Raw genomic sequence first — 121116 nt, 5'->3', positions numbered from 1 at the left:
CAAAGAATGCTTATAATATAAACTTTTTCTATACATCCAAATGGCAAAAATATTAATGATGAATAATCAGAGAATAAAAGTACTTCTGGACAGACAGGTGACGTCCACCTGCTTGTTTCTCTAAAGCACAGCTGGCCTCTTTAAAGCTTGGATGTCTCAGATGACTCAACAGCAGCAGATGATGACAGTCTTTAAGTGGTTTAAGTTAACTGTAGGGAGACAAGTCGACTGTGGTGAGAAATTTCCCTGATTTGGCTTTTAACCGGTCAAGTAAGCTAAAAGCTCACATCATTACTGTAAATAAATGCATAAATAAAACACTGCAGCAGCTAGTAATGATGTGAAGTCCTAATAACCAGGTACTCTGTTGACTCCCTGGCTTGAACAGGTGAGTGGAACAAAAGGACAAGTGTCAGGAATGTGGGACTTGGGAGGGGCACGCCTACATGCTCCTAATATGGTGACACTTGTGTTCTTTTTTGGCACCACTCAGGTTACGCTTTGACATGCCAGGGATCTCCTCTAAATGTGAGAAGAGGGATGAAGGGCTGTTTGTTAGAGTGTGAAAGTAGAGCAGGGGTTTGTGTGTGTGTATGGGGGGTGTTGGTGTGTCAAGAATGTAAGGGCTAAGTGGATAACTGTCGGCTTTGAAAAGAAGAGTGCATCAATATTGCTCACCATATTGTTGGTCCTCCTCCTAAAACTTAATGATTCACTGGGGCCAGACCGCACAGATTACTTTTTTCAAAGTGCAGGTTTGATGGTTCAGGCAGCTGTAAATCAGTTTTAGTGACCGATTTAAAGAACACACAAAGGATCTATAGTTTACATGTTTTGGTGTCTTTTTGCTGTAGTCCATTTATTTTTACTTTTAATATAAAGTTTGAGTAAAAAAAACATTTTTTTTATTGTTTTGACTTCCAAAGTTGATCATTTTACTGTGCTCATATCGTCACGTTTGATCATGAAATAGGGAGTTTTCTTATCCCGAGGAAGCAGATCACCTCTACAGCTTCTTAACCGTCTGAAAGCATTTTTGTTTATCCTGCTGTGCCGCTTTTTGTTTCATCTTTGGAACAGGTTGAAGCATCACACATAAGTAAGTCTGCAGAGGCACTTTCACACTTTTCCCTCACTGTAATTTCATTTAACATGGTTTCTATTCCATCTCAGATCTTAACGGTGAAGCTGCTCCAATTCAATTAAACTGTGTGAGAATTGAATTAGAGGCTGGTGGAAGAAGGACTGTCAGCATATTTTAAGCAAAGGGTAAAAAACTTGCCTGAAAAGCCTCAAAACCTTGCTTTTGGCTGAAATAATCGTTGGCTGTCAATAAAAATCAGTCTTTCTATGATTTTAGTATTGATAAGTTTCATCTAGTGAGTGAAAAACTTTTGTGTGCCTGAACAGACAAAACTTTTCTTATCTTGAGTGATTACAGACAAGGATAGTTGAAAAACTTGTTTGATATTCTTTACTCTCATTGCATTTTGAAAGCATGAAAACTTTGCCCCTGAAATATGCTTTCTGTTTTCCGATTGAGAGCGCTGGGAAACTGAAATGTCTAGGATTTATGCATTCTCAGAATTGCTGCCCTGGTTTTCCGCCCCACATCAATCAGACAATGGGATGGGTTCTCCCCCACCTCACCCCTGTCCCTCTGAGCTGGCAATGCCTACTTGACCCAGCAAAAATAAAACATTTACAGCAGTGAAAACCAAGAGCCAAACTCTAAAGCTATATACCTTCGCTGTGCAATTTCCTTTTCGGTGACCAGATTCAACTGCCCCCCGACAAAAACATCACAAAGCACCACTAAAAATTGTTGCATGTGTTTTTCATTTGACGTATCTTTGCAACAGTCTTCAGTGCATGACTTGGTTTGAGGCAGCAGGCTGCAGACTTCATGCATGACTTAATAAATGTGTTGTGGCAGGGAGCTTTCTCTGCAGCTCCCAAAGGATGGGAAATAATTGACCATCTCTTCAAATCTGGTAATTAGGTCTGTTTAAGCTTAGTGGTTATGTATGGCAGTAACCGTGAAATGTATACAAACGCTTTATTATTTCATCCTCAGGTCGATCATCACTTGCTCTTTCCCTTTAACAGTTCCATTCATTTGAAAAGCTGTCAGTAACTCCCCAGTCTGGTTTGAGTTTGAGCCTTTTCCACGTCAGAACGGTTACTTGTTTGATAGCAAGTATTGCAGGCAGTTTCCAATGTGTACAGGAGGGAGGATTGTACTCTGGAACAGTTTGACTTTGGATTTTATCGCATTGATAAGAGAAGAAAACCTCACCCTCCCTTTCTCTTCCCCTGGCCACTTTCTGCTGCTCTCCTCAAAAGGCTGTGGAGGGAAGTGGAATACGCAAGAGTGGCGAGGTCAGGGGGAGTGTTGTAATAGTTTTGGAGTCAGTATCATGAGCCACAGCATTGTTTTCTTTTTTTTTTTATAATGACCTTCTATAAGTAGTGATAGTTTGATATGATATCTCAAGCATTTAAGCAACTAAACCAAATGTTTGGCAGATTATTTCACAATTTTTAGAATTTCTCTGTTTCAAAATAGTATATTAAATTCATTTAAGTATCTAACAAGGGATATGAATGTTTGTTGTAGCAACTCTGTGCTTTTAAGCTTTCCAAGTCTGGTTAAAGCAATTAGGGCTGGTGTCTAGTACATTTCAAAGATTAGTAAGGTTTAGCTGGTTCTCACATGGGGAGTGCCATCTATGACAGTGTGCCTCCAGGTTAATGACTCACAGAGACGCTGAGGACAAAGTTCATTCAAGCAGTCAAACGCCCGTAGATCTGCATTTGTTCAAACTAAGCTTTTATCTCTGGGTTTGTATTTTCAGGTGTTTGTCTTTATTTACTTATTTTTGCCTAAAAATTTGTTTTTTAGTCTGAGATTGATTGCTAATTCTACATGTAAAGAATATTCCTGTCGGTCTATGATTCAGACATTTTGAAAACAAACTGAAAAAAGTACCTTTTGGGGAACTGTAGTTGAGCTTGTTCTTTTTATGTGACTGAGTGTACATGCAAACAGAGCTATGTAAGGTCATGTTTGATAATTAGCAAGCATAAGGCTTTAGTTCTAAGTGCCTTAGTCGTATTAGTGTACACACATTGTTGTACAGCTTAATGCTTTGTTCCTCGAAAGAAAAATTGCATCAAATTACCAGTCAGGTGATCCTCTCTGATGTTCTCCTAAACGAATGCAAACACAACCTGGAATTGATGTTGAGGTAAAGATCAAATGTTGTCATACATTTGGTCAAGGACAGTTTGTTAAAGTGGAGGTGGAAGATGAAGGAGATTTTTTAGGATCTAATGCTCTTCCTGTTTTCTTTCACTTTTACTTTGCAGTGTAAAGCTGTGCAGGTCAGGTTACGTTATGGTTTTTCCCTCCACTGCTTCGTTTGGAATGCCCAGCATGCTCACACTACTCATTTAGCCTTATCAGTGAGCAAATGTTGAACGATAACCTGCTTCCTTTTTCCATTGCAGACAGACTTTGAGTGATGAATTGAAATAAAAAAGTTGTTTTTTTATTGTATAAGGTATGAGGATAAGTAATATTTAGTTATAAGCTGGAGTTATAAGTGAAAAATCTTTGTTCAGGAATGCCTAAGCCGACTTTTGTTGTTCTTTTCTGCTTTGCTGCCAGCATGAACACGCAGTCTTCAGGCCACAAGACTGCCGTCGACCATGGCGTCCAAATCCGATTCATCGACAACATTGGAGACGGTGGGAGGCACCCTGCGCCCCAGCCCAGGAACAAGCCTCCGAGCTCCTCCAAATACGGGGTAGCAGTCAGGGTGCAGGGAATTGCCGGCCAGCCCTATGTGGTCCTGAAAGATGGCCAGAAGGGAGATTCGTACGGGGTCCAGCTCAGGACGGACTATGGACCTGACTACCGTAGTCTTCCTCGGAGAACAGTCAAGCCAGGGCTGGGAGTGGAGGAAACATATGGAGAAACAGGAGAAGGGGGAGGCCAGGGAGGGGTTTTGCGCCGCGCTCAATCCCACGGATCACTGCTAGACAGAGATGGAGTGCCTGCCATCGAGGATTTTGAGCTGTCTAGACCCCCTGGGGATGGGAAGTCTGGTAGCTATGGGAATCTGGACGGAGGAATTGGAGTGAGGGGTAACAACGAAGAGACGTGGGCTGCGAGTGGCAGAGAAGGGCCTGTGGAAAGAAGAATGTGGGGAGGCTCTTACCAAGCTACCAACCTCAGCAGGTCACAGGAGTCCCTTAGGGACAGTCAGCTGAACCCGTACCCACCCCAAAAAGTACATGAGTTTCAAGTAAATCAGAGACAGAGTGCTTTCAGCAGGCTGAAAAACAGGTTTGATGGTGGAGCACCTGCTAGCCAGCAGAGTGGACTCCCTCCTGTACTTCAGCCTCCACGAGCTACATCTCCTTACACCAGCCAAAGCCCCTACACCTCTCCTCCGTCCTCCACTAACAGCAGCTTGGGTCGCAACCAAGGCTCTGTAGTTGCGTCCCGCTCCAGCAGCCAGTGGTCTTCAAAAGAGCGTCTGCAGGTGGACCTACCTGACACACGGGTAAGAACTCGTCGTTCGTTCGTGTTTGTGCGTGGCAGCTGTTTCTGGAGTGAGCTCTAAGCACCGCAAAGCATGCAGTATTGCAAGCAGAGATTTCTGATCTATGTCTGAAGGCGACCCCTGACCTTTTGCTGGACCAGGTTCAGAGTGCTGAGATGAGCAGTGAGGAGGAGCAGCTCATGAAGAACCTCTACAGCATCTTAAAACAAGGGTATAAACCTTGAGTTTACTCCCATATTCATCTGTGCGTTCAGCTAGTTGCAGCGTGAATGACTTGAAGGGTTTTCTTCCTTTTAGATCCAACGAGAGAGATGTTGTCATCAGACAGAAAGTTGAAGCAATTTATCTGAATCTCCAGAGCCTAAAGGTTTGTTCATTTTGAAACTGACAAAAATTCCCTGAGGAGTCCCCCCCCCCCCCCCCTAACAATTTAGTAGAACAGGCCTTTTACATGTATGTCTCGTCTTACACTCTTTTTGTTACCAGCCTAAAGAAAGCCCTCATGAAGAGTGGATGAGAGCAAAAAGGGAGCTGGAGACAAAGGTGGCTGAACTGCAAACTGCCCTACAGGAAGAAAGAAGGGTAAGTGGAGTAGAGATGAAAATGCTGGTAGGCCCTCGTACCTCTGACAGGAAGAAATGTCTGTTCTTTCTGTCCTTTAAGTCAGGTGTTAGACGATGTTTGTGTAAAACATGGTGTTTACTGTTTGTATGTCCTAAATCAGCGCTCCCCAACCTTTAGTGCACCACAGACCGGTTTGATGTCTTGCAAAATTCTCACGAACCGGTATGTTATATGTGGCGTGGCGGACACACGCTGCAGCAACGCTGCAATAAAGGCAGAGACACGTGATAAGACGTACACTGCACTTTTATTTTGACACACTAAACATTGTACATCGCACAAGTGTCATCGTCCTCTCTCCTTCCCACAGTCATGGTGCTAAAAAGAAGTAAACACAATAGGAAGAAATAACTAAGGGTGAAACAACATAACTGTCAGATGAAAGGACCCGTAGGCAAAAAGAAACACCCGTGCTCAACCAAAGCAGGCAAAGGGGATTGATTTGATTCCCTGTGATGCCAGCTCTGACAGTAACCCCTGCAGCCTGCGGAACTCTGACAGCAGACCAAACGCGCACGTGACCGACACTACAATACAACAAAATAATATGACTTGCATGAAAACTGTGGTATTTTCTAAACATAACAATAAACGCGAATTATGACATGAGCAACGTCCTCTCTGCCCGCAACACTCCCTGGTTGCTATTATTATAACATTTAAACATGCCTTCAAAATAAGTGCATGGAAAATCCAACTCACCACAATGCTAAATGGTTCGAGGGAATCTCCCGTTGGGATAAATCCGTAATTTAAGTAGGACTCCTGATACTGTCTAATAATGTAGCTTTCTTTTTTTGGAAGTTGAAGGCTCCTCTTCTGTCTCCTGGCTGGGCCTTTTCCACTTGGCAAAGAAACTTACCAAAGACGTTTGTTTTTTATTCATTTTGCTAGTTCCTGGGTTTTATTTTAGCGATATCCTATCACGTGACCGAGACGAGCGAATTGGCCTGCGTCAAGAGTAACATAGATGGATGGAGCAGAGAATCGGGCAATTTTTCAAAATAAACATCTTTTAGATTCCGAAATAAATAAAACGGAAGTCATGTAAGTTATTTTAGTTTTTCTTTGCGGCCCGGTACCAAATGACCCACGGACCAGTACCGGTCTGCGGCCTGGGGGCTGGGGACCGCTGTCATAGATGACCCAGTTCTCTCAATAGCTGCTTATAAAGAATGTTTACATAAAAAGAGTAATGTTTTGTGATTTTTTTTTATTGGGGTTGCACTTAGTTTTTTTAATCTACTTTGCAAGACAATAGATTAATAACATTTTTTTGTTGGGTTTTACTAAAGAATTTTTTTCAGGAGTTTTTGTGTTTTTTTTTAACAAATCCTACCAGGAAGTCTGAGGGCTTCCTCGTCGTACTTCAGATTAATCCGTAAATCCCTTTGGCCCAGTCAGAGGTGCTCGCACACGCACAATAATCCAACTTCAATAATGACTCTTTATATGTTGTGTAGCTTGTAAAGTCTTAATCTTTAATAGCTTTAAATAATTCAAGCTCATCTGCATTGATCAGCTGGAAAATGCAAGCCCACAACATTTCTTTAAAAAGCCAATCACTCACGCCTCCAGAGGCCCGGCCTTGTCTTGTGTTTCAGCTCTCTTATTTATTCATCACTCCTGTAGGAGTCTGCGCGTAATTCCGATCCTGCTCTGAAAGGTGAGCTGGAATCCTGTCTGGATGAAAATCTGCATCTCCAGGAGCTGCTGAGCAGGAAGAATACAGAGCTGAATGAAACCCAATCAGAGTGAGGACGCTGCATTACACACACTCAAACACATCTGCACCCATCCACAAGTATTCTTCAAAGCGCTACAGATGATAACAAAGACTTTCAATCCTTTTCTCACATCTCCATTCAAGTAGTTTTTATTCATTTCATTATTATTCAGACAATATAGCACTTTTGATGACATTTCTTCATTGATATTAGTTTAGCTGTCATACAGGCAATAATTTGCATGTAAATTTAAGGGGTTTTCCTCAATAATTCTAAAATATGAATTCTTACAATTAGGATGACACAAATAAACTTTTACACACCAAAATCTGTTTTTCAGTCAGCCATACTGATGCATTCACCATTTAAACTCTCTGCATAGTGTTTGAAAAAATATCTGTCTACTGAATGTTTTATATGATCCAACAAATGGAAACGTTAGGCACGTTTTAAAATGAGTTTTTATACTGCAGTTCAATGATGTGGAAAAGTGCTCCTTATAAGCATTCTAATTTGAAAGATTTTTGAAATCTTTTTAAGGTCGATTCAAGGCTTTAACCACATCTATAGCACAGCAGCCCCACACCACAATAGATCATCACTATAATGTATTTTTCATGAACTGCGATCATACAAATTATTTTTTGTCTTAATAGTTCAATAGTTAACATTTTTTTTGTCATTTTTATTTTTTCCTGCGGTTGGGTTTTTAATGACTTTTTTGGGATGAGTGGCCTTGCTATTGGAGTACCTTTACAGGCAGATTAATACTAATCCAAGTCAAATATAGAAATTACTTTGACAGAAACATTTAAGTCTGGAAAACCAAAAAGGTCAGCTGAAGAATGACACTACCCATTTTCAGCACAGGGGTTATCATGTGGTTGGCAGGAAATGAAAACAAAAAACAAATGCTATAATCTGTGAGTCATGAGCTGGACAGTTAGATGAAACGTGAAGTCACTACTACTTGCACTCAATACAAATCAAAAAAGGTCAGCTCCTAAACGTTTCTTTAAAAGTGCAACAGTGAGTGAATGCGCTCTTCCTCACAGACTGACTCAGCTTCGGATGGACAGGGATGGCGCCGAAAAACATATACGAGATATGGAGGACCAGCTGGCTGAGCTCCAGGAGGAGCTGAGGAGGGAGAACGGCTCAAAGACGGTACCACATCTGACACTCACAAACACTCCCAGACATGAACAGCAGGAACTTTTCCTTGCAGTCTTTTAAAAGAAAAGCCTTTCAGTGTAGCAATGTTTCATTAAAAAACTTTTAAAAAGTTTGCCAACCTTGAAAAGGCCAGATGAGTGATATTTTGGAGCTAGTATGCAGACTGTCTGAATTCTCTCTGTCAGCAGGACCTGATGTCTTGTCAAACTCAACTGATGGAGGTTTGTCAGCTGAAACAGAAGCTGGAGGACGCGCTAAGACAGCGGGAGCGCGAGCTCACAGCTTTGAAAGGAGCTCTGAAGGATGAGGTGGCGTCGCATGATCGAGAGATGGAGGCGCTTCGACAGCAGTACGGCGCCGACATGGAGAAGCTCCGCAGCAACATGGAGCAGGTGTCTCAGGTGTGTAACGCTCAAAGCACCCAGCAGATTAGATGTGACAGTGTTTTTCAAATAGACACAAAGTGAGCAAACTAGGTCAATGGTAGAAGATGCTGACAGGAACAACCAAACAGTCCCAGCTTCCCTTTTGCATATTTTGGTTCTTAATTTTCTTTTTGCTGCAACAGTATATTTTATTTGTGAGGGGGGTCCTGAAGGACCTATGAGGGATTTTTATTCAAATCATTGTGAATCAGGAACAGACAAAAAAATGTTATCGGAATAAGTCTGTAGCAGTGATGTAGAGCAGTGTTTTTCAACATTTTTTGAGCCACGGCACACGTTAACCTTGACAAAAATCCCGCGGCACACCAGCATCCAAAACTTTTAAAAAAGGACAAACTCTATATTCTGTATTGATCTACAGCCCCTCTGCAATCTCACATGCATTTTTTATGATAATTGTGACAGAAAAAGCTGGAAGCTGCAGCTGTTTTTTCTAAAATATGTAATAAAAGTTAAGTTAGAAGATTTAAAAACTGTGATGTTTGTTTTTTGTGGTTTCAAGACGTTTAACAGAAAGACTCATTGCAGAGACACTGTCACTTTAACACAATGCATCATGGGAGATGTAGTGCAAACAGCCGCCAAAGGCAGACAGACTCGCTTCTCTGAGCTTCATGGTTTTGTTCACTTGTTCCACGGTCTGATACCGGATTCTGTGGAAAGCTACACCGCTAAAGACGAGCGTTAGCTGGTATTTTTGTTAGAACTGAGAGACTTTATAAGCAGAATCTGAACAAGGAAGTGAAGACTTTAACCACTTCTGATTGATTGATGACGTGTGATTAAGCCTCCAAGAATGATTGGTGGAGACAGTTAAAGGGGCGGGACTTTTCCGAAAACTGTTATAGCTGCAGCTAAATCGCAGTACAGTCATTCTTATCAAAATGTCTTTAATAGAATCAAATAAACACATAGAAAAAAGTATTTTGTGATCTTTGATATTCCTAACTACTCAGTGTTTTATCAGGGCCTGTTTGGATGAACAAAGAACTGATATCCTGGAGATGGAAAATGTTTTTAGATCAGTAAATGAGGGCTATTTCCCACGGCACATATGACCATCTCCCACAGCTCACTAGTGTGCCGCAGCACACCAGTTGAAAAACACTGATGTAGAGGCTACAGTGGTAAGGCACAAGCTCCCTGGTCCCCTCCATTTATCCATGCATCCACTTGTAGACGACTACATCCAGGTATTTCTTTGTTATCCTCGTCTGAGCTGGAATCTGACTGTTGCACCGGTAATGTTAGGATAGGGTGTGAGGGGCTGTAAGCTAGCGGGAGAGCATGTAAGCAGATGAATGATGGGAAATGGGGTTGGGCTTGCTCTGCACCAACAGTCCCATCCACAACTTAGAGGGGAATTTCTAATGAACTGCTCCTGCTCTGCAAAAACTTTGTCCTGGAAAAAAAACATGGGTTTTTGGATTTTGGTTATAAACGGCATAATCGTGATTAAAAGACCACTAGGAGAACTTTTACAGTAGATCAAAAGAAGATCAGAGTGGGAGTTTAAATAATTACTGTGTTTGTATGATGGATTCATTCTGATTAACCCGTTTTCAGGACCATATCAACCATAAATGCTGCATCTGGGATTCTGTAGTGGTTTTTGCTTCAGTGTAGAGTTGATCTGCCTGCACGGTGTGATGGCTTCAAAAAAATGCTCACCTTTTCTTTCTATCTCAGTCTCAAGCAGGAATTGAGGCTGAGCGGCTGCGGGTCAACACATCGGTTCGTTCCCTGCAGAAGCAGCTGGAGGACTGCAGAGATGAAAGCAGCCACTGGATGGAGCAGTTTCATGCCACGAGAGATGAGCTTCGGTCTGCTAAACAAGAGTGAGCATGTGCTGCAAAACCCATTTTTTCCCCAACATTTATCTGCACAAGGATCTTTATCACCACCTTTTTAGGGTTTCTCTTTGCACTTTGTCTGTTGCTAACGTATTTCTATGTTCTCTCTCATTCTGGCTTGTCACTGTCTCTCCCTTTTTTGTCAGAGAGCTTCCCAGCCACCCTGAACCACAGTGAGGGTCCCTGATTTAACAGCATTTTAGGTTTAGATATGTAGAACTTTAGATGTGACTTACTAATACCAACCGCCTGACCTGTTATTGACAGTCTGTGTTCACTGTAGTGCTCCATGAAGACTATTCACACCCAGTTCTTCTCTTCTTCAGCTCCTCCATATCCCACACAGTGATCCGCTTCCCATCTAAAGTGTGTAAACCCAACGTAAACAATTGATTAATTAAAATGTTCAAGATGGACAATAATCATATTTTTCTTAAACTAGTCACAAAGTAAAGCTTCAGGAAACTGAGATTTCCTCTTTGTCATTTGGTTGATTCAATGAAAACTGCCTCTAAGCACAAGTCACAAAGAAACAGAGGAAGGGTGTGGATAGTCTAGAGTTAGTCTGTGTTTAGAATACATACAAAGCTGTTGTTCCTATAAATATGTAATTTTCGTTTATTGTGGTAGCTTGAAAATGTTGTTTTTGTTGTCTGTTATTAGTCGATGCAAGTCCGTTATTCACATGTAAAACCCCTTTGCTTATCACAAGAAGTGAGGAAAGCTCACACATGATTTTATTGAGAAATGGTCTATGTTCATGTTTTAGACTCCTGCAAACTCGTCTGGAAAAAGACGAGCTTGAAGATGAGTTGAAGGAACTTAAGGATAAATTGAGCATGATGAAACAACAGACACCAGATCCCAAACACACAGAGATCCTCAGCCAGGTACAGCGATTGAAATGTCTAAAAAGAGGAATATTTGTTTCTTTTGTTTGAGTCATCATACCGTCAAATGTCTGTTCACGAACTCCAGCGATCTAGCGGTGATCTGCAGAAGGTCAAGTCGGAGCTGGAGAAGCAGAGGGTCAACTTTGACAAGAAGGTGATGGAAGTGATCTCTTTGAAGAAGTCTCACCAGAACCAGGAGGCGGAACTGAGATATGAGATCGACAGGCTGAAGGAGCAGCTACAGAGAGCCAAGGAAGACATTGCAAAGGCACAAGAGAAGAACAAGAAGGTTTGTAAAAGTATTACTTAGAACATTGAATCTCATGGTTTATATGTTTGACCGAAAAATGTTAGGTCATTTTTACAACAATCAATCTCTTTCATTTCCTATCTCTTTTGCCAAAAGCTCCCAAATCCAGCTACTGTGTCAGACCTCGAGCAGAAGCTTGGCGAGGCACAAAGAGAGGCAAGTCGACTCAAAGAAAAGCTCTCTGAAACGGAACAGGAGCTGGAGACCATAAAATCCCACCTGAACAGAGCTCAGGCAGACGTGGACTCTCTCAGAGAAACCCAGAGTGACCAAGAGGCAACTAACAGTCGACTCAAAGAAAAGCTCTCCCGATTAGAGGTACAGTTCAATGCGTCTGACACCTCTAAAGCAGCAGATGTTCAAACACGGTTGTATAAACGATCTGTGGTCCATTCAGGCTCAGCTGCAGAGCAGCGCAGCAGAGAGCTCAGAGGCAGAACTCTCCCTCCATGCGGAGATGAGAGGCCTGAGATCTGAGCTGGATGAGGCTAAAAGAAGACTTTCCAAACTTAACCAGGAGCGTCAGGAACTAAGTCTGCGTCTGGAAAACTCAGAGAGGGACAAGGAGGCACTTAAACAGACAGTCAGCCAGTTGGAAGACACCAAAAGCCAACTGGGGAAAGCTCTGGACAAACTCAACAAAGATGTGAGATACATGAAGGTCTTCAACCAATGGGTAAAACTTGTTCAATCTGATTTCCTGTTTAACTTTTGTTGCCTCTGTCCTTTGACAGTACGAGTCTCTCAAACTGTCCTCGAAGGAGGAGGTGCACGCCCTCAGTGCTCAGCTGGAGGAGCAAAGAGAGCGAGCACGCAAGGAGATGCAGGATGCTCAACGCCACGGAAAAGATGCGCAATCTGAGCTGGAAAAGCATCATGCCAACCTGAAGAGACTGGAAGAAGAAGTGCGCATCTCTGTTCATTTTATTGTGGACTTTTTCCCAAATTTGGTTTATAATTTTTTGAGATACAATTTCCATGAAGCTTGTTTTGGAAAAGAAACAATATATCATATTAGATAAACTTATTTTTTAACTTCTTCCTAGATGTTGCGTCAGAAGAAGGAGCTCCAGCTTGCTTGTGAGGAGAGAGACAACCATCAGCTGGATAAAGAACTGCTCTCCAACAGACTGCGCCACCTTGAGGGAGAGTTAGAGGCCAGCAAAAACAGCCACAACGAGAAAGCACGCGAGGTCCGCATCCTGGAGGTAAGAGGTCCTTTTCTCCTGTCACGTGGACAAAACAAATAAGTCCTTCCCTTTAGTACCGGTAGTTTCTGCCCTGAATCATCCTTGTCATTAGTCCCTGGTAATATTTGTTAATATTAAAAACAATCATACAGTCTTGGTGCAGCCACATAGGTCGATACAGATCTTCATTTTTCAAGAGAAAAACCCAATACTGCTCAATAAATTATGCTAAAAAATGATATTTTCTACTAAATTGTGTCTGGAATAATAATTTCTTTTAAAATATGTATTTAAAAGTGCGGATTTGTTCTGATAAAATGACTGCTGCATGTGTGGTTAACTGAAATCAACATCATTATAAGGTATTGTTGCTTCTTTGTACAGGGAAGGTCTCCTGAGAAACCCGCTGATTCATGTTTGCTGCTGTCTTTCAGGACAAACTAAAATGCATGGAGTTGGAGTGTGAGGAGGAGAAGAGCACAGTGGAGATGCTGACGGAGCGCGTGTCCCGCAGCAGAGACCAGATCGACCAGCTGCGCTCTGAGCTCATGCAGGAGCGCTCCTCTAAGCAGGACCTGGAGCTGGATAAAAACGGCATGGAGAGACAGGTACGTCAGACTCCACTCTGTTGTTTGCTAACATCAGGCCTGCCCGGGTTATTTTCACTGGATTGTAGGCCTTAAAGAATGTATGGCTTAAAGAATGTCATGACAGGCAGGTGGTTAGAATTTGTCATTTAAATAGTTAAAGTGCTGCCTTAATTATAACAAAGCACAGTTGAACCATATTATTAGGTCAAATTTAACTAAATGTATATTTTCTTATCTGCCTTTCTTTTCATTTTTGCTATAAATGTTGAAAAAAATTCTGGAAACATGATTGTCAAGAAAATCTGGTTTAAATCAAAAGCAACCCATTCATACATTCCAAAACTATCAGAAAATATTGTAAGTGTTCAATTATTACATGGCATCTAATGCTTAAAAAAGGCGAATTATGGCTAAAAACTAGGTTTTAAGGATTAGAAAGAACAGTACACGTCATGACCCAGAGATTATTGTGACTGTGATGTTTGTGCCTCACCAGCTGAAAGAGCTGAGAAGTCGCGTGGCTGAGATGGAGGGCCAGTCTCGCTCCTCAGCAGGAGTCTCCCAGCTGGAGAACAAGATCCAGGAGCTGGAAGAACGCTTGCGCTTCGAAGAAAGGTGCAGCATGAGAGAAATTATTTTTTTAAAGTCCTGTTCTGTTATGGATGGTTTATAAATAATTAGCATTCCAACACATTTTTATTATTTGATAAAGAATATTTTTTGAATCTTCCAACAATATGAATTCTTTAATGAAATCTTTATTGAGAATAAGGACTTTTCACGTCACAGAAGTTAATTCAGGCAAAAGCTGATATAAGCTGCTGTCACTCACTTGCTTGTTTCTTATTTTTAGAGAGAAGAACTCTGTGTTGGCGTCTCAACGGCGTTCAGAGAGGAAGCTTAAAGAACTTAACATGACATTGGATGAAGAGAGACACGCACACACTGAGCAGAGAGACCAGGTAATAATGACAACAACACTTTGTAGAGTTGAGGATTCATTCCAATAAGCAGTCTGACATGAATACACCTTTGTGTTGTAGCTCGCTTTGAAAGTGAAGGCTCTAAAGAGGCAGGTGGATGAGAGTGAAACAGAGCTGGAGAGGATTGAAGGGCTGAGAAGGAAAGCTCAGAGAGACATGGAGGAACAGATGGAGCTCAAAGAGAGCTTGCAGGCCAGAGTCACAGCTCTGGAAACGGAGCTCAAGTAAGCCTTTATTTTATTTTTATTTTTTTGCTGTCTGCATCGACTAATGATTATGTAAGGCATTTCCTGAAAGTGACATTCTTCCAGCTGCACCATGAATGAGTGAGTAAGAGGCAGACTCAGTGTCCTCCCTTTTTAATCCTAAAATAGGAGACATGTGATGTTGTTGTCAGTGATCCCAAATTCTTCTACTGTGACGCAGAGACACCCAAGAGTTAATTAAGATGCGGTATCATGGGTGTTAACAAATTCTATTATCTAATACACTGTACGTCAAAGAAACGGATCCGTTTTGCTTCCAAAGAGCTAAGAAAATGACATTGCTCTAAATGACCAGCAGAGGGAGCTCTCTGTCTGCAAAGCTCATAATGACTTCAAGTTGCAGATAAATAGGAAACTTCCTGCTTTAACAAGTTTGCATTTAAAGACTGTAAAGATGGTACTACGTAACATCAATCATTCCTAACAGGAGGAAAACCCAGGCAGCCATGCGGCAAGCTTTGGACTCATCAGCTCTCAGCTCAGACGATGACGACAGCCTGTACGACCACTCCACCATCACCTCCATCCTCACTGAGGGCAACCTCCAGACCAGCTCCTGCTAATGCAGCAATGCATGAGCAGCTGGAAACGGATGATGAAGGAAACTGCCAAACATATATATTTATTTAAAAAAAAACTGGTTGGGGGTGTAAACAGGCTGGGTGGAAAGTCTGGATTCCGAACAGCATGGTGTGGCAGAGGTCAATGGGACCTGGGAAATAACCTGTTGTGGGGGTTAACAGGAGTGATTTTCCACAGCAGAGAAGATGTAAGGAAACAAAACATCCTGGGAGTTTGAGGGGAAATTCTTTCAGTCCAGCTCTTGTAGCTCGTAAGGTACTCTGTCAAAGAAAAGCTTAGCAAACAGGCAGAGCCACTGACTGAAGTGAAAAGATTAGAAAAATAAAGCCCTAATGGGGGATCGAGGGTACTTAAGTACTTTAGCACATTTTATGGTACAAAGCGCTGTGGTTAAACTTCATTAAGCTCACCAGGACATGCCTCCTTGTGCTTTTTGTACTGTTTTAGAACAGAGCTGCCATGTAAAACCATTGGAGGACACAGAAAAATACACCACACTATATTTCTGAAGCGGCTGTAAGACTTTGAATGGTCATATACCTATTCTAAAATGTTTGTTGCCACTGATCTGTAAAGGTTGATGGCCCTCTGTTGCATGATAATAAGCTCATAGACTTAAACAAGGCGGTGCTACATTTTTTAGGGTGATGACACAAAAAAGTTAAACCAGCAGTTCTGCAAAATATAAATAGAAGCAAATGAGAGTAATGTCGAACAAAACTAAGGTGTGGAAGTTTTGGGTCAGGTCTGGATGAAAAGCATGATGAAAATTACTCACCCAGCGCAAAAAAGGAAAGGTGTCATGAAGTCCAGTCCTTGACTCAAGTGACTGAATAATGCTAACAATGTTGCACGTAATTCTGTCTTCTACAAAAACAATGTTCACACGAGAAAAATTCACAGTGTTGTATTTAAATGAATTTAGATTTTGATCACTTGAAACAAAAAGTGCATTATGGTATATTTTTGCTAGTTTGGGTCAAGTATTTGTGTCCCACAATGGATGAATCCTACAATATGAGTGAGTTTATAAAAAAGACGGCACTTGAACCGAGTCTCTCGTCGAAATAAAGCCTGGAGTTTATATTCTTATATTAGAAGCCACCTTTATTATTTTTGGTTTTATTATAGACTCACAGAAAAGTCTGCTTTCTCTGTATTTGAGGCACTTAGGTGTAACTTTTCTCACATAGTGACTGTAAATAGTTCAATTTTAATTTTTTTTCACTTGATTTTTATAATAAAATAAATATTTAAGTATAATTTTTTCAGTCGTATAAAGCTGTATTTCTAGAAGCTTTGAGATTTCTGTGCATTCCTTTAGAGAAAATGATGAAATCTGTTTAGCAGTGACTTAAAAACCTCAAAATGTCTCAAAAACTGGAATTCACACAAATATCCTTTTATAGGTATCTGCTTGTAAACTAAAAAAAAAAGATGTTCAATGGGATTTGTTATGGAACAAAATGATTCTGACGTACTGTTAGCGATGTACTATTTTAGCAGCAATAAATATCTGTTCATTTATGTTCATGTGTGTGATTTATACTTTTCAACCGGAGTCCTAGTCAGCTGCAAAAAAGAGTCAACACTAGAAACAGCTTCAATTTTCCATCAACAAGCGTAAACAAAAGGATGTTTTTTGAACTGGAATAGGCAACAGGAAAAACCCATCAAAGTTGAACTTTAACACCACACCTTGAACAAGACACAACTTTGCTATGGAAAAATTAGAACCAAAGATTTAATGAAAATAACATTTTTAGATAATTATATTAATTACACATTTTATGTTTGTTGATTAAAACTTCACAAAAGTCAAATTTGTATATTTTTAGCTGCAACGCCTTGTTTTTTTCCTGTTGGATCACTTGTTAAGTAAGCCTCATTTTTGTTTACGTGATGCCAGATTTCTCATAAAACGGTGTTAAAGAGTTTGAGCTCCCATTAAATGTAGTTAAACAGTCTCCTTATGGTGTTAAGGGAAAACTTCCATACTACAAAACATCACCGGCCACAATAGAGCCTGAAAGTTTGTCAAGTCAGTCAAATTTAAAATGCATGTTTTTTGTTTTTGTGCCAAATAATTTTTCTAAATGTTGAAAAATGCAAAAGGCTGTTAGTTTTATTAAGAGACATCTAGGAGCACCATAAATCAGGTTTTTATGGTTACTTTGTCTAGACAGTTCCTGAGTCCTGAAGCACAACAAGCCCAAAAACGAACACCAGAGGTGGCCAAAGATATTGCCTCATAGGAATACAAGCAAACACTTCTTGGGAATTTCACAGAAAAAGGTGAAACATAATCATCCTTGTCAGAAATGCAGAAAAACAACTACAAAAAACATGTGTCATGATATTTTTAAGTCTAAAAAACTTCATGCTGAACCAAAAGCATGGTTTTGGCACAAATTAAACTCCATACAACAATTCAGTTTATGGTCTTTGTGGTTTTGGGAGACTGGAAAATGTTTTCTTTCAAACGCATCAAATGTTTGGACATTTTTTGGCACTCACGAATGCTCTCACTTTGGTGCATGGCATGTTGTTGCAGAACTCACAAATGTGTGCCCATGTTTTTCTGGCCTCTTATCTGTTGTGGCAGAATTGTTTTTGTACATCTGCTGATGCGTCGACACAAGAGGACAGAGGTCCTGTTTATGGGCTGATCCATAACGCAGGTTTTAACACGGTGTGTGAACTCTGTCGCTTTAACCTCCAGCTAACCTTTCAAACCTGAGCTGTCTTTACTGACTCAGAATTCACAATCAAACAACTCATGAGAAACCTTTTCATGGAGATAATGAAGATCCTGTACAGTATCTTGATCTGTTTCTGAAAACAAATCTTGCCATTTAAATCAAATGAAAGCTGGTTTCAGCATCACATGCTTGCTGCTTATTTTAGGTTTGCTTGGGTTGTCTTTTTCTGGAATGATAAATCAGATTAAAGACATCTTCCTCTTAAAAAAATTTATTGTTTTATAACATTTGCATTTAACTTTATTTTTTTGTATCCAATTATTGAATCTTTTTGGAAAGGCGCCATAAAATGACTTCAGTTTTGAATTGGAGTTTTTAAATAAGTTAGTTGAACAAGTTTTAAACTATAAATTGTTAAAATGGCAAAAATTTGTTGAGTGTAGAATATTTGAAAAATCATTAAACAAAAAAGTTGTTTTATTTTAAGAAGAAATGTTTTATCATTAGATTTTACAACAGTTAAAAAAAGGTGAAAGTCAGGAATTTGCTTGCAAGTGACTTTTTGCAAATCCAAGTCAATTCTTAAGGTCTTTAGTCTCAAGCCCAAGTCAAATCGAATAGATGAAGTAAGTTTTTTAATGTTTTTCAATGGTAAAAATCTTATTAACATATAAATTTCCATTTACTGCTGTTGCTTTTCCAAAAATGGAGAACAAGCTCAAGAAAATTAGTTCATTAAAAAGTGATGCCCTGAAGGTGAATAAGTTGCTAAAGTTTGTAACTTTTAAATCAATTCCTAAATCTCCAAGCCAAAACAGACAGTTTTGTAAAAATATAATATTGTGCAAACAATCCTGATTCCTCAATGTTTGTCTTCGTCCTATACCTGGAGCTAAAAGCTGAAAGAAAAAGTGTTTGGCAGATATTTGTTCCCATAAGCAGCCTGCATTACTTTCTGTAGAACCAGACCCTTTTGAAGCGTGTTCCCATGACTCTCAGCTGCTGTAACCAAACCTGTGTACTGTCAACGTGTTTAGTAGAGTTCCTGTTTTGCTAGTTTATAAGATACAAATGAGCATATTTTCCATGGGAGGGATTCATTTTCATATTACAGATTTCCTGACAGTTGATCTGCAAAGAGCTGGGTGTGTGTTCAGTTTTGAAATCCTAATGCTTTAGCTATGCATGGCTGCTATTGTGTAGGTGTAATAAAAGTCTTCTCTGCCATCAGGGACTCCACATGAAGAAATACAGGCCTTTTAGGTTCAGACGGAATAAAATCATCTATGAAACTGCTGTGCTGCGGACTGGGAAGCAATGCTGTCATCATTCTCTTACGTCAATGAAACACATACCAGTCCCTATGATGAACTGCATGAAAGTTTTGCTCATGAAATCCTGATGGTATGACAGTAATTCTAAGATTAGATTATGCAATTTGCATTCAAATACATCAAGGAAACATTAACACTCAATCTTATGAACAATAAAGCATTCAATCTGTTTTTTTTTTGTTGTTCTGAAAGTTAGTCTTCAGCCTTCAGAGCTAGATAAAAAAAATCTGACAACCTCAATATTGAAGGAGAGAACTACAAACTTAGAGGGAATGAAAAGCAGGAAATATGATGTGGGGTCTCACACTCATTTTTCTGATCTTAAATCTCATCACAAATTCTGATGATCAATTTTTTTTTTTTAAATTTTCTGCATGTTTTTCCCGTTTATGGGTCAGACCGTGCCACATTCAAAACAATTTACAACTGACATTTTATCTAAAGCCTTTAACAAGCTGTATTAGCCGTTGCTTTTATTTAACTACTTAACATCCACCTGGTTGCTCTCATAAATCTGTTTTTACAGTGACAAAAAAAGGCATAAACCTAAATGTAAAACATTCAAAGAAAATAAAAAGGGTTATTTAGGTTACATAAAAGTTGTTTTGTGTTTCTCTGTCCTTCTAATCCCCAACTGAAAATGCATTGAGTGAAAAGACAGACGTGCATAGCAGGTTTCTGACTCATTCAGCGCGCTCTGTAACAAACAAGGATGCATAGAAATATGGATGCTCGCAACAGTCTGCTGTCTAATCTGTGGATCAGTGTGTCTGAATGTGGACAGAGGAAAACACATTCATTATGGCTCGGATGGTTGCTTCATCCGTGGGATGCTTCAAAAAAGAAAAACCACAACAGCAAGGTGGAGGTGTATTGAGGGTTTGACTGTGTGCACACGGAGGAGTCTCGTGTCATGAGATAAATGAACAATTTCAAGTCAACATCCACTGATGTAAAGTTTAACGAAAGTCTTGTTTGGTGATCTGTTAAATTTAAAAGGCTTACAAATTAAATAAATCATTATCTTTACCGAGAAACCAGTGATGATCCCAAAGCAAATGGGAGTCTTGTTCTTGTTCTTTTTTTGTGTGAGTCTACTGCTTTAAACCCATTTAGGATCACCCCCTGTGCACCACTCTGAGCTGTTGTTTGCAACTAATTAATCCTGAAAGTCTTTATCTTGTTTGGATCTTGTGCCGAGGTCTGGATCAGCTGCTGAAGTCAGCTACGCGCCAGCAGAGGACCGCTGGCTTTGTTACTTTGTAGTCCTGTCATGTTCCCTTAGTGTGGCCACAAACTTTTTTGGGAACACTATGTCCAGACTAGGAAACAGCAGGAACACTTGGAAAAATAAACGAATAATAAACTGTACATTTGTTGGGTTTATCCTAAATGTGTTTAGAGGTAAAACCTGAAATAATGACCACATTTGTATTTGCAACAGTACATGAATTAAATTACGCACCATGAAGCTTGTTTAAATGACCTCAACTGAGTTAGGCAAGTTAGATGCTCGAATATGACCAACAACCAATCAATTAAAAACATGATCTTTGCATTCCTCCTATTACAATAACAAGAAGTCAAGTGGGCTATTTCCATAAAATGCATTTCCAATTGCAACAAGATTTTTGGAGATCATATTTTACGGACAGATCAGAAAATAGGTTAATACACAAAATCACAAACCTTTTTATTTAGAAAAATAATGAAAGTAGTCAAATTTACTTTTTTAAATGCTAATTTTTTTAACTTTTCTATTTGCTGGACGACTCAAAATAAAAGACAAGCACATTTTAAATGTAGGCTATCGTTCTTAAAAACCTATCCACTCCACTGGTGTTTTTAACATGTTCTTGTTGCATTATTCTGATGCTGGAGGACATTCTATTAAAGCAATTAAGCTAAAAAAAATTGCATTTCTGAGGATTTCTTTAAGTTGTTGTGAATCGGGAGCAGACGAAATAAATGCTGTTTGAAAAAGAGCTTAATTCCGAAGGATGTCGGGAAGCAAGGACGGGGTTACTCTGCGTCAACAGCTCCGCCCAGAAATGTGCAAATTTCTAATGAACTACTGCCGCTCTGCAGAAACTACGTCCTAGAAAAAGACACAAGATTTTGTTTTGTTTTTTAAATTTGGCTCAAACTGTCACAATCATAAATAAAAGTGCACTGCAAGAGGATCTGAGTGGGACTTTAAAATCTCTAATTGAGATAAAAACTGCCTATTTGGCTTCATTACTGCAGTAAAGACAATTTAGCCAAAAATAAGTTCTAGTTAAGACAAAAGCAAGTTACCAACAATGATGTCTAATAAATGCACTCTCCATATCTATCTGCAGCATAAAGTAGTGGTAGAATGTTCTGGAAGTTTTGGTTCCACAAATCCCTTCAAGCCGCTTCAGTCTCCTCCCCAGTTTCCCTAGCTCCCTATTTGGCAGCTTTGGGCAGTTTGTGGGCGGGGCTTGGTGCTTCACTCAGCCACTCCCCCTTCAGTCTGTGAGGAGGTGAGAAGTTACGATCGAGAGGCAGAGAACTCACAGGGAGCAGCGGCGGCAAGAGGCCTTCATTCCTAGCGGTTCGTTTATTTATTGTGGTGCAGCATTCAAGATGAACGGGATGACGAGAAGTCTGTGCACCTTTGAGGACGTGAGGAACCAAGAATATGTGGTAAGCGCGGATTTACATTCCACATGACGTCAATAATGGAAGCGCAACACCTGATCCACACTATTTCTTTCCTCTTTCCTCTGTTGTTTGAATGATAAAAAGCTAATAGATTGTGGGGTTTTCTGGGTTGATCTGCTGAAATCTGTGGCTTTGGAGTAATTAAAGTATTATCCGCGCCCTCAGCCCCGAGCACAGGCGCAGAATTAGCGCAGGTAACATCTGTGTCTGTCACAGTGCTTCTGTTCTGCAGCCATCACTTCAGGACTTACACTGGGACTAGTGACAGACCGCAGCTGCTGCGCGCTTTCTGCACCACCTGTTCAGTTTGAAACGATAAAAACAACCAAAACAGTTTTTTTTTAAAATACTAGTAATTCTACGTATTCAATTAGTTTACTTGAGCTTTTAAAGAGAGAAAAAATGGCTTCAACTTGCATGTATTTGGGCTTTCAGTAGGTAACTAATACATTATGCATTTAACAGTCTTACAAGTTACTAGAAAAGTATGTACTTATTAGTATTTTCTGATTGCTAATTATCTAGTTATTTCATTCAATTGCCCATTCTGAAATCCATACGACTGTTTGTCTTAAGATAATAACCATGCTTTTTTTATTTATGCCAGTTAAGAAGTAAGATTTTTGACAAATGATATCAGATAAATGCTGAAAAGGCTTTCCACTTTAAGTACATTGAAAAATGTCTGAAGAAAATCCACTTTAATTAGTTGTCATGTTTGAAATGGAACTGCAAGTCGACTTTTCTGCACTCTGGATTGGTCTTAGCAAAAAGTAGTACACTTGAAGTTTATTTGAGTACGCACATTTGAGTATATAGCTTATATTCTACTATGGGTTGTGAAAGAAATGTACAAACTGAATATGTCTTAAATTGGAACATTTTTAAGTTTACAACTTATAGATAGTATTTAAAAGGAAACTTCAAGCGCTGCCTTACTTTTAGTATAGACTAAGTATACATATACTTAAATAGACAATTTTTTTACTGAGGTAGCAATGGTTTAGTCATTCATCTTGTATGAAAAAGCTGCTTTGTATAGTTTATGAGGTTGCAGAGCAACAGGTCACTTTCTCCGCACCTCCAAGGCCTCCTGCTGAGCTCTGAACCTGCCACTCATTAACCTCCAATCACTTACAGTGAAACTCTTCTAATAAAATATCACCGTTTCAAGGATCAAAGGTGAAGGGTCATTCTAAGTATTTGTCTAGAAAGTTGAGGCGTTAATGTCACTTTCTGCATTTCATGGCAGAAAAAAAAGGGCACTGGGCAAAGGGCAGAGCCCTTCACATTCCTGACTGACTGATAAAGTGCTGATGAGCGTGTCGTCAGGCAGTAAACTCTGTTTGCTCAGGCTGCGTTTTATCCAGCGTTTATTACTGTTTAGCTGGCGAGTTTGCATTGACGAGCCACAGACCAACAAGCTGTCTTTGCCAAAGTAAAACCTTGTAGGGAAGAATATTCCTCCCCGCCTGGAGGATTTACATATCTGATATTTCTCTGTAAACACGGCAGTCAAAGTATCTCCAGTATGTATTTAAATAATAGAATGAGCGTGTGGACTTTAGAGCTTAAACAAAGCCTTAAATAGTCATGGGGGCTTGTGAGAACACCTGTGAGGAAGAAATGTTTCTAACATGAAAATGGCTTGAATAAAACAAAAACACTATTTCTCATTTTGGAAGTCAGTCAATTGATAAAACTCTTAAACTTCAGATGTTTTTTGTTTAGTTTTCCTCTCTATGAAGACTCTTTTGAAATCATGACAGTTTACCAGTCAGACACTTCAGTTCACTCTTGCCCCCCTGCATTACCTCATCGTCTGCGAGGGGGAGTCTGACCTGACGTCACTGGCTGGGAACGGGCCAGACGTGAACTGAAAGATCGGTAAATCTTAAAGAATAACTGGGATGAGCCACGGCACGCTCGCCAGTGAAAGACATGGCACTTTGGACTCGCTATGCAAGCGCCATCTTAATGACTCAGTTCCATTGAACAGGGTTTCAAGCGGACTGCTTCCTAATACAGTTGTCACACAATAATAAATGGCACGCAAACAGCCAGTGTCACACCTCATTGCACCTTTCACCTTTCGAGCCTTCTTAACCTTTGACACAGCTGTTTAGAGTTTCTGGACGGCAAATTCCACCAGGCAGGAATGTGTCACCTCAACAGCAGTTTCTCTGCCAGAGAAAATAAATAATGCAGTGTGGGACTGTCACTTTGGCATTTATTGTAGTGGCCAAGTACAATAAATGACTACTAGAATGAAAAGTGAGGCTGATTTTGTTGTTTTTTTCTTTCTAAAAATGATATATTTACATATTAACTTAGATGTTAGAGCTTCTAATTGCCAACCTATATGCAGTTTTATCTACAATTAAGTTGTAAGGAGCCAAACATTTATGCTGACCTCATTGAGCAGAAGGGAGATGGCTTTTTCAACAGAAAGGCCGGTAATGACTGTTTTAGTTTTGCTGTTAATCTGATATCTCCTGATAAGTGAGTCTTAAACTGAATTTATTTGGAAATGGTGTTGTGTGATGTGGTCAGGAGGTTTGGCACATCCCGTTTAACAAATAAATGCGGTTTTAACGTGGGAACCTGAAATGAAAAACCTGAAATCGCACTGTAGGCGCTGCAGCAGCCGAGCTGTTCCACGCACCCGTCATCCGAGAGCCACAGTGCCCGAGGTTTGTTGGTCAGAAGTCAAGCATGACATGTGTGCAGTGTGAGAATGACAAAGCAGGAGACAACATTATTATTATTATTATTATTATTTTAACAGATGATATGTGCACAGAAGCTCGAGCGGAATCCGGTGTGCAGGTGCGTCACCTGCAGGCGCAAAGACATCTTTTATTAATCTAGGCTCTCACGGCTCAGGACTCCACAGGAGCTCAGATCACAGCAAATTCAAAAACTTCTCTTTATTGATTTCTTTTCACCCAGTAGCAACTCGGCTCTCAGCATATTTCTGGAAAGATGATTTACAGTCAGAAACAAAAGCGTCCTCACATCCTTTCAGGCTGTCCGTACAGCCCGATCTCTGTGTCCATTGTGGTGCACCCAGCTGTGTGGACTCTGTGTGTGAGCTCGGTTTCATGTTTCTGCCGTCAGGTAGACTGTAATCTGTACCTCGGGTCACCGTGTGGTTGTTTTTCTGCCTTGTGTACCTGTGCATGTGCGCACGTGAACATCCTGACCTTTTGTCTGCCTTCCCAGGGGTTAGTGTTTCACAGATTGTGTTTGATGATGGGATAGTGAGCATTTTTGGATGTGAAAGAGAAAGCAGACGGTGAGGCTGGAGCGTAAACATTTTGGAGTCTAGATTAGGAGAAACCCTGTTTATGTGTGAGAGTCCGGAAAGGTTTTTACAATGAGAAATTCCTTCTCAACAACGCCCCCGCTCCCACCCACTGTTCCTGTCCCAACGGTGGTGTCCTGTTAACCCGAAAGCACTTTATTTAAGAGAAACTTCTCCTTTTGTGTCTCTCCGCTCTGTTTGTTGAACTTGGACTAAGTCTCATCTAGGAGGTTGGTTCTTCATTTGATCCTGTCCTTTCCAAGTCCGTCTGCCTCTCTCTGCTTTTTGCTTTCATCTCTTCAGTTCCGGCACAGATAACAGAGGATCTCGTGCTTCAGCTTCCCTTTAAGGCTGGCTTCATTTCCGCCCTGCCAGACTAAATTGTTTTTCTGACCAACAGTTTCACAGGTTTAAACTACTGGTACATATTTTTTTCCATTTCCCCCAACAATTTCTAAAAATATACATCATTTAAGACCAAAGAAGAGTCACCAGTTCTCATAATTTGAATTTTAAATAGATGTAAACTGGTCATACAGTAACTAGTTAAACTAAATGGGAGCAACAGTTGAGCTAAAACTGACAAATTAAAGCCCAAATCTCCAACAAAACACTATCTTCTGTTGTGGTAAATAAAGCTTCGACAGATAAAGGGGTTTGAGGGAACAGCTAAGTGTCAGTTAAACAGATGAAGTTTCATTTCTTCCCACATAAGGCTGTTGTGACTGAACTGAGATAAGGGGTCATTATGAAAGTGTGGGAAAGCCTGGAGGAACCCACTTTTATCACAGGACAACTGTGAGAAATGAGATGTTTGCCATGTATTATGCTGTGCGTGAAGCGTCTCCTCATATGACGCTCCTTATATGATCAAGTTTGAGGCATTGTGTTAAATGAGCGTAGATTTGATACGCCGCAGGTCAGAAAAAAGAAAAGTGGAAGTTATTTATTAACGGATAAAGAAGGAAAGGCATTCCTTACTGTTCCTAGCCGACTCTTTCTCAACAAAAAATCAGCGTTTGTTCTTTATCAAAGTTTTAACTAGCTAGTTATAATAAATGACTGATTAGTCTGAGCATGTGTGTCTGTGTGTGTGTGTGTGTGTCTGACAAACATTTGTATGTAGTTTCAGTGCTGACATAGGGAGGAGACTAGATCTATTCGGGAGAAAATAAACACAAGTTATGTTAACTGCAATGAGTTATGCAATGTTTCCCACCTCCTCCCCCCTTTCTTCCGCATACTTACCCCTGACACAGTTGGGGGGCTACTGTGAGCTGGAGGACCCACACCCAGTGGCATCCTGCTTTCAACCTTTAACTATTAAAGGGGCTGTTTTGAATGACTGCAGTCAACTGTCTAAGAAAGTTAGGATGGAATAAAAGTGTTTTATATTGACCCAATACTGTTTCTTTTTTGTTTTGTTTTTTTGGTGGGAAAAGCATTAGTTGTGAGGCTTAATGTTGATTTTTCACCTTAAACTGAATCTGCTGTCTTTCATCGTGACAGTTTATGGCGACTGTGTGGATTTGCTGCCATGGAAATATTTTCTCTTACTCAACAGAGGACCTTCTGCCCACTTTCCCAGAAAATCCAGCCTCTCGCTACGATTGGCTGTGAGCATCTGGAGGGCTTCTGCCTAAATCCCCCTGACGTCTACAGCAAACAGTTGAAATCAGAGTCTGTCTGCTGTAGCGAAAAAACTTTTGCCTATAGTGCGAGTCTCTCGCAGGGTACCGCCCCCCCCGTCTCTCCTCCCGGGTCCTCGGCGAGTGTGACTCAGTCTGCCCTCCTCTTTTTCCTTCTCCTCCTCAAAATAGTCCCTGAGCAGGCTCTCCATCACATAACGGCCTCTTTGAGCGCTCACTTCATCTCCGTCTGACTTTCAGGAGGGGTGCAGGCGACTGCGGCTCACACTCCACGACCAGAGCGAGGCGGCTCGGAGCTCGGAGCAGCACCGGGACAAGGTAAGAGGTCCTCTGAGGGAAACCAGGCTGACGTTTTGGATGGAACTTTTCCTTTGACTTTTGTTTATCCGAGTTGGAAAAAAAGGACCAACTTTCTTTAGCCCTCTGAATCCTAATTAGTTCCATGACGTTTATCATAGACAGAGCTCCCAGCATTCCTGCACACTCACTTAGATATCCTCTGCTGGAGCTGCCATCTGCTTCTCGCTGTTGTGGTTACCACACACTTAAAACTTCTAAAGACCTTCATTGTTCCACCAAGACCAGTGGGACACACAGAATGGAGGCGTTGCGTAATCCCTCCTCCCCTCTTCTTCTCCTTCTGCATTTGCTTCTGCCAAGTCTGTCCACCCTTCCAAAAAAAAAGCACCAAAAGTTTATTGGTCAGTTTCCATGGCGATTTGGTTGTATCTTTCTTGGCCTCCTGCTGATCATGGCTCTCAGTCTGTCACATGAGTACAGGGTAAATGTGCTCGTAAGAAGACTGCATGTTCCCTGTTCTGACGTTCCAGCGTTTCATTTGCGTCAGCGCTGAAGACATTCCAGTCAGATTTTACGAGGATCATAAACAGATGTTCTGCTGGCTGCTGTGTTACAACACTGATCAGAAACGACTCCCCTAATATTTTCCCTCGGGGGTACATTTGCGTACGATCGCTGGAAAATGTTTTTCACTTCCTGCTTTCTGGTCTGCAGCCAGTCGGGCGAGCTTTTGCAGTGGTGCAGCCAGCCAGTGAGCGGCCGACTCTGAGCGCAGAGCCTGTGAAGTCCACAGAGGAGCAGGTGGAGACCATAAAGGTGGGTGTGACTGTTTCTGTAATGGCAACCTCCTTTTTTTTTTTTTTGTATTTGTCTGCTCAACAGGTGTGCATTCCTGATGTTCTTCCTTGTTCCAGGTGTATCTGGAGGCTCGCAGACAAGAGCAGCAGAACCAACAGCAGAACCTGAAGATGCTGTCAGACGAAGTCTCACAGATACAGGAGGTCAGTTTGGATATCATCTGAAGCAGATGCATATGTTTACATGTTTGTTTATGTGATTGAGTTGTATGGGGTCTAATGAGAATCAGTTTAAAGTGAAGGGAAAATCAGATGGTAAATTTGAAATAAAAAAATGATTTGAACATTTGAAAACAGGTTTTAAACTTAAAAGTACACATCATAAACTTGAAGGAAATATTAAAAAATTCAATTGTAAATTTGAGAAATATATATTTTAAATGAGAAAAAATGTAAAACTTGAAATAAATAAATAAATCTTAATTTTACATGGGGGTGGGGCTTCGAGCCCATTTGTTACGGGGACATGATTGGCATCAGGTGATAGAGGTTATGGGGACATCATTTCTGCCCCAAAAAAGTGTTTGTTGTTTGAGGCTCCTGTGTCATCTCTCCTTTTTAAATTCAAGTTTCCAATGTACATGTTTTTTTCCCTATATTAAATATTTCTTTGAAGTTTAAAATATGTTTTTTCAAATTTACAATTTTATTTTTCAAAACTTCAATATTTTTCACGTTTTCTATATTTTTTTAAGTTTCAAATATATTTGTTTCAAATTTGCTAGTTTATCTGTTTTTTTATATACAATATTTTCTTCATGTTTGCAATGTGTTCCATTTTTTTAATTTACAATCTGATTTTTCCGCTTCCCTTAAGATGATCCTGAAAACTTCAGTTTGTCTTTACAAGATTAAAACCCTTGGAACTATTTATGAAAACTAACTTGATACAATTTTCTACTTAAATTCCCCAAAGAATAAAACTTTTACTATTCAAGCCTCTTAAATGATAGCCCAAAGTTAAAAGTTATTTTTCATAAATAAAAAACAACATTAGCTATAATAAGATGCTAGAAAAGCTTGAAGTCTGACCTGGAAATGGTTTGAAAATGTATTTTCATTAGATTTTGTTCTAAAATGGGATTTATTTGGCAAAAGATCTTGAACCTAGAAAGTTTAACCTATTAAAATGAACTTTAACACATATTTAGTCTGTAATAAATACCTCTGAAATGACGGCATAAACACATTGTTGCTGACTCTGAGAAATTGAAGGCGGGGTGTGGTTTTAAGGGTTAATTGCTATTATTACTGTGTCACCTCAGTAGTTCATCATGAAAAGGCCACATTCAAAATCCAAAACACCCAAACCTCTCCTCTTAATGTTATTAACGGACAGCATTCCTTTCTTTCTTGCAGGTGAGGTATTGCCTGAAAACCCTGAGGGAGCAGATGGCAGCTAAAAGCAAGGTAGAAAAACTCATTTGTTCTCTTCTTTTTTTCATTGTTAGCGCCACATCCTCTCTGCTTGTAGTTTCCAGACTTTCTGGTCTCCATCATTCCATGCTAACTTCCTCCTTTTCTCTTTCCAGCCGCACACAAACGGGTGGAAGGTCAGCATTCCTTTCAGAAAGAGCTCCTCGTCCGTCCCCAAAGAATCGGCCAGAGCCAACACGCAGGTCAGCACTGAGAATCTGAAACACGATTGTGTTTCTTCTAAATGTCTGAGCCTTTTTGGTTAGTGATGTAGTTGACAGAAACGCAGAAAAAATCCCTTGTAAACTCAAACAAGGTTATGTGGGAAAATAAAGAGACTTTAATAGAATGAAAGGATGAAATGCCCCTCCCAGGATGCATAAAAATGCATAGAGGAGCTATTCCAACACATTGGGTTTCCTTCCCTGCTTTTTTTGTTGGCTTTCCTCTTCAAATCCCGTAATATTTTTGTTGTCGTCCTCTCGTAACACACGTCAGCAAAAACAACACAGTTGTGTATGTTTGCTTACTTGCTTACAGCACTTGTGAGACACTTGTGGTTGTAGTGGTGACTCACGGTGCAGCTCGCCTGCATACCAGAGGTGTTGCAGAAAAAGGAGGGAGTCTCTGGTCAACAGCCAACTTTTCCAGTGACGCACACTAACACGCCTGTTTTCGTTATGACAGTGAAACCCACAGAGCCGAGTGTTGCATGGATTTTCATTACCTCATAGTAAAATATTTGGATTATGTGGTCTTGACGATTCCTTCCGAACGTTGCAGGATGTAGACGACGAAGCGGAGAGAGACAACCTGAGAGAGGTCAGCAAGCGCTTATATGCTCAGCTGCAGGATGCAGAGAAAAAACATCTGGAGGAGAAAGAGAAACTCCAGGTGAGGCATGGGTTGTATTCTGCATTCCACTCATCATTTTACAGTTAAACCAAACCAAAGGCCACATTGAAACTGAACTGCGTCTGTTCCAGGCTGAGGGCTACCAGCTTAAAAAACGTCTCAGTGAGCAGGAGAAGAAGTTGAGGAGTGCAGAGGAAGCAGGCGATCAGAAGGACTTGCGCATCGAAGAGCTCCAGAGGCTTCTGGGAGGAATGGAGCAGGAGAGCGCCACCCTCAGGGAGGAATTCCAACGCCGTGAGAACGAACTGAAGGAGCTGCGGAGGATCAGAGAAGATGGCCACAAAGGGGAGCAAAGGTTAGCGTCAAATATCACATTAAAGACCGTCCGTCTATCTTTGGAACTATTTTAAAAGTGTTCCCAGTGTTCCCTTTTAATTATAATGAAAAATATAATTTCGCTAAAATAAAATAAAAAACATGTTAAAACCAACAAAAACACAATTTTCATTGGAGTGGGTCTTTATAGTGCTGCAACTCAAAGTGCTGCAACTCTCTGGGTGTTCTTCTTAGGTCTGAACAGTTGGAGAAAGAGGTCGCTATTCTCAAAGAAAAGATCCACCATCTGGATGATATGCTGAAAAGCCAACAGAGGAAAGTCAGACACATGATTGAACAGGTGAGACGCACATGTGTGAGAATCTAGAACCTCATCTCCATGCTCATATTTTCACAAGGCTTACTCTGTGTTTGTCTGTCTTCAGCTCCAGAACTCGCGCATGGTGCTTCAGGAGCGGGACCGCGTGATCAAAGACTTGGAGGAGAAAGTGGCGTTTTTGGAAGCCGAGGTGAGAACTGCACTCTATTTCCTTTCCTCAAAATGTCTCAGGAACTTTGAAAAAGCAGACGCTTTTTAAAAGAAAAATCAGCAAAAGCAGCTTTGTTTGGCCGGATCTTTGCAAAGATTGTGTTGTTCCTGAAATTAATTCTGCCTTTTTAATGTTAATTTAATTCTTTAAATCATCTTGAATTCTCAGAATCGAGAAATGCATGACCAGGTGGACTACTTTCTGGGAGGACAAAGGCCAAAATCCTACCATTCATCGGAGCGCAACCCCCAGATTGTTTACAGGTAGCCAGTTTTGCCTTCACTCCAACATTTCCACTGCAAATGTTGCAAAATACAGCTTGCAAAAATGTCATTAATTGTTTTTTGTAAATGGCTAAAATTAATTTTTGGTTAAAAAAAAAGATCTTGCGGTAATTTCTGACATATTTTATACTTCAAAGTGTCTTTGTTTTTCCAACAGTAAGCCACTGAAGCTGTCCACCTCCTCCAACAAACCGCTCCCTTTCATCAAAGTCATCGAGATCAAGTCATGAAGGATGGAAAGAAAAGAGGAGAAGGACAGAGGAGCACTTACACACCACCTGACTGCAGAATTTAGACAGCAGCTCTGCTGACAACAGACTGACCTATAAGGAGATCAGAGCTGAGCCTTCCAATACTGCAGCTGCAACTTCACTAACTTTCAATTTTCAATTGACCTCCTTTTCCTTGCTCTGGTTTGGTGACCCGTTTAGCATTTATGATGTCGTATGAAAACTGCATCTTTATCGTTTTACAAGTTCACAGCCTCATAAAGTAATGTAGCATCAATGTAATGAAGATGAAGTGGTGTCATGACAACAAAACATGCTAACTGGTCCTGAATTTTGTGTTTTAATAGTTACTCACCCATGACTGCAGTTGTTGTGCCTATGATATTGTGCTTTGAAAAGTAGCTGTTGACTATATTAAAAACTATTTGGATTTTGTTTCATTAGTGATTGAACTAAAAAAAAGGCACTTTAGACACTCAAATGAAAGATAGTGCATTTGTGTTTTAGCCTTCTCAGCACCTCTAGACTTCAATTCCCCATCATTTTGCTTTTGTACAGATGTTTTGTTGTTTGTGATGCGGTGTTTTAATTTTTTAACTTCCCTGTGTTTTATTTATTTATTTTAATAACCTGTCAACTGTTTGATAGAGACGCTTGTAAAAAGGCTAATCTGTAATATGCGTTTGTGCTTTTCTGAATAAAAGGCTTTGAATTAACGTGGCTCTATGAGACTTTGCTTAACCCCATTGATGCAAATATGCATCAAACCACATCTGCTTTAACCCTTGTGCTATCTTAGATGACCCCACCCTTACTATGACGTGTTATTCCTACCATGATAAAGGTGGAAAGATTTCATGTAATCCATAGACACCAATGAAGATCACAAATCATTGAAGAAAAAAGGTTCAGAGCACTATCTAGTAGACCCACTAGATAGTGCTCTGAACCTTTTTTCTTCATTTAGACCCAAATGACCCAACTCCCAACGTTAAAGTGCATAGGATAGCACAAGGGTCCATGCAACATCTACTTGAAAGCAAAAACAATACTGATTTAATTTTTAATAGCTGGGAAATATTTTAGTTGTCATGGGGTTAAAAGCTTGAAAATGAGGACCTCTCCTGGGCCTAACTGGTACTACAAGTGTACTCATAAGCAGCATCATATCACACAATGAACCATTACATTATATTTTAACCTTTCTGCTATCCTTATATCCTTTAACATTGGGAGTTGGGTCATCTAGACCCACTAGACCAGGGGTGGGCAATTCCAGGCCTCGAGGGCCGGTGTGTCTGCATGATTTCCAGATAGTCTTGCCCTACTCATGGCTGATTACCTGGTTCAGGTGTGTCCAGCCAATTAGAACGTGCCAGAGCAGGGTATGCTGGAAAACATGCAGGAATGCGGCCCTCAGTGCCCACCTCTGCACTAGCCAGTGCGCTGAACCTTTTTTCTTCAATGATTTGTGATCTTCACTGGTGTCCATGGATTACATGAAATCTTTCCACCTTTATCATGCTAGGGAGAACACGTCAATGTAAGGGTGGGGTCATCTAAGATAGCACAAGGGTTAATGAGCTATACTAATGAGTAAACACAAAAACACTTTTACAACTAGAAAAGTACCAAAAAGCATATTGAGTATATTCTTTATTATACTGATCAGGTGCATAAAAACACTATAGGCAGTTTTTGTGAATGCAAAAGCTTTTGCTTATGTTTTGACATGACAATTTTAATAAGAAACACATTAAAGAAAATGCTAAATGTCATATATGAACATGTATCAAACACAACCAATAGAATACCCTTAATAAAATAAAATAAACTCACCTGAGGCCACACCTCAAACCTAAGAGCACGTTCATGAACTAAAATACTCATCGGTTAAAGTTACATTGCACTAAAGTAACAAATACACATGGAACTAATTAAAATAAAATAAAATCACCAGTTCCTGAAAATAATTAGAGCTTTTGTAACAGAAGCACCCAAATTTATCATAAAAAATGTACATAAACAGGAATATCTTTTATGTGTGAAACAGCTTTTTATATTTGCTAAAAACTCTGTTCACTTTTAAACAAAATATTCAACACGTGTGTGCAAATGCCTTTATATTGTGATATTGTGATATAGGTACTGATTGTCTTATTCCATTGCATAGCCTCATAGCTTTACTTTTTTTTTGGTCAAATCAACCCTCCTTATGTTGTATCACCCCAATATAGAATTTAAACATGCAATAATGCAAAATAATTAAAGTTACACAGAAAGAGTGAGCTGATACACATGAGTGGAGCAGGCAGTGCATGTTAAGATAGGAAGGCAACATTTTTTTGTTTTCTATCAGGCAAAGGTGACATGGTCCTGTACAGGCACTCGTCACTGGCACTATTTTCTCTGATCATGCATTATGCAATATTATCCAGCGTGTTGTAGTTGTCTTTAAAGTTCTTCAGCTCCAGGAAGTGTCTGGGCTTCTTGCTGCGCTGCTGCAAAGAAGACGTGAGGTAGGCAGTTTGGTCCGGAGACACCGAGGCGCCTGGAGGCTCAGAGGGGCTGGACAGGTCTGCAGCTGCAGACTGGTGGAGCTGACTCGCAGTGGAGCTGCCGCCAGACTTCACACTGAGGAACGCGCAGAGGAGGAGACTGCTCAAACTCAATAATTCATTTCCTGTTAGAGAATTCAAAACAAAACCAAAACAGCAAAAGAACGGGTACAAAGAAAGGTTGTTTACGTACATAGAAGCCAGTTCGACAAGAGCCTCCTGGTATTTTAAAAATTCCTCTTCACCAAAAGCCTGAAGACAAAAAAAACAAAACATCAACACTCATTCTGCACAGATTTCAGAAAGCATTCTTCCCAGGCTTGGTGGTAAACAGCTGAACTTTTACTACACACAAATCTCCACAACACAAACTTAATAGTGCTTTTTTGTTTATGAAAACTGATATGCATTTGTAGTCTTCAGGGATTTCTCTGCTGCTTGTACAACTGGATCAGAGTCTACCTAAGCCAAATAGAATTTATTGAGAAACGAGGAATGTACATGTCTGTGTGATATCTAGTATTTCATGGAGTCCAGAGAAGGAATTGCAACCATAATTGAATGTTATCCTAATAAAAGATGTCATCTTCCTGAGCATATTAACTGCAGGAGAATGCGGTGATAACAGCATCTGTCTGTTGGGATGCTTTTCCCTCAAAAGAACATCAAAATAGAGAAGGTGGGTGTGGAACTTCTTAAGATTACTTCTATGTTTTCAGTCTAAAGCAAAGCGATATATTTCTAAAAAGAAACCAATTCTCGGGAAAAGTGTCAAGAAAATACAGACACGCTTTGCTACGAAGAGTATGAATACAAAACATGTCCAGGTCCTCTGGAAGGATCTAAAAATGTCTGTGCTCACAGAACTCCATTAAGGCCGAGAGAAATGGAAACGCAGCAAAAAAAAAAAAGAAACATTTCTAAAAGTGCCAAGATATTTAAATGGGCTGTAGCTGATGATGAGGGAATTGTCAAGAAAAACAAAAAAAATTGTAAAAATAAACTGATTTTTTTTTTGCTTTTCTAAATTAAAAAAAATGCTAAAAACGATTTTAAAGTTTATACATGGATGAAGAAAAGTTTAAGGATGAGTGAAAAGGAAGAAAAATTCAATTTTCTTCAATTGGAACCACAGACTTATTGAGAGTCTGCTGTAAGCATAAAGAACACACGAAGAGTCTCTCACCTCTGCCCCGTGTCGTGCTTTTGTGTAGCCATCCAGCACTGTGTCAATAAGCGTGCTCTGTCTGTCCCTGAACATGCAGTGGGAGTTCCGGATGTTCAACAGCCACGTCCGGAAGCTTTTTCCAGTCACAGCGGTGGATGCACCACCCAGTTCCCGGAAAGGGAAATCTGGTAACAGTAATAATGACGTGATGGATGGATGGTAGATATTTAGCACCAATAATAATAAAAAAAAAAAAAAAACATGCAACTCGGCTGACAGAGAGAGGCTACCTCACCCGTGTCTCTGATGGCATCCAGTGCTTTCATCCTATACAGGTAGTCATAAGAAGCTGCAACACGGACCAATCACTGAGCATGTATACCCATAAATGTTATGGAGGCATTCTGCACCTGTTCTCTCATATTACCAGGCTGGTTTAGCCGATCATCGCCTGGAGACAACAGGCGAGGCTCAAAGTGGATTTTCTGCACTTGGGTCAGTTTGGCTTCGATTTCTTGTTTCCACTTCTGCAACACAGACTCACTTAAGTTAGGAAAACAAGACTTGAAAAAAGGAACACATACTACTGAGCTACGGCGCCTGTTACCTTGGGAACATTGTGGCCGATGGGAGCGTGTGGTCCTCTTCTAGACTTCATGGCGAGTCGCATAACTTGTCTTTTAACAAACACGAAGAGCAATAGAAAAATCTAAAAAAGAAAATAAGAAAGAGAAATTGTGTACTGCTGTATTTCTGAAAGTACAATCCATCCATCCATCCATCCGTTTTCCCTTTTGGGTTCAAGGGGTTGCTGGAGCCTATCCCAGGGTGGGGGCACACTAACAGGTCACCAGAACAGAGCAGTAAATGTGCAATGATCACGAAAAACATGATTATTTTTATTTTGAATCTATATTTTCACGTCTAGCTTAGTGGCCTGATGGTTGAGTGTCTCCCCCTAAAACTGAGATTTTTCAAATCTATAGTTGGGTTATACCAAATACTCCTAACTGAGATCCAATGGGTAATCCCAGCTTGACACTCTGCTTGTAGAGTTGGAGTGTGGCTTTTAATGCTTGCTTTGAGTGAAATGCTGGGGGAAAAATGTTATACTGGCTTGTGTGTGACAGTGAGGTCACTTGTACTCTGGGACCATTTTGACCCTAAAATCAGGTGTCAAGGTTGGTTGTCTGAGCAATGTCCTCTCATGACTCCAATGATTCCTTGCCTGCAGACAGAGCTGCTAAATGAAGGTACATGATATAAACACATCCAAAAGTAAAAAAATATATTTGAATTTATAAGTGACTTTTTGATGACATTTGGAGTCTTGACAACATCCAGAAATTGTCGCAGTAATTACATATTGTGTGTTTAATGGCACAAACACAGTCTCAATTAGCCTTTTCTGAATAAAAAAGAATACATATAAGGGAGGATAAGGGGCTAAAACACACGGTCAACACAAACATGCGATCAACACTGCAAACAGTGTGCAGACTCACTCACCAGACTTCCGTAAGCCATAACGAGAACAACGTTAACGCCGTTGTCCCCCATTTTCTTCAGAGTTCACGAAAACAACAGGCTAAAGTTTACACCTGGTAGGGGGACCGGAGAATGGTGGTCGAGAAACGTGTTCTGTCATTTAAGTAGTCTCTTTAAAAACATAATAAACTGTCGTGGAACGAAAAGAAAGGGGGGGGGGGGGAAACAGGAAAGTTTGATGTGCTTGCTGTTGTCTGGTTTGCACTCCTGACTTCCGTGATGGTCACGTGACTGGCACGACCGGGTTGACGTAACTCTCTTTGCGAAAGGATTAAAATAGAAATTTTAAATAAAATAAAATACAAAAATGCACTCCCATTAAACGACCAATAGTTTTAAAAGAAAAAAAATAATTTTAGTAAACTACTTTTATTTGATAATAATTTTTAGATAAAATGGAAGGTTGAAAAGTTAAACGTTTTCTGGATCTTTAGATGATGTCGGTTAGGAGCAGCAATAAAATAAAATGCAGTACAATGAAATAAAATAAATAGCCAAAGGCACCCTGAACTGACTGCCCCCAAAAACTATTGAGAGCAAAATATGTTCACACTTTGCTTTAGTCCAACATTTCAACAATAAATTGTTGTGTTTTAATCATTGTTTATTTACAGAAGTGATATAACTTTTCATTTATTATTTGTTTTAAAAGTGTACGAAGTGAATATACCTAAAGCCATAGTTTTACATAGACTGCCACCTTTTTGAACATGTTTTCGAATTTCCCAAACTTCCCCATAGTTTTTTAGGACTTTTGGATATTTTATTATTCAATTTTTGGTTAATTTATTGATTGTGAAAACGTGTTTTTGTTTTATTTAAATTTTAGTTTTAGTTTTTTTTCTCCAGAAAATCATAGCAAAACTTTAAAGAATGGCTTCTATTATTTGTAGATTCTTTACCCTCCAGAGAAAGCACAAAGAACAGCAACTTTTACTTAACAATTTTAAAGAACTTGATTTACACTGATGCACACTTGATTCTATTGTGGGTAAATCTGATTAGGTTACTTTGTAGGTTATAGTGGATGTATTTGACAGAAGCCACACCTTGGTACTATAATATTTACTGGACCCTGCAGCTATTTCTAGAATAACCTAGAAGAAACTATGTGGTGTGGAGAAACAGACCCATTTGTTTTGGTAATCAGTTCTTGGCTTACGTTCAAATGCCACAAAGACTTTAGAGTATTGCACCATCAACACCCACACAATTCATGTTTCTCTTTTGGTTTCCTGTGCCACCTGCTGCTGAAGGTACATCAAAACAGGCTAAGGTGACATTAAAAAAAAACAGGAGAAAAAAAAGAACACATGTCTTTAGAAAATGTTGCAAATGCCAACAAACATACTGTATATGAATACTAGTTCCTCAGTTTTTCTAGCATCAGTTTTATTATGTCCTACACCCTAAAGAATTTATTTAAAGCAGTGATCTGCCTCTGAGAGCCGGGCCATTATTTGCATTTCCTCCAGAGACAGTAAGTGCCGTTCTTTAGTCAGAGACAAGAGTGGGTGTCATTTTTAAACCTCTAATCCCTACTCATAGACGTTTCTCGGTCTAGCTGGGCAGTCTTTGACCCACAGGCTCTTTGTGTGTGAGGCTATTTCTCCATTTTTTTAATGTCACAAAAGCAGTTCTTTTTGTTTTGTGCCAGAGTTCCTCGTATTAAGCTCCTTTCAAGCGTATCACAGACAGAGAGATACAATAAACCCAGCTCAGTAGCAACAGATACAACCACAACTTCCTCCATCTCCACAAAAGACAGTACAGGCAACTGGTGCACCAAAAAGAGCAGCTGTAAGAAGATAGGAATCATGCAAAAACTGAAACTGTGAGTATTTCTTCTTTTTTGTGTTCTCTGGCAGATCTTCCTGCTGCTCACTTACAATATCCATTTTCACACAGTGCTTCTTTTGTGTGGAAAGATCTCAATGAGGCCCACTTACATAATGATAATAATATGTCCTCTCTAGTCCCCGTTAATGGTGTGGTGTTGTTGTGCATTTTGCCAAAAATGTCAGCGGTGTCGACATTTGGTGCTTTCGTCTGAGTTTCATCTCCTGAGCCTTGAGCTAGGGAAATGCTGGTGTCATGTGTTACAGGCTGAAAGTGTTCAACGAAGGTGTAGGGTGTGTTGCAACGTGTAAGAACGTACATGGGAGTAGGTTTGGACTGTCAGTCATTCTCTCTGCCTCATGGTCGATACGTTCAAGCGTTGCCAGGAATGCCATCCTGCGAGGGCTGGAAAACAACAATGACAAGAGGAGGAGGGACCAAGAGAAAAAAAACGCAGAAGGATAAACCAGTGTAGCAGGTTTGCGTCACTGTAAGCAACCCATCATGCAAAGCGGATGAAAAGAGAAGAAGACAGAGAGGAGCCAAGAGCTGGTGTCATTTCTGAGCACTGTCTGGCTGAAAATAGTGGCAACATGATGGATTAAGACTCCAACTAAATTCACTCTCAGGAAAGGTAGGAGACACGTAACCAACATGTGATCTGAATGTGGTCATTTGTTTTTCTCTGTTTAATGGAAGCATTAAAGGTTGCCCAGGTTACGCAGATGGGAAGCTTTGTGCGCTGGCTAACAGGTGTTTCTGTAAGCTGACACTTGGACTCACCTACACGGGAAAGCACCAGCAGAGGCTGACTTCAAATGTTGCAGACTGTGGCAGAGACTATAAAAAACCTCTCGAATATCTAACTTTCTATGGTTGAAGCCAGTAAAGTGGATGTATGCGGATTCTGTCTTGATCAGAAGTAGTACAAATGGTTTTCCTGACTCCACGTTTACACCTCCCTGATGGCTCGGTGAACACCAACCTCTGTTGTTGTATTTTTATGCAAGGCAAAGAAGCTTTGTCATCATTTCTGATCATTTTACCAAAATGCACTGATGCTTTGTTTCATTGGGCTGACATGCAGAACACAGATACTGATGGTAGTGATTTGACGCATTGTTTCCTTCGGAGCGGATTGTTGCCGGGTACGTTTTTCCAGTTTGTCCCTAAGACTTAGCTGACTGCTACTCTTGAGTATGTTGCTTGTGTAAACAGAAGTTATGATATGTGTTCTGACCAGAGGTTTGTTCTGTGCGTCAGCAGGAGAAAATCATTGAAAAAGGTTGGGAAATAGCATAACATCCGTTTCTCATTATCTATGAGTTATTTTTTGCGATACTACATTAAGTTTTATATTCTTGATCTTTGAATTTTCTTATTGTTTCAACTGACTTTTTCCCCCTCATTGTAACTCTTTGAGTTTCTTGAGATCTAACACAGAATGATGCTTTCTGACACAGATTGATGCTTTCTGACCATGCTGAGTAGCCAGTATGACCACATTCCTCATACATTTCAGCCCAACCTTTGTAAATAACAGAGTATTTGACATTTTTTCTGTTGCAGGGGCAGTTTGAAATGTCCATTCAACCTGAGGAGAGGAACTTGAGATTTCTGAGGTCAAGAAATCAAGGATAAGAGAGGATTTTTCACGTCGAGACTACAAAGCAGAGAATAAATGAAGAATATCCCTGTTCTGAACTGGGAATCATACTAAAGGAGTGTACAAACTTGGATCGGTTGCTTTTTTAGAAAAGTCTAGTAACAGCTGGAATCTAGTCATTTTCTACAACTTTTGGACAATGGATATCTCCACACACTCGATTTCTGCAGGCGATTGCAGCAAGCGGGGGGGCTCAGGTGAGCTGCTTCGCCCAGCAAATCTTCCTTCATCCAATTTCATTCGCAGACCTGGTATCAGAAGAAGAGAGACTTTTGAAAATGTGGCACAAAAAGAGAACTCTCAGAGACATGGAGGCATCAATGGTGCACACGAAAAAGAGGACAGAGACACTGGATATCAAACCCAAAATAGAAAAAGCTCCTTTCAAAATCAGGACGTAGGCTATCAAAAGCCAACAGCACTCCACCAGAACAGCACTGATGATAAAGAAAATCCTGAATTTGAAAGCCAGGGTTGGACAGAATGGTGGGGTATGAGTAGGGGTAGGAGCAACTTGAAAACAAGGGAGACAAACCTCTCTCAGGGTACCAGAGCTGACCTATCTACAACCTCGGCAGAAAGAGAACTTGACTTCAACAAACATTACGACAATTTAAGGGAAAGGAAAGGAGCTGGAACCAGCTTGATAAACAGGGTTAAGTCATTTCCAAGGAGCTTTAAACTAGGAACTTGTGAAGACATGAGCTCTGTGAATCACACAACCCAGACTTTAAATAAGTCTCATAGGGGTCATTCTCTGCCCTTCAAAATAAAGTCTGATTCTGGGCCTACTGACATCCCAGAAGGTAATCAGAGTATCCAAGAGCGAATAGACAGACTTTTTGGTTCAGCAAGAGGGGGGTCAGAGTGGGGGACCTTTCCTAGGCAGCTTTCTACAGTTGAGAGCAAAACGTCGATACAAAGAAGGGCCTCATTCATTTGTTCTCAAAAGGGCACAGATTCTTCAGATGCTGAGACTTCACATTGTTTTGTCACAAAGTCTCTGGACAGAGCCAGGAGCAGGCACACAATAGCAAATCAGATCAGATCTGACAGAGTTGCAGGAGGAGTTGCTGTGATTACATGTCCCAGCAAGGAGGAGAACAGACTGTTCGAGAATGAGGAAAATAGTCTGGTAAATAGTATGTTGGGTAAAGGAGTTGATAAATCACAAGAACAAAAGGAAGCAAAAGGCAAAACGGTGCTGACTACTACTCATGATCAAGATGTCTTTCAATCAAATCTAAAGAAGAATGAGACAGAAGATGAGAAGAAGCTTTCAGAAGGGCTGGTAGTTCCCTCTTCAGCCAGTGTGAAAAACAAAATCAAGCAGTTTGAGGCTCTGGCAAAAAAAACAGTGAGTCAAATCTCATTTCCCAGATGGTCTTTTTCTGCATCAACGGAGGCCGATAAAGGGTTAGATGGCCCAAAGAAGAGCAGGTCGGTGAAAGATATCGCCGGACAACGAGAACTGCGACTGAAAGAGATGACAAATGGAGTGAAAGCATCAGCAGCACAGGAGAAGAGATTGTCATGGAGGTCTCTATCTGTTGATGAGGGTGGACAAAAAATTATGAGCAGGGAGGTAGAAAGAAAAAAATTGATAGAAAACAAAAACCAGCCTTTTGAGGACTTATATCAAAAACTCAATCAAGTGGAATATAATGGACCTGAGGAGAACAGCAGGAAAACTGGGAAAGATCTAACTGATTTCTTCAAGGAGTCAAACCCGGGGGAGTCAAACCAGAGAGACATGGCATCCTATGTGCAGCTGAGGAAGTTAACTTCAACAGCTGGTGAGGACAAATCTCAAAAAAACTTCCTTAACAGCACACCGTTAATTCCACCTTTAAACCAAACAGTGAAAGCCTCTCCCACTGCAAATAAAAACAAAAGCCCGTCTGTCTTCATACAAGCACCTAAAGCTTTGGATGTAGACTCTCCACCTGGCCCTCTGCCTCCTACCACCGCCTCCCAAAGCAGCCTTACTGACCCCCTATCTGTGCATATTAAAACACCGGACCTGGGCAAGAAGCACATGCAGGACCTCACTGCTTGGGTAGCCGGCCTGCATCCAGGATATATGTGCTGGAATGATGGTGGAAGCGTTTTTGACGATGACGACCAAAGCACACAAAGAGATGAGGACTCCAACTATGACTCAGACTCAGGGGGGTCCTCGGTGACCATCACCAGTAACATGAGCCAATCAGACCGTCGTAGCTTCAGTGTCAGGTAGGGGGGATTTTTACACTGGAATTTCTTGTTTATTAAAAAGTCATTATTTAGAAAAAAACGATTTTCTTTTCTTCATGACAGCCTTTCAGAGTTGTGCAACTTTGCGGGTCCTGACTTTGAATCAGAGGATGAGGAGGACGACTGGGAGTCAGTGAGCCGGCGGTCGGCCTCAGTCAGCTCAGACATGTCCGTCTTCTCCTGCGTGTCCACGCTGGCCACCGAAGAGCTCGACAGACTGCTGGAGGATGTCAGGACAGTGGAGGACGACAGCATAAAGGTACAGCAACAAGCAGCAATTTCTATCTATTTTCTTCTTTATACAAACCTAATTGTAATACTCAATGGAAATAAAAAGGTCTGGTCATTTTTTGTCTGTAATTGCAGTTGTTATGGTTTTTGGGAGGATTGGGTTCACTTTGGTACAAATGTGCAACCAGATAAGCTTTAAGCAGAGTAAAATAACTGCTGGATGGAACAGATGCTGTTGTTACAGCTCCTCAATAAAATTCAGAGCAGTGATTCATGTGAAATTTGTAAAATTTACAAGAACTCTGTTTTTGCAAAACTTTAGATTTTTTTATAAACTCTTAACAGAAACATATTGCAGTTATTATCAAACATGATTAGGTGGAGTAAATTGTGAGATAATAAGGACTTAATGGACTCTAGGACAGACTGCTAACAAAAAGGGAAAACTTTCTTTTTAAAACATTTTTGTTTAATTCAGTAATTTTTTATGTATTGGGATTGTATTAAATTGATTTCCAAGCTTCTTCTACTTGTTAAGCAAACGTTTCATGGTGTTCTGGTGCAATTTTTAGCAGGATTTCTTGTTATGGGTTGATAAAGCCTATCTTAACCTAGATTTAAATCCACGTTTTCTGCAAGAAACTGATAATAGCACAATGTCCCACCATTTAAAAAAGAAAAATATGATAAAATAAAACTACAAACAAACAAATATGACAACATGGCTTTAAAATAAAACACTGTGACGTGCAAGGATGTTGAACACAAAAAGAAGCTCATAATCCCTGATTGAAATATGAAACAATTAAGAAACAAGACGCAATAACCAGAATGTTGTTATATTATGACAAAATTTATCAAGGGCAAAGATTAAATATGGAAAAAGAAAAGTACTGTAACATTTTTTCTATAAATCACCAAACTTTAAGGGTAAAGAAAGTAACACAATCTGACTGTTTTGACATCAAGCAGAGGCTCTGAAACACGTTTTGCTAAGATTATAAGGGTCAAAATCAGTCTCCCAGTGTTTAATTCTCAAGAACAATAATTAGTTATTTTACTATTCTTTCAGCTTCCTTGTGCAGGAAAATACCCTATGCAAAAACAACAGCATCCTTTCATCTTTCCATTCATATTTTTCTGTTTGCAGGATTTTGAGGATGTGCAGGTGGTGGTTCTCCATAAGGAGGTTGGAGTAGGACTTGGCTTCAGTCTGGCTGGTGGTGTGGACCAAAACAAGCCAGTTACTGTGAGAAAATTCACTTTTCTCTCATTTTTATGATTGTGCATCTTTTCAACTATCCTTTTCTTTCAGGTTCACAAAGTGTTTCCCTCGGGTGTTGCAGCTCAGGAGGGCACAATAACAGAGGGAGACAAGGTTTTGTCCGTTAACGGTACTGCATTTCGTCAAAGTACCCACAGAGAAGCCCTCGATGTCCTCAAAAAGGCTAAGTCCCGGAGTATGGCAGTTGTAGTGTTGCAGAGGGACGATGTCAGTATTGCTTCAAAAAAAGTCGCTTTGGAAATGAATGAAGATGTGGCGCAAGCTCAGCCTGAGACAGGTAAGGTGCTACACAAATGCCTTCACATCCAATCATGATACTAAGGCAAAACATCATAACTATGTGCATCTCTCCATAGGTCAGCAAGTATGTGTGCACCTGCAGAAGAACGGCAGGCATCTGGGCTTCAGCCTGCATGGGGGGTTCGGCTCCAGTGAGGGGAACATGCCTCTCACTGTGAAAAAGATATTTTACGGTAAGGAAATGCTCCATTTCAATTCTACAGTTGCTATGGCAACAGTGTTTTGTAGAATTCATATCAGGAAACCACAAATTTGCATCATCACCCATGTGGACGTTGTCAAACATTGAAATCCAGCAAGGGTTACTGGGGAGCAAAAACATTTCAACATTTGTAAACTGAGGAACTGATGGCAGATAGTAAATAAAACCCTAAAAACATTTTTTGTGTAAACCTTTTATCAATTGCTTGTTTTGTTCATCAATCAGTCAGTAATGTGTACAGCACATATAGCAAAGTCCTTCACACATTTAAAAGTGTCATAAAATAAAAACACCAAAAAAACACCTCAAATGAACAGAGCTTATTAAACAATAAGAAAGGAGATAAATTATATTAAATGGGCTTCTTGTCAAATGTGTAATTTCTTGTCTTTTGTTATTAAACTTTGATTTTGTTTTCATGTAAAACACTGTGAGTAGCAGGAGTTGGAAAAGTGCTAGACAAATAAAATTTGGATTTGATTTGAAAAAGAAAGACTCTGTTGTCACAGATGTGCAAGAACGCTGAAGATACATATAATCAAAAGTTGAACCAAAATATAAGAACAATAACTAAAAAGTAATAAAAGTATAAAATTCTAATAAAAAGATAAGTAGGTGGCATAAATGTAAAAGTATGAAAAAATAAGAAAGAAAAATTAAAATGTAGGCTAAATAATAACAAAAACTTGGTTAGATTAGTAGAAGGTAAAAAATAAAATAAACCACTACATTAATTAAAAGTTTAGTTTAGGAGTGTGTTAAGTGTAGAAGGGGCAAGGACCATGCAGACAATAAAAAAACCTAGTGGAGAATGACTAATTCTGAAGATGATGCATTTCTGATAAAGTTGTTACCCCTCTTTTTTTTACCAAACAGCTGTTCCTTCCAGTCCAGTCTCCATCACCTTTTAGCCACTGATCAGTATAGAGTTGAATGTTGAATTTTAATTTTTGTATAAAAATAAATCCAGTCATAAAGAAGCTCAGCGCAATTTGGAAAAACCTCCTTCTTGGGTCAATTAAATAAATATTCAAGCAAACTGTGATTTAAGCATGCATGCTATTAAATTCTTTTCAAAATGTCTGTTCTCTCAGGAGGTCCTATTGACAAGGTGTTTCCTGGTGATGAAGTCCTAGAAATTGACGGCATGAGCATGGTGGCAATGAGATGCCTGGAGGCCTGGAACTTCATCAAAAAACTTCCTCCAGGGTCTGTGGAGGTTGTGCTGCGTCGACCATTGAAGCAAACCTGAAGTCCCCGCATGAATGTTTGCATCAGGAACAGTGGACCATAAGCTAGAACTGTCTGTGCAAAACATTGGGCCTGCAAAGTGAATGACCTAAATATGAAGGGAACCGTGAAAGCATTGGAATATTTTGTAACTGGGCCATAAAAACAACTACCGTGTAAATGAAGGATGGAACAAACAAGAATTTAACATCTGTGAACTTTTCCTCACTTTCTTTTTGAAAGTGTTAGATCTACCTCAAGAGTGTCTCCGTCTCAGACAACTGACCGGGGTGACTCGGATTGAAGTCAACCAAAATGTAAAACTTTTTGCAAGTTAAAACTGTGTTTGGCACTTGTACAAAAAAGCACTAAATTATTGTAAATAACTCTGATGTTTGTGAGGTTTTTGTTAATCCTCACTTCTGTATGTATTTTTAATACATCCTAATTCATTTGTATGTTACAATTTTGTATTCTTTGCCGTTTAGGGTAAAACACAATTTGATTAAACTTTTTGTTTTGTCCAAGAAAATTATTTAAAAGCCATTTTTAAAACTGTGTTTGTTGCTTTTAGTTTCGGTAATTGTTGTTTATTCTTGTTCTCAAAAAACATCCTGAGTGTTTACCCTAAGCAAATTTAAATTACTAATCTACAATTAAATGTTTCCATTAATTTATGGCTATATTAAAAAATAAACATGTGAATAGTTTTTTTTAAATGACCACATTGTTAAAGACACACTCCGATCATCTTATGATTGTAAACGTGTTCTCAGTGGTCTTTTATTGTGATTGTGTCATCTTTAGCTGCAATCAATAAACCTGTGTTGTTTCTGCACAGTGGCAGGAGCTCATTACAAATTTCCCAATGAGTTATGGGCGGGACCATTGGCATGGCGAGTAATGTTGGAGCTATCCAACTGTGCACTTTTGAGCCAGATGCCATGCAGCTCAGACGAGGAAAACAAAGACGTACATGGATCTATTTGTTTACAGGTGGATGCATCAGAATGGAGCGGAGCAGAGAGCTTAATTTTCTTAAATTTATGTCCTCCAACATCAGAAAAAAGCCACATTTTACAAACACCAAATACACAATTTTACTTGGAGTGGGTCTTTAGAGACAAAACTGTTTTCTGACATTTACATGTTTTTTAAATGAACTTGTTTTCCACCAAACACTTAGTTACATTTGATCACTTTTCTGTTTGAGGCTCTGCCTGTGTGGGATTTTATTCCTTTTCTCTTCTCATAATTCTGTATTATAAAACGGATTGTGAGTGGAGCCTCTTGTTTGATATGGACAGAAAGAACCATTGGTCTACAGAAAAGCAGATTCAGACAGTTCTGAGGATGTGTATTAAAGAAGACACTTGCATTTGCTTTGTCCTAACCTTTCAGCTCTACTAGAGATTTCAGAAAATAAAAGCACAAACATTTATGACAACAGGCTCCATTTTGAATTTTTTACTGAATTTTTCTGCCTCTGTACTACAATAGAGTGCTTTACTTAGTTTCGTAGTATAGTATGGAGATATAATGACCTTATTCTAAGCAAACTTTGTCTCTAATAAATCATCTTCTTTGAACTCAGTTTAGGTTTTAACAACACCTCACTTAAATTCAAGCTTTTCTACACTGACGGTGTCAGGAGATATCGGGCAGAATGTGACAGTAGCAATTTTGCAGGAAAACATGTCTTTCTAAACATTTTCATTTAATTCACTTTAGTATCAAGCCTGTTTTTATTAAAATCAGTCTACCGGTACTCAAAATCCTTATTCTTTGACATTTAATTAAATCCTCAAAATATAAATAGAGATTTAAAAAACAAAGATCCTAAAATTAGAATTTTAATTGTCAGATAAGATTTGGACAAAAATAATTTATAAATAATTCTTTCATTTGCCAAAGACTGGGAAAAAAATTCGCTTGCTTCTTAGTTTGACATTGTGACTTATTCTTCAAGTAAAATAAACAAATATCTAATACAATTTAGTACTTTTAATTTTGAGCAAAGAAACATCTAAAACAGCAAGAATGCATAAGTATTTTAATTCAGATCTGTTTAATAAATAAACATTGTAACACAATTACTTCTATATTTTAAACAGCCGTAACAAATGCAGTTAAAACTAATGTTAATTAATTGAAGAAAGAAAATATTTTGAACAAAAGTGAGACAATTTTGAAAGAAAGAAAAATGAAACTTTTACAATTCTGGATTCAAGCGCGTTGGTGTGTTGCATAATCTAATCATATTTTAGTATCCTGCTAATGTTGATTTATGAATATTATAAATTTAACACACTTTCAATACTTACTTTTGCATGACAACTACTTTGGCTGACACAAATCAATGAGTCCAGAGGTTAGGGAAAAGGTTTACCTGGCATGCAGAGACCTTGTGACATAAGGTGCAACACTATCACCAAAAATTATATAATCTGTTTTTACTAATAACTTTTAGAGGTTTTCAAATCCGCAGTCACTGTTTGCTAGCTTATTAGGTAAAAATAAATTATATATATAGATTCAAATTACTCTGTACTGTGGACTGTTTGACAACTGTAAATTACCTGTTTACTTCACTTCACCATTATGGGAGAAAATTCTTATCAGTGGCATTCTAAACAGAGCAAAACTATTATGTGCAGGTAAATAAAAAATGATTGCTTTTGTTAAATTAAAGCTCTGTATCCCTGTGGACATCAATGTGGAAAAAACAGGAATTTGACCATCTAAGATGAAAACTCTTTCAAATACATCTCCAAAAGTGTTGCATGCTCAAGTATTATCAAAGCCCTTTAATGTACCAGGATCAGCATGATGAGCACACAAGATCCATTTTTAACTACAACTACATTATGATCACAACCGAGCAATGTAAAAATACAAAGGATACAGAATCACACTTCTTATCTATAGCTTAGTTTATAACAGAAAGGTTGTAAATGTGTGCTGTCCCTTATCAAGCTCTGTTCTGGCTTTCAACATGTTATTAAACTATTTACAGCCCCTGCTTACTTAAGGACCTCAGAGCAGTGGGTGCTGTGTTCTTCATCCCAGCCAGCACAGAGGTACGCTCAATAAAAAAAATTGTCATTTAGTCTGGAGGTAAGACGGCAGGCCCTTGAGTTGGATAGCAGCACTGGTTTGCTCTGCAGGCAGTCGTGTATACGCAACCTGGAAAGCCCACCAGATAGTACAGAGTTGGATGTTTTGTGGGATTTGATTTGATTACAGTCATGTTGAACTTGCGTATTCTGAGATGCAGGAGTGCACTGATACGAGAGTGCATGGCTGAATTCTTGGGAACTTTCATCTTGCTGGTGAGTTGCAAAGCTCATTTTGTATTTTTTGAAGCATATGGCTATAACTTTATCAATTGTTTTTTAAAAACTATAAAAATAAGATTGCAAATCTCTGTTTGGAATTAATATATTCTTTTTAGGTTTAAATTGAATCATTACAACTTTTTAGACCAGTTCAACATTTACCATTTATTAGCACTTAAGCAAATATCGCAAAATTAAACGTACAAAGGTCATTTTTAAAAGCATCCTTTGTGAAAAGAAAAATTATGTAGTTTTCAATTTAATAATTTAAGATCCCTGCTTTTATTTTAAACTTCAGCTGCATAAAGTATTATATCCTATAACAATAACTGCTTTTCAAATATGTTGCATTTCTGTGTCCTTATAGACATAAATCACTTAGGATTGTATTAAAAAAATTGAAAATGTGGTTTAGCATATATTTTCATTGTAATTGAGCTTTGACTTTTTTATAGCTTTCAGTTTTGTGACTTCACTTCCTCTCTTCGTTGGTAAACTTATCATCATCCCCTTTTTCTCTGTTTTATAGCTCTTTGGCTGTTCTGCAGCAGCGCAAGTAAAAACCAGCAATGAGAAGAATGGCCAGTTTCTGTCAGTCAACATGGCCTTCTCTGTGGGTGTGATGTCAGCCATGTATCTCACCAAAGGAATCTCAGGTAAAATAAACACACAAACAAAAAGTTTCTCTTTTCTTAATGTCTGATATAATGCTCCAGTCTAGATCTGGATCAAAGTGGTTAGATTCAGCCAATAAAAAATATTAGAGGAGGTAATACTTTTATTGCAGCTATTGCATGAAATTTGAAATCTACATTTATTGCAGAGACTCAGTAAAAAGAGATTATCAATCGCGTCAAATTTTTGCGCTTCTGATATCTGTTATCTCCTTGGAAAATATGCCAAGACGACAACACGGGCGGACAAACACGCAGATCTGAGCTGGTGTACCCCTGATGTTGCATTTAAGGCGAAACACATAAACTAAGGCACGTACTTACTGTAAAGTGTGGATTGATAAATGTTTATTTGAAGGCCAACTACAATCATCTTCTGATTTATTTTCAATTTAATACAATCTTCAATCAATTTTCAGTGGTCTTTTAATTATGCCATTCAAGCCAAAATAAAGAATAAAAAAACATGTAATTTTCTAAGAGTTTCTGCAGAGCGGCAATAGTTTATTAGAAATTTGCCTCCGAGTTGTGGGTGGGACTGTTGCTGCTGAGTTAGCCTCAGCTGATTTCCCATCATCCCTTTGTTTACACTCTCTCTCACTGGCTTACAGTCCCTCACAACCCCAACCTTACATTACTGGTGTAATAAAAATGGTACAGGGAGTTTAATAATAAAAACAAAAACTACAAAACAAAAACCTATTGCCTCAGGCAGGCAAACTCAAAATCTGATCTACAAACACACAGGACAGCAGGGACCATTGACTTATGGAACCACACAGGAGGAAGGGAAAGACAAGACTTAAATACACACAGACAAACGAGACACAGGTGAAAACACTCAGGACTGATGGGGAATGGCAAGACTGGAAATCAACACAAAAGAGGAAATCCTAAAAAATAAAACAGGAATTAACTCAAAACATGCCAGAACAAAAAGAGAATCAAAACACAAAGGCAAAAAAACTGAAACCGTTACAGTTACGGTTTCTATTGTACTCCTATACCAGTTTTGTAGACATTTTTATTCACTTACAGTTTTACTTTTGTTTTTGTTTTTCTCCAATTGTTCAGCTGTTCAACATTCTTCATGGCGTGTTGCTGACCTCTTGGCCCCTGCAAAAGAGATTTTGATCTCAATGGGTCTTTTATGTGGTTAGAAAAAATCACCGTAAATAAAATAAGTAAACCCCAAACAGCCAAGCATTGGGCAACTGCAGAGAAGAAAACATCCTCTAAATGAAAAAAACTACACCTCTAGTGAGACTGGACAAGACAGCCGACAACCATCTAGGCCAGAGTGGACTAAAAATAAGAGATAGAAAAAAAATGTGGATCATTTGTTACAAGATAAAGAGACAAGCTATAAATTGAAAGAATTACATGCATTTATAATTAAGAAAGATGGAGAAAAGGTCTATTGTAAGGAAAAATTTCCCAAAATGTTTCTTAGCCGACAAACCTTGGTGCAGCATTATTAGAGGCACAGTTACTCGGCTGCCTTTTCCCTGTGACAAAGGTTTTCAATCTAGCCCAATGGAGAATAACATTGTCTCCCTCCCAAATAGTGAGTTGATTTTAAAAGAGAGAAGTCTGATAGGTCTGCTGTGCATTCTAGTTTTAGAATTACTTAGAAGAAGCAGTAATCCAGAGATTGAGTGGAAGGTGTTCTGTTTCTAAAATATGTTCTGTAAAATAACTCAATAAACTGAACTTGCTGATTTAAAGCATTATAACAGATGTGTTAACAATAGTCAAATTATTAAGATTTTTAGATCTGTAACTTATAATTCAAATACAATTTTAAGGAACAAATGCATTGACAACTTTCCATGCTTCACTTTGACACTTGTTGTTTCCCGTTTTAGCAATAAATTAGATTATTCTGAAAACTTGATAGCTGTGCAAGTTACATGTCTTAACATCATCAAAAAGTACTTCAGGTCTTTTGAAAGCAGGATTGGAGCCATCACAGGGTCATCAAAGGTCAATTCATAAATTTAATTAGTAAACATTAGCAAAAATAATTAGATTGAAACAAAGTTATTTAGGTACCAGGATGGTGTAAACAAACATGTGACAGCAACAAAACTGTCACTGAGGAAGTCTTTTTTAAAGCTTTTTCCCTTTTCACTTCCCTCTCTCCATTACATTTCACATCATCATGTTCCACAGTCACACAACAGAACAATATGAGAATAAAGTATGAATAATGAAAAGATATAGATGTTTTTCTCTCTGTGAAAAAATAGAAGTAACAAAAAAAACACAACAAAAAAATGAAATAGAAATAAAATAAGGGACAAGAAAGGATGGACAGACAGACAGTCAGATATAAATAGAAAGAAAAAAAATAAAGGGCCAAAACCAGTGTCCAACTGTGCTTGTCCCAAGCCCGGTAAATGCAGAGGGTAGTGTCAGGAAGAGTATTCAACATAAAACTTATAGGACATATCAAATAGATCAAACAGAGATAGATATATGGATAGATGAAATGAGTATTTTATTGGCTTGGAGGGATATGATGCCCCAAACTCTCAGCACATCCAAATTCCCCTCTCCTGATATTCTACCTGCACCCCTTAGTGGGGCTGGCTATATCTGAGCCTGTGACCAAACATCTTTACTCTAATTCTCTTTGACCCTAAATGGTTTTACGCAGACGTTGCCAGCCAACAAATAATTCTTAGTAATAAAGAATGTTACATAAGCCAATAGGTCAAGATAAACCTTTAACTTACTCAGATATGTTTCCAAGAATTTTAGAGCAGATCAATTAGGTTTTTCCCTTGAGAGCTCCACTAGAAGTTCATAAAGGTGTCAGTCTTCTTGGTAATGAATGGACCAAATGAACAAATTCCACTGATAACATTCAGCACCCAAGTTATTAGAGTGAAGGTAAAACTGGGATGTCACCATGTTCGAGTTCTGATAAAAAATCACTGATTGTTTTTTTCCACGCACATCACATTACAAGTACAAAATGTCACATGTTGGTTATTTATCTCTTGGGGGTTAAAGGGGTGAAATGTTACAAAAAGCAGCAGAGTATAAAATGTTTGTGTATATTAATTTGTCCACATTCTTTATTTCTCCATAGGGGCCCATCTCAACCCAGCAGTGACTCTGAGTTTCTGCATCTTGGGAAAGGTCAATTGGGGACGGCTATTGCCCTACTCCCTCTTCCAAGTGCTGGGGGCTTACATGGCATCACTTATGGTCTACCTGGTCTACTATGGTTTGTAATTATATCATGAAAATTATGACAGAAACATAGTAACTAAGGCTAAGACCACAGGATAGATTGTAAAAAAGATTTATGTTCAATTACGATGTTTTTGATGTCTCGCTTCACAGAATTTATTTAAGACATAAGCAACAAGATTATTAAGGAACAATTTGACCTTGTTGGTTTAAAAGCTGAGAATCACTTAAGAAGAAGCTTTTAAAAAAAGATAACATCTTGGATTTGAGTTTAGAAACTTTCAGACGTTATGAGTCTTGCCAAAAAACTTGTCTGAAAGTGTTTTTTCCCCCGTGAATATTGTTACAGGTTTGCATATTTAGTTAAAATTACTGAGTATGATCAATCTGACCTGTGCCTGTTGGATGAATTGTTCCAGTTTTTTACATTTTTGTCTGCTCTGTTTCAGATGCGATAATGGAGTACAGTGGAGGAAACTTGACTGTTTATGGCCAGAATGAGACGGCATCCATATTTGCCACTTATCCTAAAGAGTTTGTTAGTGTCGGCAGGAGCTTCCTTGATCAAGTAAGGAACAGAAAATAGTGTTTTCTCTGTTGTTTCACTTGCAACTCCTTTTGCTTCTTTCTATACATTATTGAAAGGCAGTTATTGACTTCTTGACTGATCGTATGTCGCATTCAGGTTGTGGGCACTGGGCTGCTTCTGCTGTGCATCCTGTGTCTGGATGAAAAGCGGAACACTCCCGCTCCTCCAGATCTGATCCCTGCTATAGTTGCTGTGATGGTCCTGGGAATCGCCATGTCTTTGTCAGCCAACTGCGGAGGGGCTATCAATCCTGCTCGAGACCTGGGGCCACGGCTCTTCACGCTGACGGCAGGCTGGGGTACAGAAGTCTTTACGTAAGTCCCAATTTTACCCTAAGAATGCATTTGCACCCAAAGCACAGATTGGTTTAACAGTAATTCATGGCCTTTTATAGAAACTTATTTGTGTTTTTAATCTTAAATATACAAAAAAATCTCATCAAAGAAGCACAAAAAGCAAACATTAAACGTCTTACTGTCTATTTTTGCAGCCCTTTTAGATTATCAAACAGAAGAAATATACTTTTTAATATGTGTTAATCTACTTCCTTCTTCTCCAGGTGTTATAATTACTGGTTCTGGGTACCGATTGTGGGTCCTCTTCTTGGAGGCATTTTGGGTTCGTTCATTTATTTGATCTTCATCCACTGGCAGCTGCCTGACGTAGAACCACGTGAGAACCTCCTCACATTTTCAAGCATCTGTGACCAAATTAAACACGTGGACAACATAACTGAGAAAGGAGATGAGATGAAGACTGCACAGTTTTAATTGCTGCAATGAACAGGTTTCTACTAAAATAAGACTGATTTCAGCCCCTCACAATCAACAAATACATAAAAGAGGCATATTCTTGTTGGAACGTGATGAGATGGACATGTATGATAAAGCTGAACTGCCTTAAATGCACAATTGTTTTAAAAGTAGCAAGTATTTTTAATATTAAAACTAAAATATTTAAGACAGATTCAAAGCCACATCTTGTGAAAGCTAGAAGCTATTCTATTAATTGCTGCAAGTCATTTTACATTCATGTACCTGGCAGCTCAGGAATATGAGAGTACATAGACATTTTTGATTCTTATCACAAATATATGTACACCTGTGTTGTTTTTGATTGGTTCATTTGATTGGTTGTTTCCTGCCTCACCCTGTATGCCCCGCCCATATTTAGGGAAGTTTTCCTCTACTTGGTTAACTTGACTTATATGACCCCTCCAACCAAGCAACTTTGTTAAGCTTTAAAAAAGCTTTCCATTTAGAGGTGAGAATGTCTTCTCTGTGCACGGAAGCACAGATAGGCAGTGAGAAATTTGTAAAAAATAAAAACTTTAAAAAGGACAAGAAAAAGACAGATAAATTGAGGCAATTCATTGTTATGCAGTTTCAGGTGAAGCTGCTCCACTAAGGTGCCTGTTACACACTTCTGTGAAATCTTTGGGTCTTCGGTTTAAACTAAATGTAGAACAGAATAGAACAAAGTACATGAATCCTGTTGACAGCTGTTTATCACTCACAGAATGTGTAAAAACCTGGACTTGACACATACAGATTCATGTTTTTTTGCTGCCTCCTGGGCCAGTTTAAACACTCCCAAAATTAAGAGACAGTTAAGAGATTGTTCCAACTGTTTGTACTCCTTTGAAGTGAAACAAAACCTTTACAGCTCCATTGTCTGGGAAAATGTGGCATATACACCTTCAGATATTTTGTATTTTGCCAACAACTACAAACTCAATACGTCCTGGTTTTACTCCCTCTTTACAGCACAGTTTTTCACCTGGTTAATGTGGACAAAACCAACCATGCTGCAATGCCCCCTGTGGGCCTGGTTAGCTCATTACAGTCTGAGATTTTATGACATCCAAACCCTTACAAGCAACATTATTTAAATCAATCATTTTAAAAGTGGAGAGTAAAGACACATTTTGACCCCTAACAAACACAACTATTAAAGATTATTTTTTTACGTTGCTGTACAATCTCTTTTACTTAAATAAATGATCTGTCATATTTACGCATGTATATACTGCTTTGAGGATTTGTATCCTGTGTCTTATGACAAGATTGTCTTTTTTTCATCATCTTGTTTAAACACCCATTGAAGACCTGAACTGTAACCACAAAATTTTGAAATAAAAAAAAGGTTTGGTCTTTGATTTGTCTCTGTGTGGCCGTGTAATGGATTCAGGACTTTGTAGTTACTAGATTTATTTTTCTTTTACGCTATCAATGATATTTTTTTTTTACTTTCCTTTCAATTTTTTGTATTTTCTTTTATTTTATTTTATTTTTAAACAACGCATTGTGCAACTTTTGTTATTCCCACTTACACAGGCAATGATATGAACTCAAGTTACCCCAATTTCTAATCACAATTGTGTTGTTAAGCAAGTTAATAAGGATTTTCCTTAAACATCCAAAATAATTCAGCAGACTTTAAGGTTATAAAACAGTCAGATTAAATTTGGAGATGATGGACGAAGCAGAGCTGACAGCAGAGGGCAGCAGAGGGTATAATGACAAAAAAATACATGTTTTGATCAATAGTAAGATGTGTGCTTAATATTTTTTACAACTTCAGAGTCATCTTCTTATCCCTTGTGCTATCCTAGGAACTTTAACATTGGGAGTGGGGTTATCTAGACCCCACAAGACAGTGCGCTCAACCTTTTTTCTTCAATGATAAATGCACTTCAACGCGTGAAGCCAGTTCTGATTTTTTTCCCCCCACCGCGCATGTGCGGCAAAAGTAAACAAAACGGTCCAATTCTTAAAAGAAATGTTCTCGTAACTTTTCTTCCTGGAGATCATGAGGTGTTTAAATGGAGGTGGAGAAAGTGAAGGCTAAGTTCAAACTCTCCTCCTCCTCCTCCCCCTCCTCCTCCCCCATGTGCGGTTCCTCTCTCCTCATTGAAGTCGGTCCCTCCCTGCTAGGCTCGGATCATGTTTGCAGAGCATCCCTGGTATCCCGTTGCCTTCCTCTGCACCTCAGTGGCCTTGATTCTTCGCTCTGCCTCCAGGTCGTCCATCATGGCTGCAGCTGTGGGAGAACTTCCTCTACAAATCACTTTTTAACGCCCAATTCCAAACGGTAAGGCGCGTTTGTTTCCTGATGTTTGCTTTGACAGCTGTGTACTGGAGGGGGCTTTGAAGGAGTCCCTGTACATTTGTATGAGTCACATGCATTGTTTTAAGGAGTCTCTGTACATTTGTATGAGTCACATTTGATCAAACTCGAAGTGAAAGTTGCTCATGTCTCCGCAGACACATCAGTGTAACTGCATTTACTGTGATGTATCTGATGGATGGTCAAACAGAGCCACTTTGAGAGCTCTGTAATTAAATTATTCCTTATGAAAGTACATACTGTCTTCAGAGCGGCTCCATAGTTACCCCAAAAGGTCCTCTTAGTCTTACCTTAGTCATCTGTGGTTTTCCAGACTTCAGAGGTTTCCTTTGGTTTTGCGTGATGTACAGAATCTACCTAAACTCTAATTCCCCTATTTTGGGTTTGAGAAAATGTTTGGCATGTAAATTATATTTTCATATGAATGTGAGGTAAAAACAATCAAAACACTAAAATGTGTCAGTCAACGAGCCGCACACAAAGAGGAAATCTTCAAGTAAAAAGTGACCTTTTTCAATGTAGGTCATCTGCTTGGTGTCTATTTTGTTGTTGTTTCCTTTTGGCATTGCATGCTTCTTTACGGAGACAACAACATTGGCCCATTTTATTGTGTGTTATATTAAAAAAGAAATAAACTGCTATATTTGACAAAACTGCTCATGCAATATTTGCTTTATTCAGAAAGTATATTATTTTTTACGTTGCTAAGACTATACGTTTTTGTAGAGACTGCAAATAAATGGCCCAAAAATATTATTTAGGGAGGCTGTTTTTTTACTTTCTAAGATAGAGATTTTAAATAAATCTACAACAGTGTCAAATAGGTTGCCAATCCATTAACTTGCTCTTTTTTCCTGGGAGAGAAAGATGCAGCAAAAGGCTTATTTTTGTAACATTTAAGCTGCAATACATTGGATTGGGACCTCAGGTAGAAAACTTTGTAATTTGCAGAAAACATATCTACTTGTGATTGTTTTAGTAAATATCTATCAGCATCCAGTTGCATGAAAGTTCAGTTATTGCATTACAATAACTGTGACTATGAATCGGTTTTTCTTTCCAGAAACGTCTTAGAAATTTTCAAGCCAGAAAACGGCTTTTTTCTCATTTTTAATTTCAGAATACATAATTTTATGAAGGAAAGTTTCTTCATTGTTTGCTTTAAATCAAAAGGATGGAAAATTGGTTTTTACAGCCAAGCAAAGCGGTCTCTAGAATGAAAATTACAAATACAAGGAATTGAAACTGACATAAATTATTATGCTAAAGTAAGAAGATTTAAAAAAAAATTGGAAACAGGCTATAAGTGTAATTTATGCTCATTGTCAAGCACTTTTACACCAGTTTGCACTTATTTTTGTCATATTTTTTCCATTATAGAATCATTATTGAATGTATACATGAATTGTTTACATTAATTCACAATGAGTGCAGCAAGCACAACCTAATAACCTGAACTTAAAGATGTAAATTTTACATTTTAAATATTTTTTGATTGTAAGACTCATGTTAGGAAAACAGATAAAGTTCTGTTTCCCTAAAGAGGTTTCAAATCTGACTAAAGTTTTGCCATAAAAACATGTTTTTTATTTGCTTTTTAAGCAACATCTAAAGCAAAGTTTTTCAATCCCTTAAACCCCATCCTGATCAACAAGGTTATAGTGATTTTCAAATTAAAAGTCTCAGATTTTCTTGCAGGTGTCTCCCAAATTCTACATTTCAGATATTCTATTTTCCGGAGCTGCATGGAGGTGCTAAATGCTTGGGGAGTCTTGAAATTTCACGTTTCTACATATTGGTATTATCTCTGAGGTGACCAGAGAGCAAGGAAAATGGGCCCATCTTGAGAGAGAAAACACCAACATTGGAGTCAGTGGCTGAAAACTGATCGGACCGACTCGCATGGACAAAGGCAGAGCGGCTCTTCCACAAGAATATTGATTTTTAGGCTCACTGTCTTTAGCTCCTGTCTGCCGTGTTGGGTCTGTTAGCATGCACCACTAAACCCAAGAGAAAGATTTTTAATGCCTCATTTCTGCGGCCTCATCTGTCATCCTCTGCCTTTCAGCCCTGGCTGGCACTTAGCTCAGACGGAACACACCGAACACAAGTAATGGAGTGTGTAATAGTAATGGTTCAGCATAAATTAGGTGGAGAGACTTAATCACAGCGCACAAACAGTGTCCTAAATAACTTCCTTGCCTCCAGGCACAACATGGACAAATTCAGCTCCTTTACCTAATGTCATTTCCGCATTAAAGCTCCAATAAACCAGATAATCTAGAGGGGTTTTGTGTGTGTGTGTGTTTGTGTGTGTGTATGTATGTCCAGCAAGTAATAATGTCTTTCTTTTTTTGAATGATGTTTCTGATTCTTTCACTTCCTCTGCAGACAGACAGACAGTCTCATGGGCCACAGCAGCAGGACACCAGCTGAGTGGAGATGTTCAGAAAGAGACTTCCTCCAGGTCAGCGCTTGAAAAACGTAACATGTTTATTACATGCAGGTGTGGGGAAGAAGGAAGAAGAGGCATGTAAAAGCAGGTTGGAAATGGTGAAAAGCTTAGAGGAAGACCAAAGGGTTGGTGTGAGCAAGAAGGATGCAGAGGGTAATGTTAGATGATTGTTGTAGGAATCCCGGAGGGTCAGCAAGAACAAAAGGTTTAGAAGATAGTGTGGAGACCAGCCATGTATGGTTTAGAGACAATGGGCCAGAGAAAAAGACAACGCTGGAGGTGTCTGGGCTAAAAATGTTGAGGTTTTCTTTGACAGGATCAGGAAGTAAGAACAGGGGTCTGCAACCTGAGGCTTCAGAGCCACATTGGTTTGCCCTATAGGAAAATTGCTAACGAATAGAATAAATAATGGGTTAATTTGCACATATTCATAGCTTCTGCTGAACAATAGTGTCTAATTGTAGTCCAGAGGCTAAGTTCTTATTGTAAATCAAATCAAATCAAACTTTATTTATAAAATAGCGCTTCTGATGCATTTTGTGAAGCTCGAAGCGCTTTAACATTAAAAACAGAAAACACACAATATTACAGTAAAATAATGGCATTCACATGAATGGATCTTTTTAAAATTTGGATTCTACATGTCATGGTGGTTTCCTCGTATCATTTTTTAAATTCACGTAAATCTGATGCAGTAGGAGGATCTTGTTTGACACAAAATGTGTTTTATTTTGAAAGGAACTTGTACATCCTGCTGTCAAAAATTATTATATATAGAAAAAATGTAACACTGTTATATTTCAATTATTGCAATATTTAAAAGCAATGTTTTAAAAAATGAATGGCTTAATGACCACAAAAACATTATTAAGGTGTGTTCTTCTGCATGGTGGGACTATGCGCTCTTGGTGAGTTTTGGTAAAAAAGAAACAGGACCAAATGGCTCTTTTCGTGTTGAAGTTTGCAGACCCTTAAACCAGAGGAACAGCTCGTGTTTGATGTTTTTGGAAAAATTAGATACCAGACAGGTCATGGAAAGTTTATAAGACACATAAGAGACATTTTTACCTATCAATAGAACTGTTTAGAAAAAATATTTTGCCAGTAGTCTTTTAATCGTGATTATGCTGTTTTGAGTCAACATTAAAAAAACCTGTTGTTTTCTGGGAGATAGTTTCTGCAAAGTGGCAGGAGTTGATTAAAAATTTGCCTCTAAGTTGTGGGTAGGACTGTTGGCATGGAGTGAGCCTGCCCGCACTTCCTATCAACAATCTGTTTACACTCTCTTGCTCTAGCTTACAGCCCCTCACACCCACAACCCTAACATTATCGAGGCAAAAAAATGGCAAGCAATTCTGGAACCGTCCAGCCAGATGCCAGCTTAGACAAGGAAAACAAAGACATAAATGCATTTATTTGTCTGCAAGTGGATGCGTCAGAATGGAGTAGAGCAGGGAGCTTGTGGCTTGTTGTTGTTGTAGGGTTTACTCACTGCTTCAAGCTCTTTTAATGGCATTTTTTTTTAGTCTGCTACTGATTCAAAACTATTTGACTAAATATATATACAGAAATGCAATATTAAGCTTAATTTTCTATACATTTATATCCTCCATCGTGAGAAAGACCATGATAAAAACACTAAAAACACAGTTTTTATCGGAGTGTGTCTTTAACATTTCTTATTTTGGGGATTTTCTAACATAGAGGATTTTTAAAGTCTTCTTTTATATAGTGTTTATTGTACTTGATGGCATATTTTCTCCAAATGTGTTTTAAAATGAGTAAAAATGAAGTCTGTTGTTGTTCTTTGACATTACGCACGAGGCTTGCCTCCCTCCCAGCACGTGCTCATACACCTGTCCCGGTCCGGCCCACTGCAGTGCGCCTCTGTCCCGTCCGACTAGCGGGAAACTGCCTCCCTACAGCAGACATTTTGGGTCCAAATCCCCGTCTATAGCAATAGTCCCCGTGTAGCTGTCAGATCCAAAATGGTGCCTAGTTTCCACGTTCACCCGCCTCCTCCGATGTGAAGTCCCTGCAGAGGCAGATTCCATAGTAACACAAACGTGGTGAACGTGATTACGTAATGCTGGATCATGTTTATGATGTAGCGGATACTTGATATAGTTTTAATTGCTCGGTGGAGCTGTATCATACGGGACACGTTGAACTTTTGTGCCACACCAAGTCAAGGGTGGTGCAGTTATCTGGTGGAGCAGAGGGGTTGGGGTGGGGGTCTAAGCCCATGCTGCTCCTGACTGCACTTGCTTTTTGGAAGGAGGGAGAGGGAGCGGCGGAGGGGCAAGGGACGGAACGGTCCTACTAATCCAACCCATCCGCGCGTCCTTGCGCAGATGTGAGGGTCAGAGGCGTCGGTTCAGCGCACTTCCGAAGTTCGTTAGTTTGAAAGAAAATTAGGATGACAGTGCTGAAAGGAGCCCCGGGGATATGGTTTCCAGTTGTTTTGCATTTGCACAAAAAGAAAAAGAGCCAATGTGATGGAGGAGAGGCGAGAAAGAGGCGAACAGGTACGAGTCTGAGTGGCACCGACCAGTGGCTGCTTCTTTCATCCGTCATACCCATGATGACAAGTGAATCCAACTTTCATTCCATCTTTTTCATCGCTCTGGTTTCCACTTTTTTGTCCACATAAAGGATTTCTATTTCAATTATATTTTTGGAACTTACTTTGTACCAACTGTTCTATATTCACATCATCACATCCCAAAATAAGAGCCATTCTTTTTTCTGTTTCTTGATACTAAAATAATAAATGACTCATAGTTATTCCCAGCTTTTTTTTTTCATCTTTCAATTTTAATTCGGTGCTAGGAATTGTCTGTTCTTGTTTCTGCTCCCTGTGACACAAATCAATCCTCTAGGCGCCACCGATCTGCTTCTGCATGTTCCCAATCCTCAATCACAAAGAAAACTGGATGTGCTCTGTCATTCTACCTCTGCTACTCTGTCCCTGGCTTTTCCTCAAAGAAACATCACACAGTACAAGAGCACAAACTTATGCTCTTGACTCCTTTGGTTCTTTTCACCTATGAGGTCAGCCACAATATATGACCAGTTTCCTGCAGAGTCTGGTCTGACTCTGGTTCAGTCACAACAATGACTTTAGCATCTCATGAATCAGGCTGCAGTCATCAGCTGCTGCCTGATTCATGAGCACAGGCCATCAGGGAAGGGTGTTAAAGAGGCAGGAAGACAGCGGAGGGTAACAAATAAGCACATTCGAATTGAGACAAATTTGTTTATTTACTCTAACTTTAAAAAAAAACTAGCAATTATTGTTATTTTTTATGGTTTTAGTCTTGATAAAATTGGGGGTCTTAAAGTTTCACAAGGACAGAGTGATACTGACACAGAGTTTTCCTGTACGAAGAAAGTCTGCATCAGTGTTTCTGATGCCCTAGACGTTGTCAGATCATTAAGCACTTTGTCAACAGTTTGTTAAAGATGCTCATGCATTTAGGCTGGTTAGCTTGCTCAGGGTTGACCTGACAGGTGCAGACTGGTCCATACCAGGACAGAGATACTTGCAGTCTTTGCAGTCTGAGCCCTGGATGCCAGATCACACAGCATGATGACCTTCAGGAGGAGCAGTGAAATGCAGGGGGCGTTTGCAACATTGCAACTGCAATAAACAAATCAATAAAATAAATGTTTCATTTCTTTTTGTTTATACTTTTAGCATAACGTCCCTTAACACTAATAAAATCAATTTAGTTTTGACTCAAGACTTACGAGAGCATTGATGGATAAAAATAGATATATACAGTTGCATCCCCTTATTTATGTGTATTATCAATTTAAAGAAGACATTAATACCTCTTTTGCTAACACCCGATCCTTGTAGCGCTTTGAGACAACCTCAATCGTGAACTTTGTAAATCAACTGATCTGAGTCTTCAGCAGGACAGAGGTAGTAATGTGCTAGTTTTATTACAAATGTGGCCTTTCATGTTTGTAGGAGTCTGAAAGCTTTACAGCGAAAGAACTGCAGAGACACAGGAAACCACAGTGGTTCTGTTTATATGTTGGCTTGTGATTATAGGTTGATGGCTTCTGCTGTGCGATGTCCCTTCCTGTTGCATCTACTGCTTCTAAACCGATACTGAGAGTTGTTTTTCCGAGTGAAAGCATCTCAAAATCTACAGTTTCTAAAAGTGTGCAGACCCTATGTTTGCACACATGGACGAGATATTTTACCTAAAAATGTAGCTTATTAGTGTTAGAGGAGCTAAGAGTCATTGTTAGAGTTTTGGGGAAACAGTACCTGTTTGAATACCAGAGGATGACAGAGTGTCAGTGGTCAGAGGTTTGGCACTGTGTAGAAAACAAGAAGAGTTTCAGTTTGATTCTTTTTACATTTTCAAGTTTAAACATTTATGTTTTTGGATGAAAATCTAAGGACCGTAGAGTACTAGTGTTTGGTTACACATTATGCACATTTAGCCATTTCTATGACATCTTTTTGCTCAAACAAACTTAAACTAATGTCTGACTTGGACTTAGCTAATAATGCTGAAAAGTTGACATTTATAAATAGTGTTGCACAGATTATAATATTCAGTTTCTTGTTTTGTGCTTTTGATTTGCTCAGTTGTCTGTTTTTTCCCCTTTGTGTCTCCAGAGGAGGAGAGGAAGGTCAAAGCCAATGACAGAGAGTACAATGAAAAGTTTCAGTATGCGGTAAGAGCATCGTCTGTTGTCTACTGCTTATATCCCATGGTAGGAACTGTTTACGCCACTTACTTTGGAGATTTCAGCATTATATGTAAATGGATAAAAACAAAACAACTCTGTTTTAAGGATGAATTAAAAAGTGTTTGATTAATCTCATAAGATCAAATCTCAAATCTCAGTATGGATCTAAATTTAAAAAACACATTTTCAGAAATTGTTTGGATAAAAGGAGACTAATTACTGAAGACCTACTAATAAAAAAAATGTATCCTCATAGATTTAAAGGTAGATATGTATCCAAAACTTGTTTATTGTTTTATTCAACAAACTTTGCTTCTTCTCCAGATATTTAGGTCACCGGATTAAATGGTGCCTTCCTGATATAGTCTTTTAAACGGACCACTCCTATAGCCCTTTTTCTGGTTTTTATATCATATGTTGCTAATATGCAATGCACCATTTAATCTAGGACTCCAATTTGCATGATCTTGAATTATAAAAACACTGAAGAACATATTTTTATATGATTGTAAATAAAGCCAGGTATGAAGGGGTAAAAGAATACAACATTATCTGAAAACAAAATCAATATTTTGATATTTAATCCCTGTCAATTTTTAAGGATAATAAACCTAGACAGAAAATTATAAATAAATTCTGGAGCAAGTTCACAACTAACTTCTTATTTTTTAATTTTAATTTTAAGCTGCAGAGGATGTTAGAAATTTAGTATGGAATTTTCGTTGTTTTGTTATTACACGTTCTGAACAACTGTCTGTAGTGATTTTAACCACGTTGCCGACTTGTTGCAACTTAACCTTAACATCTGTGATTCTATCTGCCAATTTTTCTTTTTGTACAAGGCTACTTTTTTCTATCTTTTATTTTTATGTTGAAACCCCATGTTGTTCACTCTAGACTAAAATATTTGTAAAATGTCTCTTATTTAGTGTCTGATGGGAAGATATTCCTAAGTAAAATAATTCTGATGTTTCTTTATCTCCTGTCCATCCAGAGTAACTGCATCGTGACATCAAAGTACAACATCGTCACCTTTCTGCCTGTAAACCTGTTTGAACAGTTCCAGGAAGTAGCCAATACCTACTTCCTTTTTCTGCTTATTTTGCAGGTGAGAACATGTGAAGGTGTATTTTCTTTGGATTGTAAATTTCTCTAGAACCCAGCTGCTTGGAAAAGTCCCATTTTATGTGTAAAAATACATTTAAAGTGAAATAAATATTTGAGGTTGATGTGTGTTATTTAATATTAGTGGTATTTTTCAGAGTTAAATGCAAACTCCCTGTCCTCCTCCTTGTGCTTCAGCTGATACCTCAGATCTCCTCCCTCTCCTGGTTCACTACCATCGTGCCTTTGGCTCTGGTCCTGAGCATCACAGCAGTGAAGGATGCCACAGATGACTATGTGAGGATGTGTTCATGCACCACACTTTCACAAACAGGAAAAGCTGCCCATTAGTCCTGCAACACACCTCTTGTCTTTGTCTTCCAGTTTCGCCATAAGAGCGACAACCAGGTGAACAATCGTGAGTCTCAGGTTCTAATCCGAGGCTCGTAAGTCAATAGTTTCAATCTGTTGCAGTTTTTTCTGATTCTGATTAACCAGAAGTGTTTATTTAGAAGATGCTTCAGAACTGAGTCACTGTGGTTTGCTGCTGTTGCAGGCTGCAGAATGAAAAGTGGATGAATGTTCGAGTTGGTGATATTATAAAACTGGAAAACAACCAGTTTGTGGCAGTAAGTATAATAGCAGTACTTCAGTGTCAGAAACACTCAGACTAAAGTAATTCCATCAGGCTCATTTTAACCCACAAAACTCTCAAATTACACTGGATTTACTCAGTCTGCATTTATCCGATTGCTGTGCATACTGTCACCTTCATGAGGTTTTCAGTTTCAGAATTGCTGCTATTCTGTGTGTCTCATGCAGTCAATACAAACATCTCTTCTCTGTTTTCAGGCTGATGTGCTCTTGTTGTCGACTAGTGAACCTCATGGCTTGTGTTACATCGAGACAGCAGAGCTAGATGGGTAAGAAGTCCAGCGACTCATTCTTTAAATCGCATCTTCAGAATCTGCAGAGGCTGGAGGACAACACGACTAAATGTTTGTGTGCAGAGAGACAAACATGAAGGTGCGTCAGTCCATCTCGGTGACAGCTGAACTGTGTGACCCAAACCATTTGGCTTCATTTGACGGTGAGATCACAGAACAAAACGTGTCTTGGTTGTTTTGCAAGTGGGATTCATTTGTTTTATTACTGCATGTTCCTGCAATTGATGGAAAGATTGCTTACGATTATGCTGACTTTCTGTCCTCCACTGCCACCAATGAATGTCATCGCCCACCCACCAGCAAAAGAGCTTTGAATCAGCAAAACACTCCCCACAGTTCTCACCTGCCCGGGGAAACGCATTACTGCAGCACAGCAACCCACTCACTGCTTCATATCGCCTTACAGTATTCTGGTTTCTGCCTCTGAAATACGTGCACAAAAACACAATGAAGGTGATGGATCACACTGCAGGAGGGGAAAGTGTCTTGCAGTAGCTGCATTTGACTGTTAACTGACAAGTGGAAGCAACTTATAAAAGTATATTGTCTTATTGTGTCCCTTTTGTTTGAAGGGGAAGTGATGTGTGAGCCTCCCAACAACAAGTTAGATCGTTTTTGTGGGACGCTTTACTGGAGGGAGAAGAAATACCCCCTGACTAACCAGAACATGCTGCTTCGAGGGTGCGTCCTTCGCAACACGGAGGCCTGCTATGGCCTTGTTATTTTTGCAGGTGTGTCTGCGAGTGTTTTCATGTCTAATGTCTTTTTAATGCGTATACTCGGCCAGGATTGACATTTTGCTTGTTTTAGGTCCAGATACCAAACTAATGCAGAACAGCGGTCGCACAAAGTTCAAACGCACAAGCATTGACCGCCTCATGAACACTCTGGTCCTCTGGGTAAGACTCCAAAAACGTTTACTTTATATATCTGTAGATTTCCTCTGAGTGTCAGGAATTTAGTTTTAAATGTGAACTTTATTGAAATGTCTATAAAGGGTTTAGTTTCTAACATCTCATTTTTGGGGATCTTTCAGATCTTTGGCTTTCTAGTGTGTATGGGGGGGATCCTGGCTGTCGGCAACGCAATATGGGAGAAAGAAGTGGGCTTCTTGTTTCAAAGCTTCCTTCCCTGGGACCCTCCTGTGGACAACTTCCTGTTCTCAGCCTTCCTTTCTTTTTGGTCCTACGTCATTATTTTGAACACAGTGGTGCCCATTTCTCTTTACGTCAGGTAGGAAGGCGTGTAGTAAATCATAAGATGGGATGCACAGAATCCAAAGGGAAAAAATCATCCTCCTTGTTTTGTCTGCTCGTCAGCGTGGAAGTGATCAGGCTGGGTCACAGCTACTTCATCAACTGGGACCAGCAGATGTTCTGCTCGCAGTGCAACACGGCAGCTGAAGCCCGGACCACCACACTGAATGAGGAACTGGGCCAGGTGGGCACTCTGTTGCTAAGTTTCTGTTGCCAGACTGCTTTCAAGGCTGGAAGTAAATACACATCTGGCCGTCACTTCTAAAACAAGACAGATCCAGTCACATTCTAAACACTTGTGTTCTTCAACTCGGCGTCTTGTCCCTCACTTCCCTCTTGATTTTCTTAAATGAAGTTAGCTCAGAGAGGAAAGAATTGACTCTATAAATATCCTAGTGTTGCAGGGCTGATAGATTTTCTTACTGATCATCACTGTGTCTCTGCGCTTTAAGAGCTTGTGGTCTGAGTGACTCTATCTTCTGCCTGAAACTGAACAGCAGAGCTGAAGTGGTGTTGACAGCCTTTGTGAACAGAAACTACACATTTCTCCTTTTGCTCCACTTTGGTCACACGACCTGCAGGACGAGCAGACAGATATAGACTGCCAGCTACACTAACAGCAGTAAAAGAGAAACTTACTGATACATTAAACTTTCAAACAACACGATAATAAAGCAATGAAATCCATATTCAAACTCACCAACTCATTAAGCAGTAGGGGCGCAGCGATTAGTTAACCTAATTGAGGAATCGATTTATATTCCTAGGATCCAATCAGATTGATCTGTCCGAGGCAAGTTGTTAATCAAATCAACCACTATCATTTAAAAAAATGAAATGAATTGATTATATAGATGTTGAAAAATACCATTTGTTTACTATAATGTAGAAACGACCAACTACCATAACAGCAGACAACACATGTGTGATGGGAGCAAAAAATATTGAAACACCTTAAATTTAGCAAAGATTTATTTACCAATAACAGTCTAAAAATAAACTGACTTATAGTTGTAGTGACATCAGCTTAACAGGGCCATCAGGTAAAATGGGCCACATAAGGTTAGAGCATCTCAGCTCTTAACAGCCAGTGAATGCAAACAATATAAACTGTTGCCACAGCAGTGCTTGACAATTAAGAATTGATTTGATTGGTCTATGGTTGCTATGTTTGGTGGGGCAAAGCCTCCGATTAAGAAAACTTCACAGTGAGTTCCCTAACATACCTAATCATAACTGTCATTAATAAGTTTGATTCAATCCAAATCAATTCAATTTTATTTGTGTAGCCCAATATTACAACAATAGTCGTCTCAACCGGCTTCATACCGGTAATTGTATAAGAACATGAAATTAGTCATATACTAATACAAATACACTAGGTATTGGCTAAACTAAACTAAACTAAACAGACTAAGCTAAACGGGGCATCCCTGCCTTAGACCCTCTTTCTCTGTAAGAAGAAAAAAGGAAAACCTCAGGGATGTCCACATAAAGGAGGGATCCTCTCCCAGGACGGACAAGCGATATAACAGGACTTTAAGAGAAGAATGAGCTTATCTTACTCTACAACTACACATCCACTACAACTACACATCCAGATGGATGAACCACAAAACAAGAGATATGCATAGACATGTCAGAAAAAGCTACGGACAACATTAGAATTCCAGCAAAAGGTCAGTACAAAACAAATGCATATAGATGATTATGTAAAAATACTTTTGCTGATAGCTTTTATCAGATTTATTTTTAATGTTTTATTAAATAAAATTATTTTGTGATGAAAAATCGTTTTTTTTAAGTGGCCCACTTTTCCTTCACACGTTCAAGTCTATTGAGCCACACAGTTTAGCTGAAATGAGCCATGTTGTGAGTTGATTTTTATCAAAACCAATTAAAGTTTTACTTATTAAAGTTTTCTTTGTAATTAATGTTGCCATGGCCTCAAATAAAGGACTGCAATAGAGAAGCAGGTGCTGCTAAAACAGGAAGTTCAAAAGCTGAACACTGAGAAACACACACTGGAACAAGAAACTTGCAGGTTCACTGACAGCAACTCAAGAGCAGCTGAAAAGGGACCTTTTCATGGAGTTTAGAGATGGACAGTGGCGTGCCAACTGGAAGATCCTGCAGACTTCTCCTGCAGAGATGCGAACTGAATTAAGAAAACAAAAATAACAAATTTATAGATCATTTTTACAAAAAAGGTATTAAAAAGGTATAAAAAAGTACCAAACAGAAGTAAAACTAACCTAACCTCAAAAGTACAAAAATAGATTTTCTGAAATCACAATCGTGACACCTGGGGGAGCCGGTTTAGCTCGTGCTGGTTTGCAGCACCTTCCGTCCGTGAAACCAGAGTTCGACTCCGGGCTGCTCCCTGTTCCCTTCTCTACCTCTGTGCCAGTCCCAAGCCCGGTTGCTTTGAGAGGGTTGCGTCAGGAAGGGCATCCAGCGTAAAACATTGCCAAGTTTACCATGCGACTCATTCCCTGATGGGAAAAGCCAAAAGAGAAACAACACAATCATGACACCTGGGCCAATCTAGAACAAGATATTTTGATTCAATAAATCTCCAGTCAGGATAAAATAATGAAACAGTTAAAAAAATTGATATTGGTTTGTACGTTATTATTTAAGGTTGAATACATCTTCAGTGATAAAACTGGGACTCTGACTCAGAACATCATGACCTTCAACAAGTGTTCCATCAATGGACAATCATATGGTATGTAGATACACTCATGAATGCTCGTGCTGGGTGACGTTACTTCTCATGGAAATCATTGTTGTCTTTCTTTCAGGTGAGCTAACAGGCCCGTTGGGAATACAGCCAACGGTGGGTATATTTACTGATATAAATTGAAATCAAAACTTTCTTTTATGCACACACTGCATTTTTTCATGTTTGCTCTCACTTTTTATCTTCCAATCCTCAGAGGCTGAACTTCACTCCCCTGAACCCCCTGGCAGATCCAAACTTTTGTTTCTATGACGAGAAGCTGCTGGAGTCAGTTAAAGTGGGAGACTCGCACACGCACGAGTTTTTCCGTCTGCTCTCCCTCTGTCACACCGTTATGAGTGAGGAGAAGAGTGAAGGTGGGTAGAGGGGAGTCGCCTCCAGGACAGCACCTGGACATTCTATTCTTACAGTTCTCTCATCCGTCTGTACAGGGGAGCTGGTTTATAAAGCTCAGTCTCCAGATGAGGGTGCTCTGGTGACGGCAGCTCGGAACTTCGGCTTTGTGTTTCGCTCTCGAACACCTGGTACCATCACCACCACAGAGATGGGTCAGACGGTCACCTACTCACTGCTGGCCATACTGGACTTCAACAACATACGCAAGAGGATGTCAGTGATAGGTGTGGAAGAGTTTCTTTGTCAGCTGGAGATCAGGAAAGTCGATATTAGATACAGAAATCAAGATAAAAAGTTGTGTTGATTTGGAAATCTTATTAATTGTTTATCTTGATTATAGATTTTATGCTTTTTTTAATAACAAGTCAATTTTGAAGTTTTGATAAAGCAAAAATATTGGCATTTCTAGTAAAATTGATTAGGAACTTATAGACTTTGAAGAAATTCAAAGATAAATTTAACTCTCCAGTTTTTTTGGGGGGTTTAATAGTGATTACAGATTTTAAATGTCATCAAATTTCAATAGACTCTGTGAGTCATGTCATACTTTCTGTAATAAAAAGAAATGACATCATGGAAGCAAGCTCTGGAGGAGAGATCTGGCCATTTAAAGGGACTTCTTTTATTAATTTTCTTTTTTTTTATCACTGTCATTTACTCAGTGCGTAACCCAGAGGGCCGGATCCGTCTGTATTGCAAAGGAGCCGACACTGTGCTAGTTGAGAGGCTCCAACCCTGCAACCAGGAACTGATCAGCATCACTTCTGACCACCTTAATGTAAGGAAGCAAGAACAGTTCAAATGTTGCACTGCCATCTAGTGTCCTATTGCTCAAACTGCATTTAAATAAAATTCTGAATAAAATATTCATAATTGGATATAATCCGCGATGTGTTATTTGTTTGGTTTCCTGTTAAAGGAGTACGCAGCAGATGGGTTGCGGACGCTCGCTCTGGCCTATAGGGACCTTTCAGAGGAGGAGTGGGAGGCCTGGTCAGAGAGCCACCGGTTCGCAGACAAGGCCACAGACTGCAGGGAGGACAGGCTGGCAGCAACTTATGACAAAATAGAACAAGAAATGCTAGTGGGTCTCTTCCATGACTTTTTTTAGATTTGTGATTTTTTATTCAATCCATTCATTTCCTATGATTTATTATTTAAATAAAAAATGTATTGTTCTATCATAAACAGTAAAAGTTTTGATTGCTTTTTATTACCATTTTCAAACAGGTTGCAATTTTTGCGTGTGCCTGTAGCTAGGTATGTTTGTGTGAAACAAATGCATTGTTTATTTCTGTGTGCCTAGCTTTTAGGTGCCACTGCTATAGAGGACAAGCTGCAGGAAGGTGTCCCAGAAACCATTGCTCTCCTCTCGCTGGCCAACATTAAGATCTGGGTTCTTACCGGGGATAAGCAGGGTGAGGCGGTCACTGCAGTGTTCAATACAGTCAATTTTAAACATAGTTTTGCTCGCTAGTAAAATAAAAAGAATGCACCACTATGTTTGTGAGCAAAATAATGACTGCAGGGACATCAAAAGAAAAGAAAGATGGTGCTGTGATGATTGTGGGGTTCAGGCCTCAGCTAGACAGAAATTCTGGGATTTAACTTAAAGTAAACTTTGATTAAAAAGGCTCAGAAACCTCAGCGAACAGAGGCGATGTTACCATCCAGACTGACCTGAAATTTTCCACACAGGGTCACCAGATCTGCTGCTAAACATAGTTTTTTTTTTCTTTTTTGCTTCTCTTTGTTTTTGGTTTTACATTCACTGCCTTAAATTTTAGAATATTGTGATCAAAATAACAATGGCTCTTATGCAACAGTGGGTATAATTGATTATATGTGATTGTATTTCCCTATTTTAAGGCTTGCTTGGATCAAATGACTTATTGTTATGTGCAAATACACCGTATAGTAGAATTTGATGCTGTACTTTTACACAACACAGCAAAAGCCCCTTTGGATTATCCTGGAAAAAGAAAATAAATAAGGCAAAACATTTCTTTGCATAATCAATTTCTGTTAGTAGGAAGATGTTTCATAGTGGAAAAATGAAGCAGCCAAATATTTAGACAACTTTAAACAACAAATATAAATATATATTTCTTTCTTTCCTCCTTTTTTTCCCCCTCACAGAGACAGCTGTCAACATAGGATATTCATGCAAGATGTTAACAGATGATATGACTGAGGTGATCATCATCAGTGGACACACCGTTCAGAGTGTTCGTCATGAACTCAGGTCAGTTTTCTTTTTTTTTTTAGTGCAGATTCTCCCAAATCTCATGTGTAAAATACACACTAGAACATCAAAGGACATACATATTAGCAAGAAAAAGTCAAAAATGCACACATGATTGGAGTTAGAAAGTATTTTACCATTGCCGATACTTTAAGTTGTCCCACTGAAAGATGAGTTTTTATCTGTGATGTCCATCAGACACACTCAACTGTGAGGGTCAATATGTAAGAGGTTAAATCTTCCTGTAGAGGAGCAAACACTAAAGTGTACCAAGATTTTGAAAGGGAGGACTCCATTTCCAAATGTTTATCACTAGACACTGATGACGCTCAGTTTGTGTTCCCTGTCCAGGAGGGCGAGGGAACGGATGCTTGCGCTGTCGCGTGCCAGAGAAGAAGGGAAAGGGATAGAGGGATGGGCAGAGGCAGGTTTTATGAGAAATGGATGCAAGGAAGGACAAGCAGGAGATGGAACAGCAGATGGAGGAGGAGAAGGAGCAAGGAAACCCTCTCAGTGTCCTCCCATTCCTCCCATTCCCTCAAACCTCATGGACAGCATCTCTGGAGAGTTTGCCCTCGTAATCAGCGGTCACAGCCTGGTATGATCTCTTGTTTTCTTCATCTAATATTCAAGTGCAGATTCGAATGTTGATTCTTCTTCTCCGTCCTCTTTCAGGCTCACGCCCTGGAACCAGACATGGAGGAAGAGTTTCTGTCGACGGCTTGTGCGTGCAAAGCGGTGATCTGCTGCAGGGTCACCCCACTGCAAAAAGCCCAGGTGGTGGAGCTCATCAAGAAGCATAAGAAGGCCGTCACTCTGGCCGTAGGAGACGGCGCTAACGATGTCAGCATGATCAAAAGTGAGTTTTGCCACTAGGGAAGGATCAATGCGTGACATTTAGGAAGAAGAAGTGTAGCTAGATTATTGTTAGAAGACAGAGAATCGAGTTCTTCGTCTGTCTTTAAGCTATGAACATTCTCAGCAGAAGTAGGCTCTGTGTGGAAAGATGTGTGTTGCACGTGTTGTGACGTGTCAGTAAGTTTAGAAACTGGATTCTACTGACTGCAGTGTTTCCAAATCCTTCTTACCAACAGGTTGGTCTTTTCTCCAAACATCAATGTTTCTAAAAGTGAAGACTAATGAAAACTCCTGATTCTATCCTCTATTTTAGTCAGAGTTGTGCAAAAGTTGCCACATCTTTTGTGGCTGAATTTTATGTCAACACTTTTACATTTACGTTTCTTGAAATGTATCCGTGTAGAAGAAAGAAGAAATGCAATCAGTATCTCAGTGAAGGGTTGGGTCACTTCCTGGAACTTCTGAAGCCAGACTCACAAACACAAGCATGGGTGTAGTGCTAAGACTGAAACACAAACTTCTGCTTCTTAGTGGTCTGAATTTAAACTTTCAGTTTAAATTCTTTTAAATGAAACGCTGTGTGAGCTTATTTAGGGAATGTTTTTATTCAGTTTGTAGTTCTTTTTTACAGACACAGAATTTTGTTTTTTTGAGCTGTTGTTGCTGTTAATTATTATGAAAATTATCCAAATGAATCACTAATGTCCTCAAAGTGATGGCTCGTTAAATAACATATCATCAGTTAAATAACAAAAAGTTAAGGTAACTGAGCTAATCAGTGAATTTTTAGTTATGAAGGATGTGACTATTGTTTGAATAATTTAACAGTTTATCTTCTTCTTATATAAATATATATCATTTTTATTTTAATCAGTCAAGTTAACTAAATAATTCCTTAATTACAAATTTTTTATTTAGTTTAATGGAGATTGTTTTTGTTCCAGATAAAATGTAATTGTTGCAGCTCCTATGACAAACACTTTGTTGTTTCTGAAGTACATTTTACAGCTCGTGCAATGCTGCACATTTCTACCTTATTCTGCATTCTGTTTGTCTTCTTGTAGAGATTTTTTTTTAAATCCTTTATCTGTTTATCTGTTATGTTGAGCTGCTGGATGCTGCTGCCCTAACAAAACCAAACATGCAAAAGTCTGTGACAGTATGTGACAACCACAGTCTGCTGGGTCCTTTTTTTGCTCGAATGTCACTTTAAGGGTACATGCATTAAATTAAACATAAAAAGATGGAACATGTACTCTGTTACTTGTACGTTATTAATTTTTCTCTGATGCATCTTTAAGGAGTGTCACCCTGAAATCCTTTTATTATTATTTCAACTAATACATCTTTTTTGCTCATATTTCCTGTTTAAAAAAACAAACACATTGATTTGATGCATATGCTTTAAAACTCTTTTTATTTTAACCTTTTTAGCATTTAAGCCCATAAATTGGGATTCTTTGTACATCTTTTGTTTTTTTCTTCTTTGCATAAATGAGGAGTCTTGCATTTCCAGCTTTACAAAACCTAATTTGACAGGTTTTACTCCTTCATCTCTCCGTGAGGTGCTCATATCGGTGTCGGCATCTCCGGGCAGGAGGGGATCCAGGCCGTTCTCGCCAGTGACTACTCCTTCGCCCAGTTCCGCTTCCTCCAGCGCCTGCTGCTGGTCCACGGCCGCTGGTCCTACCTGCGCATGTGCCGTTTCCTCTGCTACTTCTTCTACAAGAACTTTGCCTTCACCATGGTGCACTTCTGGTTTGGCTTCTTCTGTGGTTTCTCTGCCCAGGTCAGAAGAAAACACACAAACCAGCAGGGGTTGGGGAAGGGTCATTATCTCCATTTTGACTGTATGTGTGTCTCCTTCTTATAGACGGTGTATGATCAGTTCTTCATCACACTGTACAACATTGTGTACACGTCCCTCCCTGTGCTGGCCATGGGGATGTTTGACCAGGTCTTTAATGTTTGCTCCTTTGCATTCCAGCTCACATTCTACAACTAGTATTCTTTATTTCACAAATTTTAGACTCTACAAGTATTTTTGCAATTTTAAGTCTGATGGGAAACTACGTTAAGCTCTAAGTTAGTGTCTGTTCATTTTTTTTCTTCACATTGTTTCTCCATCTATTTTTAATCGTCCCCCATGAATAGTTTTCTTCCCGCTTTGACTTCACATGCTTATGCTTGCATTTTTCTTTTTCAAACCACTAGACCACTATCCTGCCTTTTTACCATTGTTCGTCTTATTATAGCTGATGAGGTCTCTCACTTCCTCTATTACAGGATGTTCCAGATCAGAGAAGCCTGGAATATCCCAAGCTGTATGAACCTGGGCAGCTCAATCTCCTCTTCAACAAGAGAGAGTTCTTCATCTGCATTACTCAGGGCATCTATACATCAGTGGTGCTGTTCTTTGTTCCTTACGCTGTGCTGTCAGATGCCACTCAGAGCAACGGAGTTCCCCTGGCAGACTACCAGAGCTTTGCGGTCACAACAGCAACAGCCCTGGTTATTGTGGTCAGTGTGCAGGTGAGAGAAACCGGATTGATGCTGGAATCAACTGTATTCAACTCATTTGAACTCCATATAAGCATGCACTGCCCCTGGTCTCTTAAATCTCGTCTGCATGGTTTTACAGATCGCTCTGGACACGGGATTCTGGACTGTCTTCAACCATGTGTTTGTGTGGGGCTCTCTGGGCTCCTTTTTCACAATCATGTTTGCGCTGCACAGCCAAACCCTCTTCAGAAATCTTCCCAATCAGTTCCACTTTGTAGGTAAGTTTCATGCTTTTTCTTCAAAAAGCAAACTTCAGTCAGATATAAGGGTGTTTTAGTGTCTTGTAATCTCTGACATTTGAGTCATACGGCGGTAAGGGTGATAGTGGAATAGTGGATCTATATTAAATAGCACGGAAACACTAAAGCTATGTTCACACGGCCCTCAGCAACATGCGCTGAATCGGCCACTTCAAATGACAAGTCTATAGAAATGTTTTTGCGTTCAAAACTTGCGTTTCCATGTAGCCACACCATTTTCAGGCTCTAAGCGGTCAAACTTTGACCAATCGGGGTCTCGGATTTGGCAGTGACGTACGGATGACGTCCCCTTTAATCATGAAACTGCCAAAATTGATCATGGTTTAGTGTGTTCTTGAACACGCGTCACATGCCCAGTGTGTCTCTAGCTTCACGCTTTATTACTAAAAGCAATTTCTCACAATACAAATCATAAGAATCCTTTCAATGGTTGCAGGTGTATAAAATCCTTCATACTCTGAAGTGAGGAGCCTCGCTTCTCTATTACAATCTGATGGACAATTTTGGGTTTGTTAGTTGCCAGGAGTGAGATATTACCCAAGAACTTGCACAAAGTGGGAAGTTTGGAGGAGGGGGGGATTATGGATTGCTTTTTTGTAAATGGGCGTTTGATCCAGAGATTGTTAGCAATGCCATGTGACTTTGAGGCAACAGTTGAGATCCAACATAACCCCACCAGTGCACAAAGCAAAGTCCACAAAGACATGAGTCAGGTTGGGGTAGAAGAACTGTATCCATCTGCAAAGACTTCTGACCGCAACCTGATGGATCACCTGTAGGTTGAACTAGACTGAAGACTGTGGGCCAGATCTTCTTGTCCACCATCAGTGCTGGACCTCAAAAATGTGCGTCTGGGAGAAAGGTTTAATATTCCCATGAACTCTCCTAAACCTCCTAGAAAATGTTTCCAGAGGAGCTGAAGCTGTTGAAGCTGCAAAGGGTGTGCCCACGTCATATTTAACCTTATGGATTAAAATAGTGTTACTTAAATTCATCACATGAAAGAACACTTTTGGCAATATTGTGTATTTGCAGTTTAAAGTAATTTCATTCAGTGAGTTAGCAAAAAAGAGGTTTTTATCAACACTTGTTCATGTTTTTGTGTGTTTGTGAGTACAGGTAGTGCCCAGAACACCTTGTTGCAGCCAGTTGTGTGGTTAACTATTGCGCTGGCCACTGCAATATGCATAGTTCCAGTTTTGGCATTCCGCTTCCTCAAGCTGGACCTCAAGCCTCAACTCTCAGACACGGTGAGGAAACTAAAGTTCTCGTTTTATGATCCCTCTGTTTCTGCACTCTTGTCTTCCCAGTGTGTCCCTTTATAAATCAATGATTAAATGCATATTCAGCATTATTGGAGAATGTGAAATGACAAATTTGTGCTGTCACAAGTTTTGTGCACTCTCAATACCCTGCAAATGTTTAAATTGATCAGTGTACCCAAATGACGGAAGTGTGAATAAATTAAAGTTTCGTTTTTGACATCACTGGTCAATCAAGCAGAGCAACTCTTAAGGTAGTGTGAGGAAATTCCTGATCTCATTTACATGTAGTTTCTCTGCTAAGTGAGAAGTTGTTAGTTTCACTGGGCAGCTTACTGCATCACTGCTACATTTGAAAGGAGAAATTCAATATTTGGGGTCCCAACCGGGAAAAAAATAGCAAGAAAATCTTATCAAAGGGTTCAAATGCAGATGGGTAATCAAAAAAAAAGATAGAAAAGAAAATGTGTGTGGTATTTGTTACAGATCATTTAAGAAAAATGTTTGTGATTAAAGGTCAGACTTTTTCATTATATTCTGACTTAAATCTAACAACTCTGGCTTTAATCTCAGATTTATATATTTTATTTCAATTTTTTTTCCTTACAGCTTTTTAAATTTATTTTGAGAATTGTTAGGCTTTATTTTGAGAAACTTTTATCTTAGAGCTCTGACTTTAAATTTAAAAACATTCAATCTCAGGATTATTTTTTTAGAATGGCGACCATTTTTGTTTCAATATGTGTTTAATTTTCTAATTCTGACTTCAGTCTTGCAATTTTGACTTTTTTAACATTTATCATAGGCTTTAATTTTCTATTCTTTTAATTCTGACCTTAGTGTTTTCAATTTTGATATTTTAGCCATTTTTCTGATTTATCAATTTTTAATATGAGTTTTTGTGTCTTTTTCAAAATAATTCTGACATTATTAGCAATAAAAAACATTTTATATGGTATTGTACCCTGTCGTCCTCAGGTGCGTTATACTCAGCTGGTGCGTCAAAAAAGGCGTAAACCAGCAGGTCGCAGCATGGGAGGTGTCTGGCGCGGCACTGGCAGCGTGTCAGAGGGTCGGCTGGGGGCTCGTGGTGGTTCCAGGAGGTCAGGCTACGCCTTTGCACACCAAGAAGGCTTTGGAGAGCTGATCACATCTGGGAAAAACATGAGGCTGTCGTCTCTGGGCCTAGCCTCCTTTGCATCCAGACACAGCACCGGCTGGATCGACACACTGCGCAGGAAGAAGAATAACCCCACGCCTCCTGGCACCTCAGGGGAGAACAGCCCTGCACTCAGCATTGTCTCTGGATCGGTTCCCCCACTTTCCAACTCCTCCTCTGTCCTCGGGGGCTCTCAAGAAACTCCCATTGAGGAGGAAGCGGTCACAGCCCCAGCTCAGAATACAGACTCTGACCTTGCAGTGTGTAAACAGACGTCAACATCTGCAGTCTCAGAAGCAGCTAAACCTCACGGTTCAGCTCAGGCCAACGCAGCAGGGGTCTCCACCTCCATAAGAGGGAGACCCCACGTGAAAGACTCATCGGGAGGCTGGGCACACTCTCTAGGGACTGTTCAGGTCAGCCACTGTTTATATTGGACTGAATAAAAAGAAGTCATATACATTCTCTTATTAAATTCTCTTGTTTAACAGGAAAGCCTCTTTAGCTGGAAGGGGATCACAACTCGTGCCAGAGCATCCAACAGAGCAGGATCTCCCTCCGTTGCTGGGGAAACAAGCCATGTCGTCTAGATGGATGAATCCCATTTGCCTTCTATCTACCACCTCTTTGCATGCTTCTCTGGAGCGAGGCAAAGACTGCAGCAAACAGACTGTTAATTTTATCTGCCCAGTGTCCTTGTCCTAAAATAATTGTCATTACAACAGAAAAACGGGAGGAAGTGGCGCGTTTTGAGGACACGGACTGTCTCTGTCTATATCAGACTACATTGTGGGTTTATTGAACTTCCCGATTTACAAGATGATGGTGACCGATGACTTTAGCAGAGATTTGCAATATTGAAGAGAAGATCAGCAGAACAAGCCGTTCATGAAACACGTGTCTCTGCTTGATTTCACGAGCCTTAAATGTCCTCACACCGAGAAGAAGCGTAAATATTAACGTCAGCCTCTAGGTTTTTCAATCACTTTTCCTAATATGAACAATCACTAAAACACATCTGTCAAGATGAAATGGGTAAAGTGCTGGCATCTTTGTTTGTAAAAGTCTGCAGTTAAAAACGTGCTTGTTTATCTGAGTTCTCAGTGAGAACGTTATTTTATTGTACAAGAAGCAATCAAACAATTAGACTTTTTTTGCTCTTTCACCTGCTGTTTTCATCTATTTTGCATCATATTGATGTGTCCATAAGAGCCTTGATACGTTGCATCTTTAATCAAGCCTGTTAGAGCTTTGATTTGGAAAGTTTTGGTCTATTAAAGGTCAAAATACATTTGTGTAACATAGGTTGAGAATTGGTGCAAGAAAGCACTAAGAGAATAAACAGGAACAATCTAAAGTACTGTTTTGTGTTTTTATTTTATTATTAATCTGCTAGCTTATGTATATGTTTATTGAAAACATTGTGTCTTTCAATGCTCCTGCGAAAGCACTGACCCCTGATCCATTACCAGGTTGGATAATCATTAAGCAAAGTAATCAAGACTTTCTCAAAACACATTCTATACTAGCTATGAAATTGTATCGTAAGAAACAACTTCCATGTACAAAACACATGGTGCTCATGCAAATACCAGTTCATGCAGCCATTCAAATTTCATGCAGAAGCTGAGAATTTTGGTCTAAACCACAAAAATCCCAGTGATATCTGATCTTTATTTATCATCGCACAACATCAACTTTTGTGCTTAGATCAGCACAAAAAGTGACAAATTTGTCATAATATCTATTTTCTACAGTATTTTTTCACAAAAGTTTCAGAAAACATAATTTAACAGAAAAATATGATTTGAAATAATTATTGTCCTGCATTTAGATATAATTCAGAGTCTGTCAGAACGAATAAAGATAAAGAGGAGGAGAGTGAAAATGTTTCAAGAGCTTTTTTTGTAATGACGCTGGGGAGGATTTCCTCTGCTGCACAAGGGGAAGAGCGCAGGGATTTCACAATAACGGGTCTTCCGACACAAACTGCTGCAACCTGGAGTGCTTTGGCTTTAACTGTTCAGTCCACTGTGGCAGAAGATCAGCTGCTCATCTGACCCAAGCAGTGGAAGAGATCTGAGGCGGTTTGAGGGATGCGTTACAGAAAGGAAGACCTGCCGCAATAATGAGGACTTTTCTCCTTCTGCTCTGGTTCATCCGCATCTTCCCCATTTGGAGCTTTTTTGAAGGAGCCTGTCCCAGAAAAGGTGAGTACATTTATTTAAAACTGTTGTTATCCCACCGGCAAAATGTTTGCCTCGAGAACCGCTTAACTATTATGAAGTTCTGTTTGTGCCAAAAAATATGTTTTTGCATCCACTGTCTATATCTGTTGCTTAGTAGTACAGAGACATGGACCAATGTTCTATAAACTTGTTTAGTAGACATAGACAGTGGACGCAAACACATATTTTTGGCACAAATGGAACCCTGTAGACTATTATTTATTCTATTGATAATTAAACCTAAAAAAGATAAGTTTTTGTAAATTAACTAAATATTAATTTCATAGCCTGGAATTTTTTTTATATTTGCTTTTTTTATTTATTTATTTTTAATTTTAACACAAATAATTTAATAAAAACTTTTTTCAAGTACTGTAAAAAAAAATCATTTTGATAATTATTAACCTAATTGTTAAGGGTGCAGGGTAAAATTATGTGGTCAAAAAATGTTAGTTTGGTAAAAAAAAAAAAAAAAAATGTTGAAAATGTTGGTTTTTAACAGGTCAGCCCCAACTTTCACTTCAATGTGCTGAAGGAAAAAAAATGGTCAGAGCAATAATTTGAAGTTGTATCATGAGGGGTCATTGAGAAAAACGACTAAAACTCTGTTTTTGAGTTCATTTTTCTCCTTTCAAGCTGAAATTGAAAAGGTTTCCCAGTGATGATGGCGAACATCACTGCAGGAAACGATTTTAGATTTTTTTTTACAGTAGAATGAATTTCCTCAACTGTAGTATTCAAAGTACTATACTAACAATAAATGCAATTTTCCTCTGGGTTTCCATTAGTTTTTTCCAATTATTTATTTCTTTATTTTCTTCCTTTGAATATCTCAGAGATGTAAATTTTTATTTATCCTGTATTTCAGCCCCTCGTTTCACCCAGTGAGAAGGCAGTAAACAAAGAAAAAAGCATTAAAAGCAACCAGATATAAGACCTATAATTAGGTTTGTTGCTCTGAACTAAATAGAGACAGTTAATTAGCAAAGAGGAGAAACTGAGATGGTAAAAGAGGAAGTTTTGAATAGGTTGGTAGTTTTGGTTATGCAACATCACATCCTCTCTGATCTGTGCCAAGCCAGCCGTGTCCAGAAAGAAGTACAGTAACAAATACTTTACAGTGAACATGAACGGATTGCACTCATCGTAATGAATAAAGTCAGAATGTTTGCTGGTTTGGCTCATTCTAATGTTTGTTTTTGTGTGAAGACCCTCCCCCTGGTGTCCTGGTTTTATCTCCGGGAAGTAGGCTGGTTGTGACCTGCGGTGGCCTTGTGAGGGTGAACGGAGCAAAGGTCCTCCTGGCCAGAAAAGGCCCACACACCACCAACAGAAGAACTTCAACTGCTAAAGTCCCAACTGTGACACACAACAGCACGGTCTCAACAACGGGGCAAAAGCCGTCCATCCAGAGTACAGCAAACGCGGAACGCCAACACAAAACTTCTGCAGAAGGAGAAAGTCCAAACCTAAAGAACACAAGAAATAAAACTTCTCCTGACATGGTCCAGCCAACCACGAGCACCAGAACAGCAGACGATGTAACAGACTGGGAGAGTGAGAAGATGCACACTGAGGCTGGTTTTGAGGAAGGGGAGGAAGGCAGCAGGGTGACCAGAGCGATTTGGTGGAGGCCTCAGTGGAAATGGAACAAGCAGCTGGTGGGTGCAGGAGACAGAGACTGGGGGGACATCCAGCTGATGAGGGGTGGAGAAACTCTGTGTCTGGCCTCAGTGAGACCGTCAGACAGCGGGAGATACACGTGTCATCGTGGAGCCAGAGAAACGTTTGCTGTTAAAGTCGTTGTTGCAGGTCAGTTACACAACATGATAAACCAAAGCCTTTTTTGTTCCAAATAACACAAAAGAAGAAGAATCAATAAACTATTAACTATAGTCCAAACTCAGCAAACCTATGGACTGTCTGCGTGAATTAAAATAACTTTGCTCTCTTCTGGTCTCCTAGATCCTCCAGAGAGGCCCAGTCTGTCTTGCTACAAAAAGGCTCCAAGAAGTAAAATCCGCTGTGAGTGGAAGCCTCTAAATCCTCTTGTTAAGCAGCCCAGCTGTTTTCTCTCTCTGAGTAAAAGGTAAGAATGCAGAAAACTTTCCTTTGGTGTAATTCAGATGTGGAAGCTATCCTGGAACATCCACTTTATGAGTTATTCTTCTTACAATTTCTCTGACTAAAATATTGGTTCACATAACTGACAGAAAATCCTGTCTTAAATGCTGGATTTTTAACAATAGAAAAAAAGGCAAAGAAAGTTTTTAAAGAGTAATTTAACGGTGGAGGTAAAGTTTATTTAGGTAAAGTGGCTACAAGAAGGGAATCGTAACCCTTAATGCTATCCGAGGCACTTTAACATTGGGAGTGGGGTCATCTAGACCCCACAAGACAGTGCGCTAAACCTTTTATCCTCAATGATTCTTCACTGGTGTCCATGGATTACATGAAATCCTCTTCACCTTTATCCACCTTTGTCATGGTAGGGAGAACACGACAATGTAAGGACCGGGTCATCTGGACCCCATAGGATAGCACAAGGGTTAATCAGCACGAGAGTCAATGTAGATAATTTAAAAGGTGAAATCTTATCTTATAAATAAGACATAAAAGAATCCTCTATATATAAATGAGATCCATATTGGAAAACTGGCATTGAAATTCAACACCAAAATGATTCAGTGTTTAGGCTTCATGCAGAAAACTTTATGAAAGAAAATAGAATTTTTTCACTGACTTCTTTTTTTGTTTTTGATGTATTTTTAAAAGAACTAAAATCATCAAATTTGTAATAATAATTAACAATCAAAGTCAAAGCATCTGGTTTATTATCAGTTCACAGTTAAACACCACTGTCTGTGCACATTTGGCAAAATGCACTTTTGGGAAGAAACTTTAAAGTCATGAATCTAAATTTTAAACAGACTAAAGTACTATATTATTTATTTTTGTTTATTTTATGGCAGCAAATCTCTGAAACAAACAGTCAAGATACTAATTTGCCTTATGTCCAGACAGAGGAACTGAATGTACAGAGAAAGAGCGCAAACCAGACGCCTGTAATGTTTAATTCTTCAGAATTCTGGAACAATTAAAGTCTGCAGTTCACTTTGTAGTTCATATTCTGTACAATGAGATGTATATTGCACATAAGGGACATTTTTTGGTCGCCAAAATAAAAAGAAAAGCAGATATCACCATCAGCGTTTAAAAAGTGTAACTTTCAACATTTTATGTCCTCCTTGTTTTTTTGGTTCTAACATTTCAAACTGCTGAAGGTGAAGGACTGCTGTGTCAGCGATCTCAACTCAGGACTTTGAAACATCTTAAAAATAATAAAATGATCAAAGTTTTTTTCTGTTTTTTTCCCTCTTCATCAGTTCTGAAAAAGCGTTCCAGCAAATTCCATGTTCATCTTCGTCCTCCCGCTGCTGGTGTGCTCTGGACTACAATGAAGACGAGCAGGGAACTCTTCATTTGGCTTTCCTGTGTGCAACCAGCATTGTGGGCAATGCGACCAGCGAGGTGCTGCACTTCAAACCTATGGACATTGGTAAATGGAGTGTCCCATTCAAACTGGCTGTGAAAACTTCGTTCTGGTTTCAACTGAAACTTTGCACACTTTCTTTGCAGTAAAGCCTGATCCACCTTCAAACATCTTAGCGCACCAACAGGAAGGGCACACCAGGAGAATAGAAGTCACATGGAACCGCCCAACGACATGGCAGCAAGACAACTACTATGGCATCATCTATGAGCTTAAGTACAGACCTTCCATGTCCTTAATTGAGCAGGTTTGTTATCCTCTGAACAACTGAGTTCCTCACAGGTTTTTTGTTTTCTATCAGAAAAATCCTTTTCAGTGGAGGGTTTTTGTTTCTGTGTGTAGGTAAATCTGATTAACGGCCAGCAATCGTACAGCATCCATGATGCTCTACCTGGTGTTGAATATGTGATTCAGCTGAGATCCAAAGAAGAGTATGAAGGTTATTGGAGTGAGTGGAGTTCACCTGTTTATGCCAGGAGCTGGAATGGTAACTACACAAACACACACACTTGTCAAAAATTATTTTGTTTATCTGTGCTCTCTCACCATGATGGTAACGGGAGCCTATATATCAAATACATTTCTGGGATAAAAAAATCTTAGACAGGTGAAAGTATTAAACTTCCAACATCCTAAATTGTGGATTTCTGGTTCTTTACGAATTCATTTTAATGAAGTAATATTTGTGCCACACAATTATAAAATCCATTTTTTTTTCAAATTAGTCAAGAACATTAAAAAAAATGATTGAGAGAAAGCAAGTTTCAAGAGAACACGTCTGAAAACAGCTGAGTGAAGTATTATTCTTTCAAGTTTATAAAGCTCACAAGTAGAAAAATTTATTTTTCAACCCAAATAGAAGATTTTGAAAGCACTGGGGGAATTTTGGAAGCAAACAATAAAAATGTTTATATGCAACTTACGAAATTATGTTTTTAAAATCAAGTTTTATTTTTGTTTTTGTAAAGTTTAATCCTTCATAATTGAAATTGAAAGGGAAAAAAACCCTGAAGAACATGTTTCAATATAATTGGGGGAAAAAATCTGGCATGATGGGGTTAATTTCTGTGACTTTTGGTCTCATTGAGGTGGCACAGATATTACTTCATAGCATGAGTCATCATGCAGATCATGTTCCAAAAACAGACAGATTTAGGGTTGAGTTTCTGTACCTTTTGGGACGTTATAGCAACAGCGTTTCACACGAAGGGCTTGAGTTGGTGTTCAGTGAATATATTTCACGAGTCACAGAAAACCAAAAGTAGATTAATTTGGGTGAGAAGGCAGAAAGGGGTTCTGCATGGAGGATATTTGGCAGTTGGCATAAACCAAGTGTCCCAGAGGAAGCTGGGACAAGTTTCAGATAAACGTTCATCTGGATTTGTCGTAGCTTTTGTTCATGTCAAAGCCTGACCAACAGTGGTGTCATTGTTCTGTCTGTGAAAGAACAAGCATAATTTACCTCAAGGCCAAAAGAAATGAGGGGCGCCTTAATCCACTGGAAATAATTTAAGAAAGAAAAAAACAATATATGAAATCATTAAGCAATAATCATAATTTCATGTTTGAAATATATTAAAATCCCAAGTTTCTGTTGTTCCACTCAACACATTTTTTTTTTAATTTTAGCAGTGATCCTGCAACAACTTTAAAGCAAAGTCAACTTTTATAAAACTAACAGGAAACTGCAGAAAATTTAAGAATTAAAACCTCATTAGGAACTGCAAAAATGGTGTGAAATTTTACCCAATTGTTTGGCTAAATCCATTTGTGCAATGTTTAATCCCTCTCTGAGCTGTAATTGTGATGAGTAACCTCGAGTGAGTCAGCCAGAAGAAAGACTGTAGTTTGACTGTAAAATCTTCTAACCTGAAAACGTGTCAGGTTTGTTTAAATTCAAATGAACAATCGCTTCATTTTCTGTTTCAGAAACCAAAACAGAGGACTCAGCATTCTCTTTGGATTCTCCTGACAAAGTCAATCAAGGTGAGCCCAAAGAGCGGATTTAAAATTTCTTTCGTGCAGGAATTTGAATTGCAAACTGCTTAAAAAAGTTTTTTTGTTCATGTTAATTATGGATTCAAATAGGCAGGTTTTATAAAAAAAGAAAAAATGAATTTACACACAAACATTGAAAAGATCTCAGGGTTTAGGAAATAGGAGATGGTGATGCATTCAATGTTAGTTTTCCTTTTTCAAACCAAAACCATGACTCTATGGTCAAACTGAAAGATGTTTTAGGCCTTCAAAAGCCTAATCCAGATTTCACAGATTTAGTCACTTTATATGTTTGTCATGAAAATTTATTTTGTATCCTTTTTTTTGGCATTATTTTACAAATAATATTAAAATGTTGTAACTACCTCCTTAGAAACAAACATGATTGTCTTATGAAGACCTTGATGTGTCCCACGCAGACATTTCAAATCTTTGTTTATGTTGCAGAGGCTGACCATGATGGATCAGGCTCTGGATGGGACACAGACAACTACATGGAAAGTGAGTCGACTGAACAACAAAAAAACAGTTAAAAATTGTTTTGGAAATGTTTTAGCGGTTGGAAAGAAACCTTCTTCCTCACTGTGTTTTAAACAGGAAAGCATGTCTTCATCGTAACAGACTTAAGAGCCAAACAATCCACAGGAGACATGTTTTCCCTCCTCACGAACACAGAAGTAAACGCAACAATGATCTTCTCTGTCTTCCTCATTTTGTGTCACAGGCTCTACAGAAGATGCCTGTGTGCACTTGTGCATTTGGTTTCATCACCTCATTTGGGTTTCTAGCCTTTGTGCCGTCTTATCAGCTTTTTTAATCCTCTACATTTTCAGGTAAAAGTCAGAAACTTCCTTTTTTTACTCATAAAATAAAATGAAAACAGCAAAACACAGTTTGAATACTGACCTAATAGTTACAGCTAATAATTTTTTCTAATAGTTTTCTCTTTTTTGATTTTCAGACACAAGGTCAGAATAATGTCGAAGCTTCACAGCAAGAGAGTCTTCACTAACAGTGGTGGCTTTAGGCCGTCTCTGCCCTCCGATTCGCCACCTCCAGAGGGGAAGGCCGTGGTGACCTTTTCACCTCAACTTCTCAACAAACAACCGCCAAGAGATCCTCAAGAGGAGGAAAATGAGGAAGAAGGAACATTGACAGACAAAATAGAAGCGATGCACTTCAACAACAACACCTATTTCTTTTTGCAGAAACAGCCGTGAACTTTTTTTTTGTAACCTTTATTTAACCAGGAAAGTCCCATTGAGATTAAAAACCTCTTTTCCAAGGGAGTCCTGACCAAGAGGCAGCACATTTACAAAAAAATACATAAAAACAAACAATATTAAAACCACTTACATGCAGAACTGTTTGGACTTTTTGGGAGGTTGGTCCCATTTGGGGAAATGAAGAAGAGCTCCAAAAAAAGTCCAGCAACAAATTGTGTATACTGCATATTCATATTTCCAACTCTAACTGTGTATTTCTACTTTGTTCATAAATGTACATTTAAATGAGTTTATATTATTGTGTTGACTTAAAAGCTATTTTTTCTACATTATCCTTTGCTTAACGTAAAAAAGCACTATTACATGAAAGTTCATTTGCCCTCATGCACTATTACAATGCCATTAAAGGGGACAAAATATACATTGACGGTGTCTGTTCGGTTTCTGTGTGGAAGGTTTTTAAAAGATTTGTTGAGACTTTTACAAAGTGGAAGGTTTAGGGGGTAAAGAGGATCAGGAATGAGTTAATCAGAGGGACAGCAGATGTTTTAGAGATCAATTCAGAGAAGCAGATAGAGATGGTTCTGATTATGTTAGGGAAAAGATTCTGAGGTTGGAGCTACAAGGAAAGAGGCTTGGAGGCAAACCAATGAGGAGGTTCATGGATGGGGGGAAGGAGGACATCAAGGTGGTTGGTGTGAGTGAGAAGCATGCAGAGGAATTTGTTAGATAGAGACTGATGGTACTTTGGGCCAGCCCCAGAAAAAGGACCGAATATCTTATTGAAATTTTTGAGGTTGCCCTTTACTTTCACTTTGTGGACAGTGTTTTCTTATGTTGTTTTCACAGCAACCGTTTGAGCTTTTAATAATGGTCATGCTAGGCTAAAAAGAGAAAAAGAAACACATCATTTTAACATTTTTAAATTGTTCATGGTAAATGCCAATTATCAAAATCCAAAACGTTTATTTATGAAGATATTAACCAAATTTTACCAGTGCAACAAAAATGGCTAGCAATACTGAAGCTATCCAGCCGTACAGTTTTGAGCCACATATCAGTTCAGATGAGGAAAACTAAGACGGATCTATTTGTCTGCAATTGGAATGGAGCCAAGCTGGGAGCTTGTGGCCCGCCAAATGTAGAACCTACGTCTCAGCTACAGGCTTTTCCCAACAGCATTTGCTCCCAATTCACAGGGATTTAAAAGAATTAATATTCAGAAATGCAGTTTTAAGATTAAATTTATTTATAAACGTCCTCCATCATCAGAAAAATGCATGTTAAAAAACACCTAAACCACAATTATCATCAGTGGGGTTTTTGACAGTCACTAATACAGCAAGTCGTCCTGGTGGTGATTCCCCTCTTTATGTTGTCTTGCCCATTCATCTCCGAACATCTAAAAACCCTCACTTTGACCTTTTCAATCAGTTTCTCATCAAAGAAACAAAAGTTTGGGTCTGCCAGGGGGTTGGAGCAGACAGATGTTAAAATTTTAATATCACATTATATCGGTAAACCACTGGCTGTATTCACAGCCTTACCTGCAGAAACACAAACATTTCTTGCATAAAAAAATGTCTACCAGCATGAGCATACTTAAACATGACTATGTCTATAAACCATATAATTGTACACTTGATATAGATATCACGATGTTCCAACCCACACCATCCTAAAATAAAAAAGTACACACAAAAATGTCAATTTGACATTAAATGTTTAAATATTTTAACTGGTTTGATTAATTTTATACTGACTGTAGTTACATTTAAATTGAAATACCCATTTAAGGCAGTGTAGATGTCATGAAGCAGTTTGTGATGATGTGTGTGTCCAAAATGTGCTTCAAAAGAGTTTGTTAGATTGCTCTCTGCTGCCACCCCGTGGTCAATGTTGGTAATTGCACCCGTTTCCACAGCAACCGTCTAAAACACTGGGAGCAGATTTCCAGGTTTTCGCAGTGAGTCCTGTTTTCAGACAAACGTTTAAAGCGCCATTATGGCAGAAACGGGCGTTGAGACGAAGCTGGACACGAGTGTACTTAATGCGGAGCAACAAGAAAAACTTCGACAGTTCAAGGTAGCAAGACCAGCTAACCGTGCTAAGCAATCAGTAACCTGACCCTAAAACAGCTGTTTTTCTTTTTGAACCTTTTGATTCCAGATCAAGACAAGAATCGACAACGAGAAATATATAAGAGCGCATCCTGAAGTAGAAGTTTTGATTGGAGACTTTTTAAGGTCTGCTCTGTATTTATTTGGATTTGTTTCACTAGAGGTCATGTTACAATTTTACTATTGCAAAACTTTTTTTAAAAAAAAGTTACAGGTATTATTAAATGCCCAAATTGAAGCATAATGACATATTTTTCTCACAAGACAGAGCTTTTAAAAACCAAAAAAGTTGTTTTCTAAGAAAATATTGTTAAATAGTCTTACTTAACAAAGGTGAAGTAATGGAAATCTGCATTAAAGTTGTGTGGACATACCAGTGAAATATGTATTTGTTTAAATATAAAAGCATAAATACAATCAATAAGTATGCAAAGTACATTTAAACCATATTAATTGGCAGGTATAGCTGCCACTAAGCAATTTAATATATGGAATTTCCTGTGAAACATTTTTTTGAAAATGTTAATTATATTCCAAATACAATATGTAATTTGGGCTTTTTTTAATTGAATTTTTCTGCATCTTAATTTTACTTTTTGAACCAAACAGAAAACAGATCATATTTAGAAATGTGGTGGAAGATTAAATGCAAACATCACTAGCCTCATAAGCTTAGAATGAGAGCATGAGTTAGGTCAATACTTTGTCATTTTACATCAAAACATCGGTCAATTCCTTAAATCATCTCTCATGAAGGAACAAACTCCATTACTTGTTCCTCTTCTTACAGGGAAATTCTCCTTAAAAGACCAGCCGACATTCGAGAGTTTGCTGGGGGTAAGTCGTGCACACGCTCACATGCAGATGTACATGCACACACACACACACACAAACACACATACACACATGCACGCGTGTTTTTGTTTTCTCTTCAGTTTAACCTCTTTTAGGTGAAAATTCATCCTCAAATTCGAGCTTTTTGAGCACCTTACATTAAATTTAGCAGATGTTTTTATATAGAGTGACGTTTAGGTGAGTCACACACTATGCCTAAACTAAGTCTCTCATAACATTTTCTACAGGATGAGTGGTAAAATATTTCAAGAAAGAACACTTTAAGTCTAGATGCCATGACTCAACTTCAAGACGTGATGTTAAAATGGTGAAGATTAATATAGAATTAAAACTTTTAAGATTTGGTTCTCTTTCACACAAATAGCACTACTTTATACACTAGTTTTTCAAAATCTTTTTAACCAATGCTGCTTACAATATGTCTGATATTTTGTGTGTTTTTTGTTGTTGTTTTTGAGAAATGTGTCCTTTCAAAACTATAACATGAAAGGAGAACTTTGAAAAGTTGATGAATGAGGGAAAGGTTGGAGGGCACGGAGAGGAAGAGAAGCTATTGTGAAGCAGGAAGTAGCAGAAATCAGTTGGGAAGTGAAGATAGGTGGAAGTCACTGCTATAGTGTGGTCTCGTGCCAAAGAAAAATACCACATGGTATATTAATTTGGAGTGAAGGTCAGAAGGAGCTGCGTTGTGTCTTTGTAGATCTGGAGAAAGTCTATGACAGAATACAGAGGGAGGAGCTGTGGTTTGTTTAAGGAAGTATGGATTTGCAGAGAAGTACATTGGAGTTGTACAAAACATGTGAGAGCTGAAAGACAGTAGTGTGATGTGTTCAGGATGGAGGTGGGACTGCTGTGGTGATGGATAGACTGACAGATGAGTTTAGACAGGAATCTCAATGTCTGTAGTGAGCGCAGGGAGCGGGTGGAGGAACATCTAGAAAGGTGGAGGTTTGCTCTGAAAATTTGGAGCTACAGAACAAGGAAAGAAGCCTAGAGGAAGACCAAAGAGGATGTTTATAAATGCTGTGAAAGAGAACGTGGGGGTTTTTGGTCACAGCGGGAAGAGGATGGTGCTAGGTGGAGGCAGAGGATTTGTTGTGGTAACCTTTGAAGGGTGGAGCCAAAAGTCAAGGAAAAAGTCATCTCTAAACTGTAAAAAATAGTTATATATGTTAATACTGCTGAACTATGAAGACATAAGAAATAACCTAATATCCCTGAGCAGTAAGACTTGAAAATAATGCAATTTTTTTTTTCAGATTACTTCTCAAGGTTAAACCCCTCAGGTGACTCCAGAGAAGAAGGAAACAGTGATGCAGAGTAAAACAGCCTCTAAATATTTCCCTCTGAACGACGCCATCATCTATTACACTATGTCTGTGCCATTTTTTAATCTTACTATAATCTCAAAACTGCAAATACTGTTTATAAGGATTATTATTAAAAACATGGATTAATTCTATTTATGTTGGACTTTCCTTTTATAAAACAGCAAATGCTCATTCTGTTGTGCGGCACTTCCTGAAATTTGTAATGTAGTTTTACCAAAAAGTGTTTCTGTACAAGTAATAAAATACACTTCAGGTTACAACTTACGTATAATCATTAGATTTAGAGGTTGCCAAAAATAAAATAAATATTTGTTCTCCAAATTGTGCTATAAATGCAATTTCTGTATGATTTAAGTCATTTCAGTCATTTCTATGATCACAATTGCTATATTTTGGGTACTTCCTGTTCATTTACAGCATAGGTTGATCATATGTAATGAATTTCATGAATGTATATCACTTATTTAGAGTTTGGATCTGACATAAAGCAGCACTGATTAGGTAATGCAGGTAGAGGACACAAGCTCACATTTGTTCTTTTGTGGTTGCTAATAAAGTTTAATAGGTGTCTATCCTTTTATGCTTTGTTTTTACTGGTTTCAAAACTTTGCGAAGCCCCAAAAGTTTCTTAAAATTGGACTTTTAATCAAAACATGAGGAGGACTTTTACACCAAAGTCATGGAGGTGAAAGTTTTGCGCAAAGGTGCAGTAAGAATGAACAATTGTGTAAACATTATGCATCACGGACCGGCACCTTGGCTCCAGCCTTCAGCCGTCTTTGGAACATTTGTTGTGCACTAAGTTTGGGAGGTGGGTCTGGTCCAAATGGTGCTTATGTCAGAAGAAAAAAACAATGCCATGCACCTGCTTTGATTAAGTCAACAGGAGGTAAACGCCCATCCAGATTACATCAGATAAGAGATCACTGCAGAGGAGGAACACACACATCCTCTGCACTCTTTCACTTGTATGCATCCTGCTTTTCCTTCAACCTTTTTCCAGAAAACACAAGTAAGAAGACACTAATTCTGTAAGTACCCTATGCAAAAATGAATTCAAATTCAACTGAAAATTGGACTGAAGTCATGATTTGCATGAGCTTTGTGGTTCTTTTTTTGTGGAATAATAGGAGGATAAAGCAAATGATCAACAAATAATTTTGTGTTGTTTTATCTGGACTGTGTGTCGTGCAGATATTTGTCATCTGTGTTGTTTTCCAGAAATCTCTGGGCATATTTAGATGAGAAGACAGATTACTGCAAAACAAGCGAGCTGAATGTAGGCCAAATACCAATATTCAATACAGACCAACGAAAGGATTTCAAAAGATTTACTGAAACTGTGACTCAAATACAGAGAAGTGACAGTTTGAAAACATGGATGTGCTGTTTTTCACCGCATGTTATCCTCAAAAGTACATAAATTCTCCCAAAGGGTCACTAACAAAGAGAGTTACCAAGGAAGTATGACCACAAAACCTCAGAGGAGGATGAAGTCTGCTGGCGCTCACATGGAAACAAGTCCCATAACAACTTAACAACTAAATCACAACAATATTTGGAAGAGGATACGTGAAATTAGTTAGAAAAATGTGAACAAATTATAGGATTCAAGAAAATAAATGTATTGTCATTTACAGTTGTTTAATCTGTGTTTCACAGCAAGGAGGGAGGCATCTCATGGCTCCAAATGGAGGAATCTGTTTTTTCATTCTTATTGTGACCTCTGCAGCTTTAGGTGAGTTAGAAGATCTACCTACTGCCCTTTTGTGATCAAATTTAGATTCGTGTGAGCTCTATGCAAGCCTCCCTGTGCTGACTCAGCACTACTGTGTCCAGCTCAGCCTCCAGACCTGACAGCTGGAGACAAAATGGGCTTTCAGGACATTGCCAAAAAGCTGGTGAGAACGTTTCAGAGTGCTCAAGATGAAAGCTTTTAGGCATATTCCAGAACGTCATCATCCCATCATTTTTGTCATAAAAGTCAGATTGTTGGAGGCATTATTTATTATTCATTTGTGTATTTATTTATATATATAAGCATGACTTCAGATATCTAACTGGGATACTTTTCTTCCTTTTTTTAGATGATGAAATGTCAGAGTAAAGGTGAGTTCCCTTTCAAGGCTTTTATTTTCTGAAATTCATGTTTGAGTCAAAGTTACCCCCACATGTGATAGAAACGAATAGCAAACCCATTAAAAAAATCACCTGTAAAGCAGTTAGTATTTAAATATTTGTTGTTGCAATGTAAGTGCCACTGAATGCTGTGTAAAATGAGCCCCACAGGTTTGCAAACACACATCTTTTGTTGTGCTGCACACTAATGTGGAGGGTGTCCTTTACAGGATTCCCGTTGCCTCAGATGACGCTGCTAAAAAGTGTCTTCAATAGCAGGTAATTACGTTTTATTTGAATCTTTCCTCTTGGTTGTGTTGACTGTTGAGGTGAGTCGTGGTTAGCGTTTATGAAAATGAGGCCGAGCTGCTCTGCCTGAACCAATGTTTTCCATATACAAAGAGCCTTTTGATCGTAAAATGATCCCTTTCAACTTTTTCCCAGAAGTCCAACCTTTTCCATATTTGTTTTGGGCTTTAAAACTGAGTATTGGACAACAAAGCAGCTCATGGTACCAAGGGTCATGATGAATTTCTGTGTCCATTTTTATTAGATCTATATATTTTAAAACAGGTTACCTACTTTTATTTTCATTGTTGTTTTAAAGTGACTTGATTGCAGCGGACAGAACCGCTGAGCAGTCCAGCACCCTCCTTCCCACCTTTCTTCAAGTCTTGACTTCAATCACTCCAGGCAAAAATAATGACCCAAATAATCAACTCAACTTAATGAACACTGTCGACAAAATTGTAAGAATACACTACAATACACAAAATTTTAAAAATAAAATACATTTTAGTAGTGCTGAATGTCCTTTTTTCAATCTGTAATTTATCCCAAATGACAGTTTTCCTTTCTTTTTTTATAGACAAACAAGATGTTGAACTGCAGCCATCTTTCCTTCATGATCCAAAAGATAAAGAACTCATCTGTGAGTGTAGACATTAAAAACAAACTCCAACAATCACTCTTTGGCAATAAATGTGCTCTGCGGCTGTCGGGTAACATTTGCTGTTCCCGCAGGAATCATCCTCGTGTTTTTTAAGAGCTTTCGTGGCTCCTCTGTCATGGACAGCTTTGATAACCCAAGAGGACAACAACCTCGACCCAGACAGCTACGATGCCCTGCTGTGGGCCGCCAAGCCTGTGCTGGTGGACGTACCCTCTGAAACAATGAAGCTTCCTACCAAAGTAGAGGGCCAAAACATGAAAAACATGTGTGTGAAAAGGATGTTACTTTACGTAAGGCAAAGTTCTGAGCAAGTTTTCCTAAAGTTGTCAAACCTTCTGTGACTTTAGGATGAACATGCTGCAGGAAGTCTATAAAACCATGACTGACATTCAAAGAACTCAGGTGCTAAAGTGGGCAAAGGAGCAGATCATGGAGAACTACTTTAATTGTACATTAAGGCCACCACCAGACCCTCAATCAGGTAAGGAACTCGAACAAAAATGCAGTCAATCCTTTCATTTTTACTTGAAAACACATTCAGTCCTTCCTTTAGTCTGAACAGGTTTAAGTATGAGTGATAATACAGAGAAAACACATCAGAAAATAAATACATCTGAATTTACTAACACATCCATGAAATTTACAATTCCATCGTGTTTAATGTTGTAGAGTAAAAGTACCATCAATTATGCTTTAGTCACAGCCACTCGTACAAGGGTTGACCTGTACGCCACACTCAAGTCGTTAGTAAGATGCGAGTTTAGGCTCCTTACTGACAGCGTGCAAATGCTGCTCGCACAAGGTGTGCAGGTACGAGGTGTGTGGGTGATTAGGTGTGTAGGTGATTTCCATAACTCTAGCAGTCAGCCTGCAATATCAGAGCACAGAATGAACACACGAGTATCACTTGAACAGCACTTACGGGCTCCCTTGCGCCATGTGCTGGGTTTGGGGAGTTAAAGAACTGAAAAATCCCAATAAATTGCCTGCTTCTCACCTACTTACCCCAACGTATTGTTCTAGTGTACGCAATGACCTGTCGTCCAGAGTATGCCAGTAGAAAAAAAATAAAAAGAAATGAACATTTTAGCTGTCCGGGTTCACAAAGCCGTCTATGATCTTAAAACTTTGTGTGGGCCTCCTGCATGCCCCACACAGGTTTGCCCATTTTACAACCCCCAGGCAGCCTGTCTCCACCCATAAGGCCACTTGTGACTAAGGTTTTACCATGGGGTGTGATGGATCGTCATGAGCTTTTGATTTTGGGTTGTTAATTTTTCATCATGTAAGAATATGCACTCTTTTATCCTTTACACAGTTCTGATGTATCACTGCAAACCATCACTGCAGTGGCTGGATTTGGAGTCTTTGTCCATCATGGGACCTTACATCTCCCAGCTGATGCCCGAGGATGTTGATTCTTGCCCCAAACAAAAGGTGGTCTGGGTTCCTTCAGAGAAACACTCACACACATTGGAAACAAAAGGTTAAACGCTTGTCTGTATCGGTTTTCTCGTTCTTCCCCAGCTTTGTGAGTTTTTCCTCTCAGCGCAGCTAAGATCCAGCGTGGGTGAAGCAGCAGAGATGGGGCCGAGCCTGAGCAAAAAGTTTCTCCAAAGAATTCAGGAGTGCTTCAGTGAAAACGAGTTTCAACATCATGTAGATAAGTGTGTATCAATAAAATAATTAATTTAATTAAAAAAAAGTGAGTAACACAGAATAAATGAGCTACATTTTATTAGAGATTGCTTACACTGACTTAAAAGTTATGTGACGGAATGAAGTGTTTATGGAAAAGACTACCAAACAGTTTATACTCAAATTCAGTAAACATTTTAAACACTGTTAAAAAAAATGTTTAAAATTTTAATATACACCTGCTCTAACTGCGGAAAGCGGCATGATTTTTAACTCACTGTAATGTGGTCATTTAGGGTTATTTTAGGATTTTTATATTCTGGTTTTAACAATTTTACCAGTCTTATTAATTGCATATTTTTATTTTTAATGAATGAAGCACTTTTTGTTTAGCTGCAAATTACTTAGTTATGATGTGTTGTTTTCAGTGACTATATGATGCACTTTTTATTTTGTAACCGTACACTTTTCTCTCAATAAATTCTTTTTTTTTTAATGAGTGACCCACTAACCAAAGAGCACTTAAAAAATTTAGTTTAACCAAATGACAAATACAGTACTGTCTATTTCTTTGGTTAAAACGATAAGATAGTAGATAGATGTAGATAGATGTATATATATATATATATATATATATATATATATATATATATATATATATATATATATATATATATATATATATATACATATATATATGTCAGCAAAGAAATTGACAGAGCAATACAAATAACTTATTGTTTTCTTTTATTCTCTGCAGGCTTGGCCCACTGGCTTGTTATTATGATGCTCCAGACTTGACCCCTGACCTCAGTCAAAGACTGCTTTCTCAACTAAATGACTGCAACCACACCCTTAACCCAATGGTTTGTCTTCCTCTTTTCAAACTCTCAGAAGTCTTTTACATTTTGAAGAAGATCACAGCAGTGTGTGTGAGCTGTTCGTCTCTGTTCCGTTTCCACATGAAGCTGAAGAAGCGCCTCGTGAACTGCATGATGTCAAACTCGAGTGATGCTAAAGCTCTGCTTAGCCTGGGCAACAGCGTAACTTTGCTGAGTCCTGAGCAACTGTCTGCGCTCCCTGCCACCAACCTGAGCAATGTGCTCCAAAGTCTGGGCCTCAATTTGAGATGGACGACCGGTCAGCTGCTGACCATCGTCAGGAATCAACTGGGTGATAAGAAGGTGAGCTTTTGGAGATGACAGTCCTATTTCTGCAGCCGATCTTGGCTCCTGATGCTCTACTCCCCCTCAGTGCGATGAGGTGTCAGGCAAGGACCTGCTGGCCCTTCAGTCAGTCGCAGCGGGTTTGCCGAGCTGTGCGCTCAAGAATGACAAAGTTGAGGAAATCCTAACAGACAAAGAGGTTCTTAAGAACATGTCCCAACAAATGAGGAAGGGGCAATTAAAGGCCATGCTTCAGGGGGTGAGTACGCCGGGAAAAGAGAAAGTTTCTGGTGATCAAGGGATAAATATATAAATGCAACCCCAAAGAAACCTGAATGTTTCTTCTGTAGCTGCTTGGAAAAATGAATCCCTCAGAGTTGGTGCAGAAGTTGCCTGGCCCATTGCTTCGCAGCATTTCTCTCAACAACTTAGACAAAGCAAACATCACCTCACTGGACCAAGTACAGAATAAAACCTGGAGTAGGTCACAGGTAATCTTGCAAAGTAACTCAAACACTATCCCATTTCAGGATTCAAACTATGTATCTTTTATTTGTCTTTCACCTAAATATCCAGGCCATTCACATTTTAGAAATGTTGCATGTTTTTTTGTCTGTTATATAGGCAGCTTACCTGGCAAAGAAGATGTTTAATCTCAAGCAGCTTCACTTTCAGTGAGATACACAGCTCTACCATTTCAGCTCATTTATCAACAAATGCCACATTTAGTTCAATTTCAAACGTTTGTTTCTGATACAGAAAGCTGAATTCAGTCCTTCAGGGTGTAACCTGTGAGATGATTGACAATGTTTCAGACAGCAGTGTCATGGAAATGGCTCAGGCCATAACAAAGACCCCACAGTGGCTCTCCAAAGTCCAGGTAAGGATGTACTGACCAACGCAGCACACCCAAGCAGTGAAAGGCTTTCCGGTGCGTCAGGTGAATTCTTTACTGAATGTGTTTTCAGGCAAGGTGTGCAGCCCAAAAACTGTTGCTGACTTTGGAAAAAATGAGACCTAATTATTTAAAAACCATCACGGAACAGGAGCTGGACGCAATTCCCACCACATTGTTACTATATTTGCCGTAAGCACAGCATTTATTCTTTTCATTTCTGTTTTCAGTTTGGAAAACTTGGATGTTTTTGACTCTTTTCTGCTTTTCAAGGCCTTGGAACGTGAAGGATTTGCCTGACTCTGTGTGCCGGGCATTTCTTGACAAAATGCAAATGGCTAACCTGAGCTCGCTGCCTCTTCATGCTCCATCACGGCCTGCAATCACCCAGAGAGCCCTGCTTTGCCTCACTAATGTAAAACATTTCCACCAACACAAACACGTGTACTTAGAATTGTCTTGGTCTGTGACGCACCATTGGAAATACAAACTTTTTTTTAAATCATAGTTTTTTACTTAGTTCTTCAATGGATTTTAGCTGCTGCAACATTAACTTAACTTGAGGCTTATACATTTTCACTCTAGATCAGTATACAACCTGCATCACTGATGTTTTCTGTCCATTTGCAGGGCAAAAACCTGTCAGAACTGACAATCGCAGATATGTCCGGGCTTGGACAGCTTTTGTGCGAGGTGAAGCCTTCCCAAATTCAACTGATGGCCCCTGATGTCATCAAGTTCAGCCTCCAGACTATGGCCTTCTGCTCGCACATTCCTCAGCTTCACAAGCATGATCTGATTCAGATGGTCAACCAGACCTTTGGGTAGGAAACGTTGGTTTGGGGGTTGACGGTGCTGCAAAGAAAGCTGAGTCTGATGTGTTATTAATCGTCGCAGAAATCCATCTGATTGGCCAGAAAAAACAATGGAGAGTCTTGGTCCCCTCCTTCTTTTGGACGATAACACAGCATCTTTTTTACCGAATAAAGTAATCATCAAACCCACTTCAGCATCTTTGAATGAACATGAACTTGTAGATTTACTGTTTAACCTCTTGGTCCCTGTTAGCCTTGGATGAAGGATGTTTTGGTTTTCCTGAAGTCCCGCCTCCACCTCACTTCAGATTTTCTGCAGAAGAAGTTGTTTGATCTGACCACCACCGCATCCAATGCTGCACGCAGAAAAAGAGAAAGTAAATCCATTATAGCTGCTTTCACGCTAAATGATCATGTATACTTACTTTTTCAAATCAAAAAATGTCATGACCTCTGACAAGTTAGTGACATCCTCTGTTTACCTTTTGCAGCTGGCAATGGAGGTGGCTCCTCTGGCAATGTAATAGATCCCAGCGAGAAGTTGATTGAAGAACTGGGAATGAACAATGTCTATTGGACAGCACCAAAGCTGGAGATGATGTCCAACAGCACATTTCTGGCTACTGTAGAAACCCTTGGAGCAATACCAGGCTACAGTGCAGACCAGCTGCATGTCCTCAGTAACAAAGGAGTTCAGGTACAGCGCTTGGATAAAAGGAGAGGATTCCTTATGGACGCATTTAGAGGAAAAAATCCTCTTTCCTTTTATCTTTGTTTTTTTTCCCCCATCCTGAAATAAGGAGTTACTGTGATCAATCCAAAAGTGAAATTAATGTATGTTAAATGTGTGTTAAATGATAACACTGCAAAAACTGAATCTTAAGAAAGTAAAAATTCAGCTGTTACAAGAAAACTTGCCTAATTTCCTCTATTGCAAGGAAAATAATCTTTTCAAGAAAAAAAGGGAAATAGCAAAACAGTCTTAGTTTAAGAAAACATGTCTGAGTGACTAAAATTTTCTTTTTTAAATCAGAATTCTAAGACCATTTCTCTTACCCCATTGGCAGATTGTTTTTTGCTCGTTTATGGTAAAAATTTCCAATTTTAAGAAATTTTGACTTGGTCGCCTGTTCTTGCACGATATATAATAAACTCTTTTTTGTTAGCTAATTCACTTTCTGAGAACCATAATCAGTGCATAGAAACGTTTAAGTGTTTTTTCAATAAAGAGAGCTGAAATGTTTTTCATTTTCTGAGCTGTTTCATATTTTTGCAGTCTGAAATTCATTTTCTTTTCTACTGCAGGCTTTTGGACCAGTAACTCAGATGACAGACAGGGATGTTGCACGGTTGGGATGTATTACCCGGGGATTCTCCAACTCCGACCTGGAGAAGCTCCCGTTCTCTCTGGACATTCTGGAAGGAATCGCTCACTGTGGTTGGAACGACTCACAGGTTCATTCATAAACACGGTCATGGTTTGTCTGATATACTAAGTTCTCTCTTAAAAGGTGTTACATTTTTTGTCTCATTAGATGGCGTCGGTGTGGAAAAGTGCTGCGAAATACAACAACCTGACAGTGCCCAGGATGAGAGCTGCAGAGATGGTTGCACTAAACCGCTTCATTTGTGGGCTGAACTCCAGTGAGATCAGTCAGCTGAGCGTGGACGCCTTTAAGTTTGTGCAACACACACACACACACACACACTCCCACACACAAAATGAATGAAATCAGTCATTTTCTTGTCTGACTTCTACCTCCATCACACTTTCTAAAGAGACTAAACCATTATGATCCCCGAATACTAAAATATTCATTTTTAACTTTACTCTTCAGCAACATAAACACCAAATATAACTCTTATTTTATTCTTTGGAAAAATAAAGATTCTAATCACTAATCACTGAATAGTAGTTTTTCCCGTGATGAATGTTTTTTACTCTAGGGCCTGTTTAGAAACTGTCAGTTCCTCTTGATCCCATTGCTTTCGCACATTTTCAGTTCAATTTCTAATTCAAAATGATTCACTTAAATATTGGGAAAAAAAATCATAGTGAATTGTTCCCAAATTTCCTTCCAAACGAATCTTATTTGTCTTTTTATTTTGGGATTCAAAGTGAACTATTCTGAAACGTTTGATGCATTTTATAAATTCTTATGTTGAATCTAAAATAGAGCGTTTTTTACCTGGAAAAAAAAGAGGTCACTTTAATCAGAATCCAGGCCTTGAGGGCTGGCATCCTGTTGGTTATGAAGAAAACCTCCTCTGCTGCTGACTACCTGCATCAGGTGTTTTTAGCCAATAAGGAGCTTCAATGGCAGGTTAGTTGAAAAACTTATAGGACACCGGCCCTCCAAGGCCTGCAGTTTGAGACCTGTGCTTTAAAAAGAAGAATCATTTCTGCCTTTTCTAAAGGATTGATTTTTAGCCTTATCGCCCCTCTCTCAAATATGTCCGACCATCCCAGTTATGCAGGATAAAGTGGCGACTCCAGCCAGTCTATTTTTACAGATCTAACTTGTTTACAGATCTGAACAGTGAAAGATGATGTAAACTACTAACGTAGTAATAGATTTATTACAATAATAAAGTTTCTTCATGGACCGTTAAACTCACCACACAGGAAAAGGCCACCAGACAGAGGACTTGTTACACATTTCTCATGTATTTGATGGGATTCTGGAAAGATTTTTAAAGGTGGGTGGCCAAGATCAGGTGATAAAATAAAAAGCCCACCTTTGATCACAGGAATAAAATCAGCAATCATTCATAAAGATTTTACTGAAAACATGATCCTCATATTTTAAAAAAAATGAATTATTCCGTTTACCATTTTCTAGGCTGTTTACTGACTCTTATTTTGTAGCTGAATAAAAACCTACTGGACACGAGGATTCATTTTACATATGAAGTACCGGAGGTTGTAGGATGGTTATGTTGCTATGGAAAACCTAAAAGAAAATGATTTTTTTTGTTTTTTTTTAAGGTTTGAGATATTTTCAGATTATTCATACTCAAACTTCTCCCTTTTTTAACCAAATCAAATTATATAACCTCACAAAACCACTGATGATACTCTTGTAAAACAAAAATAAGCAACATACAACATTATGTTTCAGTTATTAAAGATCAAGAGGCTGTTTTACGCTTAAATACACTGATCTTTGTATGAATAAATAAAGGTTTAATGAAGATTTACGCTTGTTATTTCTGATCTCAGTATTGTGTCTTTGACTTAACAGTTTTTATAGCAGTTGGGCTTTAGACATTCAGCAGTCTGTAAACTAAGAGATCATGGATCCGAGTGTGTGTGTTTGTGTGTCACAGGGATGCCGTGGGGTCCATAGATGCTCTTCAATGCTCGCGTAACATTAAAAAGCTGCTCAAAAACCTCACAGTGTCGGCATTTGGAAATCCAAGCACCTGGACTGAAGCACAAGTGTCTGACTTACACAGCATCATTAGTAAGACCATTCTTTGAATTGTGTCAAAACTGCTATAGTTTTCCTATTTTCTCATTGTTTCTAGTTTAAAAATGGTTTCCTTTGTTTTTCTCCTGCAGCTGGCTTGGATGTGGCTGAAATGGCTTCTCTAAAACCATCCGTCTTTTCTTTTCTGACTGAGAGCTGCATCCCACACATTCCTCCAGAAAACCTTGTGGTAAGTGGCTTCCTCTAACCAGACAACAGCTGTCCGCTGAAAGAAAACTTGAGCTGAAACATCTTATAGAAAATAAACATCTTTATGATGCTTCTTCAGATTCATCGTTACTGTCTCCACGTTCTTAACCAAAAGCATTGATTTTTGGTGACTGGATCAGCCTTTAAAGGCCATAGAGCAGGGGTCGGGAACCTTTTTGGCCAGGAGAGCCATAAACGCCACATATTTTTAAATGTAATTTCGAAAGAGCCATACAATAATGTAGTGTCCCTTTCCCACACTAAGGCACGGAGACTTAACCTCTTTTAGGGTTCTTTATTCTGGTTACTGTAGACCGCAACAAACGCCGTACAATCAATTCAGCAACTCCTGAATCTCTCCCGCCGAGACGAGAGCGCTTCTCCCAACTTTATATTCCCCCGTCCTGCTCCAGCCCTCCCATTTCCTTATTCGGCCCATGGCTGAACACCATTGGTCCAAACTCCCTAACAACAGGCTGAGCGACAGAACTGAGGGCCAATCAGATCTCTGCTTGAACGATGCGTTCCATGAACTCCAGAACTTTTAACGCGGCCCAACAGCCAAGTTAAACTCAGTCCGCGACAATATGTTTAAAACTAAATATACAAGTGAATGTGTGCATTTGATGTAATTTCAACATTTTTAAAGTCCAATAAGTCTGTGGATTCTTTTTAATAACATTGTTATACTGTTGCTAATAAATGATGAGTATTTCTCGTGGTAGTTCTGCTGATGGTCTAGTCTGGTTGATCCGTGGTGAGTTTCTGCTTCATGCAGGCGTTGAGACTTTAAACGTGATCGTAGGTCTGAATGTTCTTTAGATGTGAGACAGACATGGAACCAAACACACACACCCACGCTGCAGGAGTGACGGGCAGCAGGTTTACGTTTTTACCATCATCTCTGCGCGATTCACCTGCTGCCGGTCCCCCCCCCCCCCCCCCCCCCACCCCCTCTGCTTTCTTCCTCACACATCCCGTCCCCAAAACTGCGCGCTCTTCCTCAGGGAGGCAATTCAAAGGTTTCCGGCTGGTACAAACTCTGTGAAATAATAGATAACAGTAAACTGATAGTTTTTTCTCCAAGCACCGCTACTACTGCGCGCCTCTGGCATCGCATCGCGCCCGAGAAGGACTGGTCTAATGATAAAAAAAAGTATAATTAAGGATTTGTCTGCGAGCCACATGTGACCATCAAAAGAGCCATATATGGCTCGCGAGCCATAGGTTCCCGACCCCTGCCATAGAGCAATATGTTCACCTCTGTTATGGTAGAAAGCTGGAACTCACCTGAAGGCCAATAATTTGGGGGCATTTCTAATCCACAAACCAAATTTACTGAGTTATTCAAATAGGACAGCACCCCTAAGTGACACAGAACCAAAGCTGATTAAATTTCTTTTCTTTAAACCTCTTTTCTCCTGCTAAACTATTTTCTTTGGTTTCCTTTAAAGCAAAAGTAAACAAATATTTAACATCTACAATATTATTGGGACACATTAATTAGCTGCTCTGTAAATCCCAACAGAGCAAATATGAATTTGGGGCTTTTGCTGAAGTAAATGTGTTTAAGGGTTTGTTTGTTTTTCCCCCTTCAGGCACTGTCTGTCGCTCAGCTGGAGGCTCTCGGGCCTGACAACGCTGCCATGCTGACCGCCGGACAGCGGGCAGTGCTGAGCAGAGACCAGCTGGCTGCTGTTGAAAGGGCTGCAACTGGTTCTGCTGCTCCACCACAGAACCCTCCACAGTCTGGTAAAAAAAAAGAAAAATGACAGAAAAAGAAAATAATACATCTGTGTGTTTAATACACACATACATACATATAACTTTTATCAGACAGAATTAAACATTTTTTTAATGCCATCGTAGTCACCTGTTGCTTGGTTTTTCTTAGGGGCCATGGTCAGCTCTCTTAGGGACCCAACTCCCTATGTTAAAGTGCCTAGCCCTTGTGCCATCCTAGGCATTTTAACATTGGGAGTTGGGTCATCTAGACCCACTAGACAGTGCACTGAACCTTTTTTCTTCAATGATTTGTGAACCTCAGTGGTGTCTATGGATTACATGAAATCTTTCCACCTTTATCCACTTTTGTCATGGTAGGGAGAACACATCAATGTAAGGGTGGGGTCATCTAAGATAACACAAGGGTTACAATAGCACAAGGTTACAGGAAGGCTCAAGACCAACTTTTTAATCTAGCTTTTAGTTGAAATTAAAGAATTGATTTCAAATTTTTATTACTTTATGTTCTCTTTTTACTAATTTTTTTTTTTTTTCAATTCACATCTACTGATTAACATCTGTCTATTGGGGCTTATTTATTAACTTATCTGGTTATTTGTCTGTTTTAACTTGCATGGGCATTTTATGTGTTTTATATAAAATATTTGTGTAATACCTTTTTATTTTATTTTTTTAATTTAATTATGTTTATATGAAAAGCACTTTGAGTAACACGAGTAGGAAAAGTGCTATACAGATCAAGTTTGATATAATTTTTTTCTCATAATTTTATGAATGTATTCTTGTGAATTTTTGACTTTTTCCCATTATTTTACAATTTTTTCTTGTAATTTCTTGTCATTTTTCTCAATATTCTGTTGTTCATTTTCCTGTTTTGCCTTTCTGCCCTTTAGAAGGTGCGGCAACAAATTTCTTGCTTTTTTTGTCTTTTTCTTTTCTTACATTATGCTTCATCTTACGCTTTTTGTTTGTTTTTATATCTTTCAAAGTTTTTTGTTTTTTTTTAATCACACTTTTAGATAACCATTATTATAGACATTTTAAAGTTTTTAGCTCGGGGACCCCAAGGTGTTGGGGGCCCCCTGGCAATCGCCTTCCTTTGCAGTATAGTAAGTCCGCCCCTGAACGGTAAAACCTCAAATTTTGCAAGAATTGTGGCAGGAATTGTTCATAAATTCATTTGTATTTTAAATGTGACCGTTTTTTTTTCTGACTAGGGTTTTGTAAATGTGGCCGATGAAGAAAAACTGTCCTCTGTTTTCATGTGACTTTCAGATTCTGGAGCTTCTGCTCTGATGGGCGAGGGGGTCTGCATCCTCGTGAAGCCTCTTCTCTTTCTCATCATGGGGATCGTGCTGCTGTGAGAACACAGTCCGCCCTTCCAGCTGCAATCAAAGCACACGGCACTTTTCCCTCCTCGAAGCACTTAGCATCTTATCTTTAGGGGTTTGTTTCAGATGAAAACCAGTTTTAGATTGGAGGAAAGTAGATTGCTAAGACTGTAGTAATGTTTGCATGTGCTTCCTTTGCATGTTTGGGTTTTCTCAGAGCGATTTGACTTCCTCTGGTGGTTTAAAAACACACTATGGACCAGCAAATTGTTAAGTTCGGTTTGGGAAATGGATGGAATAAAATGATACTCTCAAACACACATTCAATATTGCTGACCCACATCACTGCATTAATTCACCACTTAACCACCAGATACATTTCAATTCCTTTATTCTCAGTAGCATCTTTCCAAAAACACACACTGGTGTGATGTTTAAAAACCCACTCTGATGGAAATGGTGTCTTTAACATGTTATGTTTTTTTTTAATGACGGAGGACATATATAAAATAAATTAAGCTCAAAATTGCATTTCTGATTATTTCTTTATTCAAATTGTTGTATGAAAAAGAGCGCATTTGTGACAGAAAATGAACTGGGTGGGCCACAAGCATCTGCTCTATTCCACTACACAAAGGGAGGGTTACTGCATGCCAACAGTCCTGCCATACAAGAGGCGAATGTCTGAGCTGCCGTTGCTCTGCAGAAACCAAGTCCTAGAAAATCAAAGCTTTATTGATTTTGAAAACTGCATAATCATAATTAACGCTTTTACAACAGATTGTAAGATATTCAGAGTTGGAGTTGAAGTTAAAATGAGAATTGTCATGAGAATTTGTGAAGAATATCAGAAAGGAACACAAAGGTGTGTGGGTCAAGGATTTTTTATTCTCTTAAAAGTCTCAGACACTAAAAAACAAATTAAACAAGTTCAGGTTCTGAGAAAAGAAAAAAACAATAATTATTTTATAAAAAGAACAATTTGTTTTTACAGGATTCTGATAGCTTTAGATAAATATTTACTCACATAGAAAAATGATTTTATTACATATTTGAGGAGAATTATATACCATATCTATAGATATATAGAGATATAGATATATATTTGCATGTATGTCTGTTTAACCAAATTCTACAAATATGTTCAATTATTGTTAACCATTTCAGTACAATTACTGACTTAAAATTTGCAAAGATGGATGTTTCTACAGTAATATGTAAACCCATAAAGATATTTTTACCTCCACAAAGGCAAAGTATAAAATGAAAATGTACAGATGCACTAAAAGCATACAAAACAAATCTCACAAAAATATATCTAACAAAATGTCTGTAGAAGAAAAACTAATTTCTGAATCAGATTTTTTTTCCATTCTGAAATGTTTAAACAGCCTTTCATGATCATTTATTTATGCAAATGTCTAATTGAGCCTCCAGGATGTCCCTGATATCGTGACTGGGACAGAAGTGCAGCAGATCCTGAGTTTGGAATTTCTAAAACTAGTGCTTGTTTCTTTCACAGTGCTAGCACTGAGAAGCTCTTTGGTTAACAGTGAGTGCACAGATAAATGACCCCCCCTTTACATAATAACAGAAAAAAAGCACTTTCTTGGAAACTCAACTTTACATTCAGATCGTTTTTCCTGCATTTCTAGCAATAATGAAGGCCATGCCATGAGTTCTGAAATGTGTGTTTAGATCGGATGTCTTTTCAAAGTGTTTGCCGCACACCTTACAGGCCAGGCCTCCCTCCTCTTCCTTTCCCTGACCTGTGGAGGTTTGGCTTGAGGGGGACGCTGGCGCAGAGCCATTCAGGTGACTCTTGTCGCTGGGATTCTTGGTGTTGCTGGGGGAGGGTGCCAGGTTCCCACCGAGGCTTTGTGGACCGTCACCGGATGCATCCTTGACCTTGTGTGAGATGAAGCGGTGGCGGGACAGGGAGGATGAGGAAGTGAAGCAGGCGCCGCACTGCAGACACTGCACACCGGCGCTCTCCGCGGCGCTCTGTCTGTGCTGGCTGATGTGCTCCTGAAACGCCGCCTGGTTGTCTGTGGAGTAGCCACAGTGAGCACAGCTGAGCACAGCCTCGGAAGGGGCGCAGGGAAAGGAGGAGGAGGAGGAGCGCAGCTTCTTCGCCGGACTCATCCTGCACGTGGGCTCTTCACTGCGCTCCAACTTGACCTCTCTGCGCTTCCGGCGAGACCTCACGCTGTCCTGCTCCGATGAGCTGTCGGCTTCATATCCTCTCTGTGAGTTCACAAACAACATCTGAGAAAACATGTCTGCTGATTCACCATCTTGTAACAACAACGGCGGCAGAAGCTTACCGTCCCTGCATCCTGGTTCAGGCGGTCCACGCCGTGCCTCAGCTCTATGTGTCTCTCCAACATGGCTCTGCTGCTGAAAGTTTTCTTACTCTCCAAGCAAAACCTACAAACACATTTTAGATGTACTTTAAAGATTTGACTCCTCATTAAAGAACTATTTGTTTCAGTTTTGCTCCATTAGCTGCAGCAGATTTACTTTAAATAACAAAAAGTCAGTTCTTATTATTGTAGTGTGTGTGTCAGAGGTCTGATCTGGAGTCCCTGCTATCAGCATCTTCCTCTAACAGCAGTTTTTGACCGTTTGAAACATCTTTTATGTTGGAGATGATGAAGATCACATGGTCTTCTCTGCCTTTATCTGTGTCATACTGCATTTGACGATGGGTCACAACAAATTTTTTATAAAAAATAAAACCATAAAAATCTATTTCGGCTATAGTGCAAGTTTTATACAGGTGCACAAAAAAAAGAATATCCAAATGAAGGCTAGAAAAGTGATATTTATCCTTTTTAAATGTCTTAAAGAAGTAACTTCAAACAGTTTTGTGTTCATTTTCACATACAGGGATGGAATACTCACTGACAGCGGAAGCCACGGCTCAGGATTTTGTGTTTATCTCTGATGTGGCGCCTCATGCTGGAGGTGGTGGTGAAGGAGCTCTCACATTTGTTGCAGGGAAACTTCTTCAGCGTCTGAACACACAAACATTCACACGTGGAGTTCTTTTGGTTTCATTTTCAGGTTAAATCCTAAGCGGTTTGCTCGTTTGAGACCTTGCCGTGCTGTTGGCTCATGTGGTTTACGTAGTCCTCCTTCTCTGTGAACTGCAAGTTGCAAGACTGACACTTCCACCCCGCAGGAGCCTTGATCCTTTCAGTTTTAGCTTTCCTTTTCTTCCCCTTTTCCAGATCTCCTCCTCCCTCCGAGCTCTTGAAACTCACAGGTATACATGTGGAAGCAGGGGAAAGCAACTCTTCTTTAACAGTAAGGGTCTTGTGAGTCTGAGAAAAACAAATATGAAAAACAATGAAATAAAAGAATTGTGGGCTTTTCTGTGTCTCGACATTTAAGGAAGAGCTACCTTGAAATGGTCCAGCATTGAATGTCTCTGAGAGAACAGCTTGTTGCACTCGGGACATTTAAACACCTGCACCCTCTGGTTGGTTAAATGGGTGTCAAAGTGGGTGTGCAACACATGCTTATAAGTAAAAACCGTGTCACACATGACACATTTATAAATCAGCCTGCAAAGGAATAAGAACCCTGGTTAGTTTGTCTAAATGAAAAGTTAGACGAGACCACGTGGAGTATGTGTTTCATATACAAAGTCTGTCCCTCGGTGGCATCTGGATGCTGGGCAGTAATGTGGCTCTGTACGCTGGGGGCAGATTTGAAAGCCATGGGGCAGCTGGGGCACTTGTGGAACACGTCACAGTGAGCCTGCTGGATGTGAGACTTCACAGAGTTCAGTCCTCCAAACACCACCAGGCAGCTGGAACATCTGTAAGAAGAGGTGTGAGCAAAGGTGGATGTTCTAAAAGCAGGAGATGAGCCAACAGAGGCGTAAAGCAAAAAGCTGTACCTGTAGCCAACACGGCGAGAGAAGTGCAGGCAGGTCTCGTACAGATGTTTCTGAAAGAGCGGCTGTTTGAGCGTGAGGCCGCACTCTGGGCAGACGTGTGGCTGGCTCCCTTGGTGGATGCGCTGATGTGCGACTGAGCTGCAGTAGTTGGGAAGGAGCATGGTGGGGGAGCACTCTGTACACGACTAAACAAAATGAAGAGTCCAGATTTAGAAAATACTAAGAAACTAACCTTAAAACTTCAGAAATATTTCCTCAACATTGTTTTGAGGTCTAGAAAACTTTGCACAGGAAGTTATACTACCATCATTTCATTAATTTTTCCTAACTTTGATTTAAGTTGTAAGAATGAAACTTTGTCTATTATTAATGTGAGGTGAAAAAATAACCCAAACATTAATGGTAATTTATCATAAAAAGTGCATTTCTTAACCCTATGTTGCAGGCTGCTTCGAACCATAGACTGTACATGAGAACTGGACTGAGTGCGGGTGACGTCATGCAAAGAAAACGACTTACTTCTACCTCCAACCAAATCAAGTCAATTCAGTCGCCATTTTTTCACAGGCCACGTTGGAACCAGACATCAGTAAGCAAATCAGCTGGAGTCACCATTTCTATGACAACCACTCTTGCCAATCAGGAGTGAGTTTGTTGGAAGGCCACACCCCTACCACTTGAAAGCGGGATCTCAGTCCAGTTCCCATATACCGTCAATGATTCAGTGATGAAAGTCAGGTAAGGAAAAAATCCCTGAACTTTTCTTTGAGCGATATGGCGGGCACAGAGCGAAATTTTGGAAAAATACGTGGTCTTAGATGCATTCTGGTGTATTCTGGCAGCTAGTTATTCACTTCTTTATCAAGAAACTAAGACTAATTGGAGCATCATGATTTGTCATTCAAACCCCTAGTTTGACTCTCCATTAAGGACTTGCTGGTCCCAAAAAAGAATTTGGAAAATTGCTCAAAGTAACACAATCCTACAATCTACGCTTTTCCTTAAAGCTGCAAAACATACAATTGCTAAAATATAGTAACATCAAAGCCCCAAATGGCAAAAAGAACACCAGTAACTATGATATTCTATGAAAATACCTCAGTTATTTATACATTATTTCTGCGTTAGAAATGACTGATGTACAACATCCACTTGCACTGTTTTCTCAAACTATAATTACATCAAAATATGGGATCTGCTTTAAACTATAATTCTATAACATAATACATCAATTCTTTAACACCAATACTAAGTAATCTGGGAAATATCAAAACAAACATAAAAAATAAACTAAATATTGTAAACATTGTTTTTTAAGGGAGTGCGGGTCCAAACCATCAAATACTTATAATTAATGTCAACTATACTGAACTAAATCATGGTAATTAGGAAATACAAATAAATTAGATAAAGAAATGTATTCAAAATAAAAACTGAAACTCAAAACTAAAGTTGAAATTATTTCAAAATGTGGTTTTGAGATTATTTTACACAAAGAAGTATTTGACCTACACTACCTTAAAAATCTTTTTTTTCCAGCCAAGACCACTTCAATTTGTTTTTTATCGTCTTCTCACAACTGAGGTCGTGACCAGGCTCAATAATGACGATGCCTGCCATTATTTTAACACAAATTTGATCGCAAACTCTTCAGATGTGTTTGTGAAAGTTTAGCGTGGGTCCGCCAGTTTTGGTCTCTAGGGAAGCAAGTCACGCTGACCACGTGGTGCAGACAGAGCCAATCAGACCCATCGACGCATCCGAAAGCAACTAAAACGTCCCGTCATTGGTCAATTAGGCCCGGAAGACGAGAGATGGCCACGACCATAGAGGAAGCGATCTGCGGAGAAATATAGTAAAATAAAGCTAAAATTAGCTGATTTCAGACCATTTTTTAATCCGGAAAGCGATTTTTCCGTAGAGATCAGGTCTTTATTTCCCGGAAAGTACGTTCGGTTTGCTCAAAAACCCGGATTTCCGGGAATTCCCGGAAGACTTTCATCACTGATGATTACAACAGAAAAAAACTTACAGTACTGTGAGCTGGTTTAACCTCCTGAAAATGGTCGGACAGCTCCTCTTTACTGCAAAACTGAGTGTGACACTCTGGACATTTAGTGCTAGCGTTTGGTGCCGCCTCTGCTCCTTTGCCGGCCGACGGCAAAAGCTTTGAAGTGGCCTGCCCCAACACTGACGGCAATGACCCTAAAAGGGTAAAAGGAAACAGAGTTGGAGAGCAGACACTTTAAAAAAATGAAAAAACCAACACACAAAGCTTCTCCAACCTTCTCTCGCTCCATCTGATTGGCTGATCATCAGGTCCACAGGCACGGGCTTCATGACCAGGTGTGAACACTGCATGATCAGGCCTTTCTCCTTGTGCTCCCTCGCGTGTAAGAGCAGGCTACACTTGTTGAAGAAGGCCAGACGTTTGGCGCAGTGATTGCAGGTCACTTCGATTCGGAGCGAGCGGCGGTCATAGTGCTGCGCCAAGCTCTGCTCCAGGGCAAAGGCGTCCCCACACTCCAGGCAGCGATAACCCTAAGGGGCATCAAGCAGCCTTTCTGTGAGATATAGAGCCTGACAATCCCGTATGGAGAAGAATTTACACCACAGTTAAAGCAACTGTTTTTAGCAACACTTCAATCTATTTAATCTCACTGCTTTTATGCATGAACAAACTCTAAATATGTGTTCATAAAAAGTTATTTTCATGGATTTTAAGTTTGAAATATCAAAAAGTTTTTTTTTTACATCAATCTATCCTGGACAATGTGAAAGTTTACCTGTGCAGGAAGACTAATGCCCCACTCTGCTGGCAGAGGGGAGCTCAGTTCTGGTTTATATGTGGGAAGCAGGTTCTTGTTGTTGAGGATTTTGTTGAAAGCTTCGACCAGGTTGGACTGGTTCTTGGAGATGATGGCCCCTGTGCTGTTCACAATCGACGCCGGTCTGCCGCTGGGTTGTGTGGGAAGCACAGGTAGGGTAGAGGTCAGGGTCATTCCGGTGTTTAGAGTTTTCTGACCCAGGCTGCGGAGGTTAAAGGCGCCCGTGCTGACTCTGGCAGAAGAGACGGAGGGAAGCGCTGCAGATTTTGTGATGCTCACTGCCGTCGCGGAAACTTTGGTTTTTGTCTCCACAGAGGATTCCTCTTTGATTAAACTCGTTTCTTGCAGCTTTTCTGCCATCTCTGACTGCAGCACTAACTCTTTTTTGGATCTAGCACCAAGACCATCTTGTGAACTTTTGGAATTGTCCACACCTTTTGTAGATACTTTCACACTTCTTTTAGACGCTCCACTTGTCACAGTCCTTGTAATGCTGCCAGTGGGCATTTTGATTTTCACTTTGAGCGGTCGCAGAGGAAATGAGGCCATCTCTGTTTCACAGGAGGATGCGGTATCCTTCGTGTCGGCACTGCAGTTCTCCTTATTTGGTTCTTCTCCATCTCCAGCCATTTTTTTGCTTGTTCTCCCTGGTTTTTCCTCCTGACTGGACTCTACTTCCTTGAGCTCCTGCTGGTGAGGAGAGTCCTTGTAACTTGAGGTTGATCCTGGCGGTGCAGCCACATCCCAGCTGCTGCTTTGGTTGGTGAACAGACAGCCTGTCTCACTGGGTGGGGGGCTCTCAGGTGAGTCTCTCTCATCAATCACATGTTCTGGGTATAAATTTTCCTGGACCACTGTTGAGTTTGTGCTGGTAGGAGAAGGGGAATGATGGGCCTTCTGTGCATGTGGATCTGATGTGGAAGAATTTGGGGAGGTGGGTGTCCCATCTTTCCCATGCTGGGTGAAAATGGGAGAACTTCTTCCATCTTCACCACTCTGGGATTTACTTTGTGTTGGTGTAGAGCTAAAAGACAGATTAGGAGGATTAGGAACAAGAGACGATGTATTCCCAGGATTCCCAAAAAGATCAGGATGTAGTTTTTGTTTGTTATTTACAGGGGGAGAAGTGACAAATTCTGGACCCTCCTGGATCACCAGTGGACTTCCAATGTCTGGCTCTGAATCCTCCTCATCCGTATCCATAACACGCCTGACTTCTGCATTCATGTTTCCATTTTGCGCTAAAGTGGAGGATGGCTGACTTTCCTGAGGACGCCGTGCATGGCTCTGAAGCAGGGGTGGAGGCAGCAACACGTCAACATGCTTTGAAGACTGTGAGTAGAGAAGGGGCCTCAAACTGTCGGCGGCTGCGGAGGTTTGCTGTTGGGACCGATTCACAGGGTCTTCCTCTTGCTCACAAGGGGAATTGGATGGCGATGAGGCCCACAGCCGCGGGAGGCATGATGTTCGATTGCAACCCATTTGGTCTTCAAATCGGCTCATCATCTCAGAATCCACGGACAAACTTGGAGGCGTTTTAGGACCAAGCTGCTGTGTCGCACCATGGTGAGATGTAGGGTCCAGCTTGACAGGAACCTGAGAGGTCAAGACGCCGTCTGAAGGATCATCCGTTTTCTCCTTGTCAGGTTTCTCTTCCACAGACTCCGACCTCCCCGTGTTCTTTACAATCACACTGACCACAGGAGGCTCACTTGGAGGAGCATTAGCCCTCGCCTCCTCCCGCTGCTCCTCTGGATTGGACTGGATAGCTTCCTGTGCATTAATGTCGGGAATATCAAAAGCTGCCAGCAAATCATCGAAATCTGGGGTCTTCATGTCCCCCATTGCCAGGGCAAGGCTCAAGAACCCTAAAAGGAACACATGTTTGGGGTTAATTGTGATTTCTGTATCGCATAACAGTGAAATGACTGTACTACAAAAGTGTTTACGGTGAACTGTGTGCCACGACAATCTTAAGTTCCAAAATCAAAGGCAACAGATAGTGGCTTATGTGTAAACAAAGATTTGCCTGGTGCAAAGTCAAAATAAGGGAACTGATCAAAGTAAAACGACGAAAACGGTTTGATGCGTCAAACTTTAGAGCCATTCTGCAGTGCAACAAGTGTCTGCTGCTAACACAGCGACATGCTAGCTAGCCTCACTACTCAACCGACTCAAAGTGGCTCGAATGCACACGCTGGAAACCATATCATCAGTTCCAATGGTTTCAAATAAACCAAGTTAATTGCATGTCAGCGTTTATTAGAACTGAAATTTATACGAAGTTATGCGTTACCTTTCTGTTTGCGAAGTTGGTTCCTGACTTTCGATCTGGGCGCATGCGTTCTACGTCATCAAGTCGTGCGACTCAACTAGTAAAAAAAAATATTCAATGTTGATTTTAATGAGCTTAGGAGTTATTTTTCTGACAGTTCAACGGGTTTAAGCCATATTTTAAACACTTTATATTTTTATTGTAATATAAATATATAAAAGTACAATTATGTAAATAAGGACCACTATAATGGTACAATTGCAGTTTTGAAACCTTGTTAAAAAATGCCTTTATAGTGTTTATATGCAGACCCCTAAGATAATCTGCATTTAAATTAAGAAATAAACAAGTTAATAAAAACACTTACTTATAGAAACCAAAAGCTTATGAAGTTCTGAATGCAAAAAACAAACCATCTTTAAGTTGTATTAATTAATTCCCCTAAGAAAGGTTAAACTACTAAAGTTCTAAGGTGCATGATAGAAAATGAGGCTAAATATGCCAAACATACCATACCTTTACTTAATAAATCGAGGAATTAATATCTATGAGATTAAAAAGTGTGTATGCTTAAACCTTAAGATTTGGCTTTATATCCCACTGGACTTTTCCTCTGACGCACAACATGAAGTTGAGACTAAACAAAGATTTCCGTCTCAGGCTCTAAAGGTGGAAGCATTGCAGTTCATCAAGTGTTTAGACCCTGTGGAATGACAACAGGGATAAGAAGATGCTCTCCCCATGGGACAGTCTCATCCGACAGATAAATACTACGTTCTCTTGATGATTTAAGTTCAATTCCTCTTCTCCTGGCAACATTTCTATGAGCTCTCTGCTCAGAAACTGTATCTGATCCGTGCATTTACAAGCTCTAAATCTTGAATAATGATACACTGCTTCTTTTGACTTTTTTACAATTTGAACAAGTGACTACTTTATGTTGTCAATCACTACATAAATGGGGACAGCCTAAGCCAACTTTTTCTCTCCACAGAAACTAAGTTAAGAAAGAACCGGAGAAGATGTGTTTAAAGTGCGAACATAGTTCTGTGGTAGTATTTAAAGAATTAAAATATTTTTATTTCTTACTTTACCACAAAGTACTTCTATAACAGTTTTTTCCCCAAAGGTTTAACCAATGCAATTCTACAATAACTATTGATATATTTCAGTCTGTTAAAGAAAGTTAAACAGTTTTGGAAGACACAAAAATGAATCTTTATTAAGTAAATAGTACCAAAGTAAACTACTGAGACATTTACTTGTGCAGGACAGACAGAACTATTTTTTGTTCAATAGATTTTAATAAGTGTTATCCTCCAGATGATTTTTCTTACAAACATGACCAAAAATAAAAGAAAAATGACTAGACTACGTCCTAAGGTAGAGAAAAGGTTAAAGGCTGTCCACGGTTTACACAAATACATAAAAAAAGATGACCCAGCTGGACCGAAGGGAGCCAAACTCTGAATAAACACATGCATTCAGTTCTCTTTTATTCACCATACATATATATATATATTTTTTCCAACAGCCCTTCACTTTTTTTTCTCCTCTTCATCCTTTTTGGTATCTGGTTTAGATCCGGCTTGAGAAGCCAGTGAGCCCATGGCATTCCGTATTGCCTCGTTGTTGGGGTCAACCCCAGGGAGGTTCTCTAAAACGCTTCGGATAAACTCTGGATCCTGCATGACATCGTAGTCCTCTTCATCCTAGACATGAGGACAATATGTGTGATGATGTCAGCACATTCTGATCAAATAATGCTGTATTTAGCATAAACAGCAGCTTCAGTTCACCTTTGCTCCACTGGAATCCACATCAGCACCCGTGTCCATTTCCTCAGCACCAAACTCTGCAGGACAGAGCAAACCAACTTGCTTACATAGAAAAATTTGTTTGTATTAAAAGCCAATAGTTGGGTCTTATTTTTAATTTATTTTTTCAAAAAGAGCACACATTGAAAAAAATATACAAGTATAGAACAGGCTATTTAAATGAGATTATAGCATGTTTTCTTTCAGGTACAAACATCTGTTTAAACGTAATTTTTCTACATGAGCTTTTCAGTTCAGCAACAAGTAAAAAAGTTTTGGTTGGAGCTAAAAATTTAAAATCTATAAATTCTATTCTATATATTGTAAATTTAAGGGAAATAAAACTATTTTAACCTGCTCCTGCTCCCTGCATGGACATTTGCAGAGCGTAAGCGATCTGCTCGTCCTCTGTCATGCGGTTAAAGTCTGGTAGAGCAGGTGTGGTCGAATCCGTCTGCTGAACGGACATCTTCAGCAGGGCATCCTCGGAGTCTGGAATAGAAGGAATCGGTTAATCATTCTGAAAGAACTGGAGTAGAAATTGACATGTTGTGCTCATGTTGTCACCATCTGCAGCAGGAGAGGAAACATTCGCCTCAGCAACTGAGGCTACAGCAGCTCTGCGAGCTTCATCCTCCTGTCGCTGCCTCTGCTCCTCCATGGACACACGCAAAGCCTAGAATGAGGAGTAGAAGCCAGGGAGAGATTAGAAAACTACAAAAGGACATTTTACTTCAACATTTGTCGAGAAAAAATTGTCGCAATTAAAATATGCATTCTTTTCTCTCTCTTACCAAGGCCAGTTCAGGGTCTGCATTGGGATCTATTCCAAATTCAAAGTCACTGGCACCAAGACCCAGCACAGCTCCCCCTTCTCCTGCCAGGATGGGGGAGGACAGCAGAGCATCAGCTAAGCTAGGTCCTGGAGGAACTGTCACCAGGTGGGAGCCAGTCCCCTCCTTGCCATTGAGCGTGTTGATGAAGCCTGTGAGTTTCTCTGTGTTCATCTCCTGACAGGCAGAAAAAAATAGGAACTTATTCTACAAACAACAAATATTTAAACTATCGATTACAATATAGTCAAGTGATTCTGTGTCAAAGCATGACTTTAAAGTTACCTCTTCTCCAAAGTTAATAATGTCCACATTGACCTTTTCTTTTTTCAGGCGCTTTGCCATTTTGACAAGCTACAAGCAGACAAAAACAACATCTCAGGTTCACATAAATATATTAAAAGTCTGGTAGATCTAGAGGTGTGCCAACCCCAGGATGATGTAGTAAGAGTCTGTTTTAAATTAACAGGGAGCCTTACATGTAATCAGAATGTCACAGTTTGCTATTTTGATATTATGCACAAATAACACACAAAAAATTTATGTGAATTCAATTTTTTTATGTTGTGTTAGTCTAATTTAGTCCAAATATGAGCTCAAATCCGTTTTAACGTCACAGGAATTACTTTCAGATACATTTAAGGTTTTTTATTATGTTTAAATTGCATCCAGTAAAATATTCAGGCTTCAAAAAGCTTTTACAGACATCAAAATTTGCAACCACATTCAACTCAATGTTCCCTTTCATGCCAACAAATCACGTTGTATGGTCCTATTTGCGCAATTTTTAACCCCCCCAAAAAGGGTTTAATTCAAGACTCCACCTACTTCTTTGTCAGTGTCTTCTACAGGGCTGCCAACAAATGCAATAATTCGCATCTTGTGATTTTTGCCTTGTCTGTGTTTCAATGCTAGCTGCAAAGAGAAATACAAGAGAAGGAAATTGTGAGTTTTCTTTAAAAATCATCAGGGAAGTTTCATCTGTCTTACAGGTTTGTCTGTTGCTATGGAAAAGAAATGTTCACTCAAAAAATGAGAAGCCCACTCACATGTGCCACTCTGATACCAGTGCAGAAACTAATGTTTCCTCGAGGCTGTACAGCGTGCAGCTTGGACAGTATCCTTCCTGTATCTGGAGTCAGTGTGGTTAACACCTCACAGTTGCTTTGGAGGAAAAAAAAAATAGTATTGTTGTCATTATATGATAAAAAAATAAATAAAAATAAAGTCAGTTCCATTAAACCACAATGCCACTTACTTTGCTAGTGTGATGAGGCCCACATTGTTTTCAGGGTTACTGCGAGTCTTGGAGTGGCAAACAATATTAACTGCATCTTGCTGAGCCTGAAGCCTCGTGGGTAGAAAGTCTCCATTTCGCATGTACTCACTGTTGTCCACACTATCAAGAATAAGCAGAATTGTTTCATAAAAGTATTCCATACACAAAGAAAGGAAAAATACTGCCTGTTGATCAACAAAGGAAAAATAAAACAAGAGCAATAAAATTGTGTTACAGGAGAAAAAAATCTAGATGGAAAAACTACATTATTATACATTGCCTGTATCTAATAATAGTACATCTAGCATGATGACAGTTTTTTTTAAGTGACAGATAATTCATTCATTTCATATACCCCAAAATGCCTTTTCTCCTTGACTCAACTTGTGGAAGCTTAAACACGATATTGACAACAGAGCAAGACTACAGGGACCAAACTGATTTCCATTTATCTTTGAATGCACAATTCCAACGAGTTCCCTGTGTATAGTTTATTTGTTGCTAGGAGGATTAGGGATAACTAACACAGAAAATGAATACGTTACATGATGCTAATACTTCCAAGGCTATAAAAAAAGCCCAACTTATAAATGGCTATAATGTTTTTGCTAAATAAATACTTAACACGTTTTGTCACCTCAGAGCGACCTTTGAATGTTTGGATAAATGATTTTGTTTAAACTCCAGACAAAAGCAGCAGGGTTTTCTGTTAGCTTACGAATGCTAACTTGTTTGACGTTTATGTTTTATGACACACCAACTGTGAGACCATCAAGACAGAAAAAAATCAAAGCTAGAGTAGAAACTACGAAAAACACACATTTGACAAAAAATAGCGCTTCTGAAAAAATTAAACGTTGAGACTTGAGTGTAATTTAAAAAAATGTAGATGCTATCTAACGCTAAATGACTCAGGAAACATAGATGACAAAGAAAAACGTTAACACTTTCTCTTTGTACCACAATAATAGCTTAATAAATAAAACCACATTTAATGTGATGAACACAGTCAAATATAACTTAAAATGAACATTTCGTTTCAATACATTTAACATTTCTTACCAAACCATAGTACTTTCAAGCACCATCTTGATTGAAGTCGTTTCCGTCTACAAAAGCGTGAGGGTTTGTGGGTAATGGAGTTTACTCCTCAAATACTCAGAATATTCCAAAAGTCACGATCAATAATAATAATAATAATAATTTACATAGTTCAAAATATTACTTATTGTGAAATTGTGGAGGGGAAAAAATCACAACTGGACAGCTTTCAAAAGAAATTTTTTGAAGATTTAAACAAAAAAATGAAGTGTTTGTATTCTGATAATAAGACTGTGAAAAGAGGAGGAAAAGGCCATTGACACCAAGACGTTGATCGATGCAGCAAGTAGTAAATCTGTGGAGAGTTTCACTCCATCCAGCCTCTCAGACTGTATAGTGACCAATAGGAGGCCCGAGGTCAAGAGCTAAAACAAACGTGGAAAGTGAAGGTAACATTGGCCCCAAAAGCTATTGAAATACGCCCGGAACTCAGATGGATCAATCACAAGTGTGAGAGGGAATTTTTGAATGTATATGTGGTTGTGGTAAATGCATACGGGTAGGTGTGATCCATTTCCTGGTCCCAGTGGTCT

General features: G+C 39.2%; 11 protein-coding genes across 14 annotated transcripts; 8 read left to right on the top strand and 3 right to left on the bottom strand.

Moving 5' to 3' along the window:
* The first annotated feature begins 2840 nt into the window (after positions 1-2840).
* cgn (cingulin) lies at positions 2841-16741 on the top strand. Its single transcript, XM_023964153.1, has 21 exons — positions 2841-2858; positions 3674-4574; positions 4688-4785; positions 4872-4941; positions 5061-5156; positions 6831-6952; positions 7981-8092; positions 8287-8502; positions 10237-10385; positions 10547-10573; positions 11170-11290; positions 11379-11582; positions 11700-11921; positions 12001-12249; positions 12338-12508; positions 12650-12811; positions 13228-13401; positions 13880-13998; positions 14237-14345; positions 14427-14590; positions 15060-16741. Exons 2-21 carry the CDS (start codon positions 3675-3677, stop codon positions 15193-15195), a joined length of 3621 nt encoding a protein of 1206 aa, XP_023819921.1. The 5' UTR covers positions 2841-2858; position 3674; the 3' UTR covers positions 15196-16741.
* A 5009-nt stretch (positions 16742-21750) lies between these two features.
* tuft1 (tuftelin 1) lies at positions 21751-32418 on the top strand. Its single transcript, XM_004077890.2, has 12 exons — positions 21751-21920; positions 27135-27212; positions 27909-28010; positions 28109-28195; positions 29411-29461; positions 29584-29670; positions 30251-30361; positions 30454-30677; positions 30893-30998; positions 31084-31167; positions 31357-31451; positions 31630-32418. The coding sequence occupies exons 1-12, from the start codon at positions 21861-21863 to the stop codon at positions 31700-31702; spliced, it is 1158 nt and encodes a 385-aa protein (XP_004077938.1). The 5' UTR covers positions 21751-21860; the 3' UTR covers positions 31703-32418.
* A 1692-nt stretch (positions 32419-34110) lies between these two features.
* Positions 34111-37192, bottom strand: LOC101174620 (uncharacterized protein C1orf43 homolog). Its single transcript, XM_004078140.4, has 7 exons — positions 36938-37192; positions 36036-36137; positions 35856-35955; positions 35724-35777; positions 35447-35613; positions 34454-34512; positions 34111-34336 (listed from the first exon to the last, which is right to left on the bottom strand). Exons 1-7 carry the CDS (start codon positions 36986-36988, stop codon positions 34123-34125), a joined length of 747 nt encoding a protein of 248 aa, XP_004078188.1. The 5' UTR covers positions 36989-37192; the 3' UTR covers positions 34111-34122.
* Positions 37193-38679: 1487 nt separating this feature from the next.
* On the top strand, positions 38680-46823 carry LOC101174372. 2 transcript variants are annotated; one of them, XM_011485277.3, is made up of 7 exons: positions 38680-38810; positions 40385-42716; positions 42801-42996; positions 44119-44217; positions 44284-44530; positions 44610-44726; positions 45850-46823. In XM_011485277.3, exons 2-7 carry the CDS (start codon positions 40621-40623, stop codon positions 46005-46007), a joined length of 2913 nt encoding a protein of 970 aa, XP_011483579.1. In that variant the 5' UTR covers positions 38680-38810; positions 40385-40620; the 3' UTR covers positions 46008-46823. The 2 variants fall into 2 exon arrangements, with proteins under 2 accessions (XP_011483579.1, XP_004078187.2); XM_004078139.4 differs by lacking the exon at positions 38680-38810 and adding an exon at positions 39270-39449.
* A 2203-nt stretch (positions 46824-49026) lies between these two features.
* LOC101174130 (aquaporin-10) lies at positions 49027-55948 on the top strand. The gene is made up of 6 exons (XM_004078138.4): positions 49027-49317; positions 49853-49979; positions 53098-53235; positions 53651-53769; positions 53887-54104; positions 54350-55948. The coding sequence occupies exons 1-6, from the start codon at positions 49234-49236 to the stop codon at positions 54558-54560; spliced, it is 897 nt and encodes a 298-aa protein (XP_004078186.1). The 5' UTR covers positions 49027-49233; the 3' UTR covers positions 54561-55948.
* A 757-nt stretch (positions 55949-56705) lies between these two features.
* On the top strand, positions 56706-80245 carry atp8b2 (ATPase phospholipid transporting 8B2). Of its 2 annotated transcripts, XM_020710209.2 has the most exons (30): positions 56706-56883; positions 59311-59386; positions 64017-64075; positions 65085-65198; positions 65393-65491; positions 65579-65640; positions 65751-65823; positions 66047-66117; positions 66205-66284; positions 66714-66872; positions 66952-67040; positions 67178-67374; positions 67461-67581; positions 70041-70128; positions 70205-70239; positions 70340-70499; positions 70575-70763; positions 71202-71317; positions 71459-71623; positions 71846-71957; positions 72679-72784; positions 73136-73382; positions 73460-73643; positions 75208-75431; positions 75516-75599; positions 75929-76174; positions 76284-76422; positions 77584-77714; positions 78705-79301; positions 79377-80245. In XM_020710209.2, exons 2-30 carry the CDS (start codon positions 59362-59364, stop codon positions 79473-79475), a joined length of 4071 nt encoding a protein of 1356 aa, XP_020565868.1. In that variant the 5' UTR covers positions 56706-56883; positions 59311-59361; the 3' UTR covers positions 79476-80245. The 2 variants fall into 2 exon arrangements, with proteins under 2 accessions (XP_020565868.1, XP_011483577.1); XM_011485275.3 differs by lacking the exons at positions 56706-56883; positions 59311-59386 and adding an exon at positions 61453-61902.
* Positions 80246-80861: 616 nt separating this feature from the next.
* Positions 80862-88313, top strand: LOC101173653. Its single transcript, XM_004078136.3, has 10 exons — positions 80862-81095; positions 82323-82925; positions 83079-83202; positions 84500-84672; positions 84753-84913; positions 85009-85153; positions 86596-86652; positions 87112-87165; positions 87389-87497; positions 87626-88313. The coding sequence occupies exons 1-10, from the start codon at positions 81014-81016 to the stop codon at positions 87882-87884; spliced, it is 1767 nt and encodes a 588-aa protein (XP_004078184.1). The 5' UTR covers positions 80862-81013; the 3' UTR covers positions 87885-88313.
* A 1488-nt stretch (positions 88314-89801) lies between these two features.
* Positions 89802-92771, top strand: riiad1 (regulatory subunit of type II PKA R-subunit (RIIa) domain containing 1). Its single transcript, XM_004077889.4, has 4 exons — positions 89802-89975; positions 90060-90136; positions 90801-90847; positions 92125-92771. Exons 1-4 carry the CDS (start codon positions 89895-89897, stop codon positions 92187-92189), a joined length of 270 nt encoding a protein of 89 aa, XP_004077937.1. The 5' UTR covers positions 89802-89894; the 3' UTR covers positions 92190-92771.
* A 1093-nt stretch (positions 92772-93864) lies between these two features.
* Positions 93865-107047, top strand: LOC105355935. Of its 2 annotated transcripts, none has more exons than XM_011485274.2 (28): positions 93865-93934; positions 94036-94097; positions 94284-94305; positions 94545-94593; positions 94922-95063; positions 95183-95245; positions 95338-95531; positions 95614-95747; positions 96585-96703; positions 96794-96933; positions 97665-97770; positions 97873-98088; positions 98159-98329; positions 98421-98561; positions 98695-98744; positions 98830-98950; positions 99039-99157; positions 99239-99380; positions 99596-99789; positions 99863-99953; positions 100034-100157; positions 100272-100477; positions 101086-101235; positions 101316-101458; positions 103111-103247; positions 103346-103443; positions 105062-105215; positions 106485-107047. In XM_011485274.2, exons 1-28 carry the CDS (start codon positions 93877-93879, stop codon positions 106571-106573), a joined length of 3435 nt encoding a protein of 1144 aa, XP_011483576.1. In that variant the 5' UTR covers positions 93865-93876; the 3' UTR covers positions 106574-107047. The 2 variants fall into 2 exon arrangements, with proteins under 2 accessions (XP_011483576.1, XP_011483575.1); XM_011485273.2 differs by having other exon boundaries at positions 95183-95251.
* A 361-nt stretch (positions 107048-107408) lies between these two features.
* Positions 107409-115644, bottom strand: LOC101173408 (zinc finger protein 687a). Its single transcript, XM_011485272.3, has 11 exons — positions 115575-115644; positions 113237-115146; positions 112736-112991; positions 112483-112655; positions 110451-110635; positions 110193-110369; positions 109950-110112; positions 109642-109869; positions 109448-109560; positions 108868-108970; positions 107409-108787 (listed from the first exon to the last, which is right to left on the bottom strand). The coding sequence occupies exons 2-11, from the start codon at positions 115121-115123 to the stop codon at positions 108170-108172; spliced, it is 3903 nt and encodes a 1300-aa protein (XP_011483574.1). The 5' UTR covers positions 115124-115146; positions 115575-115644; the 3' UTR covers positions 107409-108169.
* A 1191-nt stretch (positions 115645-116835) lies between these two features.
* LOC101173089 (26S proteasome non-ATPase regulatory subunit 4) lies at positions 116836-120632 on the bottom strand. Its single transcript, XM_004077888.4, has 10 exons — positions 120545-120632; positions 119462-119602; positions 119253-119367; positions 119032-119118; positions 118489-118557; positions 118165-118380; positions 117938-118046; positions 117725-117862; positions 117353-117408; positions 116836-117265 (listed from the first exon to the last, which is right to left on the bottom strand). The coding sequence occupies exons 1-10, from the start codon at positions 120568-120570 to the stop codon at positions 117092-117094; spliced, it is 1131 nt and encodes a 376-aa protein (XP_004077936.1). The 5' UTR covers positions 120571-120632; the 3' UTR covers positions 116836-117091.
* Between the last annotated feature and the right edge of the window lie 484 nt (positions 120633-121116).

This window comes from Oryzias latipes, chromosome 16, assembly GCF_002234675.1.
Source record: "Oryzias latipes chromosome 16, ASM223467v1".
NCBI classification, from domain to species: domain Eukaryota; kingdom Metazoa; phylum Chordata; class Actinopteri; order Beloniformes; family Adrianichthyidae; genus Oryzias; species Oryzias latipes.
The sequence above is the reverse complement of the archived record's forward strand: the minus strand, read 5'-3'. Positions and strand labels throughout refer to the sequence as shown.

Bases quoted from the DNA above. Each gene is read 5' to 3' on its own strand.
- tuft1 (XM_004077890.2), top strand. From the start codon at position 21,861: ATGAACGGGATGACGAGAAGTCTGTGCACCTTTGAGGACGTGAGGAAC. The intron at 30,362-30,453 runs GTGAGGCATGGG...CGTCTGTTCCAG, and splicing joins AGGAGAAAGAGAAACTCCAG to GCTGAGGGCTACCAGCTTAA. The intron at 30,999-31,083 runs GTGAGACGCACA...GTCTGTCTTCAG, and splicing joins TCAGACACATGATTGAACAG to CTCCAGAACTCGCGCATGGT.
- LOC101174372 (XM_011485277.3), top strand. From the start codon at position 40,621: ATGGATATCTCCACACACTCGATTTCTGCAGGCGATTGCAGCAAGCGG. The intron at 42,717-42,800 runs GTAGGGGGGATT...TCTTCATGACAG, and splicing joins CGTCGTAGCTTCAGTGTCAG to CCTTTCAGAGTTGTGCAACT. The intron at 44,727-45,849 runs GTAAGGAAATGC...CTGTTCTCTCAG, and splicing joins TGTGAAAAAGATATTTTACG to GAGGTCCTATTGACAAGGTG.
- atp8b2 (XM_011485275.3), top strand. From the start codon at position 61,794: ATGACAGTGCTGAAAGGAGCCCCGGGGATATGGTTTCCAGTTGTTTTG. The intron at 66,118-66,204 runs GTAAGAAGTCCA...GTTTGTGTGCAG, and splicing joins GAGACAGCAGAGCTAGATGG to AGAGACAAACATGAAGGTGC. The intron at 71,624-71,845 runs GTGGGTCTCTTC...CTGTGTGCCTAG, and splicing joins AAATAGAACAAGAAATGCTA to CTTTTAGGTGCCACTGCTAT.
- LOC105355935 (XM_011485273.2), top strand. From the start codon at position 93,877: ATGGCTCCAAATGGAGGAATCTGTTTTTTCATTCTTATTGTGACCTCT. The intron at 98,330-98,420 runs GTGAGTACGCCG...TTTCTTCTGTAG, and splicing joins TAAAGGCCATGCTTCAGGGG to CTGCTTGGAAAAATGAATCC. The intron at 103,248-103,345 runs GTAAGACCATTC...TTTCTCCTGCAG, and splicing joins TGACTTACACAGCATCATTA to CTGGCTTGGATGTGGCTGAA.
- cgn (XM_023964153.1), top strand. From the start codon at position 3,675: ATGAACACGCAGTCTTCAGGCCACAAGACTGCCGTCGACCATGGCGTC. The intron at 4,942-5,060 runs GTTTGTTCATTT...TTTTGTTACCAG, and splicing joins TGAATCTCCAGAGCCTAAAG to CCTAAAGAAAGCCCTCATGA. The intron at 14,346-14,426 runs GTAATAATGACA...TTTGTGTTGTAG, and splicing joins ACACTGAGCAGAGAGACCAG to CTCGCTTTGAAAGTGAAGGC.
- LOC101173089 (XM_004077888.4), bottom strand. From the start codon at position 120,570: ATGGTGCTTGAAAGTACTATGGTTTG. The intron at 117,409-117,724 runs GTTAAAATAGTT...TCTGTCCTGCAG, and splicing joins CATGCAGGGAGCAGGAGCAG to AGTTTGGTGCTGAGGAAATG. The intron at 117,266-117,352 runs GTGAACTGAAGC...CCTCATGTCTAG, and splicing joins TGGATTCCAGTGGAGCAAAG to GATGAAGAGGACTACGATGT.
- riiad1 (XM_004077889.4), top strand. From the start codon at position 89,895: ATGGCAGAAACGGGCGTTGAGACGAAGCTGGACACGAGTGTACTTAAT. The intron at 90,137-90,800 runs GTCTGCTCTGTA...CTCTTCTTACAG, and splicing joins TTGATTGGAGACTTTTTAAG to GGAAATTCTCCTTAAAAGAC. The intron at 90,848-92,124 runs GTAAGTCGTGCA...TTTTTTTTTCAG, and splicing joins CATTCGAGAGTTTGCTGGGG to ATTACTTCTCAAGGTTAAAC.
- LOC101173408 (XM_011485272.3), bottom strand. From the start codon at position 115,123: ATGGGGGACATGAAGACCCCAGATTTCGATGATTTGCTGGCAGCTTTT. The intron at 109,561-109,641 runs GTCTCAAACGAG...TTGTGTGTTCAG, and splicing joins TGAGCCAACAGCACGGCAAG to ACGCTGAAGAAGTTTCCCTG. The intron at 108,971-109,447 runs GTGAGTATTCCA...ATGTGTTTGTAG, and splicing joins AGCCGTGGCTTCCGCTGTCA to GTTTTGCTTGGAGAGTAAGA.
- LOC101173653 (XM_004078136.3), top strand. From the start codon at position 81,014: ATGAGGACTTTTCTCCTTCTGCTCTGGTTCATCCGCATCTTCCCCATT. The intron at 82,926-83,078 runs GTCAGTTACACA...CTGGTCTCCTAG, and splicing joins TGTTAAAGTCGTTGTTGCAG to ATCCTCCAGAGAGGCCCAGT. The intron at 85,154-86,595 runs GTAACTACACAA...TTTCTGTTTCAG, and splicing joins TTATGCCAGGAGCTGGAATG to AAACCAAAACAGAGGACTCA.
- LOC101174620 (XM_004078140.4), bottom strand. From the start codon at position 36,988: ATGGGGGACAACGGCGTTAACGTTGTTCTCGTTATGGCTTACGGAAGT. The intron at 34,513-35,446 runs GTGAGAGACTCT...TTTTGTCTTCAG, and splicing joins AAGCACGACACGGGGCAGAG to GCTTTTGGTGAAGAGGAATT. The intron at 34,337-34,453 runs GTACGTAAACAA...CGCGTTCCTCAG, and splicing joins CTTGTCGAACTGGCTTCTAT to TGTGAAGTCTGGCGGCAGCT.
- LOC101174130 (XM_004078138.4), top strand. From the start codon at position 49,234: ATGTTGAACTTGCGTATTCTGAGATGCAGGAGTGCACTGATACGAGAG. The intron at 49,318-49,852 runs GTGAGTTGCAAA...TCTGTTTTATAG, and splicing joins TGGGAACTTTCATCTTGCTG to CTCTTTGGCTGTTCTGCAGC. The intron at 53,770-53,886 runs GTAAGGAACAGA...TGTCGCATTCAG, and splicing joins GCAGGAGCTTCCTTGATCAA to GTTGTGGGCACTGGGCTGCT.